We start from the raw sequence: 144,179 nt of genomic DNA, 5'->3' as shown, positions 1-144,179 counted from the left end.
TTGGTTTTTCCTGAGCCTCTCCTCTGTCTCCTCTTGTGGCCACATCTGACTGACCATCTCATAACGTAATACTAAGCTCAGTCTCCTTTTCTTAAAGATGGCAACTTCTGGAATCAGTGGTTAATAGCTTTCTTTTCCCATTTTCACGGATCAAAAGGCAAACCACACACTCCTGGTCTCTGGCTCCGGTCACAGCTGTCATGACTGGAAGTCGGAGTGGAGTCTGTCTGTTGGTAGAATGTAAGGCTGCTCACCAGCTCTGCTGATGGTCTTACGATAAACTAAGAATGAACAAATGAAGATGCTCTGGCTGTAGTCAGAAATGGCGCCGTCCTTGCAAGGTCACTACAGAGCTGTCATCTTCAGTAGTAAATGCCCGGATCCCCCCCAGAATTCCCTACTATACACACTGGAATTTGTCGCTACTTGAAGGGGAGATAGCACATTATTGTTGCCTGTGCCAATAGGAATACAGAGGACACTGCCACTGAGATCTCTCTCCACCAATTCTTGTTTTTCCTCAGACTGCTGATGGGTTTTCTTTAATAAAAAATAGTTACTGTATGTAGCCCTTAGCAGGCCAACAGAATTACTCTTCTGGGAGTGGATGGGTGTCTTTTTGTGGTCTCCAGTGGGAAAGAGCTCCTTGCCTGCAGCATGATGTGTATGTAGAAGAAAGAGCATGGATCTTGCAGACAGACTTCTTCATATCCAACTGTGTGAACTTCATGAATTATTGAGCCTCTCTGAGCCTCAGTTCCCTCTGCATATAAAGAGAATAACTGTCTATTGTGGAATATTACTTTACAGATTAAAGTAACTGTTATCTGGAATGTGAATATGAGTATAGTGGTACAGAACGGGCCATTTATATATGAATATTCTGTTCCCTTCCCACTGGTCACATAGAACACAGAGGCCCTTCCCATCTGTGGGGAAAGTGAGGAGGGGGGTGCGGAAGAGCCAGAGGTCACTCCCACGAAGAACAGCTCATTCCTGTGATTTAAGGGCACTGTCATTCCCTTTGGCCCTGGCATCCTGAGCATAGGCTGAAAACACCAAAGCTCCTACATCCTGATACGCACCAAAAAGGAAAACTGGGAAATTAACAACGCAGACACTACGGTAGTAGGAGTGGTAGTAATCTTACCAAACATGAACACCGGGGTATAATCAAATCCCTGCTCAGTAAGCATACTAAAAATGACTCATTTCGCATATTTGTGAATGCTCCATGACATAGGTGTTTATTTACCAGCCTTTCTCCATGTTACAGAAGAACAAAAATTTTCCCACAGAGAATCCACTTCTCCTATTCTTGTAAAATCTCGAACTATTAGCACTTACACATTAAAGATTTTTTATTTATTATTTATCCTTATTTTTAATTTGAGAAAAGCAAAAACAATTAAGTGGTAATCAAAATAATTAGTTCATGACACAACCGTTTCTCAAAGTCCAGACTTGCTACGTTCCTGCTATTCCCATGCTATTTGCTCATAGCTATTATCAAACTAGAAAATAAATCCCTTGCGTTTGTAAATTTGGTTTCACGCTGTAGAAATGCCTGAGATTTCTTCGCCGAGATCACTCCTCAGTTCAGCACTTCTCCGCTGTTTTTCCCTTTGGTCTTTCGGGTCAGAATCTCGGTTCGTTTTCACCGCACGAAACCCGCCCAGCTCGTCGGCAGCCGAGCCCCGGGCCGAGCGCAGCCCGCGCGCCCTCCGCAAGGACGGGGGATGGCGGCAGGAGCCGGCGGGGCGCCCGCCCGGCCTCGCGCGCCTCCCCGCCTGCGGTCAGCGCCCCCCGGGAAGGGCGTCCCGCGAATTGCCGGCGGCAGGCCACGCACAGGGGGACGCGCGGCCAGAGCCGACGGGCAAGCCCCGCGGGCCCAGGCTGGGCCCGGGCAGGCGCGCCCCGCACGCGCCTGCGCGGGACTCGCGCTCCGCCTCTCTCCAGCGACCGGCTTCCCGGGGGCGGAGCGCCGCGCGTGGTCCGCATGCGCGCCGAGCCGCGAGCGCCGGGTTCCGGGGGGCGCACGCGCTTGCGGAGTTCCCGTGGGGGCACGCTGATTTTTGAAAGCTTTGCAAACTTTGGACAGTAGAAACGTCAGTTTGCTAATGGTTCTGTAGTTGTTCTTGGTTGCAGCTAAATTTGCAGGATTTTTAATCCTGAAAATACGAGGGAATCCTGAAAAAGAAGCGTGTTTGTTTGGAACAAATGGCAGGTACGGGTTTTCTGAAACCTGACCTTGCTAATGATTCATTTTGTTTTTTATATTCCAGCTGAGAACCGCCCTAAAGCAGCGCGCACAGTCAGTAAAAACAATGGCAAACACTGAACGTGATTTTGCCTTCACTGCAAAGAGAAAATAACCATGCAGCTAACACCAGATCCCATCACACAACTAATTTCGAGACAAAACTATTCATCCAAACATATTTTAAGTTTCATATATTTTAGCCATTTTAATAGAAGAATTCAAAATTTTTATTTGCTTGATGTTTGTTCCCACTTATACTTGTTAAACGTTCTTTATTAGTAATCAATCCAACAGTCAAGAAAAGTACAAACTTTTGGTTTTCTAGATTCAATGAAAGTACTCTGAAGCTGGGGAATAAAGGAGATAGATGCCCCTATTTAAATAAACATCATTTGGGCACTTACTATTCACAAAGCACTGTCTTGATTTTCTGGGGGGGATAGAGATATAAAAGACTTGGTTTGTGGGGGTTGCTATTATCTAGTGGAGAAAACAGGACAACTGGTAAATAATGCAGCAATGCTAATATAAAACTGATAACAGCAAAAGCCACAACAGAGACGTTTTGTTGTTGTGACTACAAAATGGTTATTTGATTCAAAGGAGACCAGGTTGCTAAAAGGTTCTGCCATGCTGACAGGTCTGGCTCCACTACCTCTAGAGTCTCCTAAGATGTCAGAAAGTATTTGGAATGAATGAGGGTGTCAGAGAGTGAATTGATTTCCAAATTGCTTATCTAACTCACAAGTTCTTATAGAGCCCATGTAACACTGAACAATTGGGTTGTACATTTTCCTGATCAATTTCACTGACCTCTAATAGTCTGGCAAACACAACTGGAAGAAGATGTTACAAGTCAGGATCCTTGGAAAATGCTGCCATAATGACTTTTAAATACTAGAACAGAGGCTGGTATATATACACAATAAGCAGAAAACCAAAGAAATTACCCATGCGATTCAGGGCAAAATAACAATTCTGTCTAAAGTCTCTGAATACATTAGAGATACCTGACTTGAATTACTTGGGTGATTGGTAAGGTTGTGTTAAGCCAAGGAGTAATCCACATGTCTGCATTAATAATGGAGAGAAGCACAATGGTATTACACTTTCTTTTACTCATTCAACAAATCGTTGTAGAGTACTCATTATGTGGTGGTGTGCAAGTAAAGATTTAACACTAGCTGGGTGAAGGTAGAAGGGAGCCCTGATTTGTAGCATTTGCTCATTTCTGTGATGTAGACACTGCTACAGTAGTCCTTTTCAAGCTACCAACCTAAAATTATTGAACACAGAGTTGGGATGAGACACTGAGTAGCACACCATTACATAGTATTTCCACCCACAGATACAATAACATAGCTAACGTCAAGACCATAGATAATAAAGTGTAGTGAAATAATTAAGAAATGATGACTTTTCAGTATTTGTTACCTTTGTTTTAAATATAATTTACTTAATTTTTAATAATGGCTGTTAAACAATTAATTTGCAAGATTCTTGGGAGTTTAACAATGACTGGCTGACGAGACATCAGCCAGTATGAGTACACTCCACCACACTACTGCTGTTAGGTGTCAGGTGCTGTGCTACATTCTGGTGACATTTTGGAGAGAGAACTACCTGCTGTTTGTGTGAGATTACAGTCCAGTTAGACAGACAGACTAAAGATGAATGGTAGGTGAGTTTACAACAGCAATGGATGTTATAAAAGGGAAATAGCAGTAAGCCCCATTGAGGGATAAGGGTGAGAAAGGGAAAACACCATCTTGAGGGAGTAACATTTGAACTGAGGCTTGAAAGATGAGTAAGAGTCTAAGGCCGAGACTAAGAAAATGTGCTGAAGCATTCCAGAGAAGGGAAGAGCTTAACCAATGACCCTGCCCAAGAGCAGCCTTGACATGGCTGAACAGCAGTGGGCGAGGGAGCAAGTGACAAAGTGGCTGAGGTGGCTCACGGACAGGTCATGCAGGACCTCCTGGACCTTCGTAAGGCTTTGGACCTGTCCTAAGAGTATGGGCATGCATTGAAAGGTTTAAATGGAGACAGCAGTTGACAAGTTTTTATTTGTGTTTAAGAAGATTACTTGATCTGCTGGGGAAAGAATGGATTTCAGGGAGCAATAATGGAAATAGAGACCTTCATTAGGAGGCTATTGTCGTGTTTCATGTGGGAGAGGATAGTGCTTTGCGTTCATTTGTTGACAATGAAAAAGGAGAAATGGATGGAAGATCCATTTTGACGGAACTGGCAAGAACTGTCATGGAAAAGAAAGCTCATGACTGCCAATATCCATCTTTCTTTTTAGACACATGACAGGATTTCATTTTTTAGCCTTCTTTGAAGTTAGGTGAGGCTATATGACTGAATTCTGGGCAGTGGAATATACACTGTTATGCATGTTTCCAGGCCAGTCCTATGGAAACCTCCCACAGGCACTCTCCACTCTCCTGCCCCCTCCACAGTGGCCTTGGGCCACATGCTGACCACAGCCTATCCACACTGTGCAGGGAGCCTTGGATCTGGAGCCGGTGTTCTGAGAACCATCCAATTCATAGTGGACAGCTACCTAACCATGAATTTTTATTGTGTTAAGCCACAGAGATTTGAATGGGGATGAAGTACGGCCTTGAGGGACTGATTGGACACGGAGAGTAGTAGGACGGGGGGTGTTGAAGATACCATGGATTTCCAGCATGCACAGTTATGTGAATGGAGAAGTCACTTAATGATGGGTGGCATACTGTCAAGGAAGGAAGATCATGGTGTTTATCCCCTATCTACTTAATTTGAGATGCCTATAGCAAAACGAAAGTCAGAGATATTGAGGCAGCTGATGGAAATCAGATTACAAAGGAGAAAAACAGTTTGGCTGTATAAATTTGAGAGTTATCACCATATGAACAGGGTCATACTTTGTATGACCTCAGTAGTCTAAGCAGATGGTGCTCCCTGGAATTGTGTGTGCACAGCTTGCATGAGGTTATGCAGACAGTATATAAATCCATGACAGAGGAAGATACCTTCTAGAAGGAGAAAATAGAGTGAGAGAAAGCTACAGCTCTCCAACACTTAAAATTAGGGTTTAGCATGAGATATTCCAAATAGCCTGGGCACATAGGACCAGAAAGATGGGTAAGTGTGGTGTCAGGATAGCCGTGTTAGTAACTTGGGCCACCATAGCAAAATGCCATACACCAGGGGGCTTAAACAACAGAGAATAATTTCTCACACTTTGGAGACCAAGTCCAAGATCAAAGTTCTGGCAAGGTAGGTGTCATCTGAGGCCTCCTCTCCTGGCTTGCAGGCAGCTGCTCCCTCACTGTGTGCTCACAGGACCTCTCCTTTGCACCCACCCGTGGACAGAGGAATAGCTTTCCGGTGTCTCTTCCTGAAAGGACATTAATCCTGTCATAATGCCTCACTCTCATGACCTCAAATAAGGTTAAGCCTAATTACCTCTCAAAAAGCCCCAACTCCAAATAAATCTATCACATTGGAGATTAGGGCCTCCACATATGAATTTGGTGGGGGCACAAACATTTACCCACATTAAAAGAAGTTCTCCAATAAAGACGTCAACTATTCTGAAAGCTGAGAAGCAGCCAAGACAGATGAGGACTGAAACTGTCCGTTGGATTTAACGACACAGGGGTTACTAGGAAACTTCTCCAAAGCAACTTTAGTGAAGTGGGTAGGAATGGAAATCAACTTGGAGTTACCTGGGAAACAAATGTGGTATAAGGATATAGATGTTTGACAGTAAGAAAATAGAGAGGTAGTTAGAGTGGTTCTGGAGGCCATGGAGGATTTTTGGTTTGGGTTGATTTTTACATGATATATACAGGATGTTTGCATACTCTAGTACTTGGGGAAGAAATGGAAAATGTAGGACTCACCCAGGAAATATGTCTAAAACTAATAAATATGAGCGTTTTCTCTGGCTGAACTAAATAGAATGTCTAATCCTAGACAAAGCCCAAGAGTGGAAAAACAAAGAAGTTCTTTAAGCGTTCTGATAGGGACTGGAAGCCCTGGAAAACTGCTAGAGGATCTGCTACTTTGCAAAGAAACATTTTAGTCCCATCTGAACTGTTCAAGAGAAGTTGTTGCTGGAAATTGTAAAGTGCTGGGCAGTAATAAACTTTGCGGTGCTCCCAATCCTGGTGGGTCTCAATTAACCACCTCTTGGATTTTTGTTTTGTTTCATTTTCATTTGGTTTTGGTTTCATTGGGTCAAGCTATGATCTAAATCTATATCTCTTCTCATCTAGATTGCTGTATGTGTTCATATAGCTTTATGCTAGATTGCTATATGTGCTCAGTAGTCCAAATAAAAGCAGTTAAGAAATCACTTCTAAGAATCTGTGCTTTTAGTTTATAGCAGTTTAGGGTGAGAGTATCTCCAAGGAGTGTTTATACCAATAAAAAAATAGTTTACCAAAGGTCTGCTCACCTCCTCTTGAAAAAAGAAAAAAGCATGTATGTCTACTGTACTTCAACTGAAAAAAATAAAAGCAAGCAACATGTTGTACCACCTTCATTTTGTACTTGGCTCTTAGAATCCCTTCTTGCTCATCTCTTTGAATCTGTCACCTACCGTGTGTTAAGAGCTATTAAACCCTGTGTTATTACCCTTCCTTATTGCTGCCCACTATCATGAACCCAGTTCAGATTCCAACTAGCTCTCACCTGACTAGACACCATGTCCTGAAACTTTTTCTAGTGTATAAAACATTCTGAGCAGTGTGCACATGCCACACGGTGTAGTATTGTTCCTGTGAGAACCCTACCTTTCTGAGAGGCTTCAAATCTTTGCCGAGCTCTTCCACCAAATCTGTGGAAGGGCGTCATCTCTGTAGCCTAACTGTTTGCATACCAGTGTTGGGATGTACAGTAGTGGTGTCTGTTTGCTGTCTATATGCTTTTTGAAACTTAACAAGGGAAACCAGACCTGCTGCTGGGGAAGCCCCGCTGCCGTCTCCATCAGGAGGAATTGCTGCAGCAAACCTTGGGCATGTGACTTACAGGCAAGCCATACTGAGAAGGCCAACATAACTCAATCAAATAACTCTTGTGGAAAATAAGCCAGAATTACTGACCCTTGGTATCACTAGGATGACCACATTTAAGACTGCAATTTACAAAGCCCCAATTTCAAGAATTACTGTCTTCCATTCTCTGATTCTGATAGTGAGTTATGTCCACTGTTCTTTTGCTGTATAACAAATCACACCAAAACTTAGTGGGGCAAAACAACAAACAAAAACCCAAAAATATCCCTTTCCATGAGTTTGCTCTGCTGAGCTGGCTGTTTTTTCTGCTTCATGTGGTGTTGACTAGGCCACTTATGCAGCCACATGCATGTGGGAGCTCATCTGGGCTGGAGCAGGCAACATGCCTCACTAATGTGTCTGGCCCTTTGGTGCTGGCTACCAGCTGTGGTGCTTCATTTCATCTCTGTGTGGTCTCTCTTTTTCTCCACATGGTTTCTTACTACTCACTAAGAAACCCAGCTTCTTAGAAGATGGTAGATTTCCAAGTAAGGAAAAGTAGATGCCACCAGGTCTGTTAAGAGCCAGGCCCAGGAGTAGCACAGAGCCACTTTTGCTGTGTTCTTTTGAGTAAGACCAGTCCAGATTCAAGAGGAGAGACAGGAGGAGCAGCATGCGTGCACAGGGACAGGAGGAAGCTGGCAACCATCTCTGCAGGTAGTCTACCACACAGCTACTTATATACAAATGTATGTACATATGTACCATATATACACTATTAGGCTTTAAGCTATTAAACCCCAGTTAATTAGTCTTTCACTAGACAAGGATATTTCAGCACTTGAATAAAAAAGAATATGAGACCATATTCTATGTAAAAATGAATCGTTCATCATGATGCTCAGCCATCGAGAGATTGTCACCACAGTTATCTCAGTGGTCATCCATTTATTAAGGGCATGAAACTGCCTTCTGTTATGGTGGAGCACTGTGTGTTATAAGCATTTTTAATCAACTGGATATGTTTTTCACAGTAAGTCATAGTAACAACAAACACAAATAAATGTTCTGTTAACTTTAAGAGACAATCAATGGGAAAATTCTATGAGTCTGTTATTCTAAAGCATGTGTAAACATGTACTCAAGATTACTTTTCAAATTCAAGTTCAGATATTTTAGATAATGTCTTTTTTGCTGCCTACTTTCAGTTTGACTTCAAACAATTGGAAATCTTTTAAAGACAGAAAGTTATCTTACATAAGGAAAAATGGACATTATGTCAGTATTTCCTGTAGGGAAGAAAAACAGATTAGATTAGTTGTCTATGTCATTTTCCCAAAATTGGGTTTTAACAATTTTTTCCTTTTTTTTCTCAGAATATCGCAAGACTTAGTCAAATCTCTAATAACTGAGGGAGATTTTTAGTCAAATCTCTAGTAACTGAGGGAGAATGTTTGGCGTGAGAGAGAATGTTTGGCGTGAGAGTAACTATCAGTGCTTGGAATTTCAAATCCATGTGAGAATTCTTAGGATAACTTTTTGAAAGATATAAATAGTAAATACTTTCACAATTTAAGGTATTTGGAGACTGGAAAAGAAAATCTTGTGTGGGGAGAGAGCTAGGGCAGTCAGTGAGGCACAGCCCTTCCCTGCTTCATGCAAGAGACGTAGTGTTTCAGCTTCTGAGAAGTGGTTAGTGGTTATGAATTGTTGAAAACCTACTCTGAACCAGCGGCTCTATCAGATGCCTTACATACATCACCTTATAGTAATTAATGGCCAGCCCTACCTTTTATAGTTAAAGAAATTAGGGCTCTGAGAGGTTAATTGTCATGCTCAAGTACTACCTAGCAAGAGTGAAAGCACAGATTCAACCTGCATAGCCCTGATTCTAAAGCCAGAACTGTTTAAATTATATACTATCCGCTAAACTGTGAGTCAATTAAATCCATAGTAATAAGGCTTCCCCTGAGTACTCTCTATTTCTATTTTTATTCCTATTCTTACTTCTCAGTTGTGAGGTAGGTACACAACTGAGACTCTCAAATAGAGTCAGGTAGGAAAACATTGGGGTGGTACACAAGAAAGAAGCTATTCTGAAAACTTCTGGATCCCTGGGATAAATCTGGTGATTCTTACACAAAATTTTTGTCTTTAGCACATTTGGAGCTTGAGGATGCCCATGACTTCAGGAGCTCTTAGCACATCATGCGAGAACCTTGGATGACTGAAGGGCAGCCGACATGGAGCCTTGAAGGCCAAGTGGGTGGGTTTCTTCAACATGCAGCTGGGAATTACCGGTAAGGATTTTCACACAATTTTCACATAAAAACACCAAGTCTTCAGAGCCTCCTACCCTTGAAGGAGTACCAGGGAATAACTGAAAGCAGCAAAAGGTCATTTCACTAGCCACAAATCATACAGGGCTGTTCCTTCATGTTGAGTTCCTGCGATGCAAATAAACATCTAAGGACCCTGTATGGGCTACAGATTTAGGTTTATTACAATCCTGCCTATTCAATATTCACAATGACTCCTCCCACTTAGCCCTTACTATACACGCCTAGTAACTATTCCTCTCTAAGTACTGTATGCTTCAATTTTTCATGAAGTTACATAATAAAATGGCAGAGGGACTCTAATAAAATTGCTGAGGTTGGGTTTTGACAATGGTCCTTCTGCCTCTCAGTATAACTTTTGAATGCCACCCTGAGGATGTTGCCTGGCAGCTCAGTATGGTGGTGGTAATGGTTATTACACAGTTTGGTGGTAATTACACAGTTTGACGCTGTGATAATGAAGACTCAAGGTAAAGTGGCATTGCTTGGGGTTGAAGTCCAGGTTTCCTTCTTTCTGATGTCTGTGTCCCTCAGAGGGAGAAAAATGGGCATGAAAAGTAAAACCCCAAGCACCAGGATGACTTCAGGTATGGAGATTATTTTACAAACAAAGAAGAAAACCATATCTGAAATGATATAAAATTGTTTCTTGAAGGATCAAATGAAACTTGCTTTTCAATCATAGGATTTGCCAGCACAAATGGTTTGTATTAATATACATCATGTATTTCCCATAACTTTAGGTCTTGGTTTCATTTAATAACTCAAAGTTTATTTTCCCATGGAAATTTACTAGATTTATTTCTATATTGCCCACAAGGAGATGAGCTGACTACCATATACCAAGAAGGTGTTGCCAACCAAAAGTTGACATAGAATTGATGAGAATGTGTCCCACCCCTTCAAGTTCAAGACTGTGCTGCTGTGAAACCAGGATTGCGTCTTAATTCCAGACTCAAGGGCACATGACTGAGGATGGAAGAGAAGACTTTATCCAGCATCGTTAACCAATGGGAACACTGGTTCTGGCCCTAAATCCTCCAGGTCAGGATGCTCTGAGGCCACCGTGGAACTGTCAGCAGCTCTGAGGCCACCCTGGAACTAGTACTCCCTGCTTGCTGCCCCTTTTCCCAGAGACTTCTGCCCTACTGACCCTAAATCCTAGTAATTTCTTGATGATTCCCTCTAGCCTCCTTTGCTCCTGGGCACCAGTTACCCCAGAGAGAGTCCTTCCTGGTCGCAAGCATCCAGGTATTTTTAATATGTGGTATATTTAATAAGCAAGAGTGTCTGACTTGAGAAGCCAGGGTCTTTATTGAAACCTGCAGAAAACCACATTCACTGTTTAATATGTCATGTGCACTTCCCCCTAATAATAATTATGATGAAGATGATGAGAATATATTATTTTTATGATGCACATTGTAGCTTTCATTTAACATACATCCACTTTATATTTTAATCTTACAGAATGCTGTAATTAGTTCAGTTTCACAGATTAGTAAACTCAGCTGAAGTAGCATGTAGGAGGTCACACAACAATACAGTTACTGAACTGAACCCAGCCCTGACTACGACCCTTGTGTTTTCCTTCTTGACAAAAGCAATATAAATACTGTACTGTTTTGTTATTGCTGTTTTTAGCAGATTATGAGAAACACTTCTAAGAAATAGCTCCATATTCACCAAGTATCAATTTAACTGAAACTTCTAGAGTGGTTGAGTACTGAATAGGAACCCTTTTAGTGTCTCCCAGAATAATTCTCGTAACTGGTAATAGAAATCATTCTATGAAAGATTTCAGACAAATGGTGCAACCTGTGTGAATACTGATCTCAATGTTGGCTCAAAACTAAAACGCTTGCTTAAATTTTTGTTCAATAGGCGTTTAAGCAAATTGTGTTGATTATCCATGTTTGATTCAAATGTGAGTTTTGAGACATTTTTGTATTCTTATATAAAGTCTTAGCTCTATATTATTATAATATATCAAGGTCGGTCACCAAATACATAAATATTGAGGGCAGCTGTAGAATTTAATAAAACCCAAAGTTTGAGCTAGCAGATGAAAAATTATATATTATTGGAAACTTGTGCTCAAAGTTGAAACTTGAAGGAAATATTTTAGCACTATCACAATATTACATTGCAATCACTATTTAATTTATCTCTTCTAAAATGACTTAAGGGAAGTGCCCACAAAGCCCTATTTACCTCCACCAGGAAGTAAGGCAATGGTCAGCAAGTGAGTGAAGTCATGGGAAGCTGACAGTGCCACCATTGTACGGGCCCCTTGGAGTACTGTTTGTCATTGACCAAGTTGAGAGTAAGTGTTGTGAAGTTTTCATTTTATCTTAACAAAAGGCTAAGACCAAAGCAATAATAGAAAACCAGCCTTTTCTTGAATTCTGTTTTTTTCCCTTTTAATTGAAAAGTATCCTTAAATGCACCTGGAAGAAAGTAATGTGTTTTGGTAATGAAGATTTTGGAAAACAGTTTTACATTTTAAAAATGTATTTAAGTAAATAGTATATCTAAACCTATCTCTAAGTATATACTATATAAGTATTCATAAATGCTATGTGTCATATATATACATATATATACACACATATAAAATTTATATTTTCACCATTAAGTTTTTCCAGGACTTCAAGAACTCCTAAGCAACCTGTGCATTTCAATTGTCACTTTGAACTTTGGAACAAAGGAGAGACTGTAAAACCAGTTTATAAAAAGTATTATGAGATACCACAACTGGCATTTTTATGACCTTATTAAACTACATTCAAGTGGCATAAATTACATGTAATGAAAGTGAAAAGGATCTCTGACCCGATTTTAATATTGGGTGCATGCTTATTAGCTTCAGTTTTTTTCTGAATAGAAACCTTTTTTCAAACTTTAGCAGTTGATATTATGTGGAAGTCATAAATGTCAGATTACATTAAACTATTTTGGTTCATAGAATTGCACAGCCATTAAGTTACTAGAGAATAATGAGTAGGTCTTCTCACAAAGTAAAGCCAAAGGTGTTAATTTAGATTTGAAACATTCCACCTCATTATAAAAGCCAAATTAATTTGCCATGTGTAAAAGCAGCAAAACCAATATTTGAAATGTGAAAGACCTCTTTTTTGTAGGAGAATGATAGAAAAGAGCATTACAAAGTTTCCATTTCTGAAGAGTAGGCATACTGGACCTTGGAGGTTAATTATTAAGTGTTATAGGGTCTCTTACTAGGACTCTGTATTCAAAAAATTGAATTGGTAGCATTAATTAAATGTTAAGGATGAAAGGAAGTCTTGGCATTTACGTAGTTTGAAAATGTATAGATGTAAACATAAATGTAAAGTTGATTTATTTTATTTCCTCCTATTTCTATAATTGTTATAAAGAATGTATATTCATCTAGTTTTGAAGATTTTGTTTCAGCATTGGTTACAAATTCTGGAAAAGATAAAAGAAAAAAATCCCCAGTAATTTGGAGGACTCCAGAAACAAAGCATGGAACATCCTGAATTTAAAGTGTCCATTTATTAAAAGCCAAGCCAAATGAAAAATACCTAAAAACATTAAAAAAATGAGGATACTTAATAGAAAACTCCAAAACCAGCAGCCTTTACAAATGTAGACAACATATTAAACAATGGTAAGTGATCAGCAAAACAATTTTGACTTAGCTTGTCATTTTTAAATGTGAGAAAAAAAGAAATGCAAAAGTCAACTAATGAAAGTAAAAGGCTTGTTTGTAATGGCCCAGCCCAGAGACAGACAGAAATACTGAGCTTGGTGTCTACAGGATCAGGCATACAGAGTGGTCTCCTGAAGATCCATGGAATGAAGTGGTCTGGTCGGGATACCGATCACTGAGGATTAGTAACTCGACAAGGATTGCTAGGAGCTCATCTGTGTTCTTATCAAGAAAGGCAGCAGGCAGGGATTTTAGATCCTAAGAGACTTTGGGGAAGTGAGGTCATGCAGAATCATTGAAATTTAGAGTGAAAAGCAACTTTAGTCCCTTTTGTTTGTATTGTACTTTCTAGCTCAGGAAGTGCTTTTATATTCTCACAGTAATCACCCCAAATGACTGATACTTACATTTTGTTTTCCATATTAAAACACAAATTCAGAGAGGGTAGATCACCTGCCCAAGATCACTTAGCTAGTTAATGCTGGAGACATTTATAGATTATCTGGCCAATAGCCATCTTTTCTATATTTAAGTGCCTTCAGTTAGAGCCCTGTTGTCCTGGGAAAACTCCCTTCACAGGGAAATAAGTTCCATACAAAAACATTCTTGTGATTTTTTAAAATATCTAGCTCTTGCTATTTCTAATGTGGCCTTCTGGATCGATAACATCCATAACCCACACTCATGTGTCATTTTACTGTTTGCAAAGTGTTTTAATACATATTACCTTAGTTACACCATGCAAAATTGTGATACTTGCTTTCAGAGAGCAAGTTTTTCAAAAATGTATGTACATCTCTCAGGTCTCCCTTAACTTTGTCACATATCCAGACTCTTCACTTTTCTCTAGATCTTGCCCATCTTGCCCATTTTTAAAATGTGGTTTCAGGTACAGGGATAATATTCCAGAAGTGCCCTGAGAAGAGTGGAAACAAAGTTAACAGAGGGACATGTTGGCTGCTCAGATGCAGGGAGGGAAGAAATGAGGGAGCGGAGTCTATTAGTTTCCTGTGGCTGCCATACTGAATCACCACAGACTGAATGGTTTACATCAACAAAAATTTATTCCCTCATGGATCTGGAGACCAGAAATCTGAAATCAAGGTATTTTTTCTTCTAGGGTTTGGTTTCTTTCACAGGCTCTGAAGGAGAAACAGCACCTTGCCTCTCTCCAAGCTTCTGGTAGTTACAGGCAATCCTTAGTCCCCTCGGCTTGCAGACACCTCTCTCCAGTCTCTGTCTCTATCTTTACATTAAGTTTTTCTGGGTCCTTTTCTGTCTTTTATAAGGACACTCATTGGGTTTAAGGGCCATGTAACCTGGCAGGATCTCATCTTGCGTCTTAACTAATTGCATCTGCAATAACCTTATTTCCAAATGAGGTTACAGTCTGAGGCGTACCTGATGCCTGTGATGATCCTCAGGCACTGAGTGATTTTAAAAACTACTGCTTATCACCTTTGGTTGAAATGAGCAAATTGACTAAATAGATATTGTAGTATCTTGATGATAAAAAAATGAGTGGAGATATCATGTTTCTATTCAGTAAAATGGCTTTTATTAGTAGAGATGATACAATCTCAAACAAAGAGGAAGTTAGATGCACAGCATGACAATTTTCAGTGAGGTACCCGATACCCACTGGAAAGTCACCACTCAGTGGCAGTGCATGGAGAAGGGCCAAAATTGAGAAGGAGGAGGTGTAATAACCGAACATATGGAAGCAATGAAGTGACTCTATTAGGAAGTGACAGATAAAGGCCATGGGGATTGCAAATCCATCACCCACTTTTCAATGATATATAAAGAACAAGAGACCCTAAAACACTGTTTGTTTATAAGTGATGTTTTTCCCTTATCTAAATTCCCTGAAGACTTGGCTAACAGTACAGAATGTCAATGGAAATTGAAAGTGTGATCTCAGAAGATGCAATGAATTTAGGGAATGGAGAAAAGGAAAATTGGGCTAAGGACACTAATTAAGAAAAATGTAGGTGTTAAAGAGCTGAATATTTTATGGACAGATTTTGCCCAGAATATTAGTTACAAGTCAGATCTAGACTGTATGTGGGAGTGAAGATGGTTGGTTTTTCAGCTAATGGAAGAAGTGATGAACTCAATAGATGCCTGTATTTCATAGGAGGTAGGTGGTGGAGGAGAGAAGTGCTAGTAGTTACAACAGAAGTGCAAAGAATTTTACTCTAATGGAGGAATGACTTTTATTGGTCTCTGTAATTCCTCATTATGGAGAAGTCTAACCTCAAGTTTGGCCTGAATTTCCCTAGAGAGGTGGCACTGCTATGACACCCAAAGCATTCAAGCATGGGATGGCAGTACAAGGTGCAACACAGGTAATGAAATCATTCATTCCCTCTTTAATTTTACATCAAGTTGGTTTTCCACAGCTAAAGTTCAGTAAAAACAGTCCAACAAATTAGAGACAACTTAAATAAATCACATATGAATCACAATTGAAAATGTGACCTGTAGTGTATTTGTGTTCTATACCCCTAGAAAAAAATATAAGAGCTCCTTCTTCATCCTCAAATTAAAAGTTACCAGAGCTTCCTCTATGCTTGAATACTTGCTTTTTAAATGACCATTGCTCAAGGTCAAGTGGTGACTTGTTCCTCAGCAGCTCAAGTATCATACAGCTCTAATGGATGCTTCAGGATCATTCAAGGCAAAAGGGTTTTTTTTCCCCAAATGGAAGACAAGTTCTCAACCTTACTATTTCCAGAAATGTGTTCACTCTGTTCTTGTGTGCATTAAACACAACCAAGGTTTTACAATGCTTTTCTTAAAAACATGGAAATTTTTTTTTTTTTTTGCAAAAATTCTACAGTTTTATTGGAACTCCGACATGTTCAGTTTACATAATGTCTATGGCTGCTTTCCTGCTACAGTAGCAGAGCTCGGTAATTGCAACATCATGGCCAACTGTACCATTTGACTCCTTCAGAAAAAGCTTTCTGACTTTTTGCTAAAGTTGTAGAAATGGCCACCTCAATTATCTTGGAAACCAAACCAGATAAATAATAGCATATTCACCTTTTACTTGCACCCATCCCCTCCTGCCAGAGATTTTCCTCAAGAAAGCCAACCAGCAGAAAGCCTAGTATTAAAAAAATATGCACTAAAAGCAACTTGACAGTGGGCATCAAAAACCTTAATAACATTCTTACCATTAGATGCAGTAATTAACTCAAGGTAATCAAGCCTATGGATGGTATATAAAATTCATGAAAAGTTTCATGCACAAGTAAGTTCATCCACAACATTGTTATATATGGTACAAAACCTTGCATAATACCTTTACCTTATTTTTAAAAATCCTGGTAAATCAAAACATAATTATATATAATACAAGTCTGCAATATCTGAACACTAGATCTTGCTCTGGAAAAGCTTTACTGTAGCATCAGAATGGAAAGAGATATAGAATCTCTAATTCTCAAAAAGTTTTGATTATATATTGGACAATTTATGACTTTTAGATAAAAGGGCTGGGTTCTGTTTTCATTTTCCCTAGAGAATTCTGATAAAGTAAACTGGTAACACACAAACACTAACCTGTTAGGTACATATCGGTGGGAAACTTCCCTGGGCTGGGCAAGGTTCTCTAGTCTTTTAGTAAGCTGGGCCTTCAAAGCACTCTGAGAAACCGAGTATATAGGATCTTGATTCCCCCAAATCAGTTTTCTGTTAAAAAGCAGAAAAATAAAATGGTAAGGAATTCACTAATGGACATCTTAGACTAGCTGTTGTCAGCTTCTAAAAAGTAAAAACTGATTTTACTTAACTTCCAGAACTATCTCAATTACATAATTTTAAAGTTTCCAGGCATGAGAAACAGATATACTTATGGAAGTTAAAATAAGAATAAAACAACATTGTCTTACCTACTATCTTAAAACATGGTGGCCAAAAGTGGACCTATTAAAGAGTTCTGTTTCTTCCTTCATGTAATTAACATTGTCACTTATAATCAGGCCAACACAAAATGGGCATGCCACCTATCTACACTGTGCTCCCTACTGTGGGTGAAGCCCTGTTCCAGGTAGTCAGAAAATAAAATAGTATCAGGGTAATATTAATAGCCTCAGTTTGTGAAATACTTTCTGTGGACCAGGTATTGGACTGTCTTTACAGACATCAGATCTTTTAGTATGAACAGTCCCTGAAATATGCATGACTGTCTGGGTGGGGGGGGCAGAGAAAAGGAGAATCAGGCCAGAATTCACCTGAAATGGCTTCATGGAAGAAAATAAAAGACTGCCAGAAATAAGGCACATTCCTTGTTGAGGTATCCATAAGAAATGGAAATAAAGTGTTGGACAAGGCATGTTTGGGCAGGAGTATAAAGTCATGTCGGGAAGTAATTAAGTAGCACTGCTGGAATGGGTGGGGAAGGAAGGAGGCCTTGAAGGCCCAGCCAAGGAGTCAGAAAAAGGTAACCTGATTTTGCTCATATCTAAATTTGCCAGCTAACTGAGCTTATCCCTTTAAAAGGCCCCAGGGATTTTTTTTTTACTTTGTCTATACTTTCACATATCATGTTTCTTTAACCTTCAGCCAGTCACTATTAAAATATTAAATTAGTCAGTTAAATATTAATTAATATCCCCACCTTCTATATTTTGTTGATCTCATTTCTTAAGTATGGTTCAAATCTGTCCGTTTCTCCTCATTCCTGTTGGTACTTCTGTTGTCCAGTTCCCATTCTCCCCACCCTTTCTCCACGCCATTGCCAGAGTGATCTCTCTAAACACCAATCTGATCTAGTCACCGCCTTGTGTAAGACACTTCAAAGGTTCCCATTGGTTTTTAAAATAAAGTTCCAACTCCTTACTGTGGCTTACAAGGCCCTCCACAATTTTTTTTTTTTTGAGAGGGCATCTCTCATATTTATTGATCAAATGGTTGTTAACAACAATAACATTCAGTATAGGGAGGTCAATGCTCAATGTACAATCATTAATCCATCTCAAGTCTAATTCTCATCAGTCTCCAATCTTCTGAAGCATAACCAACAAGTTCTTACATGGTGAACGAATTCTTACATAGTGAATAAATTCTTACATGGTGAACAGTACAAGGGCATTCATCACAGAAACTTTCGGTTTTGATGACGCATTATGACGTATAAACAATCAGGTCAAATATGAATATTTGATTTTTGTACTTGATTTATATGTTGATCCCACATTTCTCCCTTTATTATTATTATTATTTTTATTTTTAATAAAATGCTGAAGTGGTAGGTAGATGCAAGATAAAGGTAGAAAACATAGTTTAGTGCTGTAAGAGGGCAAATGTAGATGATCAGATGATCAGGTGTGTGCCTATGGACTAAGTATTAATCCAGGCTAGACAAGGGCAGCAAGACATCCATGGATGCAGAAGATTTCTCTCAAAGCAGGGGGGGGGGTGAGGTTCTGAGCCTCACCTCTGTTGATCCCCATTCTCACCTGATGGCCCCCCTGCGACTGTGCCTGTCTTAGGTTGTTCCTCCCTTGAGGAATCTTACCCGTCTCTGGCTAACCAGTCATCTTCCGGGGCCATACAGGGAAATGTAAAGTTGGTAAGTGAGAGAGAAGCCATATTGTTTGAAATGTTTAGCTTTTTACTTCTTTGCAGATTTATGCCCTGTGGCTTCTATGTCCAGCACTTGTCTCGAGGTATCTTTACCACCTGGAGGAATTATGATACTCGGTAAATTCGATATGAGGCACGAATTCTATTTAAGGGTTGTAATTAGGAAGAAAGAAGAAAAGCTCCAGATGTAGTATATGGAAGGAAACATGGGAGGATTGATTATTTCTTTGACATATCTTCTTGTAGAGTACCTTAAGTATGTATAGGTTTTAAACTACTAACTAATTTGCACACACATATTAAAATAATAGGAATACAGTGACATAAACAAAGCAAATCTATAATTACCATCCATCTCCAGTGAAGCCAAGAAAACCATTTAGGCACCCTAGGCATTTGTGAAAATTTGTCTATGATATGATGGATATTGTCCAACTGTACTTGAGCAGTCTGAGAGAAATCAGACAAATTAAAGCAGCCCATTTCTGGGATCTGTTCACATCCCATATGTTCTTTTAACCGTAGATAGTCTATAGTCATAAGATTTTGGAGTGCTACACCTTGCACCCCTCCCAACTCCTGGTTGAGTTCCAACAGTACAGATCTGGTCAAATTCACTGTCTCACAGTATGCACATGCCAGCCTAGACATCTCCCTCCTCATTCCTATGGCAAGTCCAGGAGACGGTAGGGTGGATGCAGCCACGACCGCAGCATCACCTGGATCCCTGTGGAGGCTTTTTGATGATCATCCCCCGGCACAAGTCCTCCAGAGAGTGCTGATGCCGGAAGCTCCTCCTCATATCGTATCTTAGTTCATTATCTGGGTATCCAAGCTAGGCCTTGATCTTCTGCATAGAAATAAACAGACCCTTTGCCCACACTTTGACATGCCCTCTATATCACTGTGCAGAACTCATTGGAGGTCAGCACACAGTAACTGCTTTTTCTTTTTTTTTATTAAGAGAAAGGAATATTATCAGAAAAGACTACCTCCATACCTGATCATCTGACACCCTTTAAGTGATCAACATTAAGGATATTTAAAGCATGCGTTGATCTTTGATTTACCAATAGTTTTATCCTATCAAGGAGTAATTCCCTTTTTCTTTCTTTCTTTCTTTCTTTCTTTTTTTTTTTAATTTTTAATCTACACTTACATGAAGAATACTATGTATACTATGCTCTCCCCTATATCAGGTCCCCCCTAACAACCACATTACGGTTACTGTCCATCAGCTTAGCAAAATGTTGTAGAGTCACTACTTGTCCTCTCTGTGTTGTGCAGCCCACACTCCCCTTTCTCCCTCACCCCATGCATGCTAATCTTAATACCCCCTTCTTCTTACCCCCCCCCTTATCCCTCCCTGCCCACCCATCCTCCCCAGTTTCTTTCCCTTTGGTACCTGTTAGTCCATTTTTGGGTTCTGTAATTCCGCTGCTGTTTTGTTCCTTCAGTTTTTCCTTTGTTCCTATACTCCTCAGATGAGTGAAATCATTTAGTATTTCTCTTTCTCCACTTGGCTTATTTCACTGAGCATAATACTCTCCAGCTCCATCCATGTTGCTGCAAATGGTTGGATTTTTCCACTTCTTATGGCTGAGTAGTATTCCATTGTGTATATGTACCACATCTTCTTTATCCATTCATCTACCGATGGACATTTAGGTTGCTTCCAATTCTTGGCTATTGTAAATAGTGCTGCGATAAACATAGGGGTGCATCTGTCTTTCTCAAACTTGATTGCTGCGTTCTTAGGGTAAATTCCTAGGAGTGGAATTCCTGGGTCAAATGGTAGGTCTGTTTTGAGCATTTTGATGAATCTCCATACTGCTTTCCACAATGGTTGAACTAATTTGCATTCCCACCAGCAGTGTAGGAGGGTTCCCCTTTCTCCACAGCCTCGGCAACATTTGTTGTTGTTTGTCTTTTGGATGGCAGCTATCCTTACTGGTGTGAGGTGATACCTAATTGTAGTTTTAATTTGCATTTCTCTGATAATTAGCGATGTGGAGCATCTTTTCATGTGTCTGTTGGCCATCTGTATTTCTTTTTTAGAGAACTGTCTGTTCAGTTCCTCTGCCCATTTTTTAATTGGGTTATTTGTTTTTTGTTTGTTGAGGCATGCGAGCTCTTTATATATTCTGGATGTCAAGCCTTTATCGGATGTGTCATTTTCAAATATATTCTCCCATACTGTAGGGTTCCTTTTTGTTCTATTGATGGTGTCTTTTGCTGTACAGAAGCTTTTCAGCTGAATGTAGTCCCACTTGCTCATTTTTGCTGTTGTTTTCCTTGCCCGGGGAGATATGTTCAAGAAGAGGTCACTCATGTTTATGTCTAAGAGGTTTTTGCCTATGTTTTTTTCCAAGAGTTTAATGGTTTCATGACTTACATTTAGGTCTTTGATCCATTTTGAGTTTACCTTTGTATATGGGGTTAGACAATGGTCCAGTTTCATTCTCCTACATGTAGCTGTCCAGTTTTGCCAGCACCATCTGTTGAAGAGACTGTCATTTTGCCATTGTATGTCCATAGCTCCTTTATCAAATATGAACTGACCATATATGTTTGTGTTAATGTCTGGAGTCTCTAATCTATTCCAGTGGTCTGTGGCTCTGTTCTTGTGCCAGTACCAAATTGTCTTGATTACTATGGCTTTGTAGTAGAGCTTGAAGTTGGGGAGTGAGATCCCCCCTACTTTACTCTTCTTTTTCAGGATTGCTTTGGCTATTCAGGGTCTCTGGTGTTTCCATATGAATTTTTGAATTATTTGTTCCAATTCATTGAAGAATGTTGCTGGTAATTTGAGAGGGATTGCATCAAATCTGTATATTGCTTTGGGCAGGATGGCCATTTTGACGATATTAATTCTTCCTAGCCATGAGCATGGGATGAGTTTCCATTTATTAGTGTCCCCTTTAATTTCTCTTAAGAGTGACTTGTAGTTTTCAGAGTATAAGTCTTTCACTTCTTTGGTTAGGTTTATTCCTAGGTATTTTATTCTTTTTGATGCAATGGTGAATGGAATTGTTTTCTTGATTTCTATTTCTATTTATTCATTCTTAGTGTATAGGAAACCTACAGATTTCTGTGTGTTAATTTTGTACCCTGCAACTTTGCTGTATTCCGATATCAGTTCTAGTAGTTTTGGAGTGGAGTCTTTAGGGTTTTTTATGTACAGTATCATATCATCTGCAAATAGTGACAGTTTAACTTCTTCTTTACCAATCTGGATTCCTTGAATTTCTTTGTTTTGTCAGATTGCCGTGGCTAGGACCTCCAATACTATGTTAAATAACAGTGGGGAGAGTGGGCATCCCTGTCTGGTTCCCGATCTCAGAGGAAATGCTTTCAGCTTCTCGCTGTTCAGTATAATGCTGGCTGTGGGTTTATCATATATGGCCTTTATTATGTTGAGGTACTTGCCCTCTATTCCCATTTTGCTGAGAGTTTTTATCATGAATGGATGTTGAATTTTGTCAAATGCTTTTTCAGCATCTGTGGAGATGATCATGTGGTTTTTGTCTTTCTTTTTGTTGATGTGGTGGATGATGTTGATGGATTTTCGAATGTTGTACTATCCTTGCATCCCTGGGATGAATCCCACTTGGTCATGGTGTATGATCCTTTTGATATTCTGTTGAATTCTGTTTGCTAATATTTTATTGAGTATTTTTGCATCTACATTCATCAGGGATATTGGTCTGTAATTTTCTTTTTTGGTGGGGTCTTTGCCTGGTTTTGGTATTAGGGTGATGTTGGCTTCATAGAATGAGTTTGGGAGTATTCCCTCTTCTTCTATTTTTTGGAACACTTTAAGGAGAATGGGTATTATGTCTTCTCTGTGTGTCTGATAAAATTCGGAGGTAAATCCGTCTGGCCCCGGGGTTTTGTTCTTGGGTAGTTTTTTGATTACCGTTTCAATTTCTTTGCTCGTAATTGGTTTGCTTAACTTTTGTGTTTCTTCCTTGGTCAGTCTTGGGAGGTTGTATTTTTCTAGGAATTTGTCCATTTCTTCTAGGTTTTCCAGCTTGTTGGCATATAGGTTTTCATAGTAGTCTTTAATAATTCTTTGTATTTCTGTGGAGTCTGTCGTGATTTTTCCATTCTCATTTCTGATTCTGTTGATTTGTGTTGATTCTCTTTTTCTCTTAATAAGTTGGGCTAGAGGCTTATCTATTTTGTTTATTTTCTCAAAGAACCAGTTCTTGGTTTTATTGATTTTTGCTATTGTTTTATTCTTCTCAATTTTGTTTATTTCTTCTCTGATCTTTATTATGTCCCTCCTTCTGCTGACTTTAGGCCTCATTTGTTCTTCTTTTTCCAGTTTTGATAATTGTGATGTTAGACTATTCATTTGGGATTGTTCTTCCTTCTTCAAGTGTGCCTGGATTGCTATATACTTTCCTCTTAAGACTGCTTTCGCTGCGTCCCACAGAAGTTGGGGCTTAGTGTTGTTGTTGTCATTTGTTTCTATATATTCCTGATCTCTATTTTGATTTGTTTATTGATCCATTGATTATTTAGTAGCATGTTGATAAGCCTCCATGTGTTTATGAGCCTTTTTGTTTTCTTTGTAGAATTTATTTCTACTTTTATACCTTTGTGGTCTGAAAAATTGGTTGGTAGAATTTCAATATTTTGGAGTTTACTGAGGCTCTTTTTGTGAGCTAGTATGTGGTCTATTCTGGAGAATGTTCCATGTGTACTTGAGAAGAATGTATATCCTGTTGCTTTTGGATGTAGAGTTCTATAGATGTCTATTAGGTCCATCTGTTCTAGCGTGTTGTTCAGTGCCTCTGTGTCCTTACTTATTTTCTGCCCGGTGGATCTTTCCTTCGGGGTGAGTGGTGTGTTGAAGTCTCCTAAAATGAATGCATTGCAGTCTATTTCCCTCTTTAGTTCTGTTAATATTTGCTTCACATATTCTGGTGCTCCTGTATTGGGTGCATATATATTTAGAATGGTTATATCCTCTTGTTGGACTGAGCCCTTTATCATTATGTAGTGTCCTTCTTTATCTCTTGTTACTTTCTTTGTTTTGAAGTCTATTTTGTCTGATATTAGTACTGCAACCCCTGCTTTCTTCTCACTGTTGTTTGCCTGAAATATATTTTTCCATCCCTTGACTTTTAGTCTATGCTTATCTTTGGGTTTAAGGTGAGTTTCTTGTAAGCAGCATATAGATGGGTCTTGCTTTTTTATCCATTCTATTACTCTGTGTCTTTTGATTGGTGCATTAAGTCCATTTACATTTAGGGTGACTATTGAGAGATATGTACTTATTGCCATTGCAGGCTTTAGATTCGTGGTTACCAAATGTTCAAGGTTAGCTTCTTTAGTATCTTACTGCCTAACTTAGCTCACTTATTGAGCTGTTATATACACTGTCTGGAGATTCTTTTCTTCTCTCCCTTCTTATTCCTCCTCCTCCATTCTTCATATGTTGTGTGTTTTGTTCTTTGCTCTTTTTAGGGGTACTCCCATGTAGAGCAGTCCCTGTAGGATGCCCTGTAGAGGTTGTTTGTGGGAAGCAAATTCCCTCAGCTTTTGCTTTTCTGGGAATTGTTTAATCCCGCCATCATATTTAAATGATAGTCGTGCTGGATACAGTATCCTTGATTCAAGGCCCTCTGTTTCATTGCATTAAGTATATCATGCCATTCTCTTCTGGCCTGTAGGGTTTCTGTCGAGAAGTCTGATGTTAGCCTGATGGGTTTTCCTTTGTAGGTGACCTTTTTCTCTCTAGCTGCCTTTAAAACTCTTTCCTTGTCCTTGATCCTTACCATTTTAATTACTATGTGTCTTGGTATTGTTGTCCTTGGATCCTTTCTGTTGGGGGTTCTGTGTAATTCGATGGTCTGTTCGATTATTTCCTCCCCCAGTTTGGGGAAGTTTTCAGCAATTATTTCTTCAAAGAGACTTTCTATCCCTTTTCCTCTTTCTTCTTCTTCTGGTACTCCTATAATACGAATATTATTCCTTTTGGCTTGGTCACATAGTTCTCTTAGTGTTGTTTCATTCCTGGAGATCCTTTTATCTCTCTCTCTCTGTCAGCTTCTATATGTTCCTGTTCTCTGGCTTCTATTCCTTCAATGGCCTCTTGCATCTTATCCATTATGCTTATAAATCCTTCCAGGGATTGTTTCACTTCTGTGATCTCCTTCCTGACATCTGTGATCTCCCTCCGGACTTCATCCCACTGCTCTTGCATTTTTCTCTGCATCTCATCCCATTGCTCAGGTGTTGTCTCTGTGATCTTTGTCTGCCTGTAGTTTTACCTTTTCATGGTGATAGAGATAGTTTGCCAATCTGGTACAAGTGACCGCTGGAAGAGCTTCCCTTCTTGTTGGTTTGTGGCCTTCTCCTGGGAGAATAGCGACCTCTAGTGGCTTGTGCTGGGCAGCTGTGCGCAGACAGGGCTTCTGCTTCCTGCCCGGTTGCTATGGGGTTTATCTCTGCTGTTGCTGTGGGCGTGGCCTGGCTGGGGCTGCTCCTCCAAAATGGTGGAGCCCCGTTGGAGGGGGAGTGGCTGGGAGGCTATTTATCTCTGTAAGGGGCCTCTGTGCTCCTTGCTGCCCAGGGGGTTAGAGTGCCCAGAGATCCCCAGATTCCCTGCCTCTGGTCTAAGTGACCTGTCCTGCCCCTTTAAGACTTCCAAAAAGCACTCTCCAAACCAAAACAACAACAGCAACAATGAGAGAGGGAACAGGAAAAAAAAAAAAAGAAAAAACACTTGATTTTTTTTTTTTTTGTCCTCAGGCGCCGGTCCCAGGCACCCGCTCACCAGTCCCGCCGCCCTGCCTCCCTAGCACCGGGGTCCTTGTCCCTTTAAGGCTTCCAAAAAGCACTTGCCAAAAAGAGAAAAAAAAGGGGAAAAACATGCGATTTCCTCCGTCCTCAGGTGCCGGTCTCAGGCACCCACCCACCGGTCCCGCAGGGAAAAATGCGGGATATTCTTTGTCCTCAGGCACCGGTCCCAAACACCCTCTCACCAGTCCCACCGCCCTGCCTCCCTAGCACCAGGGTCCCTGTCCCTGTAAGGCTTCCAAAAAGCACTCGCCAAAAAGAGGAAAAAAAAGGGGAAAAATGCGCGATTTCCTTCGTCCTCAATTGCCGGTCCCAGGCACCCACACACCGGTCCCACCACCTTGCCTCCCTAGCAACGGGGTCCCTGTCCCTTTAAGGCTTCCAAAAAGCACTCCCCCCCCCAAAAAAAAAAAAAAGACTGCTCCGGTTTATTTCCACCCACTGGGAGCCGGGGGGAGGGGCGCTCAGGTCCCGCTGGGCAGGGGCTTGTATCTTACCCCCTTCGCAAGGCGCTGGGTTCTTGCAGGTGTGGATGTGGTCTGGATGTTGTCCTGTGTCCTGTGGTCTCTATTTTAGGAAGATTTTTCTTTGTTATATTTTCATAGCTCTATGTGTTTTTGGGAGGAGAGTTCCACTGCTCTACTCACGCTGCCATCTTGGCTCCCGCCCTCTGGAAATATTTTTTATATATTTAATAACTTATATTAAATTGCCCCCTGCCCAATGTCTGGCCTAAAAACAAGATAGTCTTCTGTCATAGTATCTGCCATAATATAAACACATATTAAAGATGTAGTTGACCCCTCTGAATGTTTGCAAGAATAAGAGGGTGAAAAACAGTGAACAGAAAGCAAATGGAGTGACCGGCTCCAGAGAGGGAATAAGTCAAGAGCAGAATGGGCTTGTGTGTTCTGTTAACCCATAGATTTAGTTACCTGCAGATTGGAAAGTTGTTTCCTACTGCATGTCAAGTTCTTGAGGATGTCAGTCATTGGTTTTAGAATGGCTAACCTTTCCAGAATGTTCTGCATCTCCAGCATACAAAAGCAACATGACTCCACATGGTTATTTGTTCATTCACTCCATTACAGTTAGCCTCTCATATTTGTTAGGACCGTGTTAGTTTCTGTGATTGCAGCAAAGAGTAAAAATGAAATAGCATCTAGACTCCCAAGACTTACTCAGTCTTCCAGTCATTCTAGACACATTCACCGACCACCCGCCAACTACCATTCTAGGTGCTTGGGATATGGCTGTGAACAAAACAAAAATCCCTTCTGTCCTCAGGCTTGCATGCCACTGGAAGACAGTAAAAAATAGATGGATAATAAATAAGTAAGTTTTACAAAATGTTCCAATGTGATAAATGTTATGAAGAAAGAAAAGTGAAGGGTAAAGGGAGTCTGGAAAAGCTAGGGCCTTGGGAGTGGGTAGGACAGTGTGAGCTACAATTTCCAGTCAGGATGGTCAGGGGAGCCTTCATTGAAAAGGTTAATTTGGAAAAATACTTGCTATAAGGGAGTGCATCTTAGAGTCATCTGAAGCATGAGGATTCCAGGCCGAGGAAATAGCCAGTTCTAAGACCCACAGGCAGAAACATACCTGGAGTGTTGGAGGAAGAGCAGGGCCCAGCCTCCTACCTTCAATGTGAAAGGGAATAGGTGCTCTAACTGGACATGCTTTTGTAAACTCATACGTATCCCTGCCAGGTCTTTTCCCCTAAATTATTTTAGACCTATTCAAGATTCACTTATTTCAGGAGGTAAAATTATTTCTTTGGAAAATACAGAATATGCTACTATAATCTAAACCCTGTTTTCCTTGAGTTTTGACATGTGAGTTTTCCAATGAAGTTAGAAGAAACATAGCTGGCTATTAGTAGGAACATACTGTACTTTCTACAGTGCCCTGTAATAACTTTCTTTATTACCTATACAGGTGAACGTCACAGCCTCTTCCTCCATATGGCACCACTGAAGGCATCTGGACTCAGCAATAAGTTATTCTCCACCTTTCCGTTAGCCTAGATAGGAATTGACATCACAACATAGTGCCCACAGAGGCTTTATTAATTTACGTATATAGTCTAGTCAGACATTTTTATTACCACACAATGAACATTTGATATGCATAGTGACTTAGCATAAAGCTGATTTGCTTAAGAAGCCAGTCCTTTTTAAACCACATGTAGAGTTACAGCAATATGTCTGATTCTGTAGTGAAAAGAATATTCCTAAGTAAAAAATGGATTAGTCAAACTCTCCATAATTTTCTTGTTGGGCATCTTTCACTGTTATTTATAAAATACATAACTAGTACTAAGGAAAGGACATTTAAACCCTCACACCATAGCAAAACAAGCCACCTCTCAAGGAAAGATTAAGATGTACACTTTCCTTTAAAGTAAGATTTCTTCACTTTTACACCAGGAAAACCTAGACCCTGGGACACTTTTGTTCTGTGAAAACATTTCACAAGACTATGATTTGAAGTATCCTCTAAATTCAAGGGTGTTTTAGTCATTGAGAGTCTACTGTTTTCCTCCAGAATTAAAGGCAGTGAGAACAGAGACCTTTGCTTTAGTATCACAACTCAGCAAATGTCTAAACCTTGAGGGAAAAATGCATTCCAAGTGCCTGTCAGCCAGTTTTTCACTCCAGAATGTAAGGTAGAAGACACTTGTCTTTAAAGCAAGAGCTGATGGTTTACTTCGCACACCTGTGTGGAAGGAGGCTCTTGCATGGTGGTGGCACGTTCCCCACATCTGCTCCTTTGATTGAACTGAGCTGTAAATTGAAATTCCATTGCAATGTTTTCAGAACCAGTTGAAGTAAGGAGACTGTCAGAAATCCTCTTTAAACTCACCCTTATCCAAACAGGAAACTGACCCTTGCCCCCTAGGATGTAACAGTACACCAGTGGAAATTTCATTATCCCCGTTTCAGCTGAACTAAGTGAAAATTAATTGTGTAATTATCTGGATGAGCGCATGTGTAAAATTTTACAATGTGCCAGTTAGATTAAGTAACGTGTTAGTGGCATGGTTTAGTGCAGAGTCAAAGCTGTCCTATAAAAATGGAATAAAAAATTCCAACATGGTTCGAAGGGAGAAAAGAATATGTCAGAACAAATGCTTAAACTGAGAAAGTAAAGTTAGGCTTAATTACATAACCTGATGAAAATCTTACCCTCCAGACTATAGGTAAATCTGACAGAGTTGAAAGGTGTGTGTGTGAACGTGCACACATGTGTACACATGGAGACATTTATGTAAATGACATCTACATTTATTGTCATTTTTAAATGAAACTATTAGTAAAATATTTAACCTGCCGACTATTGTATTTATATGTAGTTTTTCTTGACCAACCACATTAGAAAATGTAGGCTGTATTCAGTATATAGGATTATTTGTACATAGAATAGAGAACGTATTCTTTGTTCACCTGTTCAATGAACTACTCTGACTTTATTTATGGACTTGATTCTTCAAACAAATGATGAGGTAAACGCTGCATTCTGACTACATCATTTCATTAAAATATATAGGCAAATCATTAACCAGCTGTAACATCAGATGCATAGAGAATTTTAATTTGCAGTTTTATTTGCTTTCATAAAGTTTTTTTTAAGGGACTTTTTTCTTCCCCTGAGACTTTGGCCTCCTGCTAAAAAAAAAAAAATACTACTTTATGGAGAAAATTTCCATTTCAAAGTATCTCGAATGTTTACATGGTAGAATTTCTGCATGAAAGATACAACTTGGGTAGACACTCTTTGAAAAGTGAGGACCATCTTTAAACAACATATGAGTGGTACATTTTGATCTTAGCAATTCTGAATGTCAGATTTCACAGTATCAGTGCTATCCTGGCAAATCCAGATACTAATTTGTGTATCTTGCCGATGAAACAGTTCTCTTGTTTTTCTCATTCCTTGTGCTACACAATGTCTCCATAAAGCTATATTTATTGTAAAAGTCTGCTGCAATTTTTCTTGACCATTCCCCTTAAAAATGAAAGTTCCACTAGACAAAAATAGTAACATTCTCAAAGAAAATCTATTCAAAATGTGTTTCAGCTTTTTGTTTTTTAACTTGGCTTAATATAATGCCATTAGATGTTTATACTTTGTGTTACTAGTGCTTTAAGAGATTGTTAGTTCTTTAAGAAAGCTGTAACGAATATGTATGTGTTTGGTGGGAAATATTCTAATGTATATAAACATGATTAAAAGAAAGAAAGTGCCAATGTGATTTATAGAACAGGGCAGTCAAAGGACATTAAGAAATAATCAAGACCATTTAAAGGGAAAAGCAAAGCTTCAGTCAGGGAACAATAGCCTCAAAATGAAAATGAGATTCTGACATTAAACCTACAGTTTACACATTAAATATGTGTGTGTATATATATATATATATACACACACAATCCTAACTAGATTAATTAGATTTTTGAAAGTATCTTAATCCAGATTTAAATTTATCACTGTACTAGATATTAACACTTTTTGATGTGTAATGTTTTTGTATATTCCCTTATGAGGAATAAAAGTGTTTGGAATACAGCTCCTAGCACTGAACCACTTATATTTTTCAATTATATTTTATTTTCACTGATCCCAATTAAGACCATTTTATTGAAAGAAACTTTAAAGCCCTCCTTGTCCATTCTACAGGCAAGAAAACCAAGCTCTTAAAGAAATCTCCTTTCTTATCTCAGTGCTGTTTTAACCAAACATGTGGGGATTCTCTCACCCTTAATAGGATGAGAAATAAATGTGTGATTATGTAGAAAGTCAGATGGCTGATTTAATAAAGAAAAGAAGGAAACGGTATGTGAAGTCAAGATAAGCTGAGTTTGAATCCTGATTCCCTGTCATGCTCTCTGTGTGACTTCGAGTGTGTAGCTTCACCTCTCTGAACTTCAGAAAACCTCATTTAGTAAGTGACATCTACTTCACAAGTTAGTTGTGAGCATCAAAATAAACAATACAAATGGAGCTGCCCGGAACATGATGGAGAGCCAATAAAATTCAACTATTTGAGGAGCAAATTTTCAAAGTCAAGAAAGCAATTTATTAAATTTATGGTCAAAAGCACATGAAAAAAATCTTTGAAAGCTATCAGAGAGGAAATCAGGTTAGCAGAAAGTTCCTTTCTAATAAGATTTATTATACATATCCCCTTAGAAAATGTTTACTCAGTGTGCAAGTAACTTTGATTTGAGCATTTGGAGAACAGAGTCGAAGAGGAGAGGGAATACCTGATAATTCAGGAGGAAAACTGTTCTGGAAAAACACATGTATGTTAATTTTATTATGATTTATTAGTTGTGCCCTCAGTTGCTTCCCAAATGCAGTCAATGTGGCAATGTTATTATATTTTTATTTCCCACTTTGGAAATGTTCATAACATTTTTAATTTCACAAATGTTAGAAAGCTTTGGGCTCTGGTTTTGCAAAATGTTGATACACTTTACAAGACCAAACACTCATAGAGAATTGCAGAAAATGCCAGAGAAACAAAGCTAAGCACCTAGTGCCAGGATATAAAAAGTACAGAGAACCAAGTCCATGTGTGTGAGAAACTGCACACTGGAGCCCCCTGTGCATGAGAGAGGGGAAGGAGGTGGGGGGGTGGGCAGAAAGGGCTGGGGGGAGAGGCTGCTTTCTCTCATTTCAGTAATAAAAGTGAAGTTACAGATTTTTTCTTCTTTCTCATTGCTTGTGGAATTTATGAAATATTTATTGCAAAGCTGAGCCAGAATTTTTCAAAGTGAAAGCTTAAGAAGTGAAATTAATAGAGTTTTTGAAATTGATTGAAGGTTTAAGTCATTTTCTTTAAATACACAAATAAGCTACTGTCCCATTCATCCATTCACCATATAGTTCTTGAGCACCAGAAATACAGCAGAGATAAAACCCAACCCTTTCATTTATGAAGATTCCATTATAGTGGAGAGAGACAGACAATAAATAAGCAAATACAATGTTAGGTGTTGAGTGCTATGCAGGAAAATCAAGCCAAGTGAAGGTGATTGAGGCAGGCGGAGTACAGTGTTGTAAAGGGTGGTCAGGAAAGCACTTCCTCATAAACTACCAAATGGATAACTTCAATTTTATTCTGACAATCTGCACCTCAAAAACTTCTAGGATGAACTGTTTCAGGGTGTATGAGAAAGTGTACTTACTTTGTTGGTTTTAGCTGTGATTATAATTTCTACTTAGGAGATACTTGTGTCCTTCAATTCAACATTAGCCAATAAGCCTACAATGTGCAAAAGACACTACCTATATTTTAGCCAAAAGTGGAATCCCATGGAACAATCCAAAGCAGGAAGGAGCAGAGGGGGAGATATTTCTGTGAAAAAAAGTGGAGACTGGGGGATGTAAAATAATACAGTTACCGAAGTTAGAAATAAATGACAGAGTATCTGATCTTAGAAAACATAACATATTTTCTTGGAGAACAGAAATCTAAGACAGCAAAGGGAATTCTTTTCCTTACTGTCCCACTTTTATCCCAAAGATCTGAAGGAGCCAAATGAAAATTTCCTGGCATCCTGGGGCAGTAAAATAATCTTGGTCTTCTCAGGAAACCACATTAGTATGGAGAGGGAACAGAGGCCCTTTGAGCACTCCGAAGTGCTGTGTAAGCTGCATTTTTCCCCAGGAACCCAGGCTTTGTTTATTTGCAAAGAGTTGTGCTACTAATACAAAGAGGCCTGAATGACCCAGGTGACATGCTTACATCTGAACACTTATCAAAAAAGAAGTTCTCAATTAAATGTTTGTTCAAGAGCTCAAAGAGATGCATCAAAGATTACTATGGCTTTTTCAGAGATATTGGTGAGAAAGAAGATGTCATTTCTTTGGGGAAAGTAGACTCAAGATAAAACCTTCTCAGAAACCCAGAGCTTCATGGAGCCCTGGGTGATCTGCTCCAGTGCTTCCTTTCACCTTCACCACCTTCAAGCACTTAGAGTGACTGACTTTCCCATTAAAAAGTTAGTTTGACTTTTAAGTGACTGACTTGTGAGTATGTGCTTGTGTGTTTGTGACTGTGTATGTGGCAGAGAGAGGGGGATGGGGAAAGAGGCAGAAGAGGTTCTTTGGCCAATAATAGAACTTTGTGGGAGAGGGAAGAGTTCCTTTTACTTTAAAGCTGCTCCCTAGGAAGACTCTATAACGAATATTATAACATCAAGTCCTCAGCTGCAGGAAGTATGTGTATTACTTACCTCCTCAGAAACAGATATAAATACATATAGAGTCATTGGTGTTACTTAGAATCTGATCTCTATTACTTAGGGCCTGGGTTAGACCCACCCACATTCCTTCTTAGCCATAATGTCTGAATTGAAGGTTTAACTAATGTTTTCTGATGAATTTAGTGCCATAAAGGAGATAAAGTGATAGCTTACAGAGCAGGACCCTGATCATAAGAAATGAATTTGTGTTCCTTTCTCCAGTCCTGCAGCTCAAAATCATCTGTGAAGATACAAGGCACCACATCAACCTCCTAGAGGTATGGGCTGCGGGAAGGGGGCAGATACAGTCCCAGGTCACCTCCCTTGTTTGTGATCAAACTGCTTTCTCTTGCCATCACCTCTTTCTTTGGTCCCCCTGCTCATGACTTACCTGTCACATCTTACCAATGGTGGGTCTTCTTTTCTTCAGCCTGCCCAGTGGTAGAGAGCTCAAGACACTGCATATTCCAAGAAGGAGGGCCAGGGGAATGTCTGCCAAATACCCTAGGTGTTCCACTACCATTGTGGTTTTAAACATTTTTCCCTGCGTCAGACCTGGGTCTCAACCTTGGTTTAGAAAACCTAGTCACTATAGTATTTTGTTGCTAATGTTAGTTTCCCCACTAACTTAAGTTGCAGCTCAAACACTCCTGACTCTGTTCCTTGTCCTGACTTCACCACACAGGCAGCAGGTACCTAGAGGGGCTCCAGTGCCACCACCTCATCCTTCCTGAGTTTCGCATCCTCACTTTCCAGAGCTGGATGTGTAATTTCCTCTCTGGCCCCTCAGAAGTGCTACTTGCATCACTTCTTTTAATATTGCATTTCCTTTATCTGCTCATTTCTGTAGCTGAAATCCCTTCCAGTACTAAGATTTAGGTTTGTAAATAATCCACTGTTGAGATCTCCAACTTTCTGAGAAAGAAAAAGAACAATTACAGCAGGACATAAGAAGCAGGCTTTCCTAATGAATATGTGTGGTATCCTCCTATTCCCAACATATTCCCAAATGATTCTGAGGAGTCTTGGAGGAATCTCTGCTCTATCCTTGGCCTATTCCTTTCATTCTCCCTATGTTTCCTAAGGAATTTAATTTACCCTCTGTTTGGTTTTGTTGCATTTTTAATTTTTTTAATTTTGGTGAAAAAAACCCCACACAACATTAAATTTACCATCTTAACCATTTCTAAGTGTACAATCCAGTCATGTGAAATATATTCACCTTGTGTTGCAACATAGCTCCAGGACATTTTCATCTTGCAATACTGAATCTCTATATCCATTAAACACTAATTCCCCCAGCCCTTTGCTCCACCTTCCAACTTTCTGTTTCTATGATTTTTTACTACTTTAGATACTTCAGATGAGGGGAATCACACAGTATTTGTCCTTTTGTGAATAGTTTATTTTGCTTAGCATAATGTACTTGAGTTTCATCCACCTTATACCATGTGACAGGATTTTCTTCTTTTTTAAGGTTTCATAATATTCTGTTATATGTATATATCACATTTTCTTTATACACTCATCTGCCAATAAACATTTGAGTTGCTCCAGTGCCTTGGCTATTATAAGTAGTGCTGCAGTGAACATAAGATGAAAATATCTGTTTGAGATCCTACTTCGAGTTCTTTTAGATACTCACAAAAGTAAGATTGCTATATCATAAAGTAATACTATTTTTAACTTTTTGAAGAACCGTCATACTGTTTTCCATAATGGCTACACCAGTTAGCATTCCCACCAACAGTGCCCAAGTATTCCAACTTCACATCCTCTCCAACACTTATTATTTTCTGTACTTGATAATGGCCATTCTGATGGGCACAAAGTGTGTCTCATTGTGGTTTTGACTTGCATTTCCCTAATGATAAGTGATATTGAGCATGTTTGAATGTGATTGTTGGTTTTTTGTGTATCTTCTTTGGGGAAATGTCTATTCAAGTCATTTGCCCATATTTAATTTGGGTTACTCGTGCTTACTTGCTGAGTTGTAGAAACCACTTATACATTCTTGATGTTAACTCCTTATCAAATATATGATTTGCCAGTATTTTCTCCCAATCCATAGATTGCCTTTTCACTCTGTTGATTGTTTCTTTTGACATGCAGAAGTGTTTATGTCTGGTGTGGTCCCATTTGTCTATTTTTAATTTTGTCGCCTATACTTTTGGTATCATATGCAAGAAATCATTGCCAAATCCAATGTTATAAAGATTTTCCCTTATGTTTTCCTGTAGGAGTTTAATGGTTTCAGGACTTACATTTATGCCTTTAATCCATTTTGCATTAATATTCATATATAGTGTAAATCAAGTGTCCAATTTCATTCTTTTGCATGTGGATATCCAGCTTTCCCAGAACATTTGTTGAAGAAACTACCCTTTTGTCATTGTGTATCCTTGGCACCCTTGTCAAAAATAATTTGGCCATATATATTAGCATTTATTTCTGGACTTTCTATTCTGTTCCATTGGTCTATACTCTTTATGCCAGTACCATACCGTCTTAATTACTATTGCTTTGCAGTATGTTTTGAAATCAGAGAGTGTGAGGCCTCCAACTTTGTTCTGTATCAAAACTGCTTTGGTTATTCAGGGTGTTTGGGGAATTCATGTAAATTTTTGGATAATTTTACAATTTATGCAAAAACTGCCATTGGGATTTTAATAGGGATTATATTCAATCCATAGATTATTTTGGACAGTGATAATATTACATCTTCCAATCCACAAACACGGGATGTCTTTCCATTTATATCTTCTTTAATGTCTTTTTTGCCTATCAGTGTGTATAGTTTTCATTGTGAAAGTCTTTCACCTGTTTGGTTAAGTCTATTTCTAAGTATTTTATTCTTTTTGATACTATAGTACATAGAATTTTTTTCTTAGTTTCCTTTTCAGATTAGTCATTATTAGTATATAGAAACAACTTATTTTTGAATGTTGATTTTGTATCCTACAACTTTGCTGAATTTATTAGCTCTAACAGCTTTGGGGTATAATCTTTAGGGTTTTCTAGATGTAAGATAATGTCATCTGTGAACAGAGAAAATGTACTTCTTTTCCAATTTATATTCCTTGTATTTCTTTTTCCTGTCTAACAGATCTAGCAAGAACTTTTAGTATCGTGTTGAATAGTAGTGGTGAAAGTGGGCATCCTTGCCTTGTTCCTGATCTTAAAGGAAAAACTCAGTTTTTCTCTGTTAAGTATGACTGTTGTGGGCTTTTGATTTATGACTTTTATTAGATTGAAGTAGATTCCTTCGAATCCTAGTTGCTAACTGCTTTTACCATGGAAAGGTATTGAATTTTTCAAATGCTTTTTCTACATTCATTGAAATGATCATGTGGTTTTTGTCCTTCATTGGTTAATGTGATGAATTATACTGACTGATTTTCATATTGAATCATCCTTGCATCCTAACTATAAATCCTACTTAGTCATGGTATGATCCTTCAAATGTGCTGTTGAATTTGGTTTGCTAGTATTTTGTTTAGGATTTTTACATTAGTATTCATCAAGGATATTGGTTTGTAATTGTTTTTCTTTTCCTTGTTTTGTCTTCATCTGGTTTTGGTATCAAGATAATGCTGGCCTTATAGAATGAGTTTGGGACTGTTCCTTCTTCTTTGATTCTTTAGAAGAGCTTAAAAAGGATTGGTGTTAATTTTCTTTAATGTTTGGTAAAATTCCCCAGTGAAGCCATTGGGTCCTGGAATGTTACTTGATGGGAAGTTACTTTTTTTCCATTTTAATCTTCTCATAGTTATAGGTCTGTTCAGATTTTTATTTCTTCATGATTTAGTCTTGGTAGGTTGTATATTTATAGGAATTTATCCTCTTATCCTGGGCTTTTACTAATTGTTTTTAGTAGTCTCTTATAATCCCTTTTTTTCTGTGTTATCAGTCTTAATGTGTCCCCTTTTACTCCTAATTTTAGCTATTTGAGTATTCTTTTTTTTTGTCAGACTTGCTAAGAATTTATCAATTTGACTGATCTTTCTGAAAAACCAACTCTTGATTTCATTGATGTTTTGCCTTTTGTTTTTCTATTCTCCATTCCACTTATCTCTGCTCTACTCTTAATTATTTCCTTCCTTCTGCTGACTTAACCTGCATGTTTTTAGTCAGATTTATTCATATAATGAAATTTAAAAATATCTGTACTTCTAGCCAAGCCCTTTCTTTGGAATTCTGGATGATCATATCAACCAGCTACTGATGACTTCATAAGGATTCCCAATGCCAAAATGTCTAAAAGTGAACTCAGCCTCTTCCACTTTAAAACTTGTTCCTTTCCTATAATAAAAGTGGTAAACACTTTTATAGTACTTTCTGTGTCAGGAATGATTCTAAGTCCTTTACACCTATTTACTCATTTGATCCTCACAACAATCTTAAGAGGTAAATAATATTAATATCATTCCCATTTTACAGATGAAGGAACTGAGGCACAGAGAGATTGGATCACCTCCCAAGGTCGCACAGTTCGCAGTGTCAGAGCTGAGATCTGAACTCAGGTCACATGGCTGCAGAGGCAATGCTGTGCTTTTAACCACTGTGCTGTCTCATCCTCACACTAGTTACCCAGTGATCCAGCCAGTACGTCCAGGGACCGGCTTTATCACCTCTATAGCTAAGCAGTCCTGCCTCCTTCAAATCCATTCCCTCCTCTCAGGTACAGTATTCCATTTTTGTAAATCTGCTCAGAATCCTTCAGTAACTTCTGAACACAGAGAGAACAATGTCACAGTTTCTTCATGTGATCTGAGCTTACCCCTCGTCTCCAGCCTCACCCTCCCCATTCCCCACCTGGAACCCTCTGCTCTAGCAACACTCAACTACTCCTCATTCTCTGGGAATGCAGTCTTGTGCCTGTCCTACAGGTTCTTTCATGTCACCCTCTTGCCTGAAATGCCCATCCCACTTCCAACTACCCACCTCCTAATTCCTGTTCTTTCAGTGTTATCTTTCCAGCAATACCTCCCTAATACCTCTACCGCCATTCTGTCTCCCTCATTGGCTTGTAGCTCAATCCTCCTTTCTGCCTCCATAACAACTGGTGCATGTTTCCATCATTGACATCTATCTTACTATTAATTCTACTCATTTCTCTGCTTCTCTCACCAGAACCATTTGCTCCTTGAGGGCTGTGATGGCACTCAATCAATCTGAGATTCTCTAGCACCTAATTTGGTGACTGGAAAAAAGAACAAATTTAATGAATTTTTCATGTGTGGATATACATGAAGAGAAACTGAAAATAAAGGGCCATGTGGTGTTTATGAACAGACTAATAATGCATATCTGTAAGAAAAAGAATGGACAAACCTTGCAAGAATTATTTAGCAAGAATTTACTAAACGCCTGCTTTGCACCCAGCCCTGGTCACTTGCAGTGAATGACAATATGGCAAACAACTGAAACGTATGATTTGAAAATAAGATCATTCCATATGAGAGCCAATAAATGAAATCATAAGAGGGTTTTCTGAGCCTAAGTTCCCCTCCCTATGTGAGCCATCCCCTTACTCAGTGTCATAGGTTCTCTCAAGCCTCTAGAGTTGCAGGTAATACAAGGAAAGAAGAGCCAGTGCACCCTTTTCTCCCGCTCGAGGCAGTTGAGAAGCCCCGAGTTCTGCCCACTCTTGTGCTTTCCTACCAGCGTTTCTCCTTGGCAGGTGCACCCTGGCCTGGGGCTTCCCTCAGACTGAAGTAGGGGATGCTCAGATGCAAAGGTGGCTTTGGGATGAAAATAAGCAAAGGAAGCCAAAGCTAAATTAGAATTTTTACCATGCTAATGACATATCCTAGATTAGAGTACAGCAGTGTAGCTCACCAGAGTGCTACTTTAGGTATGACCAAGAGCATAATTCTTAATACTTAGAACTTCTTAGAGTTATTTGCATGTAACAGTTAAATCATTCACTTAAACATTTCTTAAGAATCCACATATACCAGGCCCTGTGCCAAATTCTGGAGATATAAAGATCAATAAGACCCAGGTTTTGCACTCAAAAACCTATGATTTAATGAATAAGACAGACATAAAAAGACATAGTTGCAATAAATCATGATGAGGGGGTAGGTTATAGGGTCTTATGAGAACACAGGAGTAGAGAAGCTGATGTGAAGTAGGGGAGTGGCAAGAAGCAGTGACTATCCACCACACCCACACCCCACACCCTATAAGACTTATTCTCTTTAAGAAAAGATTGGGAATAACTAGATTGAGGATTGGCAATTTTTCTTCCCACATATTGGTAAGTCATAGAACAGGTGTATGGGTGAAGCTGGGTGTCAAGGATGGGGCATGAATGATCCCGGTGTTATAAAGTTCCAGAAGAGCACTGTGAATTTTTGCCGTTTGTGAATAGCATGGAATATTTCAGGGGTTTAATTTATTTTGTCAGCAGCACCAAAAGGGCTTTCTACTAGATAAGAAGGAACATCAGAAGCCAGATATGTGGAGAGTACCTCCCCCTGCTTAGTAAAGGGTAATAAAATAAGAAGATGCAGCTTCACTAGATCTTTTATCCCAGAGGACAGAGAAGGTGAGGCCTCCTTTCTGTTCTTCTAAGAACAACAGGCGCACCTTACAAGAGAGCCAGTGCTAGATGCCCAACCCAGAGAGACTAAGAGAGTGGGAAGATTGATGTATGAGGCAGAGAGCCTGTGGACGGGGCTTCAAAGACTAGATCTGAAGTGAAAACAGAGATAGGCATGGCCAGAACACATTCTTAGGTCAGTAACTGTAAGGACTGTGTATATTACACATCTGCCACATGCCAGAAAATGATGGTCCAAAGGGAGCCGTTAGTCAATCCCAATCTCATCCCCAAAATATATAGTATAGGGGAAAATAGTGGGATTGCTCTCCCAACACAACTTCAAGGCAAATTCTGTAGTTATCATCCTCCTTCCAATGAGATGGTGGTCAGAAAATCCCTCCCGTTTGGAGGGTATCCGTGTGTCCATTGCCATGGGCAGTCTTGGTTTACACCACCCAGTCTCCAAGAAAAATTATTAATAGCACCCTCTTTAATTCTCAAAAGAGTTTTGATTTGGAAAATGAATCATCACTGTGTATGAAGATTTTGGAGCCCCAGTTGTGCCAAGAACGGGGCTCAACACATTTCTTACACTATTAAATCCTCACTATGATCATTTTTATTTTTACAGATCAGGACGAAGCAGAGAGTTTAAGAAACTTTCCCCCAATCCTGCTATCATCAAATAAAAATAATGGAAATTGGCCTATCTGAAGCCAAAAATACAAAGTCTGCCTACGTAAGGCTACGGTTTACCTATGTTTCTACAGCAGAACACTGCTCCCCTGGCAAGAATGTGAAAAGCTGCATCCAGGATGAAACTAAGTAAAGAAGGTATGAGAACTAAGTCATTCAAAATGCGTGTATTTGCTCTGTTCCAAGTAACCATGTTCTAACTTTATTTAGTTGGGTCTCAAAGGATGACTCGTTTGACAGTAAAAGGAAGCTAGAAATATGAGGGATAGTATTTCATGTAAAGGAAAGAGATGAGAAACAACACAGCCTAATGAAGAACTTCTGGAGGTTCAGTAAAATGCAAATGGTAGGTTCGGGTTTGCAGACTGAGCGGAGAGCAATCACTGAGCACCAACCGCTTCGTGAGGGCTAGAGCTCAAGCTGCCCCCGTGGGGGCTGAAAGGACAGGTGTGGTCTGAGAACTATTTAGTGGATGCAGTGGACAGATTCTAGCGTCCAGATGATCAGTGGCGCCGTGACGCAGAGGGAGAGGGCCAGCCGCTGCTCGGTCCTGCCTGTGCTTCCCAAACCGCCCCAGGCGGTGAGTCTACTGAATCGGAATTTCTAGGTGAGATGCCTTGTGATCTTATTATCAAGTGTTTCCTGTGATACTTACCACCTGGAAAGTTGGGGGAATGCTGGGTAGTGGATAGTGAGAAGAGCATTTATGAAGAGCATGAGAAGAATAGAAGGAAGAGCATTCGTAAAAAAAGTTAATAAATTCATTTTGGAAATAATTAATTTGATGCCAGTGTAAATGTTTAACAGATATCTGAAATTAAGGAGAGGGTCATGCTAAAAATTCTTAAAACGTAATTTAGGAATCATCCATGGGTCAGCAATCATAGGTGAAATCACCTCCATGGGACCAGATATTGTGATGAAAGTGAGGCATGAAGAACAAAACCCCAAACAATGGCAACATCTAAAGAGCATATGTGCAAAGGGGCACCAATTAGAGAGAAAATTTGGAGGTCAGCAAAAAAAAAATTACCAAGAAGGGGTGATGCCAGAAGCCAAAGAAATAAGTTTGACAATGAAAAGGGAGTGGTCAGCATGTCAAATACCACAAAGATAAGGAACTTGAATTTTCCCTGAAATGGGCCCTTCAGAAATCGCTTGTAACTTAACCAAGACAGCTAGATTTCAGTGAAATGTAAAGTAAATGGTAGTAAGAAAGCGACAACAAACAGCATTAGCCATACTTTCCAAAACCTGGGTAAAGAAGGAAGGATGGGAGAATTAGATGATACTTAGATGATTTGGGGTTGAGGAGAGCTTTTCTTTTTTCGAGTCCCTGAGCAAGGCTACTGGGAGTTATCAGGGAAGCAAGAGATAGAGACTCAGGAAGAAGAAAAAGAGTAGAAGACTATGGCTTGAGCCCCCAGGCCCAGGAGACATGACTTTATACTAACGGGTACATAAGCATTTCTTTATACCAAAGGAAAGCAATCAAGAATGAGAAGTTTAACATGAAAGAAAGAGCAGATAATTAATGGGTGAATGGCTATGAGGTGGTTAACAGGATAAAACCAAGCTGCAGATAGAGTTTTAAAAGGAAGAATGCATTGTTCTCTAAAAGAGGAGGAAAGAGGAAAGAATAGATGAAATCAGGAACTTTTTGATGGGCAAATAAGAATTCAAGGAACACATGCCAGGTAAAGTGGAAAGTCAGATAATCCATTGACAGAGATGGGTAGATATTGGACCAAGAGCCTAAGACAACAGCTCCAGTGAGAAACTATAGGAGATTATGGCACACTGACACCTTGAATCAATTGGCTCAAAATCCTTGCTGTGTCCACCACACTTCCCACCATATCCAAGCCCTACCTCCCACACTAAACCAGAACTAAAGATCCCAACTTTGTACTTACCCTTTTGAGATTCTAGTGAGACTCTGTTGAGATTTTGCTGTCCTAACATGGTAAGCAATAAATCAGCTTCCCCTTATCCACAGATTGTTCTGGCAATAGTTTCGGGAGCCATCATTCAACAATTATTTCCAAAGAAAAAATTAACAGAAGATAATCAGACCTTTTCTTGATGACTAGGCACCAACCATATGCTAAGACTAGACTTCTAAAAATAGATATTCAGAACTGCAAATGCTGAATAGTTTAAAGATTTCCTGATCAACTATATACATTTCATGAATGAGGATATTAAAACTCAACAAATACAAATGATATGGTACAAAGAGACCAATAAATAGAAACTTAAGCGGAGGCCCCAGAGAGCTTCCCTTACGAGGGTCTCCATCACCAAGGAAGCTGCTCTTCCTCCTCCTCACCCCCAGCTCCCTGCCCCCTACTCACTGTACCGCAGTGCCCGTTCACAAGCCCACTGGCTGCTCCGCTTTCCTCACTAGCCGTGTTCCCCTTTCTGAAAAGACAGGCATGGTAGAAGTGGGGAGAATCTTCTACCAGCAGGCACAGTTCTTAAGGCTGAGAGTAAACTTTGAAATATGTCAGAATTCTAACCTCCAGCCTAAGAAGCATGTCCGAACCGAGCTCTCCGCTTACAAGGCCTCCTCTCGCCCCATATTTCTCCATTCTACGTTGTTCTAGCTCGCTTGCTTACTTTCTTCAAAATATCTCACGTCTTATTGTACCAATCAGTTTACTGCTTTTGTTCATATCACTTAATTGATGATGGCAATATGAACATACTCTTTATTTCATTTCTTTCACTCTTTAGGAAAATTCAGTTGATATTTTTGTTGTTATTCACAAGGACACATTTTTTTTCATTTGCTGTATTTCTTGGCTTTCCTATTTATTTGCTATTATGCAGTATATTTATGGTTACCTAAATTTTGGTTAATTTCTAGATAAATTAGTTTTCCAAATCTCTGTCTTACAGCACTAAACACATAGTTGGTATTCAGCAAGTGTTTCTTAGATCAAAATAGGAATTTTTTTTTGCTGGACCAACATGTAAGTCCATTAACCCTTAACCTATGTAACCCACGAACCAGACTGGTGGATGCTGTAACTGTAACTACTAATAACAGCTTAAGTAAAAGAAATTTACTCTGTGCAAGGCAGTGTCCTAAGATTTTAATTTGGGTTAGCAAATTTAATCCTTAAATGAGCCCTAAAAGGCAAATACTGTTATCAACTACATTTTCAGAAAAGGAAACTGAGGCACAGGAAGGTGGAATAATTTGTCCAAAATCAAGTATCTAAGAACAACAGAACTAGGATTTGAACCCAGGTCATCTGGCTTCAGTCTCTTAACCACTGCACTATGCTAATGACCACTATAAATTTTGTGATTAGGAAATGTGAAGAAAAATTCCATAGCAACCAAATTAAATTTGGAAATAGTAATTCTAATTTTCTTCTTTTGTAATAGATTTGTGCATACAACTTTTCAAAAATGAATGGCCATTTTCATTTAGCAACTTTTAAAGAAGTATTATTTGATTCTAAAAAATGGGAGTTTAATAATTTCTAAATTCAATGAACTGTATTTGTGCAAACCTATCTTGCTTGCCTAAATGAACCAAAGTTCTTTCCTTACTTGTGATTAGCTTGATTTTAGGGATGATAGATACACAAGGAGAGAGAGAGAATTTGACTTATTCCTAAATGAGCAAGCTTCAAAGAAAATAAAATTGCAAACATTACAACTAGTGGCAGAAACATTTAAAGATTAATACTTTACTTTCTTAAGAAAGGAAGTGCTCAACCCAGAAAGTTTCTGGCTCCATTTCTCCTCAAACATTCGGGTGAGTTTTCTCTACCCCAATTCTATTTCCCCTGGGAAATAGAGAAATCTGGGCAAGTGACTGTGAAATTCCATTTCATTTTTCTTGAAATAAAGTGTGTCTTCTTTGCTCTTGAAGGTACTGCCTGTGTGCTTGTAATTTTTAACAATCCTTTCTTTACAGAGACTCTGAGTGGCATGGAAAATGGTTGCCAAGAATTCAAAACCATCACAAGTCGTAAGGGATTATATTTGAGTGAGAAGCTGCTAAAATTGTTTCAAATCACCCAATTTCACGTAGTTGAAATGTGAACAGGGGAACAGAGGTGAAATGTAAGCTTTTAAAGGAATGTTAACTGCTATCATCAGGGAAAGATATCAAAAAAATAAAGAGCCTACTGTCAGTAAAAATGTGGATATCTTCACTAGGATTTGTGGGGGGAAAACCAGATGGGAAAAACGATGGGACAGAAAACAAAAGGGCAGACGATGTGAAATCCCTGTTTAATAAACACAGCTGGAATGCAGCTGAAGCTAAAGAGACACGGAAGCTACCTTTTTACTCACAAAGAAAATCTGCTAATGGTGGAAGTGAAATTGAATATTTGGTGAATGAATGGACATTTTCATGCCAAGAAAAAGGCATGATTATTTATTTCCAACAGCTTGTAGGACTTAACATTAAAGAGAAATTGCAGAAATCGATGACTGCCAGGAGAGGACGTCTGCTGTCTTGCATGGAAAGCACATTGACTGTAAAAAAGAAGAAATGTGAAAATCTTTGCAGCCATAAATGTACTCAAAAAGGCAGCTATTGAGAATATCCTGATGCACTTGGGCATTAATACATTCATGATATTCTTTACTAAAGAAGATAAGCATTTTTTAATGCTATGGGTAAGATTCTTTTATGACCAAATGATTTTATCTATGAAACAAAGCAGGTAACCAAAAGTAGTGCCTTACTGAAATATAACTATTAAAATATAATTTCATAGATACAGAAGTTGTAACATTTATAGACAACAGATCTTCACTCAGGGTGTTCAGTTATTTAAATGTTGACTGGAATGCAAGACACTGGAATTCATTCCAACTGTAGCTTTTATTCTGAGACACTAATTTTTTTTTCACCTACCTTGATAATTTAATATGGTAGGCTTTGTTAGCAACATGAATTCAAAGACTTTCATCAATAATTATGAGATATTTTAATTTTTTCAGCAAGAATACACTCCTTGAAATTACCAGGCTTCCCTCTCATAGGCCAATACTAATGCTTAACAATGCAAATTTCTCATTATTCAAGATGATAGTTGGATTTTGCATCAACCTCAAAACCAGCTTAGTGTTTTAGGAACCTCAACTAAAAATTTCTTTACTCAGATAGTATAAGTTATGAACTACTTGAATAAATAAATTATTATACTAGACCTTTAAATACCACTTTATTATAAAAAGGTTCACTCTACAGAGTCAACCAGATTCTGTCTTTACAAACTGAGAGCAGAAAATAAAGGACTTGTACATTCTTTCTTAGATAATAATCTCTTATTTATTTTATATAACAAACATTTATGCTTCCAGCAGAATTTAAAGAGGAATAAGGCACAGGATCTCGGGGGACTTATAATTAGTAATGGACACAGTATTGAGCAAAGTATGTGGAAGGGGGTGAGGGTACAGACCAAAGGCTAAAAGAGTTTAGTGTTGAATATCCAGTAACCAGCCCCCAAATATGAAGTTGGTATTTTGCTGTGACAGTTGTTGGTTTTGTTTTGGTGTGAGTCATTGTAAATTCCTGTCCTTTGCTCAGTATTAGAAGCCATTCTTAGGAAAGCAAAACAAACAAACAACAAGCCACTAAAATTAAGCTGGCCACATAAGCTTGCAGAAGGGGTCCTCATAATAGTATAGGTGGAACTAAATGGCCAAGTGTGAGAATCTGGAGATTCAGAAGTCAGTTGTCTGTTTAACTTTGAACTAACCATTTAGCCTTTTGGGACCCCAATTTCTCCATCTTTGAGATGATGTTAATAACATCTGCTAATAGGGACCCTGAGAAGACAAAAATGACAATAGTTGCTGATTTAATGAACTCTGCGTCCTAAGTTTAAGTGGTCTAAAATGCTCCACATGCATCATCTGATGTTGTGTCCTATGCGAATGACATCCCATGAAGCTGTCGATTGAGCATTCTCGACGAAATGCCTTTCCCAGGGCAATAACTGGGATTCAGATCCAGCAGCCTGGCTTGGGGATTTCTGGTCTTAACCACTAGACAACACTGCCTCTCTGAGGCTGAAGAGCAGATGATTCAAACAGAAATGTTGAAAGCACTGGAAATACTGTAAGTGTTGAAATTAAAGCCCACTTACTTCCTAGGGCTGCACAGTAGAGAAAACCCATCCTGTGCAAAGGTTTCTTTCAAGACTTCCCACATTTTCTCAAAGCTCAGTCCAGTTTAATTCAAGGCTTAGTTCCCAAAATCAGCAGTGTGTTTGGAGAAACCTCCTCACTAATAAAAGCACTGACAAGTCTCAACTGAATGGTACAGTGCAGAATGCTGATTCCAGGATATTCTAACCCAGGTGGATGGAGGAAGGAGATTCCATGTCTATAGGACAGTGAAAGGAGGAACTGCCTCTGACTGGGTCATTCACTGAGCTGTAAGCGTACTGACTTTTTAACACACTCTTCTATTATTTGATGTAATGTAATAAGTAAAAAGAGTCCAGTCACTGTTGCTTCATTTTAATATCTCAAAGTTTCCTTCATAGGGCACTCCGGGGAAGTAATGGATATTCATTCACCCATCCGCCAGTCACTCAAATAACACTTGCTATAATTACTAAGTATCAAACACATTCCAGGTTCTAGGGCTTCAAGATAATTGGGAAATGTCCCTGCCTTCAGATAACTATAATCTGATGACAGTTTGGCGGGGGAGTGTGTGCAGGCTTAAGTCAAAAGGTAATTAACACTTTGAGACAAGAACCAAAAGAAAAGAAGGAATCATGTGAGATGAAAACACAGAGGACCAAAAAACTGCTCGAGGCTTCCAAGGAAGAACAGCCTGGGTCTTAAAAGGTGTGCACGGCACATTTAGACTTGCCCTTCTTTACGGGGGAAACGCTCGCTCCTCTCACTCCCTACACTGAATTAAGGAAAGCAGATGACCTTATCTAGAGCTGCTTTTAAAGGACAGGTGAAATCTATTTATTATCTAAGATGCTAAATGAACAGCTCAGATTACTTATCATTGGTCAGTAAGACCATTAGTCCAATTCAGAGTCAATAAGAGATAATGATGGCAGAAGTGAACCAGGCATGGATGACCCTATTCCAAACCCTGGTCTGTACCACTTTAGAGGGTAATCTGCTGTAATACGAACTGATAAAATGAGAAGAAAATTAATTTCAACTGTAGTTTGCGCTGAATCCTTAGGAGGTATTGAAAATGACGTTTTGGAAAGAAGTTCTTCGTTTGAAATGAGGGAAGGGGGGCAGAGCCGCAGGGCGGCAGGGAAGGAGGCCGGGAACCGCGGGCGGCGGTGGTGAAGGGAGGTCCCCGTGTGAAGTCAGCACGGAAGCCATGGGCAGAGAGAAAGGCAAAGGGCCTTCATTTAGAAGTCAGGGCCTGGGGGCATGAGGCGGGAGGTGCTGCAGATGCCACAGAAGGCTCTCGGCAGAACAGGCGGGCCATGGGGGGGATGGCACAGGCAGCTGCGTGGGAGGGCAGGGCAGGTAAGAGACGAGATGTCTGTGTTTACCGCTGAATCGTTTCCTGTGGAACGCGTGCTGTTACCTTGTGCTCTGAGGGGAGGCAGAAAGAAGGGGGATGTTCATCAGGGGCCAAAGCTGTCAGAACTTAGGATCAGGAGCCGCATCGCGGTGCCCACCCTTGCATCCTGGTGCTGGGGACTTCCGTTGTGAGGCTTCCATAAGGAAGAAAGAGTTTGTGGGAAAGCTGCGTATCTGGGAGTGCTGATTAATATGGTCATGGTGAAAAATAACCTGGTAGTATCTATTAAAATAAGATTGCACATGCCCTTAAAGACAGCAGTCTCACTTTTGGGAAACTATTTGCCAGAAATAAAATTACCAGTATGAAAGAATTTGCATACAGAAACCTTAATAGCAGCATAGTTGGGAAGTGGCCGGGAAATAAGAACCGCCTGAATGTCTGTCACCAGGAGAATGGCTTATTAAATGATGTTTGGCTGTGCTGCCGAATACCAGGCTCTATCTGATATGTTGATACATCTAAAATGTAATGCATCATTTATGTGTATTAAGTTAGAAAGTAGAACATAATTTAAGTGAAAGAAGGCAGGTTTCAAAGCAATGTGTATGGAATAAGCCTGTATTTTTAACACAGGAAAAGAGGGAAGAGAAAGAGGATGAGGAGGAAGGGAAGAGGAAAAAGCCAAAGAATGAGACAGGACTCCAGCTCTGGAACCAGCCTGTTTGCGTTGCAATCTGGGTGCCACCACTCCCTGTGTGACTTAATGAATTATTTAGACTTCCTGGGACTAAGTTTACTCATCTGTGTATTGATGATAGCATCTACCTCACACATTTGCCATAAAAGACAAAAAAAATTCACATAGCATACTTAAAACAATCCTTTGCACTTGATAAACATTCTCGTTATTATTTATTATTGTTATTTTTTGGTCATAAGAACATACAGAAAAGTGCAAACGTTTATTCACCAAACTACAAACCTTGTTTTCACAGGTGAGTGGGACTAGAAAGTGGAGAGGAAAATTATTAACTTTGTGTATATACCATGCTGTGCTGTTTAACTTGTTTTAAGAAGTGTGTGTTAATGTAGTAAGTTGAAAATCAAATACGATAAAATATTTTAAAAGGTTAAAACAAAATGCGGAAAAAGTGTTGAGGTTGGAAAGCACTACAGCATATTAAGAAATGTTACTGAAATGGAATGGTTCTAGTAATTAAATATATTCCCAAGTAATAGAACAGAAAGATCTGAAATAGACTCCCAGTAGATATGAGACTTCATTGTAGGTTAAGGTTAGTACTTCTAACTATTACAGAAATGTGGGATTATTAAGAAACGGTACAGAAACAGTTGGTTAGCTCTTTGAATAAAATAATGTTGAATTTCTCTGAATAAAATAATGTTGAAATAAATACCAGGTATATCAAAGAGTTAATTATTTCTAAAAAAATGAATAAAACAAAGTGATATTTTCATATCTTGAGGTAAAGCGAGTCTTTTAAGCATAAAACCAAACAAACAAATCATAAGGAATAAAATAGAATTGACTGTATAAACATTTAAAATTTCTGTACATCTCCTATCTCCTTTATCCAATTAAAAAATGTATAGATGAAAATATGAGGTAATAATTCTTAAGAAATGTGTGAAAGGTGATCCAGTAGAAAAAGAATGGGCATGAGAAAGGACAAGACAGTTTACAAAAGAAATATCCGTGGACGTGTGGACAGCCAGTCAGTTTTCTCAGCGTGCATCTAGCTGAGAACATACCACTTTTAGTTAATCAGATCGATAATGACTTTTAAAGGTTAACATATAAAAGACTGCTTTAAGTTAATTCACTCCAAAACGCAAGTGACACCATCCAAGTGGCAGCCATACCATCTGTTGGTGGCAAATAGGAGCCCCACCTTTGCTCTGAGGCATCGCTTCATTCCTCTTCATAAGAGCTTGTAAATCCCAGGGACCTTCTGTACCTGTGCGGTTTGGTATGCGGGGAAATGGCTCTCCCACTCAGTGCTGTGCGGGAGGTAAGATGGTACAATCTATGAAGGGCATGAAGCAAGAGGCATGAAAACCATTTAAAAATATATGTGTATGTATATATATGTGTAGATCAAACACACTTTAATTTAATTACTTTATATGAAATTGTAATAAAAAATTATCTCAAATGGAGGAAAACATTAATCTGAAAGCATTTCCACTGAAGCATTGTATAGAATAGCAAAAAAATGAAAAGAATCTGCTCAAATGCCAAATGATTTCCCTCATTTGTGGAGTATAACGACGAAGCAAAACTGAAGGAACAAAATGGCAGCAGACTCACAGACTCCAAGAAGGAACAAGTGGTTACAAAAGGAGAGGGGTGGGAGAGGGCATGTGGGGAGGGAGGGAGAGGGGGACTGAGGGACAGTGACTGCACTGGGGTATGGGTGGGGACTTGATAATATGGGTAAATGTAGTAACCACATTGTTTTTTCATGTGAAATCTTCATAAGAGTGTGTATCAATCATACCTTAATAAAAATTTTTTTTAAAAAAGATAGCCACTCTCCCCTCTGCACCAGGCAGGATGGAAGGAGCAAGAGACTGAGCTGTGAGCAATAAAATCCTTTCTCCCAAAAAAAAAAAGAATCTGTCTGCTATCAATAGCAGATCTTTTAAATAAATAAATCCATGTGATGAATTCACTAAAATGGTGACATATAAAAACAGGAAAAACATGCGCTGCAACAAGCTAAGCAATGTGAAGGAGAAGAAAATTACAAAGCCCTATTTGGCAGTCCACTTTCTTATTTAAAAAATCTGGAATTATACTGAATGTGGTCATCTCTGGGAGGTGGTTTTAAAAATGTTTTCATTTTCTTGTTTCCTTTGTGAGAGTGCATGTATGTGTGTGTGCATGCTCTATGTGTTTCATATTTCTTACAGTAAATACATACTACTTAGTAATCAAGAGAGGAAAATTCCTGAAAAATGACCAGAGTTGGGGGCAGGGAAGAAAAAGGGTCTACAGATTTTCCAAGATTGTTCAGTCAGTGTATTAGGTGAAAGTAATGAAATCAAGTTGCGAAATGCTAGAAGCTCTGCCCTGGCTGGTCATCAGCCCCACCGCCGCCCTGGAGCCCCCATCAGCCCTCTTTCAGTTCTCCTCTGCACACGCTGGGCCGATGGTTCTCTCCAATCCAGTTTTATGGAAATCTCTAGCATCAGCTCCTTGTCCATCCACCTCTCTGGAACAAACCCTCCCTATTCTCCTGCCTGCCTTTAATTCCCATGTCAAAGCCTGTTTTCTCTAAATGCTTCTCCTGAGTTTGCCCAGCTATGTTGTACTATCCACTAGAACAATCTCTGATCTTGTGCAGATTAATTAAACTTTCTGTGAATCAGTTTTCCTTTAAAATGGGAGTAATAAGAGTACCTACCTGTATCACAGGATTGTTGATGATCAAATGAGTTAAAACATGTAAAATGCTGAAAATAATGTGTAATAAATAGGTGAGCACAATAAATGTGGGTTATTTGTATTAGTGATGTTCTTAGCTTACTACTTTTCCAGAGTTTTTCTATGGCAACCTGGTCCTGTAAAGAATTAATGGTACAAGATTATAAAAATAAATCCAAGTACGTGAGGGAAGGAAGCATCAGCTACACAAAATTAATAGGGTTCTTTCCTGCAAAATTAGTAGGAGCTGTACTGACTCTGAATAAGGGAGAGAGTGTGGGGAATTTTTCAAACTTCCATTAAAGAAAAATCCCCTGACCCCTCTTCTTAACATCTTAATGAATGGTTCTTTTTTTAAAGGCTAATATGTTTGTTTGTTCATTGCTTATCAAGAATTTGTCTTTCTCCCCCTCTTCACTTCTAGTCAGTAACTTTCAGACAGAGACCTTTTAAGCCAATTCATTGGTTCTTCTGAAAGCACTTTGATGTAAGAATTGTATAAATGTGAGGTGATGGCTCCTTTCTAAATGGTTTGCATTTCTGAGGCATGAAAATTTCTTGCCTGGCTTGTATGGGTGTGAAATAAATTTTTATTGAATGGAAGAATGAGCAGATGGATGCAAGAAAAATCATTCCACAGTCTAAAATAATGAATTAATTAATTGTTTTGGAGAGCTAAATAAAGCAGTGGTTCTAGAAAGGGAGGCTGTGTTCTAATATGAAATGTGTGGACTACACGTATAGTTTACACTAAACTACTGTGTGTTTTAGAAGTTTAGCTCAAGAAAGGCTCGTAAGTAACTCAGAAATACAGCAGCACATTGTGCCACAAGGACTGCCTGCAGAGCTTATACAGTCGCACACACAAGAGCAAAGAAGGCGGGGATCCTGACTGTCCTCTCTGTGTTCCTGACATGCTGTGATCAGTGAAACAAAACCTCCCACGGATTCCCAGTTTGAGAGGAACACATGCAAGTGGTCTGAGCTTGTCAGCTGGGAGGCTCACCTGGTCCTCGGTTCACAGTTCACTGTCTTGTGCCTTCACCCGTGGGTAGACTTTTTGGTCTGCTGACTCCTCATCACCCAAACAATTGCGTTTAAAGTCAGGATAGGAGTTCTATCCAGATTGCAGGATTCTTGGAACTGCCTGCCCTCTGTGGATGATGGATGTACATTAGCCAATCTAAACAATTAGTTAAGGAACAATCCAGTCCCTGGTGACAATTAGGATGTTTAAGACATCTTGCTGACAGCTGTGGTGACAGCAGATGGACGGTAAAACTATCCCTCACTGAAATCATGAAACTGGGGCTTTCTGACTTAAAGGCAGGTTGTTGGTGTTTGTGTGTCTTAACGGTTTTTTGTATGGGCTTTTAAAGGACTTTTTAAAGGACTTTAGAAATGACTGAAAGGATTGCTACATAGTGAAAAATGTAGAAATCACAACCTGTAATTCTAGCTGAATCATTTCTCAGATCCACCTCTTCAGAGGATTAAACTGACAAGAGAAAACAGAGAAAGCTGGCCCTTTATACTTTCCCTGAATAAGTCAGTTTTAACATTAAGACAAGTACATGTGAGGATCCCATCTTTTGAAATACAAAAGTGTTCTTCCCCTTACAGAGCTGTACATTTCTAACCTCTACTAAAAAAATTTTGAACAAAACGGTTTAGAGAAAATACTCTATTTAGGGAATCCAGAAATCCTAAGATGTTGACAGACTACTACTGTTTTGCTACTACTCTCAGAAAAGGAAATATTTTCATTATAAATGCTCTGAAGAAAGAATTAATTTTTTAAGTTTAAACATTTTTGTATGTTTACATGGGATCTTTTCTCAACTCCTCCACCAATTCAATAAGCCTGTGAATATGCTGCAAACTGATTCCTTCCCTCTAGAAAAGCACATATTTTTCCAGGAAGTATTTTAAGGAATGTGTCCAAATCCTAAATCACTTCTTCCCCATGAGAAAACGGGGAGGGAATCAGGACACGGATTTCTATTCCAACTCTTCCTTCTTAGATCTTTGAATTACAGGATATTAAAAATAAACCTAGAAGACACTGCAATGAATTTTTAGAACAGCTGGAAAAGAAACCATAAAACGAGTGATTACAATCAGCAAAGTGTGATAACAGCTGAATGCATTAGACCCGTCCTTAAAAAGCCAGATCCCACCTCCAGCCCCTCCAGGGCCTTTTCAGTAGAGAAGGGATGTCACGCAATACAATCCAAACACGTTCTCTGTCCATATGGGGTTAAGAAAACATAGTGCTGGGCATTGTCAGACCAAATGACAGACATCCACAGATGGAGAGCGGCAGGTTCTGACTTCCACAGTGCCCCTCATTCCACAAGGCAGATTCTGTTAGGGAAACACCCACCTGCACCAGGCTCTGGCCTGGCACTATAAAAAAAATCTCCATTGTGATCACTGCCCTCTAGAAGCTTTGATAATTTCTCTTTGCATGTTTTCCTTTGGGAAATGTAGTGAATGGAAGGCCCTAACAATATATAGCTTCTCTTGCCATCAGGACAGACTCAGTTAACAGAGTCTTGTTCTTTCTAATACCAAACCCTTTACAATTGTCCTGTTGAACGAATGTTTTTGTTGTTGTGTCAAGAATAGTATTTTAATTTCCAAGTTGTTATCTCAATGCATTTTAAAGTTATTTAATTTACAGTGGGTAAAAATGTTAAAGATGAAATTTTGTTCCATGAAAATAGTTGTAGGTTTTTAAACTATCTGCTTTAAACTGTATTTGTTAAACAGCCTAAGTGTGAAAATTTAGTTTTACATTATGAAAATTCTCTTTTATTTTCTCACTGACAAATTTTTTAAAAAGAATGGTTTTTCTTCACTAAGAAATTATGGCTATGATATGTGTAAACAGAAGTCAAAGAAAAAGTGGCTAGACTTGAATACCTCTGAAAAAGTCTATGCACAAGTATAGAAAGAGAATTTCAAAGCAGACACCACCTCTATATTCAAGAATAACCTTTTATATCTTCAGGTTTTCACCCATTATTTTGAGATCAGAGACAAATATCTTCTGTATTTAGCAACCTTCACATGGAAACTCATTTTCAATGCACAAAATCAAATACATGATCCTCTCAAAAAGAACTTTGTTAGGGTAAGGGGCATCAAAGTTTTTTCCAGCAGAACTCTTGGTTTCCCTTCTAAATCCAAAGGTTTTTGTGGAAAATAACATAAAACATCAGAATGTAAACATTAAATTAGATGTAATATTTTAGATCTGTTTAGTATGTAAACTTGACATTACTTGAGATACTAACAAATAGTTCCAAGGTGAGTTTTATATGTCTAGAAATGTAGCATGTTAAAATTGATACAAGTAGGTCTGGTACCAGTTTGTTCTTATGAGTTTAACATCCAAAGCAAAAACAATCCCATGTCTATAGTCAATCAATATTTTATCATGTAAGCTTATACTGAACTAGTTCTGCATAAAGAATAGTTTCTTTTTAAAAATCTTTTAAAGTTAAGAACAGACTTAAAAGAAAACTTTCTCTTAAAATGTAAAGGCAATTCCTTGACAAGATTGTGTGTATATACCCATAACAATTTTATTTATAATTATTAAGCCATTATTTACAAAAACAGAAAATAGCCTACACAATGATCAATAAGTAAATTTTTAAAAACAGTTATGATACATTGATTAAAAATTAGATTTTCTAGGAGCATTTAATAATTTGGGAAAGTGCCCATGATGTGATATTAAGTAAAACAAGATAAAAAGTGGCAGATACAGCATGATCAAAAAACTGTGCGTGAGAGTATTTCCTCTCGGCAATGGAAGTTGCTGATGGTTCAGCAGACCACTGTCAGTGAGAAGGCTTCACTGAGAAAGGAATCACGTGCATTTTTGTAGCTGTGAACCTTATCCTCTATGCTTTCCCTTTGGAAATGGACTGTTCCCTTTCTTCCCTTTGCATGCAGTAACATATCTGCCCAGTTAAACAATAAAAATGCTTGAGATTATTGGAAAACAGAGTATAATTTGTCGTTTATCCCAAGATTTTGCATATTTCTTTAATACGAGAAGTATTAAGGCATAGTCCAAGGTGCTATAAAACAAAGACGCTAGGTTGAAATCTTCGTTTATTTAAAATGAGGTCCCCTTTCTTCTTTTAGCCCCCAAAAAATGCACACTCTACCTCTGACTTCAATAACTTCAAACCACTTTGAATTACTGGCTTTTAAAACTGTATTGCATGGCATAATTTATTAAAAAGGTCAAAGTGGATCCCTAATAATCTAGATATGAGGCTTTGTTTGCTTTTTAATGCACTAAGATAATTTCAGGAAAAAAATTTCATTCAAGCTTTGAAATTATAGTGCTACTATTCTTTTAAAAGCAAAACTGTCATTTCTGTCACCTGTATAAACATCCTGGGGATAGTTAAGTATACAAATATCCAACCGATTTCTAATTAGTTTGCTATCTTCACCAGTGCAGGACAGTCACTGGGTTTTCACTGTAAATATTTCACACGTACGATGGGAAAGCCGCAGGAGTGAGAGCCCGAGAAGGTTCGTTCTCCACTGCCTGCAGGAGCGCCGACGCGGGCGAGGGCGGGCACTGCTGGGCCTCACAGCGCCACCCCATGGGGAACTGAGGAAGGGCACCACCGGGGTGTGCGCGGCGCTTGCGCTCAGTATTCCCTACCTCCTCCCCGGTGAACTTAAATGAGCGTTTGTTCACTAGATTTATTCAAAACACCAGCATCTCTAAACAACTTGCTTTATCTACACTGGTGGCTGAGCAGCTGCAGAACTGAGGAACCCCTCTGAACACTTTGTACTCTTAACTTTAAGAGCAGCCTCTATTTTTTCAGATAGAATTGGAAATGTGAGAGGATCTGAGTAAATAAATATTGCCACAAGAAAGAAAGCCTTGTGAGACTGTTACCAAATTCACTCTAAAAAAAAAAAATCCAGCCTAATTATCAGTTTCAGTACCTAAAATCAGTGTCCATATTTCTTTAATGTTACTTTGCAAAGAAATCATAAGGTTTACTAAAATTGCCAAAACCAATAAACAAGAATACATGAAATTAAACCTGGTCGGGGATTCAAAGCAGAATTTGAATGTGTGTCCTTAGACTTAAACGAATAAGAAAGTTAGGAGCAAAAACAAGCTATTGAGTAATGACAAATTCTTGAATGAATTAAAAACAATTATTTTTTTCTGCTACACATCCCCTCCATTTTTACCCTAGTGGTCTCTTGTATATAAAAGAAGAAGAACATTACCTTTCCTGTGTTCATTCCAAAATTAATTTTTTGGAGTAAAAGGCAAGAATGTAATTGCAATGCCACTTTTGTATCCACATTAGCAAAATAAAAATGTTTTCATAACCCTGACTGGAAGGCTGTTTCACATTAATTATTCAAAATTTTTTACCATTGTTACTTTTTTCAAGATTAGTAAGTCCTCAAGACTCCCACACACAATGGACAAAGGCCATTTACAAATGCAACAAGCCTGGCAGAGGCATTTCTTCAGGCAATTCCCAAGGAGGGCAATCGGGACAAGGGGCCAGATTCAGCATTTCTGAAATCCATACACCCCCTTTTTCCAAAAAGCTTCCAGTTAACTTCACAAATGGCTTTTACAGACATAATTGGGGTGAACACCAGCAGTAGTTGGGGAGAAAGATATAAACTCTGTAAAGAAAAGAAAAAATTCAATAATGTAAAACTTCCCAGAAAAAGCACTTGGAAAATTGGACAGAAAGACACATTATATGGCATTTCTCTGCTGGTGCCCCAACCCTCTCTTCCAGTGACCTCTTTTGTCAACAGAAGAGTCACTTTACTTACCTCTTGGGAGCTCTGTTTTTAAGAAATGGTGAGGATAATGAAGTACTTTTAATGAGCAAAGCCGCCATTGGCCCCACTGTGTCCTCACTCCTGAGAACTCCCCCGGTGTCTTCAAGATGGGGTGTGAAAAATTTTCAAATTAGATGATGTTGCACGTTAATGAAACTGTTGTATAATGATTGACATACAAGTGTACAAGTCAAGTGCACTATTGAAATAAAAGATCATATGAAATCGATGGAAGAAAATATAGTCTTTTTTTATACTTCATAGTCCAGGTTAAACCTGCTATCTTTTTTTAAAATTATGGAATATAGCTTACATAGAGAAGAATATATAAAACACTTGTGTAAATAATAATAGTAAACATGTATATAACCTTCTACTGGTTAAGAAATAGAATAGGGCACTATTTTAGAAGCCCTCTAACTGCCCCTTCTTTGTTATATTAAGGGAGTCCCTTCCCAGAGAGGTAACCTTCATACTGACTTCTGTGATATTCATTCTCTTGTTTTTTAAAATACAGTTTTACTACCTATGTAAGTATAAGCTGAATGATTTTCCATGTTTTATCCATTTCCCTGAGGATGGGAATTCCAGAGAGTTCACATCCTCCCACCTCTTCTTCATGGACAGAAGATTCAAGTTTCCCAAGATCCACACCCCCTTCCCAAGCAGAGTTCAGTCTCCTTATTTCAGTTTACTCTGCGAGGAGATGTGTATGACAGGTGCATGCAGATAGCTGACAACCAGGGCATTCTGTGCTCAAAAACTGACAGTCCTGAATGTAGGCCAATGTGTAGGAAGAGTAGGTGGACAGTTATGCCGTGTGATTTCAAGGCATCAGACCCGTCATCCTTTTATCTCAAAATAAGACTCAAAAGCAGGTTAATGCCTAATGCTACAGTTTGGGGCTTTATTGCTTAGACCTAAGACTGTGTTTTGAAAGCAAATAACCTTAAAATATGCAACCTAGTCTTCTTTATCAATATTACTTTATTTATGGTAAAAGACAGTCTTAGACTGGTTTCTGGGATCATGTTTTCAGAAAGGACAGGATGAGGTCATCAAGACAGAAGGGATCACTAATAGGACCTCTTGAAGACCTGCATTTGATGACTAAATAGGCAAGCCAGGTAGAAAAGAGCAGTGCATTGAACATAATGCTCATGTCAGGAGGGGCCTGTTATGTCTGAGCTTTGGATGGTAGCAGTGTTTTATTATGATATATGCTGGCTTCCGGAAGCAGATGGCACTATACCAATTTTTCTTCCCAAGTTTCTTCTGGAGTTTAGTTGTAAAAGGAAATCTGTAATCCACAGAGAAGGTCAGCAGGTGAAACAGCATTGAAAGAAAAGAATTGAAGAAAGGTTTCCTAACACTTGGGACAGTCCAATACAACATATATCACCTCTGCTAATTAACAGGAGCACTTGCAAAAATAGTGCGGTGTTCTCAGCAGCAAGACCTGCTTGGGAACTCTTCAGCAATATAGTTTCCCTAACCCTGTCCAAAGCCTCAGCTTAATTTAGGCTTGGAGACAAAAGTTTATGTCAAAATCCAGCCCCATGACAAAGAATGCTCTTGAATCAAGGTCATGAGGTTGGAGCTTGATTTATCTTTTAAGTTTCTATCAAGTCCTGCTTTAAACCCTTCTATTAAACTACTCCAACAGATGCAAGCTGACACAAAGCACAGGCAGAAATGGTGTGTGAGAGTCAAGCACTGTGATTCACAAAAGTGAACTGATGAAACAAGTCCTCTATGTTCCTATATCTCAAATACTAGATCTGATGAACAGATAAAGCCCAAAATTCTGGTTAAATCCAGAAAGCCCAGAGTCTCTATGACCAGCCTCCAGCTGAGCCCTTGTCCAGCAATCCCTAACTTTGTGCACTGAAATCACCTGGGAGCTTTAAACAATACAGATGATTATGTTCCACTCCCAGAGATACTGACTTAGTTGGTCTGTAACAAAGCCCAGGTGTAGGGATTTTAAAAGAAAGACTGGGCTGATCACTCTAGAAATGACACATTTTACAGTCTGAAATCAAGGATAATAGAAGTAATAGGCACAGGCATTTGTCCTGGGCATTGTGTGTAATGGACTGAATGGTGACCACCCAAAAAGATATACCCATGTCTTAATCCCTGGAACCTGTGAATGTGACCTTATTAGAAAAGGCTTTTGCAGATGTATTTAACTGAAGTCTCTCAAGATAGATCATCCTGGACTATCCCTGCAGGCCCTAGATTCAGTGATGAGTGTCTTTAGAAATGATTTGAGATGGAGACAGAGGAGAAAGCCATCTGAAGGAACAAGTGGAGAACGGAGTTATGTAGCCACAACTCACGGAATGCTTAAGGCCACCAGAAGCAGAAAGAGGCAAGAGACGACTCTCCCCTAAAGTCTTTGGAGGAGGGCGCTGTTCTGGTGATGCTTGGCCCAGTTTGAGATAAAATATTATGGCCAACCGAGGAAACTAATACATCCTTCTGCTGCTTTACCCACATTAGCTCATTTTGTCCACACAAAAGCCCCTACAGAGGGGGTATTATTATCCCCACTTTAGAGATGAGGAAACTAAGGCTTGGAAAGACTGAACAGCTTGCCCAGGTGCAGAGCTGGTAATAGTGTGACTAACAGGTATGTTGAATTCTTAGATAAGCTAAATGAAATGCCTTTTCCTTCTATGCAGAGAGCAGCATGATTTCATGTGCACACACACACACACACTCACACAAATGGATTTTTTAAATAATCTTCAACTTAGAGGACAATAATGAATGAACAGATTTTCTTTAATAGTACTCATAATTGTAAATGGTAACATAAGTAGACAACATGATTTTACACAAAACTAAATATTTGATTACAATTTTGACAAAATTTTCACAGCATTTGGTTGACTAGAAAAGAGATGGTAGTATATAATTTTATTAATAAAGTCGCTTATCTGAAATGGGATTTGCTGAATATACTATTGCTTTAAATTAAGATAGTTTTAATTGGAGATAACATGACATATATACATCTAAATAATGGAGATCTAAACACCCATTGGAATTACAAATAATGCCATTAATGGTTTGAGAGAAGAAGGGATGGGAGTAAGGTCTATGAACATATGCAGTAGCTCACATTTCTTTATGACAGTTTTGCAGCATCTGCACAGACTTAAAATTAGAAATAACCTCCCACATTGTGAATATCTAAAGTTTAAAAAATAAACATCACTGTAAAACAACTGTTTTTGTTTCAAGTGACATTTTCATTTGTGTGTAATTCATTTCTTTGTCAGATATATTCCATATTATACAATTTGTCTAAATTTTGCAATGAATGTTATAAGAAAGAATTATTTTTCTTGTTATGTGAGAATAAAAGCAAACAACTGTTAGGCTTAATTTAATGCAGCAAAATAAGAAACTCTAGTCACATTCTCAAGAAACATAGTATTTTTTCCTTATGCAATCCCTTTACTTTTACTTGTGAAACATCAGACCTCAATCCTCTCCCTAGAGTAATCCTTCTTTGGGAAATATCCAAATATTTGGCGTTCTGAAGTCCCTGGAGTGCAGTATCTTCAACATTCATTACATATAGAGACTTTTTCAGCAAGTTGTCACAACACGGTAGAAAATAAAAAAGAATGTCAGAAATAAACACTGATCACAACATTATGAAATAAATATGCCCTGATTTTTGTATCTGAGTGTTAGCCAATACAAACATAGGAGAGAACATATAATGGATATGGATCAGAACCTATTCTTTTCTTAGATAACACTAGGATCACTAAATAGAAATCTCTCAGATCCCTGAAATGATCTAGAGTTTCTTACTCCCTGATTCCCATCCAGGGAGTTACAAACTACTTATTGTTTTATGAAACACACTATTGAGAAGTCTGAAAACGTTATGTTATTTAACAATCAATGTTTAAGTTAGCTGTGAAATGGCCTGTTTGCATTTTTAGGCCTGGACCTGAGGGTGGTTGACATATGAGTTGTGAAAAAATGTCACAGTCACATTTCAGCTTCTTTTGTGTTGCACGAGCATTACTTTATGAAACCGCATTTTACTTAAAATCAGAAAAAAATATAATTTTGACGAGAAAATAAATTTGCCTTTGGATAACACTATCTTTCCTGTGATCTGCACAGGATTTTCTCTCCAGCGTCTTCTCTTTCAGTTGGTTCAAAATTTCAAAGCCCTGCCGTCCTTCTGAAGAACCCCGTGGTTCCCGAAGCAGAGTTACTGCACACCTTCACCGCCTCCAAACGGCTGCTCTTCTGCCCGAAGCATGCCCACGAGGCCCCAGGCCTCTTTCAACAATAGTATCAGATTTGCTTGTAGCTCTGAAGTAAACGTTTTCACGGTCAGTCACCTTGATTTTATTAAAGGTGTTGGAACTAAAGCATTAACCAAGGTTGAAAAACTCATATGGAGGGTCTGAAATGTTTGGAATTCATAATCCCCAATCCCTTCGCACATGTTTTCAAGTACGTAGCATTTCATTTTTGTGCCTGTGACGCTTATATTTTAGGCACGGAAGCTAGATTCGGGGCTTTCCCTGTCATGTTAGGTGGAGTTTGCCTCACTTGTTCTGGTTAGGAACAAGTTTCCCAGTGTATAATCTGCATATAAAAAGTCCTGCCAGTTGATGCCAGCCCCAGGGATTTCACAATCTTTTTAAAAGATTCTATTTTCAGAAAACAGCAAACTAGAAACTGATTTTATTAGATTTTTGTTGATTTTTCAGGCTTTTGCAGTCAAGGTTTTTCTTTGGTTATGGTTTACTACTTTGTTATCTAAAACAAATATTCACAGAATTCTCTTTAAAAAAACTGCTCAAAACAAAAAACTTGAGAGATGAATATGCAATTATGCTAGATGATATATACACCTGTGTGCAATTTCAGAATGTAAAGTTAACTCTCCTATTTGCACACTGCCACTACTTCTCACACACACCCCATCCCCTTTATTTTTCTTAAATGAACCATCCCTTGGAAGCTGAACGACTTGAAAGAAATACATACTTTTTAACAACACAGATTCTGAGTCGCTGAGCTAAGTGCAAAATTCAATTAAGCAGCAGGAGCCATCCAGAGCCACGTGAAGCTCCAGGCTGCTGATATGTGGTGAAGCAAAACAACTGTACGTTGCAGGGCTCCCGTGCAATGCGGCAGAATTGTGTGTGGTCTGGGTGGACGTTTTTTTGTCATTCTGCTTGGGAACCAAATTCAGGATCTGTTTCTGTTGGCACTTTGCTCCTGTTGTGAATATATTAGTACATTTCAAAAAGTCTCTGCAGACCTGAAAAGCTGTTAACTTAAGCCCCGTGGCTTTGACAGACAGTGCGCCATTGGTTCAGGCGTGAGTGGTGGGATTTGTTAGACAGGAAGAGACGCTGTCCCAGAGCAGAAGAAACCACTGCGGCAGTTAGCTGTGGGCTCTTATCAGTCCTTTAGTTTTTACCATAAATGTCCAAGAATGTTTTATCTCTGGTCTGGAAAAGTTAGGAGAAAATCATGCCTCGTGCTCCGGGCCTTCGGCTGATTTCTGAGGCGCGGCTTGAAAAACGAGATGAGAAATGTGGATGCTTCTATACGCCATAGAACTTCATATCATTGTGAAAGTCACATTTACACCTTCTCTCATGAACTGGTTTTTGCTTTCTCTATTTTATACTTTTTGGTAGAGTCATTCGAAGATTTGCATTTCCACCCTATCGTACTGAGTTCACTAACATGCAGCTATGTGGAAAGATTCTCTTTATTAAACTCATTTGTACTTAAGACAGCCGTTTCCTCAGCAGTAAAGAAAAAGAAGAGAAAAAATATATATATACTCAGCCATTTACAAACATATTTCTAACACTTCATGTAAAATCACCCTGCACTAAAGTTTCCTTTTATAACTTACAGTTAATTATCTCATAAGCCCAAAAGTCCTAGGCTCAAGTGAATGCCAACTGCTCCTTCTTGTGATGTTTTTGTCGATTTTTCTAGATTTGCTTGTTGACTTGTTTCATGCACAGTGATCTATATATACATGTACTGGCATCATTCTTTGTGTTTTCAAGAACTAACAGCAAGCAGTAAAAAAGATACCAAGTGGGAAAATCTTTAATTTTTCCAAAATGACAAAGTCAAAACATTACAGAACATTCAGGTGTCAGCCCTGATGGTTCTGTGTTCATTTTTGCAAATGTTTGCCCTTGTTGAAATTAACTATCCACCTGACACCATAAAACAGTACAACCATGACAGAAGCCATTCACACCAACCACATCTGCAAACATTTCTGCCTCCAAATTTTAGCCCCACTAATGAAGATGTGATTGTTCCTCTGTGACCTCTTGGCAAACTCAAAATCCTGGGAGAAGAGCTGCTTCTCTTCCTAAACCTACCGCACCACAAATGTTCCCATTCACAGAGCATCTCTTATCTCACAATGCTCTTCTTGCCTCACATTTAAAGGAAGGCTCCCCCCTCCCCCAGATTCAGGACTGAAAATGAAGCGTAAATCTTACGGGCTAATAAGCGCGGCAGTTACTTCAATAAAATGTTACTTAAAAGTCAATAGGCTGCACATGTTAAAGACATTAGAGCTGTTAACAGACCGTTGTAAAGTAAGCAGAATCTTTAATAACCTGCATGCAACGCTGAACCGTTCCATTTTCAGCCCAGTGCAGGCTTAGCTCTGGCACCGAGGCACCACATTCATGCACGAGCCACTCTTGCTTTCTCAGAATTAACAATCCGACAAGACTGGATCCAGGATGAAAGTCCCAGGCCTGTGGGAAAGCCTAAAACCGAGAGGATTTTGCCTTACTGCTATCTTAAGCATAGAGACAGTCAGACAGCTTGATGCTCAGTATCAGCCCAGCATGACTAATGCCCGAGTCCCTGAGCCTTCAGTCCATGAGGCAGGAGACCCAGAACCGAAGTGGGACCTGTCACCAGGGCCAGGTGCAGCCTTCTGGGCAAACTGGACCAAAGCAGGGGCACCCTTGGAGTGCTCTGCCAGTGGCCAAATGGCAGGGTCACCAAAGACCAGTATCGGCAAGTACAGGACAATGGCGACACAGCAAACAGACAAAATAAATTCTGAAGCATATTATGCCCTTTTCTGCAGAAGGGAAACAAAGCACTTACTGTTTCAGTCTGAGGAAGTTTCTTTCACACTGCCCAAACTGTAGCATTTGTTTTCTAAACAGCTACTTTGAAAGACACCTAATCTTGCAGCTATAGAATAGATGAAGCATAGCCATAGAACATCCTACTGCTCAGAGAACAGCACTCCTGCCTTTCTGATATTTTTCATTTATTGACTATGCCATTTTCTAGATGGAAGGAAAGACAATGAAGAGAAGCAGATGTTCTTGCTGGTTCAGGTAAGTTTTAATTTGACAAATGAACCAAAATTTTTTAACTCTGAGTTATTAAAAGAACAAAACTGATTAGAAATTCTCTTCATAAATTTAACCTGATAACCTTTCCCTTATGCCAGTTCATCTTGCATCCTGATCATCGTTTTCATTCAGAGGTGGAATTTATAGATCTTCCAAATGGTAACTGAAAGAAAAGTGATCTCAATCTAAAGTTGAAAAAGCCATGTGAGAAAGGTACTAATAATTTGGGCAGGGGAGAAAGGGATAAAGCAGAGACTGGATCAAAACTGAGGATTATTATACAAAGAGAACACCAACTTTACAGAAATCTTTTACATTTGAAAGTTCCAATCATCACATCATCTAAACCATCCATATTCTTATTTCACGTAATCCATTTATGTTCTTGTCCATAGACATACAAATTAATTGAATAATAAATGTAACATTTTGCATTGTATTTTTTCACATGCTATCAAAATTATCTTTCATATTCTCTATCATCTTTATTATGATCACTTAAAATATTCCACTCAGTTGAGGCTTCTTAAATTTAGCCATTCTTTAGTTGTTGTACATTAGATTGCTTGTCAATTTTGGTGATCATTTATTTGAAGTGCTATTGTAAGGTCAGTTTTTCAGAGTTAATGGATGCCAAAGAGGACGTGTGAAATGCCCTCCAGACGGTTCCTGCAAAACCACTGATGAGAGAGGCACAGGAGGCAGAAGATCGCGGGGCACAGTGATTAGGAAAGGATATTACAATAATAAATGATGAAGCAGCATGCAAAAGGGAGCATAGAGGACAAAACGTGAGGAGATTCCCACGGTTGCCCACAGGCAGGTTCAGGGAAGGATGGAAGAGAAACCCGCAACAATAAAACTAGAAGAAAGGAAAGAATCCCGGCGTCCAATAGGGATAGAGAGCCAGACGGGGCAGTGAGATATGAGGCATTCCATGGACGTTTCACGACTGGGACAGGCTCCAGCAAAGCCTTCCAGAAAGGGGCTGGAGGGAGGAACGCAAGACCCTCTCTGGGAGCACTTCAGTACTTACTTCGTTATGGAAAACCTTTGGTCTCAGTTCCTGAGTAAGTGCGACTAGTTAATTCTGCTGCTCCCTTTGACACAGAAGGGGACACAGTCTTTCCTACTTAACTTCCCCCCAACTATCACAGGAGTGTAACAGCTGAGTGTTCCCTTGGTCTCTTGTGCGGGCTAATGAGCAGCCGTAAAGCATGATGTATGTGTAATGTGTGGGCTAAAACATTTAGCACCTCTCTTGAGAAAGGAAAATCCTAATTGTCCACCTGAAAGTGTCTCCCACAGCGATTAATTCCAGGGTGGGAGACTGACACAGAGGGCTCCGGCGAACCAAGCGAAAGTCTATGAAGGGTTTGGACGGGTGAGGGAATGACATCACCCCCCTCCACAAATCACAAGGCCCTTTGGAGGAATTCCTGCCTGCAACAGACCAGCCAGCCAGCCTGCCCCTGTGCTTTGCAGGTAATATTTTCATAAAAGAGGTTTCTTTTTGCTCAGTTTGTCTGGTAAGAACATTTAGAGAGTAATGAGTAGTTACTGAAGCTAACCAGGGATATTCTTCTACCCAGGGAATTTTCATTATGTTCAACATTTGGAAATTTCAGCTAAAGATGATTGCAGGTAACCAATAGATGTATTACAAGTTTCTTAAATGGGTACTTGTACACAAAAGACCCCCTTCCTGTATATTTCAGCTCTCCAGGGAACAATTACATGAAATTGTTCAGCAGCCAAGTTTGCTTTGTATTGTTTGACTGTGTAAGGACACAGAGAAAGCTGCTCCCTATGGCACTCAAAGCTGCAAATCTTTTTTACCTAAATGTTTATCAGCCACATTCACCAGTCTAATAACATGGCCTCACACAGACAACATAGTTCACTTGCTTTCACCCTCCTGTTAAGAGCTTACTCAAAAGACCAACTCAGGTCTTAATGTTGATTTGATATTCCAATTAGCTGGATATTGGTTAAAATGGTCCTAAATATTCAACACAGCAGGCTGGTCTAACATCATTGATTTTTTTTGCTGTTTGCAGCTTCCCAATGCATCTATACTTTAGACGTTCTTAGATGCATAATATTTCCACCATTGAGTAGCAAAATCTTAAATAAGCTACAACAAATTTCATAGCTGTAATGTATCTTACACTTCAAATCAGCATTTTACAAATGCTGAAGCCACCAACATGCTGTGTATTATTTCAAGTGTCCCTCAGAATAACTCATTAAATAGACATCATTCTTAATTTAATAAGATCAGAAAATGTCTTATTTGCTTCTGTTCTCTTTGATGATTATATAACAAAGATGGGCAAAGAATTTATTCCTTTAGCCTTCAAGTGCTTGCTGGTAGTGCTTGTTGACTTACTCGTATTTTGGTTTTGTTTTCTTTTTCAATTTGACATTCACTAAACACTGTGTTCCCCACTGAACCAAAACCATTCTCCATATATTATCACATTTAAGCATGGCACAAGTGAAGAATTTGATTGGGGTTTATAGAAACCCTTCGGTTATTTTTCTCCAGAAAAAACAGCAAATGTGGACTTCTGTATAGATACACATGAGAGAACAATAATGCGCTCACCCCACAAAGTTTTTGGCTATAAAGGCAGGAAGTAGAGTTGCCTTCTGAAAGTTAAACAGTAAAATCACAATAATGGAAGAGAGAGGGTGACTTTAAAAATATATACTTTAAGGATAACAGACTGTCTTCCAGACCAGAACAAGAGCAAGACCTCATTACAGGGATTTATATGTATAAATTTTTAGTGAGCATCAACAATGACAATGTTCAGCCGTGGAAGCTCAGAAGAGGAGATCTACAGAGGTGTGTTCAAGGGGAAGGGGCTGCAGGCTCCAGGATGTGACTTAGCCAGTCCCAAGACTAAGGTTACTCTTTTGGGGAAATCATGGTTGCTTGCTACCAAACATTTGGATTACAAAACTAACCCATACCTATGATGCCATGGACCCCAAGACCTCTCCTGATGAAGCCATGGCTTCCCTCCCAGATGCTGCCAGGAGAGAACACACTAACAAAGCTGCTGTAGGTGCTTACAGATCTCGGAAAATCATCTTAGTGACTTATTTATACACCAATCTCTGTGATTTCTGTTTATTTGAGTATGCTCCTGAAAGTAGACCCACTAACAATGTCCTAGGGCAGCAAACTTGAGGACTACACACTGGACTGTTAAATAGTCATTAAGGGAAATGCCAGCACTGTGCCTTTTTGGGGTTTTTGGGTTTTTTTGTTTTTTAAATTTCAACATGATGAAAATATTTTTTTTTATCCATGAGGGCCTTACCTGTGTCCACATAAGATTAAAGGTCATATTAGGCAATTACAACAAATAAGGTGCTTTCAAGTTATCTTTTTGAAAAAACCTTACAGAAATATGCATACAACCTTATCTTTTTTAAAGATGAGGAAAAGGAATTCCAGGAAGATTAAGTGACTTAATGCTATTCAGTTAATTAGTATCAGAAGCACAAACAGACCCTCCCTAAGCAAGGTGTTTATATTCTCCAAAGATATGCTAGTTGCCTTGAGTATTTTCTAGCTCTGGTGGATTTCAGTTGACTGCATTTCTCTGGCATTAGCCAGTCATTCAAACACAGTCATCAGCGACCAGTCTTTCCCGCCCCTTCTCACTTCTCTTATCCCTTTATCCTTCTCCTGAAACCTCAACTGCAAGTGAAATGAGACCCAGTGCTATAGATATACTCAGTCTCTTATTTTCATTCATTAAAAAATGTATTGAGATACTTTACATTATTTCTCTCATGCTAGGTCTCAAAATTGGGTGAGTGTGCCACACTTTCGCATGTCTCAGTTCAGACTAGCTGCACTGCAAGTGATCAGGAGCCACCTGAGGCTAGCAGCCACCCCTGGTGTGGACAACGGGCTGTGGGGGTCAGAGGGGAGGCAGGAAGGCCTGTCCAGGGGAGAGTGTGGCAGGCTCTCTGCCCTCCCTCAGCTGCAAGCTCAGGCAGGAGGGCCTCAGAATGACCAGCCCCAGCTGACACAGAAGGCAGCGCTGGTCTAGGTACTATCATGTGTCTAGTGCATGGGCCACAGAACAGCAGAAATACTCAGAGCCTTTAGTATGGTAGTGTTACCTACGCATCTCCAAGGAGGATATAGGATGCATTACCCCCAAGCTTGTTTGACAAATCGTTGCACAGAGAATCTCATTGTATTGTGAATACATATTTCAGAAATGCTGCTGGGTCCAGATGTCATACTGCATGAGTGTGTGTGTGTGTGTGTGTGTGTGTGTGTGTGTGTGTGTGTGTGTGTGTATTTTGACTCAGCCTCAGGAAGTACATGAGGTGGGGGCAATGGAGAGAGTTGAAAGATAACAAGAGTGGTGAGTGGGAAAAGTTAGAGTCATTTAACATGTCTGCCTGTGAAGCCAACCAACTAAAGTGCTATAGTATTTCTTCACACTGGTCCAGAGAGGATTCATTAATTAGCATTTGAAAAACAGATCGTTGGGGAAGGTACCATGTGAATATGGTAATCATCAGCACCATTTGCAAGCAGGTCAGTAACATGTGGTGATGGCATGTTGATTCTGATTGTGAACAGTTGTCGCTGTTGATGAAGCTGTGAACTCTGAATCATTAAATGGGCTTGCTTTGTGGTTTTGAAACTCCATAGCACATGTTATATAGTAGGTTAAGCTGTATCTCAGACCTGTTCCTGGAGTCCAAAGCTAAAAAAGAAAACCATCAAAGAGCCTGGTGTATGTGACAAACAGGTTCTGACAAAGCCTCTCCCATGAAAGCCACCACTGCGAAGCGCTATGATAGGTTAATGCCGTTGTCCCGTTTTTCTCTTTACCGCTGAAGATTATTTTGCCAGCTCAGCTTTGGGTTCGCTGAAGTTCGTAGTGGACTGTCAACCTTAATAAGTTTTTTCATTAACTTCTATTCATTCTACACACAAGCACTAGAAAAAAATATTGGTGATCAAATACATTCCCAAATGACTCTTCACCCCTTAAAATGGATAGAGCAATTTGAGAATAATTTATAAAAATGGATAATCTTCTGAAAACTCCCCATGAGATGTTGTCTGCCCATTCCCACTTGCCAAGTATATCCTCTCACAGAAGAGCTATTTTTCACACCAGAAAGGGGGGTCTAAATATAGGAAAAAACCAAAGCACAGAAATATATCTGTCAGCCGCTGAAGAAAAGTATTTGGCTGGTTGAGAGAGAAAGACTTGTATTGCTTTGACCTCTAACTTCTGTTGTCCTTTGGCTATTGATCTAATTTTGATCCACTCCTTGGCATTTCCAACTAATGCTTCAATCACCTCCAAACTGGACTCCTCTTCTGGTTCCAGACCCCAAAAGCCTGCACATTCAATTTCTGGATCTTCCCTACCTTCTGATATTGGATTCCATTATCAGTCCTCACTACCAGACACAGGACAGGCATGTTCCATCCGGACACGTCCCAGCTTAGAGCACCCAGCTTTGCCCCTGCCTTCTTGGTCCTGACTGCCCATTGTATTTTAGTGACCTGCTGACCACAGTCCAGACTTACCAAAAATAAACTCTGAGCTCTCCTCCATGCATTTGAAAAAACACGGGTGAGACATGTGGCTAAGGGTATAGGAAATAATGTTCTCAATATCTTTGTGAGGAAGAAGAATAAAGTTGTAATAACATTGCAACAGTAAAAGTCATTTATTAGTGAATATGTTGAAGGGTCCTGTGAATCCTCAATTTTTTTGGACTTCCATGTGATCACAGGAGGTGTATTCTGGTTGTAAGAGAGGTGAGCACCTGTGTCTTTGGCAATCTTTGCAATATTGATCACTTTCAGTGTCCCAGGAAGAAGAGAACTTTGCAAATAGTGCTGCCTGAAATTATAGGGTTGGCTATTTTGTGGTGGCAAATCCTTGGGACAAGATGGCTATTTCTAGATGCTATGCTCCTGTTTTAGCCCCCACTCCCTTATCCCACCTTCTAAAAATGATCTGGTGGAAATGAAGGTAGGTGAGGTTAAGGTAGAAGATGGGGTACAGAGTGGATACTATTGATAATTGACTTCAGTAGTTTCCAAACCAAAGAGGCCACCTTGAGCATCCCACAGCATGCAAAATGTCCTTCCATTAAAACAATATGCTTTATTGAGTGTGCTATCATAGATCTCTCCTCTGTTCCCTATTTTTTTATTGTTGGCAGGCATGTTTTGATATATGCATAACAATGCCTGCAAATGTTCCAACCAATTATGGAAGGTGTTTCCAATGTATCTACTGATATTTACATGAAAACTTCATATATTCAGAACTGTGTGGTATGATTTGTGTCTAGATAAAAGGGTCTGTCTCCTAACTACTTCAATGGACTCATTTGCCTGCCTATTTAGACAAAGAATTTAGACCATCCTCAGCTGTGGTTTTTGCTGTTGTTGGGTTTGTTTTGTTTGTTTTTGGTTTTGTTTTGTTTTAGGATCTAGCCATTTGAATATCAGTTAATGTCCTTTAGAATATGAAGTATTCCATTCAAGGGTGAGGAAATGTTCATGTCTGTGTGGTTGTGATGCGTTCAGAGTGCTTGATTGTGCTTTTTGTTATTTGTCTTTGTTAACTTTTGCTGTTAAGTCTTTTCTCATGCTCTCAGTTTAAATTACAGCCCTCTCCACCCCAACGCCATCTTTAATTGCTCACCTAATATATTGTGAGTTCAGAAATCTGTTTTGTCACAGCTATCTGCAAGGTAAAGTCGGTGGACTTTCTTATGAATAAGCATGACGTTTATGTTTGTTTAATGATGCATGGATTCCAGGCTTCCTGTCGCCGTTTTCAATAGCTTTTGGGCAGGTTGCTAAGTACTGAGCTGTCTGTCAGCTGACTTCTAGGTAGGTGAATTTATTGTATAGCTAACTTAGGAATAGGTAAAGGGTTCATCCACTACAAGCCTAATATAGGTAAAGGGTTCATCCACTACAAAGTTCTATAAAACTTTGTGATTCTACTAATTCTGTTTTCCATAAGTTCCCAGGATATAAAATCCTCAGTGCAGAAGTATTTTAAATGTTTACAGTTGAATTATAACCCTTTCACTCATGTCAGTCTGCTTCCACTTTCTCTTTTTCTCTCCTGTCGTGTTTTGCCCCGCCCATTTCTTGCTGTACTTTTTGGAGTATCAGGAGATATAAAAAACATGGGGCTCAAGGGAAGGTAGTGAATCTGCTTCTATGTTTCCTCCTGATTTCAATTTATACCTCCTCATCATGCTTTGTCTTCTAATCTGCTTGATTTTTCTTCCTGGAACTTACCACCTGATATGTATGTACTTGTTTTGTTTACTGCTATAGTCTCAACACCTAGAAAAGCATCAACTATCTTGCTATTTTTTTATAGTAAGCCCCTTAGGTTTCTGAAGCCACTTTTAAGATGAGTTATCATGCTCTGCTTCAGAGAAATTCAGATCACGCATTCAATATCCATCCTTTAGTTGGCATTTGGGTGACTTGTAATTTTTATGTAAAGAAGATAGCCAGCACATACATAGTGCTTACTGTGTACACATGCTCTTTGTAATTATTTACCCATTTAATCCTCACAACAACTCTCTAAGCAGGAACTTTCATTGCCCCCAGTGTATAGATGAAGAAAATGAGGAACAGAGAAGTTAGGTATCTTGCTCAAGATCACACTGCTCTCAGGCAGCAGAGGCAGGAATTGAATAGATCATCTGCCTTCAGTATCCTTGCACTTCATCACTAACCAACACTGCCCACAAGTTCATGCTGTACTGCGTAATCATTTGCCATTATATATTGTCTTCAATTGAGCCGATTTATTATGCTTCTAATGAACCCCTATTTTGATGGAATTATTAGAATTATCACCACTCAGTGTGAACATTTGTAACAGAGGCAAAGCTTTGCCAATTAATCTCCACATTATTTATTGAACAATGGAAGCAAATGATTTCCTGTTTTAGTTTCCTGATCAAAGCATTGACGCCAAAAGGGGAAAATGTCATTTTATCATCTTAAAAACATTTTCCCAACTAAATTAGTGTCTTTACTTTATTTTTGTATACTGGGTATATTCTACCAATATTTTCCCAGTAATCCCAGGACCAACACTGGATAAAATTCTACCACATTTCTCAGCAAATTCTAGGAAAGGCCCAGCAGCAAGTATATACATAACCACATATATATGTATGTACAAATTTACAAGCTACAATATCCAGACATCTTGAGGCTCAGCTCATAATTTTCTTAGGCTTGCCAGACTGTAGCAACATTTATGATCTGGAGATTTATTGATTTTAGTTTTTATCCCCTCATAATAGGAAAGTACTCTTTAGACCATTGACCTCCTCTTATAATGAGAGTAGAATAAATATATCTATAATACCATTCTTGGAAACAGGCAAGCTTTTTAAGGTGTTATGAAGAAGTACTGGTGTTGTAATGGTGGTGGTTGTAACAAAGATTATAAAATAGCCATTTAACACTTGAAAATAGGAGAGCTTACACTGATCGAATTTTTCCCTTGCCTTATTACTTGAGTAACTCGACCCTGTTTCATTTTGTAACTGGTTGTTTAAACAATTGAGTGAGTATATTTCAGAGCCTTGTACTCTAGAAGGCAAATGCTCTTCAAAGAAAATTAGATGTCAAAATAGGCCACTGTTTAGTCCTGAATATGGATTATTCTAGAAGAAATTTTGCTAAAGAGACAGAGACAGAGGGGGAGAAAGTATTTATCTCCAGATAATGAAGATATAGAATCTCTTCTAAAACTTTTGTAGTGATCTTGAGAAGATAGTGAAAAAAACAAATATAAATGTTTGAATTCTCTTGAATTTAATGGTACTATTTATAGCTCAGAGATTTAGCTATTATAAGGCATTGAACCTCTCTATGGGTAAATTCCTCTATGAAACCAAATAGTCAAGACTGTCCCCTATCTCACAGGAATATTTTGATTAAAAATAAATACATTATAAATATAAGCTGCTATCATTGTTAAGAAAATTTTAAGGATATTAAATACTATCTGTTGCTAATATTAGAAAATTGAAGATGCTTTGTGTCTACCTTCAGACCCCAAATTAATTCATTGTTTTTATACAATCAGTATGTGTAAAGTAAAACGAAAATCAAAGGAACTTAAGGGGGACCTGATAGAGGATGGAAAGCTGAGGGGTGCCGAGTCTCTCAGCACCCCTCAGCAGTATTCTCCTAAATCATGAAGCCATTCCAGCCCCAGATTAGGGGGCCTCTCAACCCTGTACAAAGGGGCAGCACCAGACCTGCGTGCTGAGTCCTGCACAGACCTCCGCCATAGTCTGCACCTGGTGGGAAAGGTGAGAGCCAGGTAACATACAAGCACTCCACTAGATGACATCACTACCTACCATACTCTCATATCAGAGTAGCTCCTATGCAGAATATACTTGAATATACTCAGAACAACTGGCATTGAATTGAAACACCACAGACACCAGGAAAAATAGTTGGAGATCTCTACTGGCTTTCTACTAACATTATAGTTCAATAGAACCATATGACCTAGTTCTCTAGATTTTTCATTTTGGCAATGTGAGTGGTCTTCCAAAATTACATCCTGATAGCAAAATTTGGTGGTGCTAACACACAAACAGTGAAAGAGAGCTCCTATTTTGTATCATTTATAAATAAATCATAAAGAAGCACTTAAACATATGGTATCCTTTTAGAACCTTAAAACTATGGCCTCTGTCAAAGTCCTAAAATAATTCAGGACTCACAGAGTAATTTGAATAGTGCTTGTCTGCTGAGAATTCACTTTGCTCCAGGAACTGAGCTACGTATTTTACATGTACCATCTTACTTAATCGCTACAACAACCTAATGCGATAGGTATCAATTTTTTCTCCATTTATAAAATGGGAAAGCTAGGTCAGACAAATTAAGTGATTTACCCTGGGGGCTAAGACAGTAAACGATGGAGCAGGAGTTCTAAGCTGAGGTAACGGCTCCAGAGCCAGGGTCACAGCTACTGCACACACCAGTAGAGACTCATGTAAGGAGTATACACAGATTGGTGTCATGCTGTAAGCCTATGATTAACACATTTAACATAATTTGGATCCCCAGTGTTTGTTAATTGCATCAGGAATGACACATCTAGGATTTGCACACTCAACGTTTGTGGAGTCTCAGCAATTAAACTGAGGAGAAAGCCACATGTTGGTTTTCCAACTTTGTTCCACCCTCAGGTTTAAGTTGTTCCTTTGCACTACACCGCCCTCGCTCCCTGCGGTGGTATGCTACTGTTACCTCTTACTTGGTATTTGTTATCAAGTGTTAAGAAGCTTCCTCTGTTGATCTGATAAAGCCTCAGTCTTATTCACTCCATCCTTCTACCTTGGGGGTGTGGTTTTCTCAGTGGTCCTGTCCCTCTTTCAGCTGTAGTTCTGGGCCCAGCACTTATTTCTGAACTTCTCTTTGGCCAAGAGGTTGGTTTCTCATTTATTTTTCTATTCATTTGTCTTTAATTGCAACAGATGTTCAGTAGTATGCTAAGTATGACAGTGCTTGCTACACTTTACATCTTCCCCCATGTGCACACATAGTTCAGAGATTTTTTTCCTTAAGGAAGAATTATTTGGGTGAGGTTTTGTGTCTTTCCAGAGGTGGTTGCTGTTCCTTCCCCCTACTCTGTGCCATAAGGATGCTTTCTCAGGACCCTTGCCAGTCTTTTCTGAGAGCACCTGTGAGCTGCGTGGTGAACAGCCTGCAGTGGATGAAGGCAGCCTTTATATCTGACTCTCCAAAGATTTCTGTCCTTAGCCCTCATTTTGCATGCACTAATTTAATAACTTTAGCTAATCCTTCCTTACCAGTGTCCAGCTGCATCTGCCCAGATTAACAAGTGTTTCTCTCTCATCTATCCTCGAAGTTTATGTGAACTCACTTCTGATGGGTCAGTAAAAGTTATAAATTTACAGTTTGCCTAGCTTATTTATTGTTTTTCAGTTGTATGCATAGGACCTATGCTCTTTTCAGCTTTCTATATCAAAATCAGAAATTTAGAAAGTCCTAAAAATGTTTTTTTTAGGTTATAAAAGCAATGAAGTTTATTGTAGAAACCTGGGAAAATACACAATAATATAAAAAATAAATAAAATCACCCACAACCTCCTTATTTGGAGATGAGTATTTTGGTTTATTTCTCATATGTAATATGTATTTTACAAAGTTTTGACCAGGCTGCTTACATTACTTTAAAATCTCCTTTTCTTGCCTGTGCGTCCTTGACTCCATGGGCAATAGATCACATGAGCTCAGGATAGATACACAGATCCCTACATCTATAGATGCTTTCATAGCATATTCATCTTAATATTATCACAGCTGAAACTCCAGACTGCCAGAATTCAGCATAAATCCTGAGGACAAGAGCCAATTTTAAGCCTTTCCTTTTTCCTTTATTTCCTCCCAGGGTTTCTATTTTCTTTTTATATTGAGGCTCTGCCCAGTCTTTCCTTTCATACCAGCTCAGTCATATATTTTTGAAGATAATTTTTAATACTTTAGCCAGTATTCTTTATTGTTGTTTCTTTGATTAGGATTCTTTGGGATCTCTTCTGCCATGCTGCTGGAAATAGAAATCAAAAGCCATTTAGGTTTCCTGTTCCTCTTCAATCCCCATCCTATTTGGTCTTACTAAATGAAACTACCTGATTATATTGTTAGTCTTTAAGAGATGAATTTTTCTATAAGTTGATTATAATTTATGTGAAAGAAGGAATAGTTTGTGTTTTAGATTCTTTTATAGCCTCTTCAGGGTCCAGCAGAAGAGATTACATGTCAAAGGTGGTCAATAAACAGTTATTTTTAATTGTCATTGATACAGGCACCACATTCTCTCTAGGTTAACGTGTAGACCATCAATATGAATAATGTGAACAATCAAACAATGTGAATAATCAAACATGACAATGAGTTTACTGTTTAATTTGAGCAGAAAAGATACTTTCTTATTGAATATCAACTTAATTTCTTACTTTGTAACATAGCCCTTCAAAACGTATCTTAAGGTTATCAGATACAGCATAATTTAATGGAAAATCCACAATGTTGAAGTTTAACCAACTTGGATTTTGTATTCCAACAATGCACTAACTAGGCAAATGATAAGTGAATAATTACTCATTATTCAATCATTCATTCTACAACATTTATTGAGCATCTGCCATATGCCAAACACTGTGCTAGACATGTTACCAGCAGCACAGACAAGCTCTTTATCCTCATGGTGACTGTAAACTAGTGGGAGATGCACATTAACTAAGTAAACACATGAGCATGAGCTAATATTACTTAAAAATACAATTTGTTTTTATATTCATCTATTTCATTCTCTTCTATCTTTCTCAAAAGAGATCCTTTCCATCAACATTGCAAAAAGGGTAAATGAATACCTTCTGGTATATAGTATTGAATGCCTTTCACTGGTCAAACATAGACTTGGGAGCCTGGAAAAGGCAGCCTGTAAGGATTAGTCCTCCTGTGAAATACAATATAATCAGTCCCTATCCAGAGCAGAGGACGGCTGGGGACTGGATATGAGTAAAAAGCCCAAGAACGGGCACAGGGTCCACAAATATTAGAGTCACAATGGACATTAATCCTAACTGATTTATTACATTTAATTAATTACATTTAAAGCAACATATTTGAAAATAATATGCTATTAGTTAAAATTATTGGGGAAATGACGGCTGTATTATTTAATCTGGAGAATGGAGAAGAAAGTAAAAGAGTCTTTTCCTTCACTAAATCTGAACCCAGATTTGTCTGACTTCAAGACATGGTATCTGATGTCTTTGGTGACCTCTTAAGGAGCTTCCGAAATAAGAGTTTTAGAAAAATAACACTTTAAAAAATAAGAAGAAGTACATTTGCACATGTTCTTGTTAGGTAGTAAACAGTAAATCCTACTTTTAAACTCTAGCAGTATTGTTTTTGTAGATCTGTGGTTTATGGACTTGAAGTGTTATTTAAAAACACTAATTACACTAGAAAAGATGACATTTAACAATAATTTCATCATTACTTGAGGTATGTTTTATAGCTTTTGTGGAAAATCCTTTGCTCAAGACATTTTCAATGCCTTGAATATATTAATTTATATGACTCAGTGACTCAAACTTTTCAAAATAGTGATGATTTCCATTCAGCAAGCACACTGCGTATTAATTTCATAGTCCTTGTGGGATGTGTATTAATTTAACAGCCATTGGTCCATGTGAAGAATTGCTAGAGTTCCCTTTTTTCCAAAGCTTAAATAGAACCTTTAAATAAAATTATTTTTTCCCCCTTCAAGTTTAAAATAGTGTTTTGGAGTCTGTAACGTATAAGCTACTACTGGCATCCAGGTTGTTCATTACTAGATCAGGCATCGGCACATAAACAGACTCAATTAAAATGGACTTATTACACAGCTTGAAGCTCTTCTTGTCTCATAAATGACAGAGAAAAAGAACCAGCCATTACCATAAAGGGATAGACTCAGGAAATTCTTGAACCTCCCCAAGGTCAGTCATACGCACCAAGCTGTTGACTAAGTCCAGGTCTGCCTGAGCAGCAAATTGTTCTGACAGATCTGGGAAAAGAATGGCAGTTGTTCCACTGTGAGACCTGCAAAGCCACAGTAACTGATAGTAGCAAAGTGCATGATGCCCTCGTTATTCTTTGATTCAGAACTCCCCAGCAAGTCTATACATAATATGTATATGCTGAAAATTATGATAGAGAGGCCAGCCTGGGAGAAGTGTACAGCCCTTAGACTCATACTAGTGATAGATAACATTCATGCTAAATGCTTATATGTGTACTTGATACCATTTTAATTCTCACAACAATTCTAGAAACTGAGCAAGTTAGTCAACTCTGGCTCGAGAAATTGAAAAAGAAGTTAGGTACTTGCCCAACATCTTATAGCTAGTAAGATGCAGAACCAGACTTGAACCCATTGTCTAACAGAAGAGAATGAAGCTTAATGTACTACGTTTTAGTGCCTTTCATACACTTATCATTTCAATTGTGTAACAAACATTTATTGAATTAGTCATTGTAATATGTGCTGGGTCAGAGAAATAAGGTTATCTATTACTAAATTGTAAACATATTTAGTTTATAATTTTGAATACAAAATTGAATACATAATCTAGAGCACTTAACTAATAACAGTATGGGTGATTTTTACATTAGTTGATAACGTTTGACCAGAGGACACAGGAATTTCTGACTCTTACTCAGAAAATCATCCTCTTCTTCCACAAGGTTCCCAAAGGAGTTATACACACAAGGAAAGAAGAATCAAAGTTTCACTTTCTTGTTTGATGTGCCCATGCCCCAAATCCTACAGTGCTGAATTCTGATAGTTAGGTTGGAATATGCAGGTTAAAATTTAATTCTAAAATAAACCTCTCTTTCCTTTATGCCAGACCCTCGGTCTTGGGTTCCTGACCCTCTGATAAACCACATGATATAAAGTCCAGTGCAAAGATCTAGCGTGCATGGGAAGGGACAAGGATACGAGGCCCACCCCAAGCCAAACTCTACTTAATAATCACTCACAAAGAGAAAAGCAACCAGAAGATATTTAGGCATAGCAACACATGACCACTTAACACACAGTGACTCCCACCCACAACAAAGATCTAACCCATTCTCTATGATCTGAATAAATGGATTATAATTCTTTCTTCTTGGGTAGAAGAAAGAAGAATGGAGAAGAGATGTTCCCTAGTTAGGAGGAAGGTGTTGAAAATTCTCCTCTCTCTAAGAAGTCTGTGAATAATATCATCAAACAGTGATGCTTTTGGTCATCACTGATAACTGTTACAAAAGCATCACTGTTAACAAAAACTCAATGAGTAACAGTACGCAAATTAAAACAATAGCATGGAATCCAGTTTCCTGCTCGTCTAGGACAATTAGTTCTGTGAACTGAGCAAGTGAGTTAACTCTGGCTCGAGAAATTAAGTTTTGACATTAAGGAATTTTGTGGACTAATAATTAAGCTCTAAAAGTGTATGATTTCCAACTATAACTAAGCTACTACCTTGACAATCCATGAAATATAGCAACCCTAAAGTAATACAATAAGCAGGAGCCTACGGCCTCTTTCTAGGAAGTTGTTATTGAATCTAAGCTAAGAAGAATGGAAACAATCACCCAAGATTCACAAACAGACAAAAGTGATGGAAGTAAACATACATAGACAAAGTCTATGTATCATTCTTCATGTTTAAAACTAACTTGACAACTAGCAAAGCATATTGTTATTCTATATTGCCAGAGAGATCCTATGCAGAAGTCTTTGGATCTGAATGCTAAACACACTCTCCAATCTCAGGGGATAGTTCAAAATTCCCCTCCCCACCAGCTCTCCCCCCAAGGACAAGCACTGATACATGTCAAGAACATTCCATTGTAAAAAGTAGAGGTTTGGCTATTGTAGTAACTGAGATTTCTTGCTTCTCTCTCTTCCCACCTCCTGTGGGCACTCTTGGTGTCCCGCCAAGAAGCCCTCATGCTGGTGCACCCCTGGCCCAGCTGCTGTGAGTACTGAGCACACAGGGCTCACAGCTGCCTCTTTCTCCAAAGAATTGGCCTTGGCCAAACCCGAGTGGGATAAGACCCTGCCCCTCCTCAGGGACAGCCAGGCCAAGGACTAACTACCTGGGAGTCCGAAAGACCTGAGCAGTCCTCTTGCCTCCTGCTGAAAACAACTCTGTGGTGCAACACCGGGTCCCAGGGCTTCCCTGTGGAACCAGATGGGAGCTGGTTTCCAGGCCAAATAACGTTCTTGCTTAGCTTTCTTCCCTGACCTTCCCTGCTTCCCTCACACCTCTTTTTCTGAGTGTATTCCCTTTATAAATCACTAGAAAAGAAACCTCGTCTCAGGCTCTGTGTGCCCGGTACCCAAGCTAAGACAAACCCAAGGGTCTGGTGCTGCAGTACAGGCTGAAACCCTCTCTAAGTTGGCAGTGGAGGTCTCCTTGCCTCAAAAATGTCACCGGAGCAGGGATGTCCAAGGAAAGGGTGCCTGAGGCTCTGTCCCCTGTGGGAAGAGATTTATTCCTATTCCCTTCTCTGGCATCTTCTCATAATCAGAGTAGAAAGATCCAGAAAACTGAGATCAGAATATGAACCCAAAGGAATGGGGCCAAAAAAACCACTTGATCTATTTCTAGATCTTATGCAAAGAAAAAAGAAAAAAAGGGCTTTTATGTGGTCTTAGTTAAGTGTGAGAGAGAACACACAGAGATTTGGGTTCAAATTCTAGCTGATAGGAAGTGACATGAACTCACCCAGAGGATCTTTAAGTACTAACACTCCCTATATTGAACTGAAGGAGTGGCTGGTCAGAGTCTGCCGATCTAGAGATCGACTAGTGTTTAACTAATACCAAATGCTGCCCAACACCTGGCAGTATGCAGTAGATCATGACTACACAGAGGATGCTTGTGATTGGCCTGGGAATACAAAATTGAGAGACAAAAATCTCATGACCAGAGAAGCCTAGACCAGGAACAGAGAGAGTTAATCCATGTCCATCTGTTTCTATTTTTCTCCAGCCCACTCAGTCAGCCACTACAAAATATTCCCATGTGTTCCTAGGTACTGTGGAACAAGACATCTGGAAACAAGCATTCTTGTTTTTAAACCATGATAACAATAGAAGAATTAGAAAAATTATGTTAAATGCTTCATTATTCTGATGGGGAAAATCTCCAGCCAGAACTGTGTTAAGGTCCATATAAGAAAGTGAGCTCCTACATGTCTTGTCCTGGTTTATGAAGCTTGTGGAGGTGGTGGGGGGCAGAGTGCAAAGAGACAGGACTAGTCAGATGGCTGTAGAAATAAAAACAGCCAAACAGTGTTCCGAATTAGAAAACCGAATCAAGTCAGGGGTTAAAGACCTCCAGCCTGCCTCCAATAAGTAGAAAACACCAAAGGAATAAAAAAAACAAAAAGAGAACATTTTTACAAATAAAAAGACTCTATTAGAGCACACGTGCATGTACTTAGTTCTGTTTGTTCCAAGATATAATTATTCCCTAATCTCAGTTTAAGAATAATCATGGAGTCATAGAATTTAAACCTGGGTAGGACTTTTGTGCTTATCAAAGATAAATATCTCATTTTACCGGAAGACTCAGAATGGTTAAGGCATGGCAGACGGGATGGGAGTGCAGGGCTCCACCACCCAAGTTACATTGCCCTGTGCTGTGGAATACAACAACACCCCCAAAGAGGACAAGTCCCCGAATTACCTGGAGTCACCAGCGCTACATTTTAAAACCTAATTAAGGCACATTAACATACATGTATTAATAATATCCCTTCTCAATTCAAATCATTGTATTCAACACCAAGATGTTATCTCTGTGTGTAACTTTCATTTCTGCCTTCTAAATAGAGTGGAACTATCATTTTTCTCCATTGTAACAAAAACTCATAATAAAAAATGCAATGATATTTAACAAAAACTATTTCTTTCAAATTAAGACAAATATTAATGTACTGTAAGCACCTTGATATAAATTATCTTCAGATCAAAGCCAGGGCACTATGAGATGACTGTGCCTTTGGAGACAGGGCACAGTTGAAGGGAGACATAAGCAAAGTTGCCAGCCTGACGATTCTGCCTTCCTTCAGGCCAGTGCCCACAGGGTAACCCAACAGGAAACCCAATCTTCACAGCTTCACACTGGGAAGCAGAACTCCGCCGACCCACCTCACTAACATGCTGTGAGGATTCCTGAGTTAGAAGAGCGGCCCCACATTAAGGCCTACTGGGGGACCGATGCAATGCCATCCGTGCTCCCCCTTCACCCCACCCAGTGTCAAGTATGGAGATGAGGGTGAAACTAAACTTAACCGAATTCCCCAAACTCCACTCGAGCATCGTGGGCTTTGATTCTGTCCGAGCCATGTGGAAGACCTGGGCCTCCCTGCTGACATCAAATAAAAATGGATTAATTTGCACTTACTCAGGGTTGCCAGGTAACCATCCCTTTTTCTCCCATTCATTAAAAACCCTCCAGATGTGTAAATTCCACCTTACATCTATTCTCTTTCTGTGGCACATTACAAGTCCCCTTTGTGCATTTAAGATGAGGCTGCACCTGGGCACAGCTAATGCTCAAAGTACGGCTTTGAGATTTTCTAGATGGCCAGACACTCACAAGAAGGAAATGGCAGATTCCATTTTCTTCTGCTTTGGAGTCTTATTTTTGACGGCTCACACTGAAAAGGGTGATTTGCCCTCAAACTTAAATCAGCTTGCCGCCCTTTGTGAGCAGCATTCTCGGGGTCAAATAAAGGCCAGGAAAAGCTTTTGGGAAACCGATGGTGACATCTCCCTCTGCACCCTCGCTCCCCATGCCTTGCTGAGCCACCTTAAGAAGGTGTTACATTTAAAGTCTTGCTGGGACTGTTCCTTACCCATGCTAGGCAGTGTGTGCACAGCAAGGGACTCCCACCCTGCTGGCACTGGAATGTGCCTTTCATTCATTCCATAAACATTTATAGTGTGCTTATGATATACCAGGCTGTTAGGTGCCAGGGGTTACAAGAAGAATCAGAAAGCCCATGCCCACCCAGAGCTTGGCCTGCTGCGTGTATAACAGAGCTCACTTGCCATTCTGGGTTTTATTTATTCGCTTATTTCAGTTTTGTGGCCTTGGAATAAGAACGTTTCCATCTCTTTGCCAGTGTATGCCTACATTTAGAAATCCTTATCCCTGTTCTGGGGCTGTATTAAATCAGAAAATCTCTATTTCATGAATAAAAACCTTATTAATGCTGAGCATTATCCCAGTTAGTGGATAAAGCAGGAGTTTGTCTCCCAAAAGGCAGTGGGGCCCCGATGGGCAATAGTAAAGGAGCAGAGCGGCTGTGTTCCCTGAGATGCCCTGCACCCTCGGGGTTGCTCTCGGGAATAGACCTGGGTATCTGAGGCCACCTCACTAGATCAACACGTGGAAGATAGTAATGCCATGCATTCACAGAATGTTACAGCCTGGCAGGCTGGCAGAGATCTTTGGAGGAGGGTAATCGGGTACTTCTCAGATTGCACCAAATAATGTTGCCCAGTCCAGAGAACCCTGTCCTAGAGGGTGCCCCTACTGGATCAGCTTCTGGGCTGTATTAGTCAGGTTTCTCCAGAGAAATAGAAGCAATAAGATTGATTGACTCATTGATAGTAGTTCTTGCGACTTTGGGGCCTCAGATGTCCCATATGTGCAAGCTGGAGAACCAGGAAAGCTGCTGGTGGAGTCTGAGGCCTAGGGACCTGATGGAGTGCTTGCCAGCCAGGTTCTGGAGACCTGGGAACCAGAGCTCAGGACAGATGGCCGGCGTCCCGGCTCAGGCAGGCAGCCTGAGAGCCAGCGAAGCCTCCCTTCATTCACAGTTTTGTTGCATTCAGGCTCTCAGTGGACAGGATGCTGCCCGCCCACACTGGGAGGGTAACCTGCTTTATTTATTCTAGTGATTCAAGTGCTAATCTCTTCCAGAAACATTCTTACAGACAAACCAGGAAATTATGTTTAAGTACATATCTGGGCATCCTATAATCCAGTCAAGTTGACACAAAATTATAAGGGTGGCGTAACTCACACCCTTTCTTACTGGGAAAAAACAAAACAAAACAAAACAAAACAAAAACAGAACAAATGGATGGTGGTCTGTGCCCTACTTTGAATGTGCTGTTCTTTTTGGGGGTTCTGGGTAAACTTTTTAAAAGAAGGCATTTTTTTATTCCAAGAGAGTTCAAATATATTTTTTACAATGTATTTACCCTTCTCTATAAAAGACCTCCTCTGCCAGCCTGCCAGGCTTCTGGAGCCCTCCCGTCACCTCTCCTTTGGGCTAGAGCCCTGAGCGTGTTATAAGAACACAAACACCACCCAGTACCCTAAAGTTCTGCTGCAGATTAATGGAAATTTATCAACATCTTCAACTGCTGCCATGTTTAAGTCGATTTCCCTTTCTTCCAAGCCAAATCTTTTAAGTGCTGCCAGGGAAAGAAGTGTAAGTGAGGACGGGGTCGAGGCCATGAAGAAGTGAAGACTACAGGATCCTAAAAGAAATCCATCTTAGATTTACAAGGAATTAGGCAGTTATAACAGAAATACAGAGTCTGCTCTTCTGTTACAGTTTCTAGTCAACCTACACATCTTTATAGAGTGTCTAGTATGTTCCAGTCACCATGGGAGACAAAAGCCGCAATCACAGCCCCCACCCTCAGAGGGCGGGTAGAGGGAGAGGAGTCACACAAGGATTGTGCGTTTCACATCAACATACCCGTGGGCCGAATGCACAACAGAGACAGCCAGTCACACCCCAAACACGGTCCTGCTTTATCTCACTGCCTCTTCCCTCTTACCAGCCACCACAGTCCCTTTCCATGACCAGCACAGAAGCTTCCTGACGCCTGTCTTTCATCTTGGCCTACTTCCTATGCTACATTCTCCTCCGAGGAGTCAAGGAGATCCTTCACAAGATCAGACATGCCCGTCCAGCACAGCCACTTGAAGTCCGTGAGTCTTCCCCTTGCTTTCATCCTTAACGTGGCCCACTGGGCCCTATACTCTGACCCCATTCTTCCTCCCAACTTCATCTCCCAGATCTCTGCCTCACCTCGCTCACCCCAGTCCAGATGTTCCGGCCTTTGCTCCACTCCATGTGCTTACTGGTTTCAGAACCTTAGGGGCCAGACCACTCCCCATGAATGGAGTGCACTGCTTTTCTTCTACTCCCTCTTCACCCTGTCCTTCGGTCAGGACACAGACTCAGTGTCACTGCCTCAAGGAGGTCTTCCATGATTCCCCATCCTCAAATGGCCCCCATTATCCTTTCTCTTGTGCCTTCCATTCTTCCCTCACATAACCTATCTTGGCCGACTGTATGCTCCAAGAGAGCAAGGGTCATCTGTTTTTCACTGCTTTATAACAAACACACATGTTAGTAAGTATGTGCTCAATAAATATTTCTGAAAGAATGACTGAGCAGGGATATCAAGAGAAGACACCAGAGCACTAGCATTTGAGGTAGTGAGGAAAGACCTCAGGAAAAGGGTTTAGAATCAAGCCTTAAAAATTAAGTAGGACACAAATGGATGGAGAGAGAGATGGGAGAAGTTACAAGATGCATGTTTACAGGGTGGCTTTGGTCACAGTTACTAGGCTTAACAAAACCCAGCATCATTTTTCAGGTTGGTTCCATTTCTACTTGACGTTTTACAGAAACAGTTGCTTAGTAGCAAATCAGTTTTTTAAAAATCAGTCCAGTTGCTTTCCCAACAGTAGTCCTAATAAATTACATGACATTGCTGTCTTCACTTTACATGTCTAGGTAATATTCAAGCAGAAAACCAATATGGATCTTAAATGGTTTCACCCCGACTCCATAGGAGTTGCTTTGCTGTTGATATCACACTCAAATTAGCTGTGCTAAATTGGAAAGAGAAAACATAAAAAGAGGTAAAGAATACATTGGTTTATGTGGGCAGAGCCCATGCAGATGGTTAGGCCAAAGTTTGTGGCAAAACTTAAACACAATTTAAACCAGTCTGTTAGGCAGCTTTAAGACAACATGAATTTAAAAAATATTTAACTGATTGAGGAGAGTTGTTACAAGCTGTTATATATGAGGCTGCAGCATAAGTAGTTGAGAAAAAGGTATCTGTCACAAAGAGGGGAATAAAAGCTGAGTATTCTCAAAAGAGAATTGTAGTTTCAAGGACTAGGGATGGAGACAGAAGGAAAGTATCTGGGAAAAGGTAATTCTTAATTTATCAGTCTTTTTATTTTCCGGGGCAGAGCAGGATCCCCTACAGCATATACTGTCCCCAGCTTACCTGTCTGGTTTGGCTGCAGACACTTCCTACTCTCTTTCTTCAGCTACTTGTAAGGTGCAAGCTCCCACCTGACCCTGGCCCCACACACACTTCTGCCCTGTTCCTCAAAGCTCTCCTGGCATCTTCACCTGGTTGACCGCTTCGTGTCCTTCAGGTGTTACATGAGTTTGCCAGAGTTCCCAGCACCCCTTTTATATCTTCCACACCTTTACTCATTTATGTCACCCACCAGGATCTTAAGGCCTTTTGCATGTGGATCCTGAGACTAACTAGGGGCTAAACTCAATATTCTGAAGTTCTTTAACTGCAGTTTAGGGAAGATGTGCCAGAAGCTTTGCAGTGCTCCTCTGGTTTGACTCCTTGACTAAGGCAACGAAGCCCAGAGACTGGTTTGGGGGCTTTAGAGGGATAATGATCAGCTCCATGTAAACCAAAGGAAATGCTGAGTTTTGTTCATCCTTCTGGGTTCCAAATAATATAGATATCTACTTCACATTTTCTGCTTTTCTAGTTTCCTCTTAAAGGCTTTTCTTAAGTCCTTGCTTGTAGATGACCAAGTCCTGGACACTGCTCAAAAGGAATAGACTGGAAATGTCCAGAAGAATGATATGTAAATACTTCAGACATGGAAACCTATTCTTCTTTCTTTCTTCCTTCTTTTCTTTCTTTTTCTTTTTCTTTCTTTCTTTCTTTCTTTACTATACACACATTTTTATTACATGTGTATAAAATAAACATATATTTATTCTTAATCCCTGCTCTAAATATAGTGAGTATAATTCTTAGGCCACAGACTCAGGCATATAAAAAAAAGTCTTTGTTTTACCACAATTCAACTTATTTTCTGTTTCTAACTCCATTCTCACAGATGGAAAAAACTCAATCCCAATAGATTCTATTTTACTTTGGTTCTGGGCTTTTCAGTTGATCAGAATCCCAGGTCCACATATAAGTTCCAGGTGCCTAAGGAGAGTCAAGGGTCAGGGAAGTGGTGGGAAGAACCTCATGTCTGAGTGTCGCCCTTCAAGCACGTTGTCTCTGCCTGCAGATGCCTCACATGGCTTTTTCTGTGCATTTTCCCCAGGCCAGCTGGGCCAGAAGTGCAATGGACTATTACACTCACATGGCTTTGTCTTCAAGATAAAGAATGATGGGAGTAGCCATGCAAATGACTTACATGTTCTCAACGCACAGGAAAGGAATTTCTGGCATATGGCATGTCTTGGGAGAAGGTTTTGAGATTGACATGAGATAAACCAGTAAAAGGGATACTGAACAAGGAAAGGGACTAAGGGAAGACATTGAAGAAATGGAAGGAGATGGATTTTTACAGAGACGCTAAAGATCTTGAAAATGATTTCTCATGAAAGATGCTGCCAGGGATCTTATGCAGAGAGAAGAAAATATAGTACATGCTATTATTTCTAGAAACATTGAAAACATAAATGGACTTGAATGGCACCAAATCATTCGCTGGTGACCAACACAGGAATCTGTCCTAGAACTCTGGATGTTTGCCTCATTTGCTACACATAATATACAGCTCCTTAGTTTAGAAGTGTGACATGTTTAGCTACCCAGTTTTAGGTCTATATTTAGATAAATGGTATGGAATAATAGAATGCAAACACCACTTCTTAAGTGAAATGTTTTTGCCTATTTTGTAAAATAGTATTTTTTTCTGAATATTAAAATATAATAACTTCATTGTAGAATATTTGAAAAATACAGAAAAAGCTTAGAGAAGAAAATAGAATCACCTATAATTCCATAACTCAGCAATAACCACCATTAACATTTTGATGTATGTACTTAAAATCTTTTTCTCTGATGAAAGGGTAAATTTCTTATTACAAAAATGTAGTGACACCTCACACACTATTTTCTAACCTACTCTTCCCTTCCATTTATTGTGGTCATTTTTCAAATCATTAACTATTCTTCTAAAATAATTCTTAATGGTTGCTCCAGATTCAATTATGCATATGCACCATAAACCATTAATCCAGTTCCCTATGATTCAACATGTAAGCTGTTCGCAGTTTTTTGCTATTAACTAGCGTACAGCTTTCTTTAAAAATAGTATAGAAGAAATTGCTATTGTTATTACCACTGTGTTCTTTTTTCACAACAGTACACAAATTGAAATCACACAGTTTGGGGAATGCAAGACCCAGAAAGAGAGGATTACTTTGGTAGCAGTGTTGAGAATTTTTAGAGGCTGTTTAAACCATGGGTGGGAAGTCCTAATCCCCAGTGGGAGAGAGAACTGGCATTTGGGCTAAGAAGGTGAGGGCAGGGAGCATCACAAACAAATGTCGTGAAGGAATGTTAAGGAGGGTTGAGGAACAAGACCGTGTAGAAAGCAAAGCAGAGATTTTAAAATGATTTTTTAAAGAATTAACTTGGTTGATTTTAACGGCAATCCCATCAGGTGCTAAAGCTGATGGAAGGAACATGAGACAGTGACACAGACAGCTTCCAGACAAGGACTCCGGTCTCTGTGCTCACAGCTGTGGATTGGGCCCTAGCATCAAGCCAATCTAGTTAACATGCTGACTTGTGGTGGTTACGGACATGAAATTGTACATGCAGATAAGCTAACCCCATAAGTAACATTATTTTGAAATGATTTTTAGCCTGGAGAAGCATTTTCTCCAACTTGAAATGGGAACATGTGAGGATGTAGAGTCGAACAAACACACTGAGTTAAGAAGTGTTTATTCCATGTCAGAACATTCAGCATTGCTCACAGAAACCAGGGATGCCTTGAAAGAGAAGGAACTGGATATAATCCCCCGCAACTCATCCTCCCCCGAGTCCACAGCCCCCACAACAGCCCTTTAAGAAGAGCTCTGACCCTGGCTCTCAGGCTGTGTCGTGGTGTCCGGGAAAGGCAAAGGCCAGGAGATCTTGGCAGAGACATGTTTGCCTTCGGGCAAATGGAAGTGTTTGTGACATTGAAAGGCAGCAGCCTGTCCTGGCCCAGTTTGTACCACAAGTGACTAGTCCGAACTGCCTTCCTCTAAGGCAAGCAAAAGAGAACGTTGCAAAAGAAGTTTAAGGATTAAGTTTCCATGTGTGTCTCCAGTCACAGCAGATGGCCTCCACACGGACAAACTTCACGCGTTTGGTGATCTCCAGATGGGCAAATAAAATGCCATTTTTGATCTTATTTTAAATTGGGCAGGGGGTTGTTGCAGCCCTTCAATCGAACAAAAAGGAAAATGAATTTTCTCCAGGCAGGGACCCAAAGTTAAAAGCATAAACCTTAAGGTTACTTAAGATTCTACATGTAAATCTGTCTTCACTGAAGCTTAAAGTTTAATTTGTTGCAAGCCTTTAGAGATAAAAATATATGAATAATTATAGAATACCTTTGATAGGTTTTACACATATGGCATACTCAAGAAAAAATTAGTTTTCAACTGATGGTAAATTCTAGTCAGTTCAATATGTACTGTAAAAATAACTGTATGTTAATAGTTTCATTGGATATTTGATTATATAATTGTCTTCCTATTTTCAACATACACTCTTAAAATTATCTTTCTCTTCCTTTCTCTACTAAGCAATCAAATTTCACCGTCATTCCTAAAATGGTTCCTTTTCTCTTCATTTTCAAAACTAAAACCAACAGCCATATCATCCAGCACCTCTTTGATTTACACAATGCAGCACACATTTGATGTCTTGCCTTTGATTTGGTGTTTCATTCTGCTTCCCCACCTGAGCGGTCTCTCCAATATTCTCCTCAATTATGGGACACCCCCCATCACCAACAGACACACACGCACACACACAAACACACACACACAACGAAAAACATCTGATTTCATGGAGCAGCTACCCGGTGATTGAAGCTCAGGGTCTTGACTACCGCCAGGAAGCATAATTATTCATTGAGCATAACAGAGTTTGGTGTAAACTTTAGTTCTGCAAACCAATTGCTCTGCTTTAAAAATGGGACCATGATAATGTACATGTTTTTTATTCTATAATTATGTTTAAAAATCATATATTTCACATTTTGCACTAGCACACCAAACTGCCAACATATACATATGGAAAGATTTGATTAATGACTGCAGCTTTAACTAAAGCAAACAACCTAGTCCAGTGCTAAGCTTATGGTCAATTTTCAGGGAATAATGATTTAAAGATTCTAAGTTATCTATTAAAGTCTAAAAAAAATGCAGTAGCCTCTAATAGCTACAGTAGGATGTATTGAAGTGAGGCCCAGAGACGTCACACCTCAGCATGGCTGAGATTCAAACAGCAGCACCTTTTGGTGATGGAGCCCAACAGACCAATAGGGTCCAGTTCTGGCTCTTAAAACATCAGCTTTTACCCTGGGAAGTAACCTGCCTCGGCAAGCCTAAGTTTCCATGTAAATCGAATGGAGAAAATAAGAGTATATACAACATGTCAGATTGTGTGAGGATTAAGTAACACAAAGGTTTGATATCTGAGCCCTTGTCCATCACAAGGATCGATTTACCTTCCTTTGGTTGTCTATACCAGTGTCTTCTTACTTTAGCACCTGGCGGTCTCCTTATCAAGGTTTCCTGGGAGATAAGAAGCATCCTTGACTCAAGGGTGTGGGACACAGCATAGACCTACAGTCCTTGACCACAAGTAGAAATCACCTGGCATCTTACCTGGGTGGGTGCCCATCACTGCAGCCACATTGCAAGTCATGTCCTTAGCACATGACAGGGTCTGCAAGCTCTGAGAAACTCAGAATTTCTGCTCCAATCCATGGAGAACCCACCATTCTAACTGCTTGTGGAACTTACATCACTATCTACCTTACTTTCCCCACAGGGTTCTCATTCATCTGATCTTTTCATTTGCGTTTGCTCTATGCCCACTCTTTATGGAGCAGTCCTACAGAAAAGTTGTCCACTTGATCACCCGTTGGAAAGTCTTTTGACTTTTAAAACCAACATTACTTAAACACTTAATATTTCAAATCTTCTTTAGGATATTTGAAAGGTCCCATGGGAGCTCATGGCAGAATAGAGTAGTGGAAGAAACACAAACTAGGAGTCTTGTGAGCTCTGTGTGATCTGCACCTGATTCCTCACTGTAGGCCTACAGTGCGGGGCTGTGCTGTGTGTGGAGGGAGATAATGCCCGTATGTGAAGGACCTGGAGCAGCACGTGATGCGTTAGGACCCAGTTCACTTCCCACACCCTCCCCCCTCCTGCTCTACACTGCTCCTCCGAGTCAGGGTCTAGCAAGCTCAAAGGCAGTTCTATATGCTGAGCATCCCCCTGTCACACATCTTTGGCCTAGAGATCAAGTTTACAGGCAGTATGCAAGGATGAGGAGGCTGTCAGCACTGAGAGTAAAGATAATAATGGGTCCATTCTCCTGAAAACAAATTCCAGCTAAGCTGAAACATTGTGCCATGACTGTCTTATAGAAAAAGGCGTTCATCTCTTCTTTGTAGATCTGAAAACTCAATAAAGTTTAAGTAATTTTTAAAGTGATTTTAAGAAACTTAGGAACTGCAAAGAATTTCAAACATAGCTTTAGTGTGTCAGAATATGGGAATAACTGAGGGGTACACTTCATCCCCAGAATCATAGAACATGGTTTCTTCTGGATGGATCGTCTCAATTTGGGCCACTATCATGAAATACCGTAGACTGGACTGGCTTATAAATTTATTTCTCACAGGAAGCTGGAGGTCCAAGAGCAGGGTGCCAGACTGCCGACTTCTCCTTGTGTCTTCATGTGGCAGAAAAAGAGTGAGCGAGTTCCTCTGCTTGTAAGGGCACTAATCGCACTCCTGGGGCACCCACTCTCATGATCAAATCACTTTCCGAAGGTCCCACCACCTGGCACCATCACCCTGGGATCACGGTGTCAGCGCATGAGTCTTGGAGGGACACGTGCATCCAGGCCACTGCAGGCTGGGTCACTTCCTTCTTTCTCTTTCACCCTCATCTTTCTCCTTACATTCTGCCTCCCCGTGGCACTCACTTCAGAAAGAATATAAGACTGGTTTGGGTGCTAATTTTATGCCATACAGTCTGCCTCACACCTTGTTTTTCAGTCTTCATCTAAAAATGGCTTCTTTTTATTATCATCCTTTCTTTTCATACCCCCAAGTGGGCTTATGTCACTCTTAGTAAATATCTTATGCTTAGCACCTTTCCCACCAAAGCTGAAGTCTCAAAATGCTGGGTATTAATGTCAAAGCATTGCTCACCTCTGTCCTGGGTTTGGCTTACTGGTCAGAGGAGATGAGTTTGTGGAAGATAAGGAGGTATTTTGCATGAAAACTTGCAATGTGTTTCTCTGCCACTGTCTCATTTATCCCTGGTTGTGAATGTCTATGGTGACTGACAGTTCTTCAGATTCTTGCTTTGAGCAAAACTTGCTCCTGATTCTGTAGATGTTTCAGATGACAATGAACTTTTCATACATTTATCTGAATATTTCACCCTGGGGCCTATTTAATAGGAGTGGATTTTTCTTTTAATAAAAGAAGATTGGTTAATGCTCAAAACAGTGTCCTCTCATTGTGTTCTCTACCACTCCTTGATACTGATAGATAAGACTCAACTGGGTTTCCTTGTAAGTTAAATTTATTATGTTTAATATACTAAAATATATAGTGCAGACCTTTAGCTTTTGAAGGGAAGAAATTATGGTTCTTGGCCATTGTTCTTTTCCTTTTTCTGCAAAGATGACTAGAACCATCTCTGGATTCCCTAGTCTTAGAGACATACACATGCTAAGTTTATAATTTCATGAGTCCTCAATATAAGATATGCACTGTTCTAGATCCTTAGCTCTGAATGAATGCCTCTGAATTAAAATCCCAAACTGTTCATCAGTTTTCATGATCAAGGGAAAACAAACAGGTTATTTTGACATTTTTAACAATATAGTAAAAGTGAAAGATGATCTTGTAGACTCTGTGGTCTGGTCTTGGCCAATGCAATTATGCCAGGAGTTCCCTGTAAAAGCAATCAGGGTGGTCAAAACAGTGAGCACTCCCCAGATGTGATCTTACCAGTGGCCTTCAAATATGACATCAATGAGTTAAATGAGGAAACTTCCAGAGGCCAAACATGGAGGTTTTATGTTTCAGATGAAGTTTTCACTTGTGCTCACCTCAGGAAATGAATATTGCATTCATAAATTGTTGTTCTTATCCAGGAGATGAACCATAACAGCTCCACTTAGCCCTAGAGTATTAAATTTCTTTAACACTTTGCCACATTAGAATATGTTTTCCATCTGAATGTGATGATGCAATATTTGAAGGGAAAAGCCATTAGCCAAGTGACATTCCATAACAAGCCATAAAAGTTTATGGTGCACATAGTGGGATAATCGGCACAACAGGAATGAATACTTCCTTATGGATAAATTTGATAAGATAGGGCATGTGTAACAATCATAACATTTCAATTGACCAATGATGGCTACTTCAGAATGCATTTATTTTATTGTTTCCATACTGGATTTCACAGCCCCAGCATTGGTTCTACTCTACTAGAAAGACAAAAGAAGGACCATATTATTTTTCCTCCTGCATTTATTTTCCACCGTAATCTTTTGCTTGTGCGTTATACTCCCAGACCCATTAGAGTGTTTCACCACAAGCTTTTGACAAACGATTTGTTGAAAACCAAAGCTGGTGGACAGCAGTGTTTTATTTTTCTCCTTGAGTTGGCATTCTTTTGCATGAAGTCCCTTTACAATATTAATTAAATCATTCAAAGACAGTGTCCTTTCTCTTGGGTTCCAGATTTTCTAAAGCTCACACCTGTTTTTCTTTGGGTTTTGTACTGTATCAGCTTATAAATCTTCCTATATTCCCTAGTATAGCTTCTTATGAAATAAAACATTTTTTCCCACAAACCTTTTACCCAACTGTTTTCAATAGTGGCAGTCAAGCCTGAAGTTGTCAATCAAAGAACAGCTTATCAGTCTGAGCTTTTTCTTTTCAAGCTCTTACTCGGTGACTTTTGAGACCTGTCAACACCCAGTTGATTTTAGCCCCAACGATAAAGTCACACTCTATCTCCCACATAGAAGTCTTAAGATTAAATTCTGATGTCATATACATCATATTTACATAGGTAAAACTCATAACAAGCAACCCACAGGCAAGAGGGTGTAATAACCATGCAACAGAGCCATTTCCTGTCCCCCTTTTTTCTCTCACACTATGTTTTGTACACTTTATTGGATGTGAATGTTATGAAAATGAAAATCATCTGGGAGAAACCTGCTGGCCAGGTCTGAGGTTTAGAAGAATTCAATGGAGGAGCATAAAGAGTTGTAAATGCTTGGCCATCTCTTACGTTATAAAGTAGTAAGACTTTCAACATTCCTTTCCTTTTCAAAAAAAGGAGAGATGGGAGGCCACAGTTACGTGCTCTAACAGTGGATTTTTAGTATCTTCAATTCTTCTACTTATTAAAGGAAAGCCACTAACTTAGAGTCAAAAATCATGAAACACCAAAAGTTTTCATTTTTAAACACAAAGCACCTACAGTCAAATGCACCCAAGGTGGACTTTAACTGTGGATGCTATTTAAGATTCAAATCTACCATGGCACTTTAAACTGCCAATTTAGAGAAGTTAAACATTTTCTTGACACTTGCTTTAGAGCTAGAAATATGGGTGTCATGTTAAAGTAAGAAAATGAAAACCACTGTCTCCAATTTAATTTGAAGCCTCTGTTGCATCAAAAGATTAAATTTTAAGTAAAAATATTGACAAGAAAATAAGGCTTTAATGGAAGCACATTGTATAACATGATGTGTATACTTTTTGTAATTTATTTAAAATGAAGCAGAATGAAATCATTCTCTGAATAGTGTTACTTTAGAAAAACTTCTGTATAAATAAAGCTTAAAACACCATTTTGAAATAAGTCGTATTCCTTGTGGAACTGTATTACCCATGTTAAAAGGTGTACACTGGAAGTTAACAACCAGATTTTATCAATATGCTAGAAAACATTTACATTACATTTTTATATGCAAAAGATGCACTCATATTCCTCAAGTGAAACAATATTAAGGAAAATACAATGGAATGAATATTATTTCACAGTTAGAGTCTGTCTAAAAGCAAAATAAACCAAATTAAAAAAACACTATAACAACATTGTTCATAGAGTCTCAACTTCCATAGCTTCCATACAAAAATCAGGTTATTGCAATATTTTTATTTTACTCAAATTATATAAGAAGCTGATTTGGGGACTCACTGATTTTATTCCAGCATATAAAGTAGAGTTCCTAGGAGTATTTAAGACACCAGAATTGGAAATGGTTTTTTGTTTTCTTTGTATTGGTCAGTAAAAGATGCATTTACACATTTCTCCCTGTGTGTCTTTGTGTGTGTGTCTCTGTCTTGCGTGTGCACATGCATGCATGTACACCGCATGTTCATCTTATAACTGAGAGAGTTCAGGAAAGGGCTCCATCTAGACCCAAATGCTTCTCCTCGTGGCCCGTCACTAGGCCTGGGGTTCTACTAATAAGATCTATTCCTCCTTGGGAGGCATTTTGTCTTTAATAATTCTCAGTTCAAATGAAAACAAATACTCCTAAAGTAAGAGTTTGTAGAGTCCACTTTTTGTATCCCAATGCCACCCTCAGGAGTTAACACACAGACTCAGTTAGCTAATATTGTTTGTTAGCTTCATACTGAGAAATAGTTTAAATTTGATTGAAGATTAATTTCAATTAATTAATTGAAATTTGGGGGCACCTCTTATGTTATAAAATAGTAATACTTTCAACATTCCTTTCCTTTTTGAAGGCACTGTTTGAGGCCCTGTGGGAAATAACAGGATGACTAAATGTTGTACCAAAGGGGAAGTGAAAAAGATAGGTGGATCTCGTTATGGACAAGGAGAGAAGGGAAGGGTATAATGAAAGGGCCAGAGGAGGAGGTGGCAAGAGGCGGAGAAGGGAATTAAAACAGGAAACCAGAAAATGTCAAGTGCAAATTTCTTCTCTTACAGTTTTGTGTCGTGTAGCCAAAGAACAGAACTGCAGCAATGGCTTACAGCACCAACTGCATTTCTCCAGCCCCCTTGTGCAGATGGGAGAGCCTTGCAGAATAAGGAAAATTGGTCACGCCAGTGAATATTTTTTAATTGCAGAAATATCTGACATTTTAACCCAACACATTGTCTATATGAGTAAAGGTATACTAACCACCTCACCTCTGCCTGATTCACGTGTATGCTAACATACACTAAGGGTGGTGGAACTTTAAAACAATTTCTTGAAACTGTAAATCCTGTTGAATGCAAGCCACTTAGAAAAGGGTGATTGGTCAAAGATTATTAGTTTCTTTCAGCTGCTATCAAACATAAGGGCTCAACTCAACTCCTAGTCTCTGATAGCAATTACAGATGGAGAGAACTTCAAACGCTTTGGAGCTTGTGTTTAATTTAGAGCAGCACGTGACATCTTGGACAGATCCCAACATGCTCATGAAATTACAAATGGAGTGGGAAATTTCATGAAATATGTCAAAGGCATCACCCTTTAGAAGGTATGACTATGAAGTAAAAGAACTGCTTTTTAAACCAACATTGTGGAACTTAAACATGGAAAATCAGTGTTGTCCCTTAAAAACAATCATGCCAGAGGCTCTACACTCATTCAATTGTTGCCAGAAATAGCCATGGCTTTTCCTCACCAATAGCAATGCCTCTTCTTTGGAGGGTAAATTGGAAATATGAAGATGGACGAATTTGTGCAACTCCAGTTCTAGTGAATAGAGTAATTCAAGTGAGGGACAGAATTCAGTGGAGCCATAAATAAATGAACCTTGTTAAGAAAATTTGGATTGTAATATGTGATAAAAATAGCTAATATCTGAGCTGTTATGAGGTGCCAGATACTCTTCTAAGCATTTGATATCCATGATTTATGCAATGTTCACACGAACCCCACAATGCAGGTCGCATCATTACCATTTTAAAGTGAGGGAAACTGAGGCACAGAGAGAGAGAAAAATGAAGCCTGAGACCACATCACCAGTAAGTGGCAGAGCCAGAGATCTGAGCTTGGGAAGTTGGCCTCCAAAAGTCCCTGCTTGTAACCACCATGCTGAAGTAACTCCAAGCGTGGTCCCAAAGAGAAGACTGAATCAAGCTCTGGCCCCGTGTAACAAGCTATCCGATTTAACATTTACTCATTATGCACTCTAAACATTTGTAATGTAATAATGTGCAATTATTGTAAGGTTTGGATTCAAATTTTTTTGGCTAGTCTGCTGAGTCTATCACATAACCAGTGACTAAGCCTTACTGACCATCTCAGTCCAGGTTTGCAGCAGTTGTGGAGAAAGTTTATACCACAGCACCCTCTGAATTTGAAGTTTTAAAAATTCTCAAAATACAGTATTTGAAAATGCAGACTCTCTTATAGGAACACAAACTTCCATAATGGCCACTTTCAATTACAGCCTTTATTTGGATATAGTTAAGTGCAGGATGTTTGGAAATATTCAAGAAAATGAGGGATCCGGGAGAGGGTAAGCGTGCTTGTTCTGTGCCTCAGAACTTAGGCCAGGCAAGGAGCAGAACAGTACGATAGACCTGCAAAGGTGCAGATTTCATAGTCGATCAGATCTAGGAGAGATCTAGAATCTTCTACTCCTCTGAGTCTCAGTTTTCTCATCTGTAAAACAGGGGCTCCAATGCTCACAGGATATTTGAGGAATAATACACAATTAATCTCAAAGTTTGCATGGCACAATCTGTAGCAATACACTTTCCATAAATATGAAGGAATTTTTTGCCTGTTTTCAGAAATATTCTTGGACTTCCCAGTTGAAAATAAATTATCCTCAAAGTCATTGACTCAGCTTTCTGAGTGCTTAGGAGTGTAATTGTAATAGTATAATTTGGAGGCATAGAAGAAGGTTATTTTTACTGGTCTTGTTCATTATTCACCCCTGCTATTTTATTTGCCTAAAGTTTAGTGCCTGCAGCAGGCACCAGTTGGGTTCCAACTGACAGAGACAGCACATGGAAGGTGTGGGGCCTGACAAAGGGCTTGCAGCTGCTGAGGGAACAAATGGATCAGGCAGCCAAAACCAGAAGCATCTGATAAAACAACATTTTTTTCCCACAATATTGACATTTCTGTCATAAATGATAATTCCTTGCCTTCTTTAAACTACATTTAGAAAACATTTCTTTTAGTGGGGGATGAGAAGATAGGGTTCATTCTCCATCTCTTTGATTATCCCTTTCTGCACAGGAAGAGAGGAAGACCCTTTCTCCATGTACAGTAAAGGCAAGGAGCTCGTGTGTGTGTGTGTGTGTGTGTGTGTGTGTGTGTGTGTGTGTGTGTGTGTGTGTGTGTGTGTGTGTGTGTGTGTGTGTGTGTGTGTGTGTGCAGCATAGAGAGGGCATGAGGGGGGGCTGGGAAAGTTTATTAACTAAATCTTGGGAAAAGAGCTGAAATTTTACCAGTGAGAGGAGTACATCAGATTATCAGTCAGGTACTATTGCTTATCTAACATCATCAAGCAGCTGTCTCATGATATCCCTGAATTTCCCACTGTCAAATGTCCAGTTCCTCTCTTCATAGAGCCCAATGCCACCCTAGACTTGATGGGTGACTCCAAGTGGAAAGACATGGAGGGCAGGGGTACCCAGCACCACTCTAAGTCACTGCATTTCTAACTATCCCTTAGGAGGCTGGGTTGTTCCAAGGAACAATGTGGTGATTTTGTCCACCCCAAAGAATACTCAGGCGCAAACCCAGGACAATCTGAAAGCAGAACTTGATTCAGGCCTGGCCCACAATTTCTCTGGCCTAGTGATGCTGTGATTCCCAGGAATAGCCAAGGGTACTTACCATTTCTCAACAGAAATTCATTCAGTAAACACACACTGAATGCCTACCCTCTGCCAGGTGCTCTTAGTGCAACTAGAAATGAGCAAGTAATCACAAAGCAAAAAGCTCTGCCCTCTTGGAGCTCATATTCTTGTGGTAAGAGAGAAACAATAAACATGCTCAGTAAATATGATACATAATACAGTAAATGGTGATAGCTGCAGGAAGGGAAATAGAGAGTAAAAGGAGCAGTCTCAGCTGAAGGCAAAATGAAGGAGGAAGCCTGAGGGTGGCTTCAGGAAGCATTCTGCAGGGAGAGGCGCTGCCTTGCCTGTGGGGAATTGCCTCCAGGCAAGTTCACTCCAGATTCAGTGAGAATAACAACAAGGAAGGGCAGGGGTAAGAGGGTTTGCACCAAACTTTATTCTCATGGGAGCAGGTCAAGTGCTGGAATCACATCCACCTCTGGGGAGTCTGCAGGGAATGAGCCTGTCTCTGTCTCTGCCTCCCGGGAGAGCACTGAGCAGAGCTCTTTATACGGTAATGCCGACAGCAGTGGCTCATTGCCAAAGGGTGTGTAAGCTTCAGCCTCGGCAGTAGGCCAATTACATCATCAGGTGGTTTAGGGTCAGGTGAGGATCCTGGCTGTAGCAACTTCCATTTTCCCTACAGGCACCCACCTGGGCAGTGTGCCAGGAGGGTTTGAGGGACAGCAGGAAAGCCGGTGTGAAGCCAGCAAAGGGGAGGATAATAGAAAAATGTCAGGATAATGGAAGCAGGGACACGGTCTGTTGTTGAAAACAAGACAACAGGCCCCAGATGGATCTGCTTACCTGAAACGGAGCCGCGTATCACTGAACCAAGACTTAATCAGTTTGGCTCTCAGAGCTGGAATCCTAGAGCTGTCACTCAGAAAACACCAGCTCTAGCTCGGGGACCTGCCTACAGACTCTGGCCACCCCCCTACAGGAAAGTGACCGTGCAGTAACCAGTCCTTCTTTTGTTTTCCAGTGTGACTTCCTGGTTCCTGAGCCCTTCAGCTTATGAAAACCTTTCACTCTATGCAGCTCTTTAAAGCTCCTTTCCACCTGCTAGATGCGATGCTGCCCAATTTGTGAATCACTGAAAACAGCCAGTAAGATCTTTAAAATTTACTCAATTGGAATTTTCTTTTTGAACACTATGGAGGGCTTTCTGGCTCTTACTCTAAGATAGAAATGGAACACTTACTTATGTTCCAGGCATTGAATGGGTGCTTTCTTATGAAAATGTTTTCTACTGCTACCAAACAGCTAAAAGGTAGCTCCTTTTCAGAAGAAGCAAGTGGAGCTGAGAATTAAATGTTAGCCCCAAATCATACTGCTACAAAACGGAAGAACCAAGAATGCAGGCCCGAGTCCATGAAGGGCAGAGCTTGAATGCATGCGTTCTGGAGGGCAGGTAAGAATCAGGAGCCTTGGGTAGAGTGTAACCCACTGAGTCACAGGGCTGCCGAAAAGCCATCCTGTTGTGAAACACTGTCATAAAGTGTTGCCATGGAATATTTACATCTCTCTTAGACCCCAAGTTTCACGTGCTCTGAAGCACTTTAAATTATTCATAGGTTCCAAAACAGGTATGTATGTGAATCACTTGGGGAATTCTTTTGAAAATTCTGATTTCAGAGCCCTACCACAGATAACTGAATCAGGAAATTATAATCCCCCAAACTTTCTGATGATGGAACTAGTTTTTCTTGGAACACTTCATAGATAAAAGCATTAGGAAGAAGCCGTTTTGGAAATGTTAAGCCCAATACAAATCTTCTTGTGGTATACAGACTTAGATGCCAACCAATTAAAAGAAATAAATAAAAATAAAAGCCTTTAGTTTGGCCTGGTTTGCTGTTCACTTAATGCATTTATTTCTTTATCCAGTTATGTTTACATTTTTGGATCATAGCTATGCAGTGTTCAGTGTGCTTGTCTAACATGTTTTTGAAATAACCTTCTTTGATCAATGTGACACTTTAACCTATTAAAAACAAATACATGAAGCCAAGGAATACAATAGGTTTAAACTACTATAAAGCTTTCACTACTTTGCCTGTAATTTCACCATACTTATAAACAGAGAAGTATATTCTGCTTTCTCAATAATTGATAGAATAATTTCCCAAGGATGACCAGGATCAGCAATTACTCTAAAAATCCAGACTGACATACCTTTTTATGTTTCTTAACCAAAAATGTTTTGTCTTTTATGCTGATATGAGATGGCTTTGCCTTCTGGATTACTGAAATAGTGTCTGCTTCCAGTGGAATTATTTGCTTATGCCATAGGTGACCTGCCATTATTGCTCAAACAGTGGGAGGTGGAAGCCAGAGCTTTGACAGTTCACACTGTGGAGGAACCTGGAGATGTATGTGCCCTGGAATTGTCATGACCCTTATGCCTCTCCCAGCCCTGTCCTGCTGCTCAGTGGCCCTTCAGCAAATGAGCAACAGTCTCTAAGACAGTCCCCACCAATCCACTATGGGAGAATAAAGAGCAGTTTTTCGGGGTTTTTATTTAGTTTCTGTCTTAAATATTTGTTGCTGTAAGATCACATTGTGCTGCTTTACACAGACCTGAGAAAACATTCACAATCCCTGCTGATTAAAGGTCAATGAATATTCAGTTTTCAAAATCAATTCCAGATAACATCTCCCACTTAAAAATTAAGAAACAATAATTTAATGTGTCTTAATCAGAAATTATTAAAATCAAAGTGACACTTTTCTACTAAGCTGAAGGAATTTTAGCTTATAAAATCTATTTCAGTAAAATAGTCATAGAAGTCACAGTTCAGAGTCTGAAAATAAACAGCAGTCTACCAAGAGTCTTAAGTGTGCCTGATACAGATTTGTAATACTCACAATGTACAGTTCTCCTTCTTTGTGGTTAGGCAGGGCCTGTGCCACATTCTGGTGGAGACTGGTGGATGGAGAGCGGACACATTTAACTGTCCAGGAAAGTCCTCCCGCATTCTCTCCCCTGGTGCAGCAGTCAGAGCAGGTAGAGGTGATGGAGTCCTGAGATTGAAATAGATGAGTTCTTGGGTGACCATATGGAGGACAATTGTACATTAGCCCTGAAAAAGCAATCAGACTTTCAACCGATTTTGCACAAATGAAAAATAACACTTTTGCTAATTAAGCCACTGAGATTTAGCTGCTATTTGTTTTTGTACCATAAACTAGCCTAGCCTGACTAATACAGTATGGACTAAAGGAATATGCTTAATAATGCCAGCAGTCTAACATCACAATAATCTCATTATAGAGAATTCACCAACAAACCCTCTGTCCACTTAGGCCCTACTCACTGCCACCCCTCTTTTTATCTGATAACTTTTTCTTTTTTGTATCTGTGTATATGGCCTAACATTTACAGTATGCTTCTTTCATTGTCATCTCTAAACAGGTTCAACCTACATGTATTAGGGTTACAAAAATGTTCAATCTTTCTGGTCCCTTACTCCTTGATCCACTATATCATTACCAATCTCACAAAACCAGTCATTGATAAAACTGCGAGAGGAGCCGCATCTCTCAGGGGCCACGCTCACTGCTCCGGGTGTAGACCAGGCTGTCTTTCCTCACAGTTACATCAGGTACAGAAGAACATTTTCCTGGACACATGTTTTTAAAAAGCATTCAAAGGCAATAACTAAAAATCATAAAAATCTACCTATCATAACTAGACAGTAGTTTAAAATATATGTTTATATTACAATATGAAAAAATTTTTAAGTTATACTAAAAACAAGTTCACATAATCAAGTCAAGTTTACTGACATTTCTTCTCCCTTTAATGCCTTAGCTCTTCAATCAAGTCTCCTGTCAGCAAAGTTTGTATCTTTTTGTTCATAAACTGGTTGGTAAGCTTTAAGCAATTTGGAGAAATTAATTAAATCAACGGAATGGAAATTTTTCTCTTTAGGTGTTACTTATTAAATATCTTTAAAAAATTTTCTAGTCAAAGTCTTTAGCTAGAAACATGAAACAGTTACAAAGAAATAACCACTTTATTTGCATTCTTGCCTCCTGCAGATGTTATATTTTGTTTTTCTAGGTTTCTCTTGAGGAATTTCCCATCACCCAAAGAACCCATTTAATAATGAATATAAGCTTCAGAGACTTCACCCAGTTGATCACCAGAAACCAATTTATAAGAAAAAGTAACCACCTAAGGGAAGGATGTTACTTTGAATTTTGAATGTGTTGGTTTTAAATTACCCCAGCTTCAGCTTGTGCACTCTTTTAAAAAATGTAGCTGATTTCAGTGAATTATTCCTGAAATGGTAAGCACCTCCATGTATGTATTAAAACTACCAATAAAGAGCTGCTAATTGTGATTTGAGGTAATTTTTTTAATGGCCACTCCTGGCAATTTTTTATGACTCCCAAGTGAATTTTAGTCTGAAAGGGTTTGGAAATCAAGGTGATAAACAATATGTCTAATTGTTGTGGTGCAATTTTACACGCCCTTAAATTTTTTGTTTCATATCATTAAAATCTTATTTTTGAATAAACACATAACTGACCCAGGGCAATGCCGATGCCAGTGACATCCTAGTTAGAAGAAAGGCCTGGTACCTGGGTAGCTGGAGAGGCACCTCCAGAGTTTCTCCCCTTCTCGTGGGGACCTGCTCCATTCCTTGAACCAGAGAAATACAGAATGTACCTTGAGTAACAAAGCTTGACCTTGTTTCGTCCCATAAGTGCTACGTACACTTCAGCTTTGGAAATAATATCTTTCTGGAACAAAAACAATCTTCCTTTTAAATTTATGATGGAACAAAAACAATCTTCCTTTTAAATTTATGACCTCCTTTAAAGGGCTTGATTGTCAAATGAAAGGTTAGTTCATGTCTTGGCTTCAATAAAACTTGAATAAAGCTGAAAGATATAATATTTACAAAAATCATAAGAAATAGAAAAATGGCATTAATTTTTAGCCTAAATCTCACCAAATATCTGGAAAGTAGGATTTTCCAGAAAGAAACAAATGGTATTTATTCCTTATGCAATATATTTAAACTGTTTTATAATTCCCCTGCTCCAGCAGAAAAATTATTTTTAAGTTAAAAAAAGGCAAAAGATATATGTTCATCGTTGATTAAAAAAAAACTCAGGGGATCATGTTTTGTAGAAAATATCTATTAAATAAACCATTTTGGACTTCCACTTAAAAATGTATTATGAATTCCCACACTTTACAAATAAATGCTATATTATCTTGGAAGTTAAAACCCCAAATTTAATGGGAACTAAAAGAGAAGCTGAGATTTTTTTTTCTTCTTTTTTAATGAACCCACTCAAAGTTTAGAAAAATGCATCAAATTAAAAACAACCCTCAATTTAGGTTGCAACACAAAACACCTACAGACCTCAGGAAATCACCAGCCTCATTCACCTTGACCTTTGACCTCTCACACATTCTAACATTTAGCCTTCTTCCTTCTGTCCATCTGCTTGAACCATTAGTAAAGTTCTTTTGCAATGGCTAGCACAAGTAAGCCAGCTGTCATCGGAGCATATTTAAACTCTGCCTCTTGGTTTCCCCTGAATCATGTGTTTGCCCACAGGTCTCATTAAATACAAGTTAGGGGGCAGTAGTGCAGTTTCACAAAGCTCTGGGAAAACAGACCATCTATATAGAAGGGTGGTCCAAAGGCCCTTAGACTAATTTGCTTGCTTACTTTCATTTCTTTTTCAATCTACTGAGAAGATTTCTATGGAGAAATAAGACAAATGAGAAATACATGCTTGGTGACCTATAGCAAAAAAGGATGATAAGTACATTAGGAAAGAATAAATCATTCCTTTAAAAATCAACTTCAAAAAATAGTAGTAACTCTTGCACAAATTCCCATTGCCTGATTTGAGTTAGGAAATAAGTGAATTGTTCATGCTAATTTCCTGTTCTTGCCACCAAGAGTCCAGTAGAGGAGAAAATACAAGAAAATGGTTAGATGCCAAGTCAGAATTGTCAAACTTAGTACTCAAAGGTTAATTGAACTGTCTTTAGTAAAGCCCAAAAACAGAAAATAAAAATGCATCCACTTCCATACCGTGGAAAGGGCTAAAATGCCAGGTTTCCAAGTGAACAGGATATGAAATTTCAAGGTCCATTCTAAGGAGTGAGGCCAGGAAGCAATTAACACCAGGTAAACCAGGAAAATTGGAGTGGATATCAGGGCATTTGGGGTTCCATTTTTCATAGGTGCAGTATCAGTATTTTGGCTGGTTTCCTAAATACCTTTCCTTTTCACTGGCATCAGTCTGCTGAGACTAGGGTCATACTGTAAAATCAATCATGATGAATATTAACCAGGGCATACTCTGCTAAAGCCAGCCCATCAACAGAATGATCAGAAACACAAATCAAGTAGGAAGGCTAAGAGGTTTGCGTGTGCGATACTGGAATGGCCAATACAGTCTATTTCAAAGGTAGAGTTAGCAGTGGTATTCCCCACGTCCCTGTGGGTCATACACAGCTGTTTTCATAGGGAAATTTGTTTCACTTAGAAAACTTCTCTGTGCTAGACACACATTTTAATTTGAACTCGGTAGTTGTTTTTTGTTTTTTTGGGTTTTTTTGTTTGTACACATTGTTTTTCTTGATGACTTTTGGGATAAATCCTCAATGGGAATTTTCAAGACTTTTCAAGACTCGTTGGCAAGGGGGACCTACTTATGCTCCTTTCGTCACATTTAAGGTTCTGCCCTTGAAAGCTGCACCTACTACGGGACTGAGATAGCCATAGAGAAGGGAGATTTCCTCCCCTTTCTGGCCTTTCCCTACTTCAGAGAGACTGAATATATAACAGACAAGGCCCAAACCATATATAAAAATAGAATTCTGACCCACAACGCACAGCAACCTTCCCAGGAAACCAATCTCTTCATCTGTAATAACCAGCCAGAAAGCCATCCTGCTATAAGTTAGACTCATGGGAAGTCAGACTGTTACCGCTACAACAATCCAGAAAACCAAACAACAACCCCTATAGCAATTGGCCTATCATGGCCAGGACTCGATTAATAACTCACAGCTTTCCTAATTTTGTCTCTCCTTTCAACTTAGACCCAACCAAAGAAAGCCAAATATGCAACCCTAACCAATCACATATGATATTTCACATCTGTTTAGCCTGCCTCCAGTCTCCCCATGCCAACAGCCTTTAGTCTGGGTGTCCCTGAAGACTTCCCTTTTTCCCATTATAAAGCTATCCTTTTCCTCTGTCAGCCTTAGGAGAGTCTCTGCCAAATGCAAATGATGGTGCTGACTCCATTGTTAAGCAAGCTCTGAATAAATGGTCTTTCTGGTTCTCATTTGTCTGGTCTTTGTTCATTTCCACACTTCCAAGAAGGAGCAGCTAATATGAGTATCTAGTTGGTGTCCTGACTAAAGAACATTTTCTTAGTCTTTTCAGAAAAAATTGAATTCTTACAAAAAAATAAGATCTATGTTCATTTCTCTTTTTTTCCTGCATGTTACCTCCATCTGCTGAAACCCTAGAAAGGAGGAAAAGGTTATTCATACTTCCTTTCCATAGATGCCAGATGTACCTGGCATCTGAATGGGACACTATTCATTCATTCACACATTCAGAAAATATTTACTGAACACATGCAACATGCTAGATATTGTTCTAAATTCTGGAGATAAAATGTTGAGCAATAACAGTTTTTGAAATGACAGACATTGTAACTCTTGAGGGAAAATCCCAGGGCAAAATACATCTAAAAACTAAATCAGTCAAAGGGAGAAATAAAGTTAAGAAACTTGTTTATCTCTTACAAACAGTCATCCGGTCTCGTTTGACCAGGCTGCAGCAGAAGAGTGCTTCACCCAACCACTACAGTCCAGATAAACCTTCCTCCGCCCTTGTGATTACCTACTGATATGTAAATGGGCTAACTCTCTCCAGCCCTTGGAAACACCTATTGATATGAAGATGCAAGAAAGCCAAGTGAGAGATTCTGGAAATACTGCAATTTTACAGACAGTCCACTCCTCCAGAAATCTTGCTTCAAAATCTACATGTTCCGCATTTTCCACAATGGCCCCTGGGTGAGAAAACTGGAGCATTATAACTAGACTAATAACATACAATAGGAACAGCAATAAAATCATGATGATCATCAACCCAGAGGCTTCAGCTACATTCAAATTCCAAGGCAGATTAAGCCCATAGCCCGCCCAGTCCACAGGCAGTCAGTAGCTGAACAGGTAGAGAGTTCACAGCAACCATCACGTGGCAGCTGCCACCAGGGGGTTGGCCCAGGCCACAAGGAATGTAGAAGAAAATAACCTTAAGCGTGGTAAGATACATGTTTTAATAACACCAGCATAGGCAAATCTTGTGCATCAGGTAGGATACATTCAAGAGAGTAGTCCTGTGATAGGGCAGTGGCAGGAATGGGATCTCATCCTGGTCTAGTTTACTACATGATCATGCCCCTCCCTGTGGGAGTTACAGATAGGTCAATATATAGGGCTACAGGAGGTACACACACTGGCCAGATAGATAAAACAAAACTTCCCTGCAAGATGCTCTTACCTCCTGGATATTTTGGGTACACTACCATGACCTTTGGGGGCCACTCTGCTTTTACTCCAGGAACACACACAAGACCAGCTTCCAGGCCTTTCCCCCAAGGTGCCAGAAGGGCCAGCCATCGCTTGTCCATATGTCAAAATATCCAGGGCATTGTCCACTCAACAGTGTCTCCGGAGATAAATGCAGTAGGGGCTGGCAGCGGGATGTTGCTCTGCTGGCCATATCCTGTCTTCAATAACTCCTCTTTGGTTTGCACTGTTGTATAGGAGAAGCAGCAAGGTGTGTTAGCATTTCCACAGGGCTCAAGGCTCCTTTTCAGGGCTTGTCATTCAAATGCCATAGCACTGTCCCTAAGTGAACTGACCAGCACTATAGACTATTGGTATCTGACTTCAGGGCAGATTTCAACAAACCACTGTACCTCTCTATCATTTCTGCCCCAGCAGGGTTATATGGTCCATGAAACTTCCACTTTATTCCTAATTGCTACACCCATTCTTGTTATGCATGTCCAGTAAAGTACATGCCTTGATCACTCTCAACCACCTGAGGCGGGCCACAGGCTGCAAAGGGATGCTCTAGGTACCTCTTGGTGGTTTGCTGATCTACACAATGTGCAGCAAAACCAACCAGTAGGCCAGCAGCTGTATCCATGCAAGTCATGGCATATTGATATCCTTCTGATATGGGCAGAGGCCCAATATAGTCAATCTGCCACTTGATAAGGGGTATCAGCCTCTGTACTATTGTCCTATGTTGCTGAGGGACTTGGTATAAGTCCCTCTTAGAGCACTCAAGGCACTCCTTCCAGGCTCTGCTGACTTCTTCAAAGGTCAACAGCAAGCCCCATTGATGGGCTATAGCCCACATTGTCTCTTGCCCCATGTGCAACAAACACTGATGTTACCACTGAGCTACATCAGTTGCAGGCCTTCCTTCTAACAAATGCACCTGGGCCAATGTGTCTGCTTCATCATTCCCTGGGGATGCCAAAGGCAGTCACATGATACACAGTAACAGTCTTAGTCTGACCAGAGGCCCATAGGTCTTGCTACAACTCTTGCCTTCAAAGGGGCTGGTGACCAACCATCCAGTTGGCATGGTACCATGTTGGTAGCCACAGAGTCAAACCCCAAAAGATGGCACAGCTGTCAGTGCAGACAACTATGGGGGAGGGCTCCTGGGCAACCATGAGCCATACTGCTTGCAACTCAGCCCATTGGCTGCTCTTTCCCTCTCCATCCTCCATCCATATTGTCTCAGTCTTAGGAGGGAAAGCCACAGCCTGCTACTTTGGGGGCTGCCCATGACTGTAACCATCTGTGTACCAAGCATCTTCAGGTATAAGGGCTATTCCCTCCTGATAATGACCCTCAGCTACCAATGGCTCAAAAGCAAGTTCTTCCTGCTTTCCACTGGTGTATACACCACTGGCCCCAGTAAGCATTGGAGTTTTCCACTTAAGGGGCTATTGGAGAGGGTGCTGCACTGTTGTAAATGTTGTAAATGTGCACTCCATTTGGCCAGTGTAGGTGTCTGTGCCACACCACTCCGTGTCCTTTGGGTCCAGTCTCCACAACTACCCTGTGATGGGATAGGTGGTTATTACCTTGGTCAGAGCTGTTCCAGTGATGGGCCGGCAAGGCTTTGTACACAGCAGCCAGTTGCTTCTCTATCAGGAGGTACCAGACCTCTGCTCCTTTCCATAGTTGTGACCAGAATCCAGTGGGCTGGTGTGTCCATTCAACCTGCCTCCAAAGACATCATCCATAACCATCCTCCATTACATGAACATCCTGCTCCCAAGGCCTTGATGAGTCCATTACATTCATGGCCTATAAGGCCTTGACTGCTCGCTTAGTAGCAGTAAATGCAGCTGCACATTTCTCATCCCAGTCCCACCCAATGCCCTTTCATACAAACCAGTATAAGGGCTTCAGAACTTGTGCCAAGTGTGGGATAAACACTCTCCAGTAGCCTGAAATACCCCAAAACTCTTAAGACTGCCACAGTGGTGGGGGTGGGGAAAGCCTGAACCTTGTCTATGACTCCATCAGGAATAACTAGTTTTACCCAACAAGACAACCCCCAAGAATTTAAGAGACAAACCAGGTCCCTGAACCTTGGTGTTGTTCACAGCCCATCCATTCTTCTGTAGACGTTGCAGCAGTCTAGGAACTACCTCTTCTAAGTCAGAAAGAGAATCAGATGGGAGCACAATATCATCAATGTAGTGATTTGCAGTTTCTTTAATGTAGCCAAGTCCTGGGCTACAAGTCTGTGACAAATGGTGGGACCGTGGAGATATCCCTGTGGAAAGACAGTGAATGTCCACTGCTGGGCTTCCCACATGAAGGCAAACTGTTCCTTACTTTCCTGTGATAGGTCAATAGAGAAGAAAGCATTAGCAAGGTTCACAACATGGTACATCCCCAGTTCATGACTTAGTGTGTCCATAAGGGCTGCTATTGAGGGCATAGCAGCATGCAAAGGTGGTGTGACTTTATTCAATTCCATATAGTCCACAGTCATACCCCCGAAGCCATTGGGCTTTTTCACTGGCCACATTGGGGAATTAAAAGGACTATGAGTGGGTTTTATGACACCCACCTTCTCCAACTTCTGTAGAGTCTCTCCAATTTCCTTGTGCCTCCCAGGCAATTTATACTGCTTAGTATTTGTCACTCACCTAGGTACAGACAGAGCTATAGGTGGGTGCTTAGCACATCCCCTCAGTACTGTCTTTACCACATGTGCCCTCAGTCTGAACTCACCTGCAGTGGTCTGTAACCCAGGCCCTGCAGGATATCCACCCCCAGAATATATTAAGGGATGGGAGAATTGTACATAGTTACTCCTTTGGGGGTAAATGCCCTATGCCCAATGGGATTTGGGCTTTCTTCACTCTAGGCCCCTCTTGGTGGTTTGCTGATCTGCACGACATGCAGGGCACTCCTTCCAGGCTTGGCTGACTTCTTCAAAGGAAAATGGCAAGCCCCACCAACAGGCTACAGCCCACATTGGCTTTTGCCCCAAGTGCAACAAATGCTGGTGTAGCCATTGGACCCATCAGAGGCAGATCAGAGGCAGGCTTTCCTTCTAGCCCATGTACCTGGGCCAATGCATCTGCTTCATTATTCCCTGGGGATGCCAAAGGCAAATGGCCAGTCACATGATATATGGTAGGTGTCTGCACCACACCACTCTGTGGCCTTTGGGTCCAGTCTCTCACCCACCCCGCGATGGGATTGGTGGTTATTACCTTGGTTGGAGCTGTTCCAGCGATGGGCTCCGTAGCCAGCAAGGCATGGTATACAGCAGCCAGTTGTAAGGTGACCTGGACCTCTGCTCTTTCCACAGTTGTGACCAGGCTCTGACCAGCAGCAGGAACAGCAGCAGTGGTAGAAGCAGTAGCCTTATGCTTGGGCCACGGGCTGGGGTCAGTGTGGCCAGCAGCAGTGGTGGTGCCTCCATAACCACACGAGTGTAGACACATGTCCCTCGGCATGAGTGCCACTTCTCCCCATCATTTCTAGGGGCAGCCCTCCCAAAGGTAGCACCCATTATGACAGATGTTGGGTTCAGAGGAATCCTACCAACTGCTCCAGATGTAAGTCCAGGGAGAGGAATTCCCAGGGCAAAATACCTCTAAAAACCACAACCAGTCAAAGGGAGAAATAAAGTTTAAAATCTGTTTATTGCTTAAAAACTACAGTCCAGGGCCTTCTCTCTTTCCTGCTCCAGCAGAAGCAAAACCAGCACTACCCCTCCCTAGGAGAGGTAGGAGATCTAATTGTTAAACCTCTTAAAATTTCATCTTTATGGTGTGTGAGGGTATTCAAGTAAAGAGGGTTTTCCAAGTAGAAAATTAACTCTTGTTTCAAATGTTTCTGACAGATGATGTGAGATGAGGATTGAAAACTGCTCTGCTCTTTGAATGATCACAGTCCATCCACATATTTTATTCAGATTTCCTTTATCATTGCCAAATGTCCTTGGGCTGCCCCAGGGTCCCATCCAGGAGCTCACACTTCCTTAGCTGTCAGGCCTCCTTAGGCCCCTCCTGGCCGTCACAGTTTCCCAGACCTTCCTTGGTCTTGATGACCTTGAGAGTTCTGAGGAGGAATAGTCAGGCACTTTATAGAAAATCCCTCAGTTGGGATTCGCTTGATGTTTTCCTGGTAATTTGACTGGGGCTATGAGTTTTGGGGGAGGAAGGCCACAGAATTAAAGTGCCATTCTCATCACATCACATCCAGGGCACAAATTATACACATGTCTGTACTGTGGATGTTAACCTTGATCACCTGACCGAGGTGGTGTTTGTCAGGTTTCTCCACTATAAAGTTACTCTCAACCCCCTTTAACATACTTCACTTCTTTGAAAGAAGTCACCATGCACAGCCCACACATAAGGCATGGGGAGTGAGGCTTCCGCTCCTGGAAGGGGCAGTATCTACATAAATTATTTAGAATTACTTTGTCTATTCTCCCCCATTTATTTGCCAATTTGATAGTTTCTTTATATCATTGTGGATACATAGATACTTATTTTATACTTTGGGTTATACTTTAATGCTGCTGCATTTATTTTTTGCTCACTCGTTCCAGTATTGGCCACTGTGAGCTTATTCAGTTGGTTCCTGTGTCCCTTTGACACACTCCCATCATTGTGGATTTATTTTCCTGAATACTTCCTTACTTCCTGGCACTACAGGATGCTTCAGGCTTATCTTGTATATTCCCCAAGCTAATTTTTCCTGTCACACTTTCACAACACTAATATTCTATTTTGATGTAATACTATATCCCAGCAGACTTCAAACAACTTACTAAAACAAGGCATTCATTCAAATTCCCAAGAAAATTTTAGTTTCACATCTGGTAACTAATAGGATAAATGAGAAACAACAAAACAACAACAAAAATCACAAACATTTTCCAAAGATGTGTCAAGAATTTTGCAAGGATCCAGAAGATATGAGAAACAGGAAACATCCTTTCTAAAACATGGATCCTCGAATTTCTCTGTTTCCACATGGTTGTCTGGTGATCTTGGCAGACCTTTCTGACAACAAAAATTTTAAATGCTGAGTAATTTTAAAAGTTTCTTTTTAAATGCATCCATAACTTGTCAATGAATCAAGACATTTTCAGACTTCAAACTAAGAGACAGAAGGAACCCAGAGCTCTTTCTAAGAGCAAAGAACAGTTCACATTCAGAAGGTTGACCCCAGGTTAACTTGAGCTTCAGTTTTCAAGGCTCGCCAAGCTATAAAAGGCAAGACATAAGGGCCAAGGCATCATACACAAAGCTCACACCATACATAACACACCACAGACGTGGCTCACACCATACATAACACACCACAGACATGGCTCACACCATACACACCACAGACATAGCTCACACCATATATAACACACCATAGACGTAGCTTATGTCCGAAAGGCATCATCAGTATTGTGGTGAGCTATAAAAAAACACATCATTCTCCTGTTCCCCAAGGAACAGCAGGGAAATTGTCCCAGATATTGGTGCTGGGAAAGGAGAAAAAATGAATTCCCTTGAAAATGTAAACTTGTCTTACATGGGTTGTAGCCCAAATTCACTCTAGCTTGAAGATATGAAGCACCTCAAATTCAGAGTTCAGTTTTAAGTGATTCCAAGCTGGTAGTGTGCCCAGTTGATTAACAGAACAAAAATTATCCCTGGAGAAATCCACCTTCAAAATAGGCCTCAAAGAATTTACTCAGATGAAATGCTAAGGAATTGGAATTCATGATTTAATAAACTTTCTAAGAGGTACAAGGAAATAAGGGACCATGAAGAAACCCAAAATCCATGAGCTGTTAGTATGATCAAGTAAATCATAAAGTATGTTCTACACACTGAACAAAATTAAGTGCGAGGTTTTAAAAATATGAATGAGGAGAAAGAGACTTTAAATGCTCAAACAAGTTTTTTAAAAGCAGAACTTCATGAAAGTAAACCTCTAATTATTAGAATTAAAATTCAGTGGAAAAGTTCAATGGAGCTTTAGTAGAGCTAAAGAATTAATGAACAGAAAGACAGATCTAAAAAATGTATATAATGCAGCACAGAATAACAGAAGAGAAGAGAAGTAAAAGCTAGGGAAGACTGAAGATGTTCAGACAGTTCCCAAAGGGAAGGGAATGGAAAAAGGGACAAGCTACATTTGAATGGATGGTAGCTGAGAGTTTTCCACAGTTGATCTTATCCAGTCTTCTTATCTAAGAGGCCTAAAAGTCTAAAACTCCAAACAGGATGAACCCCACACCCTAGTCACACCAAGATGAAAGTACATAATAGCAAAAGCACAAAAAAAAGTGTGAAATAGCCAGAGAGAAAAGTCTATCACCTAAAATGAAACAACAATTAATCTATGAAATGACTTCTCAAAAGCAACAGAAGGAAAAAGATAGTAGAATTGTATATTCAGTATATTGAGGGGAAAAAGTATACACCTAGAGTTGTATACTCAACAAAATATATTTCAGGAATAATATATAAAAACATTTTCAGAAAATATAAATTAAAAGGGTTTGCCACCAACAGACACTCAACAGGGGATTTTTAAAAGATGAACCTTAGAAAGAAAGTAATTGCAAATGTGCTAAGTACTTGCATAAATCATCAAGTGTTGAATAATAGCATCATGAGAGGATGGGACCTAAATACTTGCCACCAAAAGCATATAAATCTGCAGCCAGGCAAGTAGAGTCCCAGTGCTCTCAGGGGCCTGGGAGTGCTCAGATGTGCAGAAAGATATTGATCAAATGCAGATTTTGATAAGTTAGGCATGCATGCTAAAATGACTAACCAATCAGAACACCAATGTTGCATTTAACTTCCCAACAAATATCTAAGACATGGAATAAAAGAAAATATTCCATCAATCCAAAAGAAAGTTAGAAAAAGTTACAAGAGAAACAGAAACAATGGGAGAAAAGAAAGTACAAAATAAGATGCTAGTATTAATCCAAATTTGTCAGGAATAACAATAAGTGCAAAAAAGCTGATTATTCCAACCAATTCTTTGTTTAAAGATTCAATATATAATAACATTAAGGATATAAATTTCCTAGGCATAAATGTAGCGAAGTATGTATAAGAGTGCTATAGAGAGATTCATAAAGTTTCACTCAAATACATTAAATAAGACTAAACGGAGAGATATGCCTTGTTCATGGAAAAAAATTGAGAGAATATATATATGTGCATGTGTGTGTGTGTATACATATTCACATAAATTTAATATATGTGTTTATATATATATATATTTCTGTATATATATTGGGAAAAATAAATATGGAACACTATCAGCAGCTAAAATCCACTGTTTTTAATCCTATACAACATACACCACCATATATGAATCTCAGGACATAGGTTGAATGAAAGACACAATGTTCAGATTTGCAATATGTTGGCTAGGGATACAAACCTACGTTGAAGTACATAAAGAAAAGTGAGAGAAAAGTGAAGGAAAACCAAGAGGAAGACTTTAGGACAGTGATTACCCTCTGAAAGGGGATGGATATAGATGGGAAGGGTGCTCAGGAGACCTGGAAGGAAATGGCAATGAGTCCATACCTTGATCTGGGTGAGAGCACACGAAGATTCAATGAATCTCCCCCCGCAACCCCACATATATTTTATTGATATTCTTTTTGCTTCTCAATTGTTTTTTTAACAATAAAACAATTGCCTAAACACACACACCAGTCCTGCTAAAGACCAGCCACCCCATTGCATCTGTCACCTTCTCCAGCTCTTGAGGTGCAGCGTGACCAGGGTTTATCACCAAAATATAAATCAGTATGAGAAGTGGGGAAACCTGGTGAAAGCTGTGACGGAACACCAGCTTTTGTAATCCACTGTTTCTGTTACGCTTGCTGTTGTTTACAGTAATGTTTTATCAAAATCATATTTCCTAACTTACTCAGAAAATAGCATCCTTTTTTAAATAGCAGTTTCATCCAGAGGCCTATTTCGGTAATGCGCACCGTATTCTTTGTTCTCCCATTAGTACATTTTTAAAGTACATTCTAATGCCCGGTAGAATAGGGGGCAGCCTTATCAGTCTTAGGTCTTCCTCCCTATTAATACTTCCTAATGATCTTCAAAATCTTAATAAGTATAACAATTATTATTTGTATTGATTACATTAAAGTTATAAAATAATTTATAAGTAACATATTTGTAATGTTTCTGACAAGAATAAAGAAATCTCTCTTCACATATTAGGATTTCATGTCATTTCATTCCATAAAGTTTATTAACTTATTCTGTACAATCTCCATAATGACCTAAGAAGTTTCTTTAATGTATTTTCCATGTTTTTGATATTTAGAATGTCATATCTTTTTATATCTTCTAATGGTTGTTTTTGCAATATAAGAAATATTATTTGTTTTAATTTATGTCTGATCATTTTACATAAGTTCTTATTAATTCTTAGAGTTCTCATTGATCTTGTTTTTACCAAGTATATAATCATATGGTCTGAAACAAAGATGTAATCACCTTTCCAGTTATAGTATTTCATTTACTTTTTCATATCTCATTTCATTGGTCAGGTATTTAGGAAAAAACTAAATAATAATAATAATGATCATGAATATCAAATTCTTCATGCTAACAGGAATGTCTCTACTATTTCTCCATTAAATGTGGTGGTGTAACCTGCTGGAAATATCCTACTTTTCCAACATTTTTTTTTACATTTACATTTTTACATCCAGGAATGGATATTAAATGGTATCAAATGGATATTAAGTGATATGAAATTATCTCATAGATATCTTTATCAGACCTATTGGTGGGATGCATTAATAATTTTTTTAATGTTAGACCAACAGTATATGCCTAGGGAAAAACCTGATGGGTTGGAGTGACTGATTCTTTAATTTATAAAGTTTAAATTTGCCACTCTTTAGGTAACTAAAAGATAAATTGATCTATGATTTTCTTTTTGAAACTATACTAGTCAAATTTTGTTATCAGGATTTTGCTAGCATAACAAAATTAAAAAGACAGCTCTAATCCTTTTATATTTGTTGTAATAGATTAAAGAATACAAAAATTATTTTCTTCAATGGTTTAAAATAAAAACACACTATCAGTTTTTAAAATATTCTTTTTTTAAACCTGATACTTTTTTGAGGTAGTTCTCTACTAATTAGAATTTTCTTTAATAGTTGATAGGCTATTCTAATATTCTACTTCTGTAAAAAAAGTTAGTGTTCTAGAAAAGAGTACTTATGAAGATTTTCAAATTCCTAAGTACATCAAAGAAGTAGTTGTAGTATATTCTTATTACTTTTATTTTGCAAATATCTGTTATTGTCCCCTATTCCTCGGTTATATTTGTCATATGTGTTTCTATGTTATTTATGGCTTGTTTGTCTATCTCAATTTTCAAAAAATAATACCTGGGCTTTTTTAGTAGTCAGCCAGTATGGAAATCAGTTCCCCTGAATTTTCTTATCAGGCAATATTTTTTTGTACCTGGACAGTTAAGAGCTCAGGATGGTAAATACGATGGGAAGTCTTAAGTGCTTAACTGGTATAACTTGTTATTAACCTAAATTTATAAACAGCTATTACCTATACTCTAGCTTTAATCTCTGACAACTAATACACTGCTGTTTATAAACAACATATCCATTAAACTTATAACAACCTAGAGACCAACTGAACTGTCAGATCTCATAGACCCACATTTTGGATTGTTGAAAAGATAAGCAATAGCTGGAAACACTGATATTAAAGCAGCAAGTGGGGATGTAGGTATAATCTTAAAACAATCAAAGTTCTTCAAGTATACCAAGTATAAAACATGTCAGGTTTTAAATTATTGTTCTGTCCCAAATTTCTCTGAAAGAGGCCACAGGCAGCACAGAGCTAGCAACCACAAATATTTTATAAATATTTGAGTGCTTACTATATGCCAGGCATTTCACTAAGCACTATTTAGCTACAACAAAATCTCTATGAGAAAGGCATACTATTATTAGAGATGAGGAGATCAAGGGTTAGGTTAATCAATTTATCCAGGGTCAGAAAGTTCTAAGTGACAGAATTTGGATTTGAACTCAAATTTATCTTTCAATAATATTCATTGACTACCTACTGTGTGCCAAGACTTGTGCTAGGTATGGGGGATCCAGAGAGGAATAAGACAGGCAAGGTTCCTATTTTTGTTCTAGCAGAGGGAAACATATTAATAACATTATATACAATAAAAATATTTACATGTATTTATACACACATATAATTATTCCAGAAAATGAAAGAACTGTGAATATCTATCTCATACATATTCATTTAAAATGCAGGGAGTGAACAGGAATAAAGTCCTTGAGTAAACTAACCCTTCTAAAGAGTTCAAAGGAACAGAGCTACTGAGAGCAGAGGTTTTATTGCTTAAAAAGGAGACTGAAAATATTTAAGGTAGCACTATTAGTTTAAATAATCATTTTTAGTTAAGATTTTTAGTAAAGAAAAAAGAAACAGATACCAGGATGGCCCCCTAAAACTCTAGGCTCAAGGTCTGACCTGGCTTAGCAAACGCTCAACAGCCTACTGCTCCTCGGGGGCAACTTTGCCCTGCCCCTCCTTGCTCCGTGTCTCTACACCCCATTCACCACTTCTTAATGTTCATCCAAGAGGTGATGGGCACAAAGATGATTCCGGCAGGCTTTCCTGGCAGGGTGAGGGTGGAAAAGTAATTTACCTATTGATGTCAAGGAAAGTCAGGAGTTTGGAATGATTCTGGTAAGAATTTCAGGAATGTTAAGGTTTCCATTTGAGGCTCAGAATTTGGGGCTAAACTTCCTCAATCCACAATGAAGTCCTATTTCTTGCCAGTTATCCAAGTTCTTTCCCCTGTCAATCAACATCACTTTGGTTGGATGCAAGCCATGTGAATTTCATCAGGACCTCTATTTTAACAGAACCTCAGGGAAACTGTTCTGTTTGGGTTTAGAACTTATACATGATATGCTCTTGTAAAGAGTAACCCTATTACAGAGCAGTGTATAAGGGAAATTTGCTTTATGAGCTCTGGGTCTTCCATTGTTAAAAGTGAAATGGTGCAACTGCAGTAATAAACTTGACATTTAATGTGAAAACAATTTCTGATTGTGATGCTCCTTACCACAGACAGAGGCTACTGCTGGCACAGCCAAGCAAGAAGAAGGGTGTGTTTGACCTCCCCCTCAAAGTAGCTTAATTTCTAGTGAGAAGTAATTGAGTTTTACCATGTTTGGTTTTGAGGTTCTTTTCCTAAGGTATGGAATATCAGAATGCCTTCCACCAATCTTTCAGCAGCTCAGAATCCCAGGGAACACCTCCCAAGAGAGGGTCCTCAATTATGCCTTTCAGGAGTCTTTGCCTAATTCTGAGGTGATACCTACTTCCTAATTTATAAGAATCATTAGTCTGTCTAGATAAAGCAAGACTGATCAACGAATTTTAGTATACACATATACGTCTATTTATTCACTTGTTCCCTATTTTCAAAACTGATTTAAGGCAGCTTAGAATTTTAAAAAAATACAGAAACCATATGATGCCAGCCACAGTATCCTTCCAGGGCATTTTTTATTCAATGGGACTTGACTTCACAGAATGACCAGCTTCCTTTTCTCTGGATGAGATCACTTTTTTTTTCTTAAATTCCATTTATTTATTTAATTCATTAAATGTATATTTCTTCAATATCTTTCAGAAATAAACAATAAGATGTCATACAATGCCAAGTCTGTTCTCCTGCACCTAGTTCCCTCTTCCTATTCTCTACCCATCCTAACAGGAGCCACTCTTAGGAACTTTCTTACGTATCCTTTCTTATGTTCCTTATGCCAACTCAATGTACATGTAAATTATATACATTTTTATGTACATATGTATATATACACACACACATATACATACATACATGAAATCTTTTTTACACTTTGCACCCATGCCTTGCCTCTTATTCACGTAAGTACCTTGGAGGTCTCCCTTCACTACATAAGAGAGTGACATCATTCTTTTTTAAGTTGAGTAGTATCCCATTATACGGGTGTACATTAATTTATTGAACTAATTTTTAAATGGACATTAGGCCACCAGGTCAATTTGCATAACTTTATGTTTTATATTTCATGTATTTTATATAATTTATGCATGTATAATTTTGATAGTTATTGATCAGTTTACCAATTGGTAAATTATTGTGAGTATGCCGGTTTCTCCACAGCCTCATCAAAAAAGTATCTATTTTCTATTGGATTGCTGGTCTTGGTCTTTTTCTTGATGTTTTCTAGGAACTTTTGACATATTAGGGAGATAAGCTTATTTTTCTGTGATAAGAACTGTGTGTTTTTTCCTATTATGTTTTTTATCTTCTAATTTTGCTTAAGGAGTTGTTTTGAAACCTTTCTGTTTCTTTTGTATATGGTCTTTTCTTTCTGTTTCTTTTGTATATGAAAAAATCTTTCTGTTTCTTTTGTATATGGTCTAATTAATTTGTCAATCTTTTCTTTACGGCTTCTAGATCATAACATAGTTACAAAGATCTTCCTTACTTCAAGATCACAAATGAATTCTGCTATATTTTCTCCTATTATGTTTTTGTTTTCAGCTTCAAATTTCCTATCCATTTTCAAGTTTATCTGATGTATGACAAGAGGGTATTGGTGTAACTTTAGTTTTTTTCAGGTTATTCAAGTGTCCCAACATGTTTTCATGAAAAAACTCATCTTTTGCCATTAATCTATAATGCAACTTAGACTTTTCCCATATATTCCATTGATCTGTCTTCCTGTTTATGTGCCAGTACCATAAATTCACAGTAGTATATTATCTGGAAGGTATAATCCCTCTTTATTGTTATTGTCTTTTAAACTTTCCCAGCTCTTTGTTTTGTCTTCATTTGAACATTAGAACTACCTTTTCAAGTTAAAAAAATGTAAAGTATTTAAAAGTATTTAAAATTTTTCTTCATGTGTGTTTTGAACATTTATTGCTATATTTATTCCTGTGGGTTTTTTTCCTACTTGTTGGTATAGAAAATGGGATCTTCTATTGTAGCTTCTATATTTATTGACCACCTATTGTATGTCAGGTACAATGATAAGCACTGGGATACAGCACAGAAAAGAACAAATGAGTTCCCTATCCTCATGAAACCTATAAAACAGTAGAGCCACAGAGTAAATAAGTAATTGCACCAATAATCACAGGATTGCTGTAGTGATAAAGCCCACATGGGGGAAAAAACTGTAATTGAGTACAAATAGGAACATAATCCAGACTGGAGGTTCAGATAAGACTCTTCTTAAGACATGTTACTTTAAGGTGAAAGAGAGAAGGTTCAACTTGTATAATTAATAAATCTTGAATAACTCCTTGGGATCCATTATGATCAGCATGGGCACAATTTAGCATATGCGTTTACATATTTGACTCTGAGTCCTGGAAGTATTCAGATATTCAGAGAAGAAAAATCCTGATTGCTTCTCAGGTTCCTTCCATTTGCCAGGTTCCAGAAATGATAGTCTCAAGGCAAAGCACCTTAACCACTACCGGAATTGCCAGATACAATACATACGTACACAAAAATAACTAGTACCTATCAATCACTCTTCTCTGCTGCTCGAAATTGATAAAGAAAATTTCAGTAGTAGTTAACAACTTAAAAAGGAGATATCTAAGGTTTTTGCAGTGGGGGAGTTTTTTTTGGTGAAAAGGGCTGAGGCTGGAAAGAAATATAGCATACGGAAAGTGAGAAGAAAATTCAAAATAAATAAAAAGACACCTAATTGATAAATTTGCTTAGAATAGGTTATTCTACATTGGCACCTCATTAATTGTGCTCAGTCTCATTAACAAGACTAAGCCACATTTGTTGGGGACACTACTGAAGGAAAAGCATAAGGATAAAATATTTTTGCTCTTTCTGTTAAGGGCATGGTTACTTCCTGATGCATAAAGGGAAGTACCACTCTAGGCACCCTGGGAAATGGAGCTGAGGGTCAGGAGCTTGAAGGAAGTCAGTGTTGTGTTTGTAAAAGAGACGACATGGAAGAGGTGAGACAGAGATACTGATAAGGGTAGAGGATGAAGAGATAAGTGGAAGGGACTAGATACCAGCTGGTTTAGAAAAGAGATAAAGAATCAAGCTAGTCAACACGGAGTCAAGCAGGTATGGGACGACCTAAAACAAGTGGGCAAAGTTTTCTACTAAGCCCAGAGAGGGTTCTTTAGAGCTGTGCTTGGAAAAACAAATTCAGGCCACCTGGACAAAAGCTGGCCTCAATTATGGTCAAGTCTGAATTAGAGAACATTTTAAATAAAATGCAATTTTTATGTTCTTAAGTCTATCTAATAACATGGATTTCTCTAAATGAGCCAAACAATTTGTTCCTTCACAGCATAACTTTACTTACCCTCCTTACTTACCTAAAATCCTTCATTGAAATCAACTACAGAACCTGCTTTATCCCCATGATCCGAGGTATTTTATTAATGCAGTGAGTTCACTGTCTGGCTTCCTCACACTCCCTCTTTCATGCTGAAAGGCATCTGTAGTCTGTTTTGCTGTTTCTGAGCCTACTATCACTGTAAACTCAGGTTGATGTGGTAGGGGCATCCTAACAGACAGGTATACCTAGATCCTGCAAAGAGTGGAGATAACTGCTGCTCAAACAAGAAGTCATAACAGTCTGTGATATCAGTATTTATTAGACTCTCATGTTGGTTGTCTCTTACTGACTACTTGGAATTGAAATCCCCTGTGGCTGGAAATGACTTCCCCAGATGTCATTCTGGTAGAATTGCTAAAGCCAGAGGCTGTTTTGATTCAGGGGGCATAGGAAATAAATATTCTTTAAGTACCTTCCAGCAGGGAGAATCCCCGTTCACCTCTTTCCCCCCAGGAGAGCTAGAACAGGCACTTCTGCTGGGGCTGACCACAAACACTGGGGCCAGGAGCTGGCAAGGAGGCCCCTGTTGTGCACAGCTCTGGTTGGTCAGCGGGAGCATGCTGCTGAGAGGGGTTCTGAGCACACCCAACATCTGTGGGAAGGTGTGCCACAATGGACAAGCATGTCTGCCATGGACACCGAGTGGGAGTGGCGGAACATGGGCTAGTTAGGTGCTGGTACACCTTACAATTGTCCCACAAAGTACCTTCTGAAAAACTCTTAATGAGCACCTAGGATTCTCCTCATTGTGAAAAAAAATAATGAGAATCTAGCATTCACACAGCAACAGAAAAGAGTAAGGAGCCACACCCTGTTGAGCAGATACCTTCCCACCTTGGAAGAGGGCCCTGATTTTGTGGAGAGAAAAACTCACTTGGCACATACCTAGAGAGGAATGTTTGATTAAAAGAAGGAAAAAAAGTCTTTGTTTTCAGGTTCTTGGTGAAAAGAGGAAGAAAAAACTAAGGGAAGAATCATGTTTTTAGTTGCTAAAATAAAGGAAGCTTGCAGTAAGCCAAAACATTTAACTCCTTTAGCAGTTTAAATCCACAAGAAGAAAGTGAGGAATTCTCTAGTGTCAACTGGTACCTTCCTCTTTCCTTTGCCACCATTTGAGGAACTGTGTAAGTGTTTACTCACTGGTTTTCACCTCTGTGCAGTTTCCATTTTCTCTTGGAGTTTTTCTTTTTTTAATATAACTCATATTACATAATAAAAGAATGAATAAAAATAGTGAAATTTTTAAAAACTGGCAAACCTTAACAAAGACTGGTACTTCATCTATGAGGGCAGCAAGCTTTTAAATTAGGAGGTGGGCCTCCAGCTTATGAAAGATTCTATTTAAGAACTGTGCCACTACTTCCACACCAAGTGGCTGCCCAGGTCCAGCTGGTGTGGACTGCACTCCAGCAACGGCACCAGAGTTCCAGACACTTGGCCTGAATGTTCCTACCACCTGGCACCAGGGGCCGAAGGCACTACTCTTGGCCAGTCAGGGCCACTGACAAATCACTGCACCTTTTTCCACACATTGTGCCAAACAGCGCGCTCAGTTACTCAGAAGTCACGTTTGCTTCAACACACTGTTGCGAGAGAAAAACAGAGTAAATCAAGTGTCTTTTTTCGTTTGTTCTTTTGCATTCTTTTAGCATTTCAAGATGCTTTCAAGCGTGCAGGGAGAGAGGGAAGCAATAGGGAGAGGAGAGACTTCCCTTAGATACCAGAATCTGTTACTGCTGAGTCAGCTACATGAGACCAAAAGTGGGTCAAACCAGTCACAGGATGGTACGTTAGGGTCAGGACTGAATTTGCAGAGCAAAAGGACTCTTCAGAGAGCCACAGAGTAGGCTTGAGACAGATGGGTGGAAACATTATAAGGTAAAAGGATAAACAAGAGACGCAGTCACAAATCCTGAAACCTGCGGTTGTCTCACTGGGATGTTCCAAGTGTGCTGAGTGATTCCAGGTGCTAGGGTTTTGCCAATTACTTCTCAGTTTTTGCTTTATCTGGCAACTAGAAAGAATAATCTTCCAAGTTTACAGGAAAAAGATGTTTACACTTTATGTCTTTTTGAACTCTGGGTTTCTTTAAGCTTCTAAAGTAAATGTCCAATAGTGTCAAATGCTGCCTCTCCCTCAGAAAGCATGAGGCAGTGTGGAGAAAGTGAAGGTTCCTACGGCCAGGATTCTCACCTGATCCTGGTCGGTTTGCTCACTACATGAGTGGGCAATATGTTGTTATGACGAAAAAGAGCTCTGCCCAGTGCTCTGGGCTGCAGGGCTGCAGGACAGCAGAGACTGGAGTGGTAGCAGTGCCCAGGACAGAGACTGAGATGGCTGCGGAGGCAGAGAGGCCCAGAGGCAGAGACTGGCTTGCTGCATGCAGACTCACTCTGAGGTGGATGGGATGCTAGTGATTGACCTGCCACCATTGGAATAAAGTTGGGTATAACTCTTTCACCCCTCAACGTTCCACTGTCATTTTTTTTCAGTCTCATTGAATCCATAGTGAACTTGTCCCAGGCTGAAACCCATTGGCAAGACAGGAAGCTATCCTAATACCTAACACCTTCTCAACAGCCAAATTCCTATGTGTGTGTCGTGGAGCTTGATTCACTAACTACTCCCAAGATCTCCAAGCCAGAAACATAATCCTGAGTTTGACCTCATAGAATGTAAAAGTGTGAGGCAGCTTCAAAGATTTACCTAAGCACCTGGAATGGTACCTGGCACAAAGTAGATGCCCCGTAAATGTCTGGTAAATGAATGAATTCCTCCAAAGCACCAAAAGCACAAGCAGACTATTGTTAAATTTTTTGGAGATTTTATCACAATACAAATAATAATGTTTGATTAAATATTAGATATATGTTCTAAAAATTCATTAAGCAATTCCTCACCCAAGGGAAATTCTCTCCTAATACCCCAGATTATTATCCTCATTATAGACTTTTTTTTAAAAGTGCTTTTTTCTCTCTTTCTTCTCCACTTTAGGACAACCTAGGGAAATTATGGATTTTCCTCTTAATGGGGCAGAACAATTTAGTCCTCTCTTGTGGAGAAAATGGAAATACCTATGGCTAGGATCCTCATTCGACCCTAAACCACTTGATGATGTAATTGGCCTACTGCTAGATTAATGCTTCCACACCCTAAGCAATGAGCTATTATTGACTGAGTTACTATATAAAGAGCTCTTACCAGTGTTCTGGGCAGAGGCAGAGATGGAGGAGTATTACAGATTACATACAGGATTGTATGCAGATGTAATTGTAGTGCTTGACCTCCCACCACGAGAAGAACATTCCATTGTCATTCCTTGATGTCAGTGAATCCACAGTAAAGTTGTCCAGGGCCGAAACTCAGGAAAGACACCAAGGCAGCTAGAATTCTCAGAGTAGAGGACTAGAGAGGAGTATGTCAGGGAGAGGAGCAACTTTCATGGAAAGGAGAGAGCTGTGCAGAGAGAGCCAGAGGACTGTATAGTGTTCCCCTGAATTTTCAGGTGAATTCTGGTCAGCACATGTGTGAGAAAGCTGCCTGATACTGCAGAGAGAACTGCAGAGAAGAAACAGGCAGAACAATGTTTACACCTCAAACAAGTTTGGGAAGAGTTTGTGCTCCCATCAGCCATAGGAAAAAATTTCATAATGCACAGGAATCAAGTAGACTACTGAGAAAAGTATTGCCTCAGTAGTGGGTAAAATTGTCACTTTACTAAATGATATTATTTTCCCACTTAAAAAAAGCATAGAAGTATATTTTGAAAGGATCAACTGTTTCCAGGTAACTGCATCCTAAAACAAAGGTCAAGAATTTTTAAGAAATAGAAAATATCCAGCTTCCCAACAGATATTTTATTGCATTCTCAATAACTGGAATGCAATAATAAACTTCTAAACATGTAAAGAAGAAAAAAATATATAGCTCCAACTCAAAGGAAAATCAATTCAATAGAAATAGAGTCAGAAATCACAAAGATGATTAAATTAGTAAGCAAAGACATTAAAATAGTTGTTATAAATACATTCTTTATGTTAAAGAAGACAGAGGAAAACAAACATATATGGAGACAAGTGGAAGATTTTTTAAAAAGACCAAATTTGAAATCCAGAGTTGAAAATGACTGGAGAGGATTAACAGCAGATTAAACAGTATTGAAGAAAAGGTTAGTAAACTTGAAGACTGAGCAAAAGAAACTATCCAAAATGAGACACAAAGACAAGAGACACTAAAAATAATAATAATAATAATAATGAATAGAATGTCAGGGAAATGTATGACAACAATTTCAAGCCACACATTATATATAAGACTGGAGTCCCCAAAGATAAGGAGAGACAGGAAGAGACAGATATTTGCATTGGTAATAACTGAAATATTTCCAAATTCAGTGCAACCTAAAAATCCACAGATCCAAAAAATCCACAATGAACCCCAAGTATAGCAGTGAAGAAAACTATACCAAGGCAAATAATAATCTAATTGCTTAACTAGAAATAAAGAGAACATCTTAAAAGCATCCAGAAGACATGTTTTGTACAGAAGAAAATGAATAAATAAACAAACACCTTATTAGAAGCAATGTGAGCCAGGGAACAATGGATTAATATCTCTAAAGTACTAAAAGAAAAATTTGTCAACCTAGAATTCCATACACAGCAAAATATTTTTCATGAAGGTAAAATAAAGATTTTTTTTCAGACATACAAGAGTTTATAGAATTCACCAAAGACCTTAAATACACATGCACAAAAAGTGGGAAGGAAGTCCCTCAGGCAGAGGAAACTGAGACCGGATGGAAATCTGGTGTACACAGGGGAATGAAGAACATTGGCAGAAGTAAACACAGTAGTACATTTGTTTTGTCTTTTTGAGAAAAAAACATTTGTGAGGCATCAAATGAGTTTAGATTCCTTTGATCAGCCATTAGTGACCTAATTCTGCCAGAGATACACAGAGAAAAGCTGTGGCTGCTCAGCGATTATAAGTCGAGCTTCACTTTCTGGCCTTGATGTTTTCCTGAGCATCTTTGCAGTAGAGCAAGTACATGTTGGCTCAAGGCACCTTCTATCTGTGGAGGCCCCTGGCTCCCACTCAACTCTGCTCCTTAACCCACAGAATCAGCAGGGAAGGTGGATGCATCAAAAAGACAGAATTCAGATAATGCGGTCCACGCACTGGATCCTATCTTAAGTGTGTTAGCACTCCACCTCTTTCCTCCTGTTTCTTGCTACATGTTTAAAATTGATTGAGTATATTCTGTGATTCATGCACCCTAATTTAGTTGATGAGTCTCCTATAAGATCAAGGTATTTTTCATTGCAACATGCTCATTTCGTTTGAGGGTGCACATTGAAAACATAGATTTCCCCCCTATATTAATTCATTTTGTATCTGCCCCCAAGTATTAAAATTTTTTGTCATGGTTGATAACTTCTTCCCAAAGATACTCTTATCTTATTTGTCAGATGAACTCCTCACTGGGAAGAAATTTCCTTTTATGAACTGCTTTTTCATAGGCTATACTTAGACCACTGGCCTTGAAAACAGAGAATTCTGAGTGTGAATCTTACCTTTTCTCTTGCTCTAATTACTAAATTTCTCCAAAACCCATCACTTGAAAACCTATTAGAAATCTAGATTTCCCAGATACGGGTATCTATGGAATGAGAATTAAAATTCCCTTTCTTGTCAAGTTGTAATGATTAAATGACTTAACATTTCTCTAGAGCCTGGTATGAAATAGGTAAGCAACATCCTAACAGCCAACTAAAGTTCACTCCTTTTTTCTTCTTTCCCTTCCCCTGCCTTTGCAACATCTCTGCCGAGCAGCTCCCCCCTCCCTTTCCCTTCCACCCCAGGGGCAGGGGCCGCAAGCCCCGCACGCGTGCCAGCTGCAGCGTCCCCTGTCCCCAGCGAGCTCCCCCCTCACCCTGGGAGGCTTCCGTCCCCCTCCAGCCTCTGCAGCCAGGCAGGAAGGTGTCCCTGGGGGGCCACACGCTGGTTTACTAAGAGCACTAAGAAAATGCCAAGGCCCACACTCTCTGCTCCTCCGGGCTCTGTTTTCATCCTCTTCCCCCCTTTACTACTAAACAGTTACAACTTGCAAAAGGCAAGAATCAAAGGCAACAGGCCCAAGCCAGAGAAACAGCCATAGGAAAAGAAGTAATAGTTTCAGGATCACCATGAGATGATTTTCTCATAGGCTTTCTAAAGCCCTCCTTGGCTAGTTCCATCCAATTTCCATGTCAAGAAAATCCCTGCCCTTTTTGTCCCAAAGTGAAAGACTTATAGGTGTTGTATTCCTACTGAGAGAAGAGAAGTGGCCTAGAGAGGTCAGAGCCACCCTGTGATTCAGTGAACCAGAACTCAGGTTCCAGAGGGCTTCTTCCCCCACTCCCCTAACTGGGTCTGTCATTGTTACTGTGACCTTTTTCTCTCCTCATGTGTCTAGTCCCCGCTCTTGTTCCACTAAATATCTGCCTCCCATTTAAAAAACTGTTCTACCTCTGGTGAGAGAAAGACCCCATTTGAGTTGATTTTTGCACTGAAGTCCTTCGTTTCTGTCCCCGCACTCGCACATTTGCTGTTTCTGTGTTTTGCAGTGTATTTCATCCTTCCTAAGGCCAGCAGACTTATGAAGTATGACTCAAAAAGTGGGAGATAAATAAATGGGAGGGAGGAGGAGAGGGAGGGGAGCGAGAGGAGAGGAATGACCTTGAGGGGGGAAGAAAACAGAAAGAAGAGGGAGGAGGAGGAAGAGGAAATATACACGGAGGGAAACAATTTCCTCTGGGAATAAGAAAAGCACATCATCAAGGTCTTTGACATCCTTCTGACTTCCCAGACATTCTCTGGAATCTTAAGCCAGTTTCTTGCTTTTCACTCACTGACTAGACCAGTCACCTGAGCTTCTAGACTCAGAGCAAAAAGGACCAGATCCTCCAGACATGACCAGTCCCAGTTCAGGGTGTGTATTAGGATATTTCTTGAATACCACACACACACACACACACACACACACACACACACACACACACACACACATGCACATACTTCTCTACATGGAAAATGACAGGCTCCCCAAAATATCATTTCTGATTAAAAAACTTGCGGTATAAAAATGACATCACCTCAACTCTCTAAAGGCTTTCCTGACTATTAATTTAAATCAAAGACAGTAAAAATTTTTTTAAACCGTAACAGAAGTTTGTAAAACCTGAGCTTCCTACTTTTAAATGGGTGAAGAAAAGTCATCTTGCTTCATTTGAGTTTGTCCTTTCAGATTAACTTTGACAATTTGTTCTCAGATTAAGAAATAGGTAAACTGTATTTTTCACTTTTCTTATCTTTTTCTTTCTGTTCAAGTAAAACTGTATATGTGAGCCACATTTCAGGATGGCCTAAGTTGCCTCTAGAATGGGACTTGGATGAGCTAAAACTCTACTCAGACCTAATGAGGTCTACAGATCTTCAATTTAGTACATTGGTGATACAGCTCCTCCACCCAAATAGAAAGGTAGTTACAGGAATAATGCCCCTCCCTAGGTTGTTACACACCCACCCAGTTCTTTCTGTCCTCCCTTTAATGAGCAGAGAAGAGGTAGGATCACAGTATTAAAACAATATTAAAATAAAGATGAGACTAAGCAGGGGATGCCCCACAATTGTCATTACTCTAACATGAGACATCAGACCCGAGGGTTTGGAAGTTGAACTGCATAAATGAGCTGTAGCATCAGATCATTGTTTTGGCCAATCAAGTCAACTTGAATTCCCACTACTGATTTCAGAGATTCAACTTCAGTCCATTATGGCAACAGTGACATTGTTACCGATTTTAGCCTATCAGAATTGCAATCTATATGTATGTTTTAATAGGCAGAGACTGAAGTTTTTGAGCTGTTAAAAACTAATACTGGGGGGCAGAGCCAGCATGGCAGCATGAGTAGGACAGTGGGAATCTCCTTCCAAAATCATATATATTTTGAAAATACAACAAATACAACTAATCCTAAAAGAGAGACCAGAAGACACAGGACAACAGCCAGACTACATCCACTCGTGCGAAAGCCCAGCGCTTGGTTAAAGGGGTAAGATACAAGCCCCGGCCTGGCAGGACCCGAGCACACCTCCCCCCAGCTCCTGGTGGGAGGGAGAGGGAGCCCAGGACTGCTACACACCCAGCCCCAGCCACCCGCACCAGAGCGCAGACACAGTGCATGCATGGAGGGCTGAAAACTAGGGAAATAGGGCAGCAAGACATCTGAGCGGGTTCCAAAGCTGATGCCCCCGTGACAAAGAAAAGCGAGTGCTTTTTGAAAGTCTTAAAGGGACACGGACATAACAGCTGGATGGAAACAACAAAGGGCACAGTCCAGTGGCTGGAAATTACAGGGAAAACCAGGCACACTAACCCCCTGTGCAACAGCTCTGAGACCCCTCATGGAGGTAAACAGCCAAACAACCCCCACCCCCTGTCCATTACCCGTCCAGGCCCTGTGAAAAGAGAAAAGCAGCCTAAGGCAAGCCCTGCCCTCAGAAAGGGAGCTTTCTCCCTATCAGATAGCTGGGCAAGACACAAAGACCCAGTCTACACGCAATTACCCAACACAAGCCACTAGGGGTCACTGTTGTCCCAGTAAAGAAAGGCCAGTAGCAAGTGAAAAGTTTGGCCCCACCAGCTGACAGTCAATAGCACCTGTCAACATGAAAAGGCAAAAAAATATGATCCAGACAAGACTAACCCAGACAGCTTCGGCATCTGCTACATCTTCCCCTGAGAAGGAACCTGGGGAGATAGATTTAACCAGACTTCCTGAAAAAGAATTCAAAACAAAAGTCATAACCATGCTGATGGACTTGCAGAGAAATATGCAAGAACTAAGGAAGGAGAATACAGAAATAAAACAAGCTCTGGAAGGACTTCAAAACAGAATGGACGAGATGAAAGAGACCATTAATGGACTAGAAAACAGAACAGGAATGCAGAGAAGCTGATGCAGAGAGAGATAAAAGGATCTCCAGGAATGAAAGAATTCTTAGAGAGCTGAGTGACCAATTGAAAAGGAACAATATCCGCATTATAGGGGTACCAGAAGAAGAAGAGAGAGAAAAAGGGATAGAGAGTGTCTTTGAAGAACTAATTGCTGAAAACTTCCCCAAACTAGGGGAAGAAATGGCCTCTCAGACCACAGAGGTACACAGAACTCCCATGACAAGGGATCCAAGGAGGGCAACACCAAGACACATAATAATTAAAATGGCAAAGATCAAAGACAAGGACAAAGTATTAAAGGCAGCCAGAGAGAAAAAAAAGGTTACCTACAAAGGAAAACCCATCAGGCTATCATCAGACTTCTCAACAGAAACCCTACAGGCCAGAAGAGAATGGCATGATATACTTAATGCAATGAAACAGAAAGGCCTCGAACCAAGACTACTGTATCTAGCACGAATATCATTTAAATATGAAGGATGGATTAAACAATTCCCAGACAAGCAAAAGTTGAGGGAATTTGCCTCCCACAAACCACCTCTACAGGGCATCCTACAGGGACTGCTCTAGATGGAAGCACTCCTAAAAAGAGCACAGAACAGAACACCCAACATATGAAGAAGGGAGGAGGAGAAATAAGAAGGGAGAGAAATAAAGAATCATCAGACCGCGTTTATAATAGCTCAACAAGCGAGTTAAGTTAGACAGTAAGATAGTAAAGAAGCTAACCCTGAACCTTTGATAACCATAAACTTAAAGCCTGCAATGGCAATAAGTTCATACCTCTCAATAATCACCCTAAATGTAAATGGACTGAATGCACCAATCAAAAGACACAGAGTAATAGAATGGATAAAAAAGCAAGATCCATCCATATGCTGCTTACAAGAGACTCACCTCAAACCCAAAGACATGCACAGACTTAAAGTCAAGGGATGGAAAAAGATATTTCATGCAAACAACAGAGAGAAGAAAGCAGGTGTTGCAATTCTGGTATCAGACAAAACAGACTTCAAAATAAAGAAAGTAAATAAAGACAAAGAAGGACATTACATAATAATAAAGGGCTCAGTCCAACAAGAGGATATAACCATTATAAATATATATGCACCCAATACAGGAGCACCAACATACCTGAAACAAATACTAACAGAACTAAAGGAGGAAATAGAATGCAATGCACTCATTCTAGGAGACTTCAACACACCACTCACTCCAAAAGACAGATCCACCAGACAGAAAATAAGTAAGGACACAGAGGCACTGAATAACACACTAGAACAGATGGACCTAGTAGACATCTACAGAACTCTACATCCAAAAGCAACAGGATACATATTCTTCTCAAGTGCACATGGAACATTCTCCAGAATAGACCACATACTAGGCCACAAAAAGAGCATCAGTAAATTCCAAAAGATTGAAATCCTACCAACCAACTTTTCAAACCACAAAGGAATAAAACTAGAAATAAACTGTACAAAGAAAGCAAAAAGGCTCACAAACACATGGAGGCTTAACAACACACTCCTAAATAATTAATGGATCAATGACCAAATCAAAATGGAGATCCAGCAATATATGGAAACAAACAACAACAACAACACTAAGCACCAACTACTGTGGGACACAGCAAAAGCAGTCTTAAGAGGAAAGTATATAGCAATCCAGGCATATTTAAAAAAGGAAGAACAATCCCAAATAAATGGTCTAATGTCACAATTATCAAAATTGGAAAAAGAAGAACAAATGAGGCCTAAGATCAGCAGAAAGAGGGACATAGTAAAGATCAGAGAAGAAATAAATAAAATTGAAAAGAATAAAACAATAGCAAAAATCAATGAAACCAAGAGCTGGTTCTTCGAAAAAATAAACAAAATAGATAAGCCTCTAGGCAGACTTATTAAGAGGAAAAGAGAGTCAACACTAATCAACAGTATCAGAAACGAGAAAGGAAAAATCACGATGGAACCCACAGAAATACAAAGAATTATTAGTGAGTACTATGAAAACCTATATGCTAACAAGCTTGGAAACCTAGGAGAAATGGACAACTTCCTAGAAAAATATAACTTTGCAAGACTGACCCAGAAAGAAACAGAAAATCTAAACAGACCAATTACCAGCAACAAAATTGAAGCGGTAATCAAAAAACTACCAAAGAACAAAACCCCCGGGCCAGATGGATTCACCTCAGAATTTTATCAGCCATATAGGGAAGACATAATACCCATTCCCCTTAAAGTTTTCAAACAAATAGAAGAGGAGGGGATACTCCCAAACTCATTCTATGAAGCTAACATCACCCTAATACCAAAACTAGGCAAAGACCCCATCAAAAAAGAAAACTACAGACCAATATCCCTGATGAACATAGATGCAAAAATACTCAACAAAATATTAGCAAACTGAATTCAAAAATACATCAAAAGGATCGTACACCATGACCAAGTGGGATTCATCCCAGGGATGGCAGGATGGTACAACATTCGAAGTCCATCAACATCATCTACCACATCAACAAAAAGAAAGACAAAAACCACATGATCATCTCCATAGATGCTGAAAAAGCATTTGACAAAGTTCAACATCCATTCATGATAAAAACTCTCAAAAAATAGGAATAGAGGGCAAGTACCTCAACATAATAAAGGCCATCTATGATAAACCCACAGCCAACATTATATTGAACAGCGGGAAGCTGAAAGCTTTTCCTCTGAGATCGGGAACTAGACAGGGATGCCCACTCTCCCCACTGTAATTTAACATAGTACTGGAGGTCCTAGCCACGGGCATTAGACAAAACAAAGAAATACAAGGAATCCAGATTGGTAAAGAAGAAGTTAAACTGTCACTATTTGCAGATGACATGATACTATACATAAAAAACCCTAAAGACTCCACCCGAAAACTACTCGAACTGATAATGGAATACAGCAAAGTTGCAGGATACAAACTCAACACACAGAAATCTGTGGCTTTCCTATACACTAACAATGAACCAACAGAAAAAGAAATCAGGAAAACAACTCCATTCACAATTGCATCAAAAAAAATAAAATACCTAGGAATAAACCTAACCAAAGAAGTGAAAGGCTTATACTCTGAAAACTACAAGTCACTCTTAAGAGAAATTAAAGGGGACACTAACAAATGGAAACTCATCCCATGCTCGTGGCTAGGAAGAATTAATATCGTCAAAATGGCCATCCTGCCCAAAGCAATATACAGATTTGATGCAATCCCTATGAAACTACCAGCAACATTCTTCAATGAACTGGAACAAATAATTCAAAAATTCATATGGAAACACCAAAGACCCCGAATAGCCAAAGCAATCCTGAGAAAGAAGAATAAAGTAGGGGGGATCTCACTCCCCAACTTCAAGCTCTACTATAAAGCCATAGTAATCAAGACAGTTTGGTACTGGCACAAGAACAGAGCCACAGACCAATGGAACAGACTAGAAATCCAGACATTAACCCAGACATATATGGTCAATTAATATTTGATAAAGGAGCCATGGACATACAATGGTGAAATGACAGTCTCTTCAACAGATGGTGCTGGCAAAACTGGACAGCTACATGTAGGAGAATGAAACTGGACCATCATCTTACCCCATATACAAAAGTAAACTCAAAATGGATCAAAGACCTGAATGTAAGTCATGAAACCATTAAACTCTTGGAAAAAAACATAGGCAAAAACCTCTTAGACATAAACATGAGTGACCTCTTCTTGAACATATCTCCCCGGGCAAGGAAAACAACAGCAAAAATGAACAAGTGGGACTATATCGAGCTGAAAAGCTTCTGTACAGCAAAAGACACCATCAATAGAACAAAAAGGAACCCTACAGTATGGGAGAATATATTTGAAAATGACAGATCCGATAAAGGCTTGATGTCCAGAATATATAAAGAGCTCACATGCCTCAACAAACAAAAAACAAATAACCCAATTAAAAAATGGGCAGAGGAACTGAACAGACAGTTCTCTAAAAAAGAAATATAGATGGCCAACAGACACATGAAAAGATACTCCACATCACTAATTATCAGAGAAATGCAAATTAAAACTACAATGAGGTATCACCTCACACCAGTAAGGATAGCTGCCATCCAAAACACAAACAACAACAAAATATTGGCAAGGCTGTGGAGAAAGGGGAACCCTCCTACACTGCTGGTGGGAATGTAAATTAGTTCAGCCATTGTGGAAAGCAGTATGGAGGTTCATCAAAATGCTCAGAACAGACTTACCATTTGACCCAGGAATTCCACTCCTAGGAATTTACCCTAAGAATGCAGCAATCAAGTTTGAGAAAGACAGAAGCACCCCTATGTTTATCGCAGCACTATTTACAATAGCCAAGAATTGGAAGCAACCTAAATGTCCATCGATAGATGAATGGATAAAGAAGATGTGGTACATATACACAATGGAATACTACTCAACCATAAGAAAAGAGCAAATCCTACCATTTGCAGCAAAATGGATGGAGCTGGAGGGTATTATGCTCAGCGAAATAAGCCAGGCGGAGAAAGAGAAATACCAAATGATTTTACCCATCTGTGGAGTATAAGAACAAAGGAAAAACTGAAGGAACAAAACAGCAGCAGAATCACAGAACTCAAGATGGACTAACAGGTACCAAAGGGAAAGGGACTGGGGAGGATGGGTGGGTAGGGAGGGATAAGGGGGGGAAGAAAAAGGGGGTATTAAGATTAGCATGCATGGGGGGGGTGGGAGAAAGGGGAGGGCTGTACAACACAGAGAAGACAAGTAGTGATTCTACAACACTTTGCTATGCTGATGGACAGTGACTGTAAAGGGGTTTATAGGGGGGGCCTGGTATAGGGGAGAGCCTAGTAAACATAATATTCATCATGTAAGTGTAGATTAATGATAACAAAAAAAAAAAGCAGTTCCTGTGTGGTGACCTCCAATGAGTTCTACACAATGGTACAAAGGGCATATGAAAGTGTAGGCAAAGGGTTTGTTTGTGTTTATACAGAGGATCAAAGCCTAATTTGGCTATCCAGAAAATGAACTAAGATACGATATGAAAAAAAACTTCCAACATCAGCACTCTCTGGAAGACTCATGCCAGAAGATGATCATCAAAAAACCCCAACAAAGATACATGTGCTGCTACAGGTGTAGATGCACTCATCCCACCGGTTCCTGGACTTGCCATGGGAATGAAGAAGGAGATATCTAAGCTGGCCTGTGCATACAGTAAAACAACAAATTTGACTGGATGTACACTCTTGTAACGCCACCAAAAATTAGGAGAAGTGCAAATTGTAGCGCTCCAAAATCTTATAACTACAGACTATTTACTGTTAAAAGAACATATGGGATGTGAACAGTCCCCAGGAATGGGTTGTTTTAATTTGTCTAATTTCTCTCAGACTGTTCAAATTCAGTTGGACAATATCCACCATATCACAGATAAGTTTTCACAAATGCCTAAGTTGCCTAACTGGTTTTCTTGGTTTCACTAGAGATGGCTGGTAATTATAGGTATGCTTTGGTTATGTAACTGTATTCCTATTATGTTAATGTGTGTGCACAATTTAATTAGTAGTTTAAAACCTACACATACTGAAGTTACTCTACAAGAAGATATGTCAAAGAAATAATCAATCTTCCCATGTTATCTTCTGTCTGCTACTCCTATAGCTTTTCTTCTTCCTTCCTAATTACAACCCCTAAATAGAATTCGTGCCTCATATAGAATTTACCATGTATCACAATTCTTCCAAGTGGTAAAGATACCTCAAGACAAATGCTGGGCATAGAAGTCACAGGGCATAAATATGCAAAGAAGTAAAAAACTAACCTTTTCAAACAATAAGGCTTCTCTCTCACTTGCCAACTTTACATTTCCCTGTATGGCCCCAGAAGATGATTGGTTAGCCAGAGACGGGTAAGATTCCTCAAGGGAGGAACAACCTAAGACAGGCACAGTCACAGGGGGGCCATCAGGTGAGAAATTGGGGATCAACAGAGGTGAGGCTTAGAACCTCTCCCCTACTGTTCTGAAAAATCTGCTGCATCCATGGATGTTTTATTGCCCTTGTCTAGCTTGGATTAACACATAGTCTACAGGCACACACCTGATCATCTACATTTGCTCTCTTACAACACTAAACTATGTTTTCTACCTTTATCTTGCATCTACCTACCACTTCAGCATTTTATTAAAAATAATAATAATAGAGAAATGTGGTATCCACATATAAATCAAGTATAAAAAATCAAAGGAATATTCATATTTGAACTGACTGTTTATAGTTCATAATGCATGATCAAAACCAAAAGTTTCTGTGATGACTGCCCTTGTACTGTTCACCATGTAACTTATTCACTATGTAAGAATTTGTTCTCCATGTAAGAACTTGTTCGTTATGCTTCAGAAGATTGGAGACTGATGAAAATTAGGCTTGGGGTGGATTAATGATTATACATTGAGCATTGAGTCCCCTATACAGAATTTTATTTTATTGTTGTTAACAACCATTTGATCAATAAATAGGAGAGATGCCCTCACAAAAAAAAAAAAAGTACACACTTCCAATTGTAAAATAAATACATAACCGGAATGTAATGTATAGCATAAGGAATATAGTCAAAATATTGTAACAACTTGGTATGGTGATAGCTGGTACCTAGAATTATCATGTATATAAATGTTCAATCACTGTGTTGTACACCTGAAACTAATGTAATACTGTGTATCAACTACCCTTCAATAAAAAACAATTATCTAAAAAAATAATAATAATAAAATAAAAAATAAAAAATAAACTAATACTATGACTTTTTTACGGTGAGGAAACTGTCAGAAACATAGGATTAGAAGTAAGAAATTTGTTTTGTGAGTGCATCCTTTATGTTTAATAGCTGCACTAGAAGCCAACTGCTTTTCCTATTTCTTTTTCTCAGGGAAAGAATAAAGATCAATAAAGTACGCTTGAGAATCATAAGAATTCATTGTTCTAGTTTGTGTTATTACAAGAAAAAATATACCAAGAGTGAGAGAACATCTTATAACCATGAAGGTGAAATTGAGATTCTTCCTTAGTCCTCTCTCTAGACTCCATTTTCCCACTTAATATACCCAGAGCAGCTTTCTCTCAGCTTCCAGAACTGGAGAACAAATTGAAAGTAATGAGTATAGTTCTGGCAAATGTGACACAGGACTCCAAAGCATTTTAAGGGAAAACTTTTATAAGACAAATGAATAACTGTAATAAATCTGCAAAAAGGTTAACCCCCTTATCTGAATGTACAGCCTTCCCATGAAACATTTCATAAGCCAAAATGGCATAAAGCAAAGAAACAATGACTGTTAATTTAAATGGAAATACTTTTTAGTATTCCCAGATCTAAAAAATAACCTCTTGTAGGCTTTTCTATACCTTAGGACCCATCTTTCTAATTGCATAAAATAAATCGAGATGAAGACAGGTGCACACAGACATGGTTCAAAGACATGGCGGCTTGAGGCTGAGACACAGAGTGTACTTCCCCGGGAAGGAACTTGGGGGCGCCACTCTCCCCGCTCTGGGTGTGCGCAGCCTCTATCAGGGCTCACGAAAGAAAAGGAGTGCTGAAGGCTATTTTCACTTCACCTTTTTAGTAAAAGAGAAAATCCTCATTAGATTTCTTTAGCAAAAAAGGTTCTAATATAGGACTTTCATAACAGCAAAGTGGCACACTGTGAACTTTTGAAAAGTGGAAAAATATCAGTATTTGAAAAAGGTAATTCAAAGATTAAGACATGCCTAGCTCAGGAATTTCCTGAGCTTTAAAGAAAGTTTGTCTTTCTTAATTCCCTTGACATGTGAATAAGTTTTCAAAACTAAGAAGGGCTTATTGGCAGAACCTGGAAAATCATGAGAAATAAGGGCATTCTGGCTGATTGGGGGGCATTTAATGGAAAGATTAAAAACATAAGTCTTTTTTAATGTATTCACTTTTTATTTAGTATGTTTCTATATTATTTTTTAATACAAATGAAAGTACTATAGGCTTTCCCTTTGAATTTACCATTTTTAACACTTTCAGTTTGCATTTATGCATATTTAATTTTAAAGCTTAATTACATGAGAATTTAGAGATTGTCACAGGTTAAACCTTTTAAGGAGTTCATTCATTCTTACAATATGAATGAGAAAGTAATTTTCACAAAACATTATGTCTTTTTCTGAGGGCTCAGAAGAAAATCCTGTGTAATATGCTTGACAAATTTTTATTACCTCTTGGCACTTTTCGGATTTTATGCAGATGGTAGTATCCATTCTTCCTAAATTGTTCCATTTCATTTTGAAGGAATTTTGATTTGGAATCCAAGATACATTCCCTGAGGAAAGGGCACCATTCCGGTGACTTTTCCTCACCACACCACACCATACATCTGCCCCTGGGGTTTTCAGCCTATATTCCCTGGTGACTTCTCTCTACTGGGTGCCTTGTCATGGTAATTCCAGTGGTTCCAGCAGTTTCTTAAATGGCCTTCTTGTTACAAAAACGTAAACTTCAAATTTCAAGGAAAGCCAAATACAAGGTTCCAAATTCTATTTTGATATTACATGTTAAAAGGTAAACCCTGGTATTCCTTTTCTTTTAATGAGAAAAAGTTATTGAAAAAGTACATAACTAAAAGCAAGACAGTTATATACCCATTTAAAAATAATAAAATACACATCTAGAGCCAACAGAAATGTCAGATTAGACTTGTGTTTTTAGCTGGATTTTCCTTTCTTTAAAGTTGATTCTGATTTTCAGTTTGCTCTTAGTATACTTTATTATTATTATTTATTAGTTTTATAATAAAGAACATCCATAAAGCTTTCAAATAAATATCAACCTAATGAGTTAACTGTTAAATGTCCTTAATTTTTGCTATAATCTTTTGTTCATAATTCAGATGCCAAATTGGTAAAACATACCAATTTATAATTAACAAATATGAAATTTCCGAAAGGTCTTTCAGGTGTTTCATTCTTCAACTTAGCTATGACTTTCAAGGGTTAAAACTTTATTTTACAGAAACAGGAATACTAGCTTCTGGACATCATGGAGGAAAAAAAGAGCTGTGCTAGGAAGGAAATACCCAACAGCATCTGAAGAACAGGGCTGCACACCAGAACTGCTCCCCAGCTCCCCCTGGAAACTCCTTCTCCCAAGAACACAGGCTGGGTGGGCATTGCTACAAGTCATTCTAGCTGCCTCTTCATTTTCTATTATTGTTGGAAACATCTGCCACACACCAGACAGTTCTCCCATTTCCCCCAGGGGTCTGCTCTAAGGGCAGGAATACAGCACCCACCACCCATGAGGACACAAGGTCTGTGACTGCTGTCTCTCCGATGACTGGAAGAGGGCCTGGCATTAGCAGATACTCTACCAGTATGTGTTGAATGAACAAATGACACTGGAGAAACATGCAGTATTTAAGTTTTTTGTCTATTTGTGCCCATGATAAGGTAAACTCTGGGGGCAAGAATATGATCTTCTCAGCATCTAGTAGGACACTGATATATAACTAATTGTAATGCCCAAAGCCCGTAATTTACAGCATAACACTATGGGAATAGGCAGTATGGTATAGTGGCTAAAAGTTTAGATGCAAGAAAGCAGACTGCCTGGTTTCAAATCCCAGCTCCACCTTTATGAGTTGCGTAACCTTTGGGCAGACAATTTCACTTTTCTTTTAAAACAGAGATAGTAAGAATATCTACCGTACATGGTAGTTGCAAGAACTAAATGTCAAAACACCAAAAAAATGCTTAGAACAAACCAAGAACATAATATGATAGTAGTGTCTTCTGTATTATTATTAACAGTTAATTTAGTTTTAAAGTCTTCTAACTCTAGCCTTTAGATTTTTTAGTTCATTTACTCAGAAAAACACAACTTCCTGTTTCTAAGGAGGGAAAAAAGCTTTTAAAAATTATAAAAAGACTCAAAGGCTTCTTGGACATCAAATAGCTCTTACAAAACATTTTAATGAGTTAAGTGTAAAGGAATCAAAAACATACGGATCAAATTTCCTTTATAATACACATGGGCTTAAAATGAAGAGAAAAGTGCTTAGCAAAACACACTTTGGGTTTGCCAAACACAAAACACTGAAAAACATTTCAAGACACTCCGCAGACTCACAACAGAACCAAGTCCCCCCAATCTACAGTTAAAATCCCCACTCATCTGGACCACTGAGGCCCAAACTGGTCTACAGCTTGTCATCTTTTGATCCATCTCAAAGGCTAACCTCCCAATTTATGAGGAAGTATGTTCTTCCTCAGAAGCAGTACATAAGCAGTTTATAAATTAAAAGGTACAAGTAGGTTATCATCTGCATATGATTTTAATATTGATATTTTATTGAAGACCTGTAACTATGCATGTGAGTGCAATAATATGTGTTGCATACAGCAAAACTAAGAGGTAGACAAACACTTCATAATGAGTTGGTCTTACTTTTATTTTTCTGAGTTCAACACAACCATGAGTAGGAGGCAACTTGGACATTTGAAAGTATTGGATCAAATAATATTCTAAAAATTGTTTTCTGCATAAAAATATGTTTTTCTAAGATGATTTTCACTTTGAGAGTCTTAATGCCACTCTGCCTACATGTTATCTGTATTGGAAAACATGTAATTACCTGACCTTTCCCTTATGTATTAAGTCTATGACATTTTCTATACCTCTAATTTAAGAAAAAAAATGTTTCGGGTTTTAGAGTTTTTCTGAAATACATAATTTTCTACACTGAACCCATTTAGATGCTTTCATAGAGGAGCAAAGAAAAGCAGCCTACAAGATTAACTGACACCCAGAAAAGCAGAGATGAATAAAAAAACCAATGTTAATATTAATGACCTAGTCACATCTAAAGAAGCAACTTTTAGTACCATAGACAGACATAATGACCTGTTATTTTTTGCTGCTAAGCCCTGCTACATGTATTTCCCATAGTAACCTGGATCCAATATTATAGAACTTAGTGCATTGAGTTAGTCAGTCTCTCTGTAAATAAAACATTAGGATAAACTGGAAAAGAATTCAATGTTTCTGAATATATCTTAAATTAAGATCAGAGGGTAGCAAAACTAATTCAAAACATATTTCTCTGTTTTTAAAAGTATTACTGTTCATTTTTTCCTATATTTTTTCTTAATGACTTCACTAGAAAGATGCTGGCCTAAAAAGTGTTTTTCCCTGTTTAAGAGCAATGTGGGTGGCCCCTTCCTTTAGGGACTGTCAGATTCTCTTTGAGTAGGAAGTCTGCCACTCAAAGAACAATCTTAAGGATAAAGTGTTGATCTGATATGCACATACATTGCCTCATTTTTAGAACTAATTAAAAATTTGGTGAATACAGACATTAGTTTGCATTTCATCATTAGTTTTATAGAAATGTCACAGTACAGTACCTTTTATCATCTCACTAATCCCCTACCCATTACTCCAGTTTACATGAGAATCTTCTTTTTGATGAATTCAGAATCAGATTTTCTGTATGCCAGTTATCTTGGCTCACAAGAGGCGGGGGTTTTATAACTAAAACAGTTTCTAAAACTGTTTATACCTAAAACTGTTTTAGGTATAAAATTAAAATCATCACTTTGAAAGTAAAATTTTATGACGACGTTTTATTCTATGCACATTTTGATTTCTTATAACCAAAAAGTAACCTATCTCGGACGTCTGCGATTTTTGCCATAGAAAAAATGTCAAAATTTTCAAAAGGATCAGTCTTTAGACAGAAGGACCAGTTGAAATTAGTAAAAGACTACATTATAAATTATTCTCAAAGAAAATGCATTTGAATTAATTTAAATATTTAAAAGTGACTCAAAATAATCTAATAAAGTTACCTAGATGTAAGGAAAAGGAAGTTTTCGACCAGAATTCCCTCCCGGCCTTGACGGTGCCCACTGTGCCTAACACAAGGGCCTGTCCGCGCATGGGCGGGGTGTCTACGGGCGGCACAGCGGCCGGTCTCTCACGGAAGGTCCAGCCCCGGCGAGGGTGGAAAGGCTGCTCGCGCCTGAGTTCCCGTATGTAAGTGGGCGGGGGGCCGCCGGTCACCAGGGGCCCGCCCACAGAGTTCCTCCCGGGCCTGGGGCGGGGGGTGGGGGGAGAAGAGAGAGAGCGCGCGGCGCGGCTGGGGAGGCGGGGCTCGGAGACGAGCGATGGGGGCGGAGCGCGCGGAGGGAGACAGGCCGGGCCGCGAGAATAAACCCCTTCGTCTGCAGCCCTCGCCCTCGCTTCCTTTGGTCTCACCGGATCCATGTATGGAACTAGCGCCGGGCAGGGAACCCCATCCCTTCCAGGGAACCCCCTCCCTCCCAGAGCTGCACTATACTTCAGCTACTTGTTCGTATTATTTTTCACATGTAAATGAGATTTCTGGGATAATTAATAATGTGTAATACAAAATGAATAATTAGTAATGCAGACTGTTCTTTAATACAATAAACATTTACCAGAAATCTTGATTATGGCATTAGTCACTTAAAGATTTGAGTAGGGAGCAAACTCAGACCAGCTACTATGTAAACCACCAAAAGTGTAAAATAAATGAATATCAAATTAATGAAGCTCTAGTACTTAACATGTTATGCGAAGGAAATAACCACAGGTACTCACTACTTGACCGATTTCATGAATTGGGTCAACTTTGAAAAGCATCAGCTCTAAGAACATTTGTGGTCTCTGACTACTTATTGTCACTCAGATATGCAAGTATAATGGTTATTGATCACATAGAAATATTTTAAAAGTACAATTGAACTCATCAAAATAAAATCTTTAAATTTAGCATGTCTACTT

General features: G+C 39.3%; 2 long non-coding RNA genes across 12 annotated transcripts; both read right to left on the bottom strand.

Moving 5' to 3' along the window:
• Window positions 1–44,523: 44,523 nt before the first annotated feature.
• LOC140845514 (uncharacterized) lies at window positions 44,524–52,293 on the bottom strand. Its single transcript, XR_012124337.1, has 3 exons — window positions 52,159–52,293; window positions 49,615–49,723; window positions 44,524–44,706 (listed from the first exon to the last, which is right to left on the bottom strand). It is a non-coding gene; the product is annotated as an uncharacterized lncRNA (long non-coding RNA).
• Window positions 52,294–89,101: 36,808 nt separating this feature from the next.
• On the bottom strand, window positions 89,102–143,384 carry LOC140845331 (uncharacterized). Of its 11 annotated transcripts, none has more exons than XR_012124110.1 (7): window positions 143,222–143,384; window positions 109,425–111,930; window positions 107,816–108,070; window positions 103,842–104,144; window positions 102,120–102,334; window positions 90,875–90,941; window positions 89,102–89,578 (listed from the first exon to the last, which is right to left on the bottom strand). It is a non-coding gene; the product is annotated as an uncharacterized lncRNA (long non-coding RNA). The 11 variants fall into 11 exon arrangements; XR_012124103.1 differs by lacking the exon at window positions 143,222–143,384 and adding an exon at window positions 122,295–128,146 and having other exon boundaries at window positions 109,425–112,883; XR_012124107.1 differs by lacking the exon at window positions 143,222–143,384 and having other exon boundaries at window positions 109,425–110,191; window positions 111,078–115,417.
• Window positions 143,385–144,179: the final 795 nt, after the last annotated feature.

This window comes from Manis javanica, chromosome 13 (genome assembly GCF_040802235.1).
Source record: "Manis javanica isolate MJ-LG chromosome 13, MJ_LKY, whole genome shotgun sequence".
NCBI lineage: Eukaryota > Metazoa > Chordata > Mammalia > Pholidota > Manidae > Manis > Manis javanica.
Note: the sequence above shows the minus strand (reverse complement) of the source record. Positions and strands in the feature narration are given on the sequence as shown.